The 142,721-nt window shown below is 45.3% G+C and overlaps 5 protein-coding genes across 17 annotated transcripts; 2 read left to right on the top strand and 3 right to left on the bottom strand.

Moving 5' to 3' along the window:
- Window positions 1-6,257: 6,257 nt before the first annotated feature.
- TRAF5 (TNF receptor associated factor 5) lies at window positions 6,258-14,874 on the top strand. Its single transcript, XM_082306330.1, has 11 exons — window positions 6,258-6,343; window positions 6,706-7,075; window positions 8,231-8,288; window positions 9,599-9,700; window positions 10,275-10,439; window positions 10,746-10,823; window positions 11,193-11,267; window positions 11,534-11,626; window positions 12,582-12,722; window positions 13,234-13,402; window positions 13,894-14,874. Exons 2-11 carry the CDS (start codon window positions 6,861-6,863, stop codon window positions 14,469-14,471), a joined length of 1,674 nt encoding a protein of 557 aa, XP_082162456.1. The 5' UTR covers window positions 6,258-6,343; window positions 6,706-6,860; the 3' UTR covers window positions 14,472-14,874.
- A 3,382-nt stretch (window positions 14,875-18,256) lies between these two features.
- On the top strand, window positions 18,257-27,532 carry LOC309588288 (uncharacterized protein; the record flags this gene model as incomplete). Its single annotated transcript, XM_082307340.1, has 7 exons — window positions 18,257-18,854; window positions 19,458-19,529; window positions 19,770-19,904; window positions 23,072-23,124; window positions 24,110-24,193; window positions 24,430-24,522; window positions 26,061-27,532. 7 exons carry the CDS (start codon window positions 18,257-18,259, stop codon window positions 26,109-26,111), a joined length of 1,086 nt encoding a protein of 361 aa, XP_082163466.1. The 3' UTR covers window positions 26,112-27,532.
- Window positions 27,533-31,165: 3,633 nt separating this feature from the next.
- On the bottom strand, window positions 31,166-54,634 carry RD3 (RD3 regulator of GUCY2D). The gene is made up of 3 exons (XM_082306957.1): window positions 54,507-54,634; window positions 44,590-44,899; window positions 31,166-36,956 (listed from the first exon to the last, which is right to left on the bottom strand). Exons 2-3 carry the CDS (start codon window positions 44,883-44,885, stop codon window positions 36,659-36,661), a joined length of 594 nt encoding a protein of 197 aa, XP_082163083.1. The 5' UTR covers window positions 44,886-44,899; window positions 54,507-54,634; the 3' UTR covers window positions 31,166-36,658.
- Window positions 54,635-76,988: 22,354 nt separating this feature from the next.
- Window positions 76,989-113,265, bottom strand: SLC30A1 (solute carrier family 30 member 1). 13 transcript variants are annotated; one of them, XR_014227583.1, is made up of 15 exons: window positions 112,552-113,265; window positions 101,252-109,018; window positions 100,497-100,678; window positions 99,752-99,967; window positions 98,407-98,565; window positions 97,059-97,244; window positions 95,610-95,923; window positions 93,147-93,316; window positions 92,708-92,978; window positions 88,778-91,449; window positions 86,827-87,019; window positions 85,065-85,612; window positions 80,831-83,269; window positions 78,273-80,036; window positions 76,989-77,433 (listed from the first exon to the last, which is right to left on the bottom strand). XR_014227583.1 is itself a non-coding variant. In XM_082306067.1 (2 exons), the coding sequence occupies exons 1-2, from the start codon at window positions 113,180-113,182 to the stop codon at window positions 108,108-108,110; spliced, it is 1,542 nt and encodes a 513-aa protein (XP_082162193.1). In that variant the 5' UTR covers window positions 113,183-113,265; the 3' UTR covers window positions 101,120-108,107. The 13 variants fall into 13 exon arrangements, 1 of the variants encoding a protein (XP_082162193.1); XR_014227591.1 differs by lacking the exon at window positions 92,708-92,978 and having other exon boundaries at window positions 88,778-89,319; window positions 91,215-91,449; XR_014227582.1 differs by having other exon boundaries at window positions 92,708-93,316.
- Window positions 113,266-133,970: 20,705 nt separating this feature from the next.
- Window positions 133,971-142,035, bottom strand: NEK2 (NIMA related kinase 2; the record flags this gene model as incomplete). Its single annotated transcript, XM_082308036.1, has 9 exons — window positions 133,971-134,197; window positions 136,737-136,807; window positions 136,890-136,944; window positions 137,943-138,162; window positions 138,971-139,097; window positions 139,344-139,426; window positions 140,139-140,376; window positions 141,511-141,728; window positions 141,940-142,035. The coding sequence occupies 9 exons, from the start codon at window positions 142,033-142,035 to the stop codon at window positions 133,971-133,973; spliced, it is 1,335 nt and encodes a 444-aa protein (XP_082164162.1).
- Between the last annotated feature and the right edge of the window lie 686 nt (window positions 142,036-142,721).

Raw genomic sequence — 142,721 nt, 5'->3', positions numbered from 1 at the left:
TTCAGGCTACAAAATCATTAGGGTTTGTAGCCGCTTAAATTATTACAAACCCAAGTACAAACATTTATTTTCTTAGAACGGATTTTCTCTCGGCTGGAGCGTTCTGCTCTAAACGCGACATGCCTGTGCAGCCTGCAGGGTGAGTTGATGCAGTCGCTCTGTGACCCAGCCGGTGCCGTTTCCTCCGTGAGCCGTCCCTTTGCTTCCTGCAACGAGGGGGTCCACCGAGCTCGCCAGGGCTACTGTGGAGGGATTTGCAGGGTTGGACCTGGGCTTTCCTTACGTCCTTATGTGTTTCCTGCTGCCCATGTATTTTTTTCTTTGGTCACATCACTCACCACTTTTGTGAAAGGCGAAAACTCCTCTGTATCTCGGACAAAAACTGTGAGAAAAGTTCTTGGTAACCTTGTGTTGCTCCAGCTGGTAAAATCTGCAGTCCCTGCATCAGCGCAGTAAAGGAAAATACTTTTGTCCTAGCACTTTTAAAACATTTTAGATGTGATCTTTTCAAAGCTACGCTGGGGGATTTCCACTCCCTTGCTGTTTTAAAATGCTCGTACTGTTGTTTTAACCACAAAGCTTACGCTGGCGCACTCTCTCTCTCTCGCTCTCCCTCTCATTTTCTCCCCGTGGAGGACCAGCTACAGTTCTCGGGTACGGCTTTACCAAAACGTGCCTTGTTAATGCCAGCAGGAGCCTAATATTGCTAGAAATATTTCTCATCTCTGAGGGGCTCTTCAGGCGTGAGCCGTGGCACGCGGGGGCGTGAGCGGCGCGGGGCTGTGTTGGGGGAAGGCTGCGGACCCTGAAGCGTCTCCGGAACCCAGTTCACCCCGTGAATCGGCAAAGCGGTGCCAGGGTGCCGGGCTGTTGTAGGGGTGAGTGGCGGTACTTTCTTACCGAAATTTCTGTTGGTGCTCGGGAAGGGGGTAACACATCCAGGTATTGGTACAGTAGTGGTGGGAACAAAATTATCTTCCAGCTATAAATGAGATTATTTTAAGACAAAAATTTTCCGTATTACTGTAGTGATATTCTGTTGATTAGATGTAGCAAGATTTCTTGATAATACAGAAGTAATTAATTAATGATTAAGAGATCCAAGGAAAATAGCAGATGTAGCAAATAAGCAAGTTGTCCATAGAGTCAAAGCTACTTCAGCACCAGCCACACTTCATTGTAAGAGTGGGGTTTTTTAAAAAAATTTTTTAAATGCTATCTTTGTTGCTATCTATGCCTTAAAAAAATGATGAAATCTAGTCTTATGGGGATTTATTGTAATGCTTGACTGTAACTCTATGCAAAGGAAACCCTGCCGTCTTACTCCGCTTAGTGAAAATTTGCCTATGGAGATTAGCAAATTGATACTTGCTTAGTAAGGTTTTACTGTGCTTTGAGCATAAGGTAATACTGGAATTTGAATTGGATAATATTGTCTATATAGAAAAGAAAACAAATTTGTTCTGCTGCCCTCTGAAACAACATCCCCTGTGGGGCCTCAGGCATGTATCCAACAGGAAATTATTGCTGATAGAAATACTCTCTCCTGGGTACCAGCCGGTCACTGCATCGTGGTTTTTCAGTGATTAGGACAGCAGCAGAACAGCTCCTGAGGCTGAATTGCTGCCAGGTTAAGTAGGAGCAAGACCTGAGTATCAGTGGTGGGTCTGTGTTGGTGCAATAGGGGATCCTTTCCCTGCACAGCCTCTGGGCTGGGGGGGCACAGATGGTGCAGCTGGGGTCCTTCTCCCCCGTGGGGACTCTGCAGGTGCGTTTCGTTGTCAGCAGTCAAAATGTTGTAACTCTTCTTGGGTTGGAAGGGACAAGGATGATCCCTCAGTGATGTCAGATGTCATCATCTGCCTTCTTCACATGACTCCATATAATCTGCTACATCTTAAATATGTATTTCAAAGTGTATAGATATTTTTAGTCATTCTTTAGCAGACTCTGCTACATGTTCCACTCCATATGTTAAGAGTTGGAGCATATATGTCTTGTCCCCAAAATGCAGTGGTTTTGTGGAGGACCTTATATTCATAGTAAATCATATAACTTTGTTATTTTAATTCAAAAATACTGGAGGCAGCTAATCGGCCCAGTTTATAAGGCAGCTTGGAGAGGGTCATTTTAATGCAAGGTATGTTCTTCTCCATCATATTTCTGCCTGTCAGCTCCCAATGAAGTGAATTGATCTTAGACTTCTAAATTAGACAAAACTTTCCCCACCGTGACTAAGACAGGCTTCCAGTTCTGATGTACCATAAATGGTAGATCATTTTCAGAGGGAGGGACGGGGCGTCTTCTAAGACTTGTCCCTACCAAGTACCTTAGGGCAAAGCAATAGAGCTGAACTAGAGCTAGGTGTATAGGAATATAGGTGTATAAGTTTTCTTTCTGTGCCCTGTTATATGTATTTCATGGAAGCACGATAAGTAAGGAAGCGATCCCAGTGCTTTTTATGGAGCAATACGCCAATCCTGGAGGGTAGCTGAGCGTTGCCCTCCCCTCACGCAGTGAATCTGATGGAAGCCGTGCTCTCAGCCCGTTTGCTGGGTAGCAGGACCAAGGATCCTGTCTTCTTGTCCATGCATGATGACCAAATCTGTGATAACAACTCACATATTTGCCCCTCTCAGTCTCAAAGATGCGGTGGCATTCAGTGCCTGTGCCTCAGGTCCGCCGTCCTGGAGGTTTTGGTGCTGCAGCCTACTGTAGTGGTGCGCTCATGGGGTAATCTGCTGACCTTTCAGGGGAGCTTGGCTTTGCGTGAGAGAAAACAGGAAAAACATATTATCTTAAAAAAGAACAACCACATTACAGTGATGGTTTTCTCTCTGTGCAGTAAGTGTGTTTTCATGGTTAAAAAAAGTTAACCAGTCCACAGTAGTTCAATGTGTTATTGGTGTTGCACACTGCTTCTCTCCATTCTGAGTGCTGGTGGCGTAGACAGGCAGCAGCACTGCTAGAGGGGAACTGTTTTAACATGGCTTTAAAAATGTTAATGTAATTTCTGTATTATAGTAAGTCATGCCCATGCTGATTTTTCTCCTTATTATCGTGTTCTGCTCGTCTCTTACTCAGTTTCTGAACAGTAAGATATACTAAGTGTGGAGCATTTTAATGGAAAATGTTTGGGCTCAGTTTGGTGTGGCGGTAGTTAGAACAGGATAGCCTACATTTAAGAAAGATGATTTTTGTTATGAAAATTCTCCACTTTGGATTATTTCCAGTGAGGTTAAAGCATCTGCATGTAACACAGTCATATAAAGAGTTGTTCCAGAAGCGTTTTGCTTGCGCTGCTGTTGGTGCAGGCAGGGCTGAAATGGTAGGGAGGCGCAGCTGGGAGCTCTTTGTACTGCGCTGCCGTTGAGCTCCCACTCTTTGGTAGCTGTTTATAGGGCTTGGGCTTAGCTTCTAGTGATTCAAACCGCTTTTCTATGTGTGGTCAGAATTCATTCTGTTTATTTCTGTATACGGAAATCCATTTTTTGACATGTACATTTTCAGTGTTCATAGATTGGGGGGTTTTTTGTGCTGTTGCAGTGGAGTTGCAATGAAAATCCCTTTGCTGTGTGTGTTGTGCATCTGCCTTAAGAGCATTGTTATGCAGCCTGAGTCTGCCGCTCCCTAATATTTTAAAACAGCGTTGTAGTTCACACACGTGCTGAAAAATTGCAGTCTATGCACGTAAAGGAGGCCTTCCCATTGCTCTTAGCTGTGAACAGACAGAAGTGAAAGCGTACCTTGTCTCCTACGCAGGCCAGGCATTAGCGTAAGCAGGAAATTGATTCAGTTAACCATCAGCGTGCTCTTGCTGTCACAAAAAAGCACTTTTTCCCTTGATGGTTTCCCTTTGGTTTCAGTTCAGAGAGCACGGGTGAGGGTGCTGGAAGCCAGAAGTGGAAGAAAAGCTTCTGCAATCCGCCCTGAGTCACCGGTGGGTGCTGGGGCGGGAATTACACGCTGCCTGCGACGGTTTGGATCGCATCCCGCCGAGCACTGGCCGGTGGTAGGTCTGGCACAGGGCTGCCATTTCTCGGCTCCTCTGAGCCAGTCTCCCCAGCTGATTCACACGGGCACCTCTCCAGCTTGGGTGAAGCATCGCCATCCACGGGCCCTCTCCTGGGGCAGCCCGTTTCCTTCAGCGAAACAGCTGCAAACCCCGCAGCAAACCTCCTGCAAGGCTGGCAGCGGTGGCAAACGTCCCCGGTCTTCTGGGCAGCCAGAGGTTTCCGTTCTGCCCCCGGAGCAGGCAGGCTCGCCTTTCGCCCGAAGCGCGCTTTCCTGTGCCCTGAGGTGCCCTCAGCTGTGCAGCACGCTCCTGAGCGAGGCTGGGGTGGAGGAGGCACTTTCATGGAGATGCCGAGAGCCTCCATTTTTAGGAATGGGATCTGGGTTGGGTGCGTCATGAAGGTGTTTAAGGAGATAAAGGCTCTCGTTTCGGCAAGAGTTGGAAGGCGTTGTAGCACAGCAGAGTCCTCCTTGCAGAAAGAGATGGGAATGAATGTGGTTGACTTAATGAGTGGCGAGAGCTCTGAAGGAGTTTCTGGATGGGATTTTGGGCTGGTAACTGTGTTTTTTCTTAATGCATCTCATAACTTTGTTGCCTAAAACACCTGTAACATTGCTCACCCCAGCTGGAAGTACTTCTGGAGTTAAGGTAGACCCTTAAAGGCAAAATGGGTAAAACATGGATTTTTTTTTTTTTTTTTTAATGTGTTTTTACACAGTGCAGCATTAACTTGCTAAACCATACCATGAGATGGTACAAGTCCTGCAGTGTAACAGGACTCAGGGAATGGGATGCCACATAAATGGAAGAGAGCACTAATAAGAGAGAGGAAGGAAACACGTTTCGGGGTTCTCACCGACCAACGAGTTCGTAGGAAATTTGTCCTGTAGGTAGTCTATGCTGTGGAAGTTAACGGTGACAGCTCTCCATCTGCAGCGCTCTGCTGCTGGCGGCTGCTACCGAGGCAGCCCAGGCACGAGGCTGGTGATCCCTCGGGCTGCATTTTAGCACCTCTGGTTGACGTGGGGAAAATAGAATTGCTCTCTATTAAGCGTCAGAGAACCGGGAACCCAGTTTTCAGAGGAGAAAAGGTCAGCTGTTCAAAAATGAAAGGAGCGACATGGACAATCACCCCTGGTTTGATGCAGAAGGCTGTTCATTTAGAGGGACCAAACAGGGTAATTTGCAAACTCCAGTTGGAATAATAAGTCTTTATGCCTGGAATATGATTAGGGCTCGTATTGCTGTGGGTTACTGATGTTAGATGACCAGTTGTGCTGGAGTAAGTCTAACATTCAGCCTGGTGGAGGGCAGGGGGGCTCTCACAAGCTGGGCAGGTAAATACTGTACAATCATGAACAAGGGTGCCGAGTTACAAGAGAACGTAAACATTTGCTGTGAAATACATTTTTGTTGGTTAAGTGCTTTGGCTTGGTTTTGGACCAGGTACTTTATTTGTCCGCGGGATTTCCTCGCCCAGTATGGGATATTAAAGTAGAAAGGAAAATGCATGTTGCTTTCTGGAGGCTAAGGTGGTCTGTGGCAGTGCTTGAGCTGCGCGTGGCACAGCACTAATTGCAATCCATTGCAGCAAGGAGGAAGGGCAGTATATCAGTACTTGGCATACTGTTTCATGCCAACTGTAAGGTTATTAATGGTGATGTGTTGGCCCTGCTTCCCTGCGAAACCGGCAGATACCCTCAGTGACCTTACAGGAGCTGAGTCAGAGCTCTCAGAGAGGTGCTGATGCCAGTAAGAGTGACTCGAGTGACTGACAGGGCGGGTGATGCACAGAGAGAAGAAATAGCGTCCCACGGCACAGCTATAAAATTGAGCACTTCCCCCGTGAAACGATCTGAGAGCTCAGGTGCGTTGTGCTTTTGTACACATCCTGTAAGGAAAAAAATGTCTTCTGAATGCAGAGCTGCAAGAAATGAAAATCAGAGTGGCAGGTCTTGAGCTACTTGCAAAAAAACCTACTGCAAGCTTAGGGACCAGTGGCAAATCTCAAGGTTTGTGGCTTAGGGCTTGAAACAAATGTTGCTGTTTTTTCCTATTAGAAAATTAACATTGCATTCCTGTGCTGCGTATGAGCTTTGATAGGTTGAGAGAAAAACTTATGTCACGCTTCTGATTGCAATCTTGCTTTTCTTTCTTTTTTTTCCACTGCCTCTTTCAGGCAGGATTAATACAGCCAAGAACTTGCACATAATTAAGTAAAACTTTGAAAAAACAGGATTCAAGTTTACTGCTATAAATGAGTGATCAATGGGAAAAAGAAAGATGTCAAGTTAAGAGGCTTTGACTCCTGTAACACCTAAACTGAAGGTAAAATCCCCTTGCTGCCTTTTTTTTTTGTATGCTCCTTGCTGTGAACCACAAAGCTGTTTTCTGCTTGAACCAGTGCAATGAACTTGTGAAGTCATGTGGGTGGGCTTAAGTTAAGTGTAGACTTTCCTGGCAGACGTTAGGGCCAAGACTTGGCCTCTGCTTTCCCCAGCCATGTCTGTGACTCTTGTAATTTTTTTGAGACTAAGAGCTGCTGCAAGAAAATTTTAAAAAACATAAAAATCTCTATTCTGCAGAATAATTTTCAGATTGTGAAACTCGTTTCCAAAGAAGTGTGCTTTGATGCTTGTCATGTAACCATCGTTTTGTGCTTCTCTGAGCGTTTTGTTTTTCTTCCATAGTTGGCACCGCATTTCCCTCCGAAATCTGTCGCACCCTGCTGCCGATGACAACCCTCCCGCGAGCAGCAGCCTGCTGCAAGCGGTAGCGAGGCGGCGTGGCTGCCGGTGAATATTTGAAGGGATTCACCCTGTGTCTGGTTCCCAGTGCAGCTCCCATGGCCTGTGACGAACCCACTGCTCTCTCAGGCATCTTCACGCGCCAGAACTCTGCCAGCGCCGTCTCTCTGGACTTCGAGCCTGACACCGACTACAAGTTTGTTGAAACCTTAGAAGACCGATACAAGTGCGCCTACTGCCACCTCGTCCTTCGCAATCCCCACCAGACGGGATGCGGGCACCGATTTTGCCAGCAGTGCATTCTGGCTTTGAGGTCAGTGCAAACTCCTGCATCCGCAAGCTCCCCGTACTCCCCTTCCTAAAAAGAAGTCAACGCCTTCTATAAATCAGCAGGGAGTGCCATAATAATAGTACTGATCTGATAAAACGCTGAAGGAGTCAATGGAAAGACTCTGTTGAACTCAATGACTGCGTGCTCAGTGTTTTAAAGGTGTCGTTAATGACCTTACCCAGTGCTGGCGAGGAACACTTTGGTAACTGCAGGGAAGTCAGCGTAGGGAAATTGTTGATGTAAGCTTAGGCACTACTGTGTGAGATGCTGTTTTGGTCTGTCCGTCTAGCATTGCGCTGTTCAGATGAATGTGTTGCATTAATGTCTCACGGTATTGGCACTGGTGGTCAGATTAAGCTGTTTGCGTTTGTTTCTGTATAATTTCTTTGATTTTAGTGGAGTTATAAAACTGATGTTACTATTACCCGATACTACAGTCAGATCAAAAGGCTGCCGGCATCCATCTGCTTGGGATTTATCTGCAGGCACCGATGAGTTTACCCCCCAGCGCTGTCTAGGAGTACACTACGCACTGTTTGGTGCACCTGAGGGCAGGATTTGGCCCAGGAAGGCTGCAGAGGAGCCTGTTCATGTGGATGGATGTCGCCATTTACCTTCTATGAATTTTAGATGCTTCATGTTTGCTGCTTTCTCTGGCTGGGTTGCCTCCCTTTTGCACTGCCTCAATAAGTGTTTTTCTGTCCCTTATTGTAGGCATTCTGGAAGCCTTTTAAGACGGGAGCCATTAGATCTTTTACTGATGTAGGAAGGAGCACGCTGCTCGCGCTAGGCAAAGGCTGGGTTTAATGCATGCGGTGGGATTTTTTCAGATATGACATTTGCAAGCAGCAGATGGCTAGAGAGTAACAAAGTCCTCTTAATTAAAAACCATCTTATTAACACTTGTAGGACAAACTCTGCTTTCTGTTACATATTCGCTGTTGCAGCTTAATGCCCTCTTAGAGCAGTGGGCAGAATTTGGCTGTGTAGTTGCCAGACAAAAGTGTTTTTGAAGCACTTTTTTGGTTTTTATGGTATCTAGTACTGATTTCTGCTAGAGTCGGATTCTAGCATAGCCCAATTTCGTAAAATAAATCAAATTTTCTTTGGGTTAATATGACTCTTCTTTTGATCTAGAGAGTTGAATGCAGTACCCACCTGTCCTGTCGACAAGGAAACAATAAAAATGCATGAGGTAAGTGGCTGTAGTTTTATTTCAGCAGTCAACATCTGCATGGAAGAGGCAAGACAGCTGAGAACAAGGTGGCTCTTAGTCTGTTAGGCCTCAGGGGCAGAGCAGTTTTTGTCTCTGAAATGATGCTAAGGGAAGCAGTGTATTCAGTGATGCTCTCCCAGAAAGGAGGTCTGGGTGTATAGCTAAAGCTTTATTTTATACCTCATGTTCTGAAGTTATTTCGTTTTAGTCTTCTGTATTTCCAGTAAAGTGTCGAAGAGCTTCACAAAGTTCTAAATCTTCCCTAGTCATCAGATGTCTTTTTTTAGTGGAGAGTTTATTGACTTGCCTTTGTAATGCCCCATCTTGCTGGGTCATCTTGTTTATTTGATTGTCTTTGTTTTCACTTGGTTATAATTTGCTGCCTTAACTATGTCCATTATATCTCATTAACCCTGCAGACTTAATTTACTTTTGGGTAATGTTTGAGAGGAAAAGATAATTTCACGCTTCTTATTTTGCAAGCTACTGATTTTTTTTTTTTTTTTTTTGATAATGGATTCATTTGTCCTTATTTATATGCCAGGGTGTGAAAGTATGCTACATACTTGGTCCTGCCAGAATTAATTTTCCAGTGAAATCAAATATCTCCTTCGTCTTTCTCCTACTCCTGATAGGAAATTGTAATCAGACTGTCCACATGATTTTTGTTTTTCATTCACTGTCTTCTACTTTTGCAAATTTTGATGGCAGTAGTGCAACAGTTCACAGTGCAGCTTTATAATGCTCCTTACAGGAAGATCTCTAAACAAGACTGAAAGTTTGCTCTGGGGGCTTAATTTGCTTCTGCGTATGCAACTGGGAATGGTGCTGTTTCTCAGAGTCTATAGAAGGGGTATCTCAGCATCGTCTCCATCCCACTGCTTGAACATCGGAGGAGCGTGCACAGAGCTGGTTTGGCCTTTGGGGCCCGTTAGCTCCAGCTGCTTTCTTCTAGATACAGGCAGGCTCTGTAGATACAGAGCGGTATCTTTCTTCTAGATACAGGCGGTTTTATAGCTCCTGAGCTACTAATCCTGCTGGCTGTGGGATGGATCAGCATCTGTGGAATAACTATATGGGGAAAAAACCCTATGCTTATTAGAAAATTCATGTATGTTTTAATTTGTATTTTTAGTATACATTTTGAATATGAATTATCAAAGCCCGTACTCGCAATTATGGAGTCTACACTTGTGTGCTTAAAAGATTTGTTGTGATGTTTTGCTTTTTTATATTCTTTACAGTATGCTGAGTGACTGCATATGAAGGCTGGTTTGCTTCCTTTGCAGGTATTCAAAGACAACTGCTGCAAAAGAGAAGTTCTCAACTTGCACGTGTTCTGCAAAAACCTTCCTGACTGCAATTCAAAAATCATTCTGGGACGATACCAGGTGAGTTTGCTTGATCAAATTATGAAGCCTTTGATTTTCATGTGAACTCTGTGTATTTATGATAAGCTAAATTCCCGTGATTGTCTTCAGACTTCAGAGTTATTGTAGCAATGTGGTTTAAGTACAAAGATTATGACTTAGCTATACACCGTAAGTAACAAATGTTAAGCTCAAAATATTATGGCTGTTGCCTTGTTCCAGCTTTGCCTTAGGTTATTTGTTTAATGAGAACCATTTGCTTTATGTAGCTTTAGCATATCCCCAGTGCCTACACGTACTTTCTGTATGCTTAGGCGCCACGTGATGGTTGATTCAAGAAAACTTGCCAAGACGTACAGGCCATTTGGGCCTTTTTTCGGTATAGCAATTGAATGAAAAGTGGAAGTCATACAAAGAACTCTCCAAATTTTCACGTTCGCTTTAGTTTTGAGGTTGGAAAAGGAGAAAGTTTATGGAGGAAAAAGTATTTGGAGTTTCGTTTGTTACCAAACTGCCAAATGTTTTTGTGGGTCTGTTTGGCAATTGGAGATACGATGAAATACTTTGGGGTTTAATTTGCTGTTGCCTGTTGCAGGAGCATCTTCAGCAGTGTTTGTTTGAAAGCGTGCAATGCACTAACGATGGATGTTGTGATCAAATTCTTCGGAAAGACTTGAAAGAGCACTTGAACCAGCATTGCCAATTTCGAGAAGAAATGTGTCAGTACTGTAATAAATATGTGGTGTTAATTAACATGAAGGTAAGATTATAAAGCATTCCCTGGGAACCCATAGCACATGTTTCCTCTTAATGTTGCTCAGTGAAAAGTTTCCAGCATTGCAATGGGGCTTAACAACTCTTGAAACAAAATTTGGCTGAGTAGGTGAAGGAGAAAGTATAATGAATGTGCTCTAAATAATGTCAGTTACTGTTGCTCTCTTATGAACAGCAACGTGATACAGGGTTTGCGCATGTATGTTTGGGATTAGTTTTTGCGTAGCTTCCTCTATGTATACTTCTTTACAAAAATGCAAACAATTGCCTTGTTTTGTTTCTTTTTCCCCAGAATCATGAGAAAAATGACTGTCCTGATTATCCTGTGCCTTGTCTCCAAAACTGTTCACAAATAATTCTGAAAAAGGAGGTACTATTATTTTTTTCATATATTGTGATTCATCAGGTCACACACATTTATGAAAACGGAAAGTTAGGTTGCAGACCACATCGGCCTGTGCCAATAAAACTTCACTGCTCAAAGTATTTTCTTTGTTTGGTCCTAAAAGGACCATCGTACAAGGGAGGTGTTCGGTCACTGCAAAGCATCGGCATTTTGCAGTATCAGGAAAATATCTGGCTTGCTTATTGACTCTGAATACTCATTTTCCTCTTTACGTGATCAGTGGTGTCCTGACGTTGGCCTTTATTCACCCTTTATACAGGCATTCAGATTTTATCAGTGCGGCAAGTTACTTAATATTTATTTCATTGCAAGTTTCTTTGTCAATACATGCAGATTGAAAAGCACCACGCTGTGTGTCCTGAGGCAGAAGTGGACTGCCCATACAAGCAGTACGGCTGTCTTGTAAAGGTATTGTTTTATGGATCTTCTTTTTACTGGGACTGGAATTTGTCTCTCAAACCAATCAGAGTAATTAATCAAAATAAGCAATTTTTGTTCTTTCACAACCATTTCTAGTATCGGCTAAGATGCTGTACCAGGGAATCAGGACTGCCATTCCCTCACTTTCAAAGCACAGAGGAGACATTTTAAATGGTTGCATCAATAAATTTTTTACTAACAGCTTCAAAAATCTGCGTATCTTGTTATTTTATTCTTTCACTTCCCCCGCTAAGGTTAAAAGAGGGAAACTTGCTGAACATGAAAACGGCGCCCTGAGGGAACACATGCTGCAGATTTTAGACAAGAACTCCCGGTTGGAAGAACAGGTAAGTCGTATTTAACAAGCACTCTTCAGCGGTTCTTGGCTGGTTGGAGGATCGTGCGAGATTCTGCATTTGTTGCCTGGTTTAGCTCAGCTACATTTTAAAAGACTGTTTTTATCGTCTTTGCACACCTCAGAAGTCAGAATAAGCTCTTCTAGTGAAGTCAGTCAATTAGATGGAAACCCCTCTGTACTCAGGCACGTATATTCTACACCAAGCACGGTGGGAGGCTCGTTGCCATCGCTCACCTCATTTGCTTTCAGTCTCTGCTTACAGTCGATATGAGGTTTGGAGATAGAGCATTTTAAAGTTCCAGTGGCTGTTCAGATTGCTCCGAAAAGGAGCCTTTAGATGCCCAAGTTACCCCCTCTGCAGAGGCAGCACGGAGGAGTGCAGAGCCAGTTGCAAGCACTTTTCCACTCGCGATCATTTCTGCGGCTCCCAGCAGGTGACCCTGGGTGCGTGCCCAATCCTGCTGAGGTGAATGCATCCAAACTGATGGTGGACTTACTTACTCTTCTCCTTGTTGATGCTAAAAATAAGTGCCCCAAAGTGCTACAACTTGGTTTTGGAGTTAGTATCCCTCACTGACTCATCTCTTTTACTGGTTAGACCTCAGTAGAGAAAAAAAAAAAAAATATATATACATACATGTGTGCGTCTAAGTATGTATTATCCCCCTATAGAGCCGAATGGATCATCATGATGGGGATGAGAGGTATGAGTCTCTTTGCACCTGTTGCCACACAGATCTGTTAAAGAATATGACTACCTTATGTTCAGTACTTGCCAGCGCTTATCCACGAATTGCGAATTAAGTAGTGCTATATCTAGCTAAGTTCGAGGCTTTGCATTGTAAACTTTTCCACTTTCTCCTATATAGTTACATATGTTTTAATTTGACTGTTGTATATTTTGGTGTGCCTTAGCATTTTTACTCTGTTTTTTCCATCTGTAGATATCTGACCTGTATAAGAGCCTGGAATGTAAAGAGATTAAAATCCAGCAGCTAGCAGAGGCCATTAAAAAGTGTGAGAAAGAATTCAGACAGTTTACACAACTGTTTGGTAAAAATAGCAACTTGATGGTAAGCACACAGGTGAGACGTTAATTTTGTCTTTTTTGGCCAATTGCTGTTTTGTATCCTTAAATGTGTTTATCCAGCAATAGTTGTTATTAGTAGCAGGGCAATAACAAATACTGTCTCCTAGACACTTCACGAGCCCTTCTTGTTTTTTTACAATACAGTACTGTCTTTTCATTTTAACCAATAAAGAAGTTTGGATATCTGGTCTGGGCAAAAAGCACTGGATAAATCCTCATGGCCAGATCCCCATGGCAAATATGAAGGTGTAAATTTGAATAATCCCTTGAATGAAGTGATGCAGTGCGAATGGATCTGGATCTGAGTAAGGGGTGGCTTCTCAGTCACTAAATACCGGATTAATTGTGAAGGAGCATTTGGCTGGGTTCCTAAGCCAGCAGAGTCCTTTTGAATGCACCCTATAGTTGATATTGCTGACAAGCTAAAGGCTTCTTTATCTTATTTCAAATGAAATGGCTGATCTTGTCTCCTCTTCCACCCTCTTCCAATGGTATGAACTGGGAAGGCTCTGGCCAGTCACCTGGATAAGTCTGCGCGCCTGGAATCGCAAGTGAAACAGCTAATACAGATGGCAAACCAGCAACAAAGCAAATTAGACTTGCGACCCCTGTTTGACACAATTGAAAATGTAAAACAGAAGATTGCCCTGATGGAGACATACGATCAGCGCTTGGGTATGTTGGGACTTTTGTTTCTTTTCTGTGCGGGTGTGGGGTTTCTGCTGACTTACTGGTGGCTAAGTAGAGGCTCTGGTGCTACGGTCAGCTATTAGCCAGAAGGGGCTTTCTTCTTCTCGCTTTCTCAGGCCGCGCCGTGGTGGTACATGCTGTGTCCTCCCACCTTCCCCTACTCCACAATGTCTCCCGAATTCCTGTGGCACTGCAGGGCCAGAGAGCAGGGCTTCGTCAGGCTGGTGCGCTGCGATGGAGGCAGCGGTACCGTCCATAGTCGGGCATTAAATCTGGCTTGTAGTTACAGGTCTTCCTTATTCAACTACCAGCTGCAATTACAATTTTAAAAAGTTAATAGGTGTAGTAGCACTAGTTAACAGCCTGTACTCAGGCTTGAGTAGTTCAGTTTTGCCAGCTCGAGTCTGGTTGCTTTTTGTATGCAGTGCTCTGACAGTTTTATTTTACCAAGCGTGTGTCTGTTTTTTTTCCTCCAGTTGTTTTGGAAGGTCAGTCCAGCAAACACGATCTCCAGATCAATATTCACAAAGCACAGCTCAATAAAAACGAAGAACGATTTAAGCTTCTGGAAGGCACGTGCTACAACGGGAAATTAATCTGGAAAATCACAGACTACAAGATGAAGAAAAAAGAAGCAGTGGAAGGCCGTGTCCTCTCCATATTCAGCCAGCCCTTTTACACCAGCCGCTGCGGGTACAGGTTATGCGCGAGAGCCTACCTGAACGGGGACGGCTCAGGAAAGGGGACACACGTCTCTCTCTACTTCGTAGTGATGAGAGGGGAGTTTGACTCGCTGCTACTGTGGCCTTTCAAGCAAAAAGTTACGCTTATGCTTTTGGACCAAAGCGGGAAAAAAAATCACATCATGGAAATCTTTAGAGCTGACCCCAATAGCAGCAGTTTCAAAAGGCCGGACGGGGAAATGAATATTGCTTCCGGATGTCCACGCTTTGTGCCGCACACGGTCCTGGAGAACGCAAAGAACACCTACATCAGAGATGACACTCTGTTTTTGAAAGTGGTTGTGGATTTAACCGATCTGGAGGAACTGTGAAAAGCGTACCTGATCAATGTGACTGCTTTAACCATTAAGAAATGCTTTCTTGGTGACTACCAGCCATGCAATAGTGTATTGCCACTAGTCAAGCTACTGATAATGTTTTGAGGCTTTTGGACTGCCTAACAGATAATGAATTGCCAAAGCATCAGCCTTTCCCTTTTTAACCTTTTTTTCAAGACTGCGTTTTTAAGGCAGCTAGAAGTCCAGTTTGATGTGAACATGCATTCGATCCAGACCTGGCTCGGCCCAGGCTGGGGGGAATGCTTGGCTCCCATCACCAGACTGGCGCTTGGAGGTGAAACTCCTCCAGTAAGCCCCGTGGAGCCCAAGCCGGCCTGTGGGCTCCCGTCCCTCCCACAGAACCGATGCCATGCCCAAGCGTGTGAGTGCATTTAGCCTGTCTGAAATGGAAACATTTCAACATCAGCACATTTGAATCAATGTATTACGATCCCTCCATCTCCCGGATTTTTGAAGCAGGGAAAACGGCCTCAGCCGGGCAGGGAAAACATTTGCCTGGGATCTTGTATCTTTTTGTTGTTGTTGTTGTTGTTTTAATTTTTTTTTCCAGAAAGCCCAGAGGAAAATGCCAATGCCTCTTACTTTTCTAGCCTGATGTTTCAGCTGTATGGAGTACCCCCAGGTCACAATAGCTTTGTTATGTCCTTTCCATTCCTGCCTAGTGCCTTGGGACTGATTTCCATTGGTGGTAAACATCCTCAGTCCCCATCTGAAATCAAAAGAAGCCGCAGGCGCTTCTCACCTCTCAGGACACGGCCCGAAGCGGGGTACTCGGCCAGCCTGCCAGCTCCTGGCTGCGCTGCTGGAAGAAGAGGGGCAAAACTCCTGTACTTTTGCTCCCACATCTGCACAAAAGAGATGTTTTCTGGCCTACCAGCTCTACAGAAGGCAGGAAGAGCTTTGGATATCTGCTTGAGAAGAAACCCACATAAAATGCACTGTTCCCCTCTGCTAGAAATGGGGATGTTTGGGAAAGAAGGAGGAAGATGGACTAGGGAGTGAGGCTGCTGTAAGAGCCCAATTCTCGCAGGTAGTGCAGCTCTAGCGTTTGTTAAAAGGTGAGAGAGCTGCTGCGTAACAACCACTAACTATGAAGTACGTCTGAAGATCTTAATTTTTATTCCAAGTTCCCTCGAAGGGAATGTGTGCATTGTATGGGGTTTACTGGAGACGCACTAAAACCACCAAGATCAGGCACTGAGGAACAAGTGACAAAGAACACACGTGCCTTTTTAAAGCCTTTTGGGTGCCTGTAAGAGGGATGTCATTTTGCACACTCGGTCATTTTGTTATTACAAGTGACAGGATTTTGTGTCTCTCATCTCTCACAGATCGGGTAGTGAAACATCGCAACGTTGTCCATTGCTCCTGCAGTCCGCTGGCAGAGCAAACCCGGAGCTTGTCAAGAGACAGCAAGAAACCAAGCTGGGTTTAGAGTAAGAGTAAACTAGGCAGGATAAAAATCAAAACGGTGCACAGACTGCAAGGTATAAGGTAGTAAATTCAAGAGGGCAAATGTGGCAAAATCAAAAATGCCCTCTCTGTGCGGGATGCTGATATCAACTGAAATAAGACGATTTGGGGATTGATACCAAGACGAAGGCAAAATACCGTATTTTATATCTGCAGTCTCATTGCTAGGCATTTGCTTTCCCACACGGTTTCTAGGACATAATTCAGACACAAATATTTTCAAGTTTGGGGGTGGGAGGGAAGAGCCCTTAGTTATCTGTACCTCGTGGTGAGTTAGCACATCTGAAATCTTTGGTTTATGTCTAGATGTCCTTTTTGTTGTACGATGTCAGGACGTACTGGGCCACCCTAGGGGTTTTCCGTGTTCCCAGAGACAGATGGTGAGGGACGGATGTTATTCTTTTGTACGGCCATGAGTGACTTTAACAGTAATTTTGGCTGTACAACAGAGAGAATTAGGCCTCATGTCCTTAACACTTCATTACAGAAAGAGCAAGCTTGGTTTGAAAATGGTGTGGCATTCTAGGACATCAGTCCCGAGCCTCGGACGTGGACTTCATGTCGATTATTACTTTAATATTTGTCGTGTAACTTTCAAAGTGGCACAACTTGTATAATAACCACTAATAACTGACGGAAACGTATCACCCGTGTTTCCTGGGACTTTCCAGTACGTTAAGTGTAAAATAGAGAAAGCGATAAAGAACTTGGACAATCAAGGGAGGCAAGAGGGAAAGGATGCGGTCTGTGTCCTGGCAAATTCCCAGCCCTCTCCGCCTCTACCACCCCAAGCGTAAAATAGGGATGATAATAATACTTGCAGAAGCGTTAGGACTATTTAAATGTTTATGAAGAATTTTGAGCATGAAAAGAGCTAAGTATTATTAAAACTCCATTTCTAATTGTTAGAGTAGGTGATGGCATAGTGACGTGGATAAGTGTTTGGTGTGTTCCTGGACAGATTCTGAAAGCATGTTCGGTTTTAGCCAGTCCGTACTGTAATCTCTCCTCTACCTACCAGTTGGGTTTAGGTTTTTGCCACGAATATTCCTTTTAAAATTTTGAAGCACAGATGATTCATCCTGGGTGATGGAAACATCCCTTTTGAAATACTGCCTGTTTTTTAAAGAATTAGTTGAGAAAATTAATTTTTTTAAAGACAACCTTCTTTAAATTGGTTCTTTTTATTACAACAAGTGAGAGTTTTATGTTAAAATTTTCAGCGATTTTTACTACTTGTAAACAAACTGGATTTTAAATTTCATCCCATTCCTAATAAAGAAACAAATGTTGTATAGCATGAATTGTCAGGAAGAGTTTTGATGTTGCATGAAAAACACCAAAAAACTTTTCAATAATATTGTACTGGGTAAGTAACCAAAAGAGCATCGGGTATTTCTACATCAGCATACAGTATGTTTTTAATGTATTTATTGACAGTTTGTAGTTGTTTGAATATCTCTTACTACAATACAGGCGTTTTTCTAGCCAAATGTCATCACTGTATACATAAACTAATGTAAGAATAAATAATTTTACCATCCTTCTGGAGTGAGCGTGGCATATATTCCTTTTGGCTGGATTTAAGCAGACGTTTTAGAAGGATGTGGGGTACTGGATATTTGCACTCAAAACGTTGTTGACAATCCAGAAAAACCCCGACACTGCTTTAGATTAAGAATCCATGTGCTTCACAGATATTTTGGTTTATACTTGAATATCGTAAAGCAGCTGCACGTGGAAGTTCAGTCAGTTCTAAGCGAAGCTAGATCAGATGAAGATCCATGAGGTCCGAGGATCCATCGGAATCAAACCAGGATGTTATTTCTGTTTGGAGCAGGTTTGGGTTCAGCTGAGGTTGGATTTGTTTCAGTTCAGGCCAGTAAAAGAGGAATTGTTTCAGTATCCCGTGAGTACTTCGTGCTTGAGAACATGGTATTTTAAAAATGGGAATGGAAAACTTGGCGGGGTTGAGCCCAAAAGTGTTGGAAATCAGCTTGTGAAAAACGTTAGCATCTGACTCCCATCCCTCTGTGAGAGCTCGAACACCCCCTCGGTGCCACGGGGTGTCCCAGCTCCGTAAATACCGCACGTGGGGCGGAGGTGAGGGACAGCCTTAGCACCGAGAGCAGCCTTCGCACTGCGAGAGGGAGCGGGAAACGAGCTCCCAGGGCAGGACTCCAGCTCCCTTCGTCCGCTGACAGGCAACTCCGCTTGACTCGGGTCGGCGTGTGTGGAGACGGACACGCGCAGGCCTGTGCCCCCATACTGTGCCCGGCAACAGGATGGGGGGCAGCTCGGGCTGGGGGGTCCGTGCCGCAGGAGCCGCGGGCGGACGCGGCTCAGCCGGAGCGGTGCCCCGGGAGCTGCGGGAAGCCCGCGCGCTGGCCCACGGCCCATTGGGGCCAAGGCCGAGCTGCGCAGCGGGCCAGCACCCAGCCAAGGCTGCGGCCCGTGTGGCGGGACACGCGGGGAGGGGAGGGCGCCCTGCAGGCCCTGGGAAGCACGAACAGGCCTCGCCGGGGACGGGCCCCGGTGGCAGCGGCCGTCAGTGCTCCGAGCGGGTACGTGGAATAACTAGCTTTGGCTTCAGCTGCGGGCGAGGTTCTGCAAGGCCCTTCCGCACGCCCGTTCAAGCCAAGCGCCCGCGGCGCCCACCCGAGCGCGGGGAAGGGCGAGGGCAGGGACGCCTCGGCCCCTGGAAGCCCTCCGACCGAGGAGAGGTGCGGGCCGAGCGGGGGCTGCCGCCCGCCCGCCGCCGCCTGCCCGCACAGGAAGCGGCGGCGGGCGGCGCCGGGCCGCGCCAGCGCTTCCGGGTCGCCAGCCGGGGCGGTTCGGCGGGGAGGCAGCCGGAGCGGCGGCGACGGCCGCCCCCCTGCCGGGGTGGGTCGGGCCGGGCCGGGCAGGGCAGGGGGGTCCTGCGAGCCGCCGCGGCGGGCCCGGCCGCGGGGAGCGGGGCGGGGGGGGAGCCGGTCTTCCCTCGGGAAATGGCGGCGCGGCCCGGCCCGGCCCGCCCCGGGCGGCGGGGGCTCCCCGGGCCGCGGGCTGCCGGCGGGGCTGGGGGACGGCCGGGAGCGGGTGGGCGAGTAGGGCAGGTCGGGACGTGAGTCCCCGGCCCTCGGGCTCGGGGCTCCCCCGGCGGCTGCAGGCTGTGCCCAGCCCCCAGGGCTGCCTCCTCGGCCGCGCTGGGCGGGGTCCTGGGATCCGCCGGTAACCCGGAACGTAGCTGCGGTGGCAAAAAAAATGGCAGCTGCACTAACGGCGCATTCATCGGAGATGACACGAAAACAGGGGGTTGGCCTCCGATTCCCGGTGCGAGAGGACGAGAGGCTAAACGTGCGCCTCGCCACGGCGTGATGCAGGAGCGGTGGCGGGGCTGCCCTTAGAAGCCCTCGCTGCTCTCCTCTGCCTCTGCCCCGCTCTTGTTTTGCTCGCCCAGAGTCTTTGGGAGATGAGGCTATTGAGTGTCCTTTTGTCTCTCACTAGATATGGATCACAGGAAGGAGGAAAAAAATAGGACGCTATGTGCAACTTCACAAGAAGGGCTGAAAGTCCAAGGTAGGCATTGCTAACCCGTTTCCATGCCATGGTGTTACGTGTGTTATCCTTTGTGTTTGACCCTGAGACAGAGCGTTGTCGCTTCCTAATGGTAACACACCATACCACGCTGGAAGTGGGGAAAAAAACACAACCAACCCTTCAAAATAGGGTTTCATTGTGTTTAAGTTCTGTGAAGAGTCATTTTTGTAGGCCATAGTTACTAGCATGCTTGTCACTGTTGCCTTGTATTATCCTAAGGAAAAGAAAAAAGGAAGCGAAAACGCAGTAGAAGCAGATCATCATCCATTTCATCCACATCGTCTTCTAGCACTACATCCACTTCTTCCTCCTCATCGCGCTCATCATCAAGGTCGTCTTCTTCAAGTAGCAGAGGTAAGCTACTTCCATGCGTGCTCATGATGTTTACCAGTTTTGATAGCGCTCCCGGAAACGTTTAAAGCTTGTTTTAAATGTGGCTAAACCACCACAGAGTGACAGTGTAGAATAGCAATACTGCAAGTTCAGAGCGTTTTTCTCATAACCCTTTCCTGTTGCTGTGTTAAGGTACCTCTTTACACACAGGATGCAATGTTCTTGTGTTTATTTAAGTAACTTCAAGATAAAAACTGCCATTCAAAGAAATGTTACTTTGTAGCAATATGCTGTATATATCTAAAACTCTGTATTCCAAAACACAGATCTTTTTCTACTTCACCCATCTATCTAGACCAGAGTTGGGGTTTTTGATTTAGTCTTACTTTGGTCTTAACATTTCAAGCATTTAACTTTGAGGACTCGCGTGAAGTTTATTAATACCAATGACCAAGTTCAATAGGAACACATACACAAGCGTTGCAGGATTAAGACTTTCCATGCTGAGCTGCTGCTTACTGAGAGGACTTGGGGTAGATACTGCCCGGGAGTAAGTGCAGATTGTTTCTCTGGGTATAACTTGTGACATTGAGGGGAACGTATTGCTGATTATATCAGGACTGCATTGTTTTAATATTCTGTATCAAAATATTTGGTATTACTGCAGGTGAAGTGACCAAATTGCCATTTTTTTAATAATATGTGTCAAGCTAAACACTGAAGTGTATTTTATCTGTTTTTACTACGATTGGGATGGTTCATACTAGAGTTCTCCTGATGAAAAGTCTAACGTCAAGGTTGGTGAAACTTCACCATCTGGTACAGGACCTCCTATTTGTGACTGTGTATTCCACAGTTTAACAAAGACTTAGTTCTGCTTCTCTTGAAGCAGATTTACATCTGTGTGGAAATATTACTTGTTCTCCTACTTCGGTGGCTTGATTCAATGTATCTGACATAAATAAATTCTGAAAATATTCAAATCTATGAACTTGTACATTTGATGGGGGGAGGTCTTCCTTTCTTCTTGAATGAATTTTATCCCATGTGAACTTCTAAAAAGAATTGAAATGTCATGTCAGACACTGACTGTGTGAACACGCTTGGCATGCTCTCTGGTTCATCTTTTGGAGGGATGTCAAGAAACATGTATCTGAGGAAAAAAATCTTTCTGAATTAGGCTCAAGTTGTCAGTCTGCATGCTCAGAGATCTGCTAAAACTTTACAGCTAAAAATTCCCTACGTTTTCCCATTCACAGGGGAGAGAAGATGATTTAGCAAAAATGTCCTACAAGGGCATGTTTAAACAACTCTATTTACTCCATCTAGACAAGAAAAGATGTGAGGTAATTGAGCTGACAGATACACAGGTGTAGGTTATTGCCACTATGGAGAGGGAGTGAAAAATAGTTCTGTGACTTTCAGAGCAAGAAATAATGACCTTAAATTGTAACAGGAGGGATTTGAATTAGATCTAGTAAAAATACATCCTAGCAGCAGAACAGCGGAATAGCTTGCCTAACCTGCAGTTAAAGACCTTGAATGACGAAGGTTGCCCCAGTCTTGTATTGGGTATAGCAGGAGTGGAGCTAACATTCCTTCGGATAGCAAAATGGAGATTTCTTCCAGCATTTATTTATCTATGTTTCTCTTTTCTTATTTAGCAAGTGCAGCTGTAACTCTGGGTGTTAGACACTGGGCAGTGGCTGGGAAAGCCGAGAAGAGAGCGGGGGAAAGTGTATCCTGCTCTCTTGAGCTGTATGCCCCACCCACCTTCTCCAACCTTGCTGGTAACGTAGGTTATATGGAAAATGAAGCTAACTTGAATGCAAAAAGGATGCACTTTGCTGTGGAAAAAGAGACATCGGGATACAGAAACTGGGAATGCAGCTTGTTAGGTGAAGCTGGGAAGGGGTTTCCCCTCAGGCAGGAGACAAGCAGGCAAATCAGTGCTAGAACTAGGGAGGTGGGGTGGCTGAGTATGGAAACAGATGGAGCTAGTGCGGAGGCCAGATGGTGAGGGATGGCAACTCGGAAAGAGTGAACAGGAGGAAAAGATGGCCTGGCTTAGCCTAGGAAGTCAACAGGTGAGTGCACAAGTCTAGAGAAGTTCTTCTGGGGTTTGTGGTCACGAGAACTGTGGTTAGGATGGTGAGAGATAAAAACTGTGTCTGGAAGAGATGTGGGCAAAGGGATAAAACCGGGCAAGTGTCTGTTCACCATAGTGTACTGATTTTCAGAGTCTGGAAGGAAACCCAATGTTCTTGAATGTACCCCTTTCCTGATGGTGGCAAGCATTTGTAAAAGCCCTCTGGCCAGTTGTACCATCCCCTGTGGGCGCTTAATCCAGTCTGTTGTTACCAAGAGACTGAACGTGGTGACAGAATTACCATTTTCATAATTTCTTCTGACATGCTTGTGCTGCCTTTGTCATTAGGAGGCCAAAAAAAGATTGTTTGGGCAGCCTTACCTTAGACTTTTCTAACTTTTGAGTCTGGCTCTGCTCTGGTGCATTCCTATAATGTTATCTTTTGCTTGGAATTTATTGTAAAGAAACTGCAGAACGGATAGCTTGAAGGCAGTCTGTTGGAAGACTAGTAAGCTATTTCACAGGCTCTCTAGGTTTACAGTCCCACAGTCAAAGCTTCAAAATGACTTCCTCACATACCAGTCACAGTGTAATCTTTAAAATCTATGATTGGCTTATAGAACTTGTGAGTTTCTGCTTTACAAAATTTACTAAAAACCTTGAAGTTGGAAGGTGAGCTGAGTAACTATGAAAAGTTTTTTCATTTGCATTGAACAGTGATAATATTTTCAGTGGTTTGTCAGCCCCAACAGTACTTTTTGTTGCCTCTTTTGAGAGCCAGGATCCCTGGCTATAAAACATATTTGCAATCTGTTGAGCACAGCTGCAGAAAGAGAGAGGTATTGTCTGTATTAATATAATATACTGGTATCACTGAGTAAATCAGGTATTTTCAGTTTCCATGTTAGACCAGCAAGTGGCAGTAAGTTCATGTGTTGCTTTTCTCAGGCTTAGTTTCAACCAGTGTTAATATATATAGCTGAATTAAAGCATTTTCTTCTTATGTTTTACATTTCTCTAGGCCTTATCTGTAAAACCAAATGCCTTTTTCAGAATGCTAAACTACAGGGTTTGATTTTGTTTTGTTTTTTAATTTTAGATTCTCCTAAGTCTAAATCAAAGAAAAAGAAAAAAGAAAAACACAACAAAAAGGTAAACATGTACAAAGAGAAATAAGTAGTTAACAAACAGAAAATAGTTCTTCATATTTCAAGAACCTTAAGTGTCATGTAAGATGTCGTGTTTTTGTCTGTGACTATGTAAATATTTGGAGACCTTATTGCAGCCTTTCAATACTTGAAGGGGGCCTACAAGAAAGATGGGGATAGTCTTTTTAGCAAGGCCTGCTCGACAGGACAAGGGCTAATGGTTTTAAACTAAAAGAGGGTAAATTTAGACTAAACACAAGGAAAAAAATTTTCACAATGAGGGTGGTGAAACACTGGCGCAGGTTTCCCAGAGAGGTGGTAGATGCCTCATCCTTGGAAACATTCAAGGCCAGGCTGGACGGGGCTCTGAGCAACCTGATCTGGTTGAAGATGTCCCTGCCAGTTGCAGGGTTATGGACTAGATGACCTTTAAAGGTCCCTTCCATCCCAAAGCATTCTATGATTCTATGAAATCTGAATCATGCTTTTAGGGTTACAGTAGGTGAGCCGATAGGCTGGCATATACTTGACTGTATACTAAAGGAGAAATAATTTAAAGGTTCCTTTTGCCAGTCATTGCTGGTCCAGCTAGAGTTTAGAGTAATCTCTGAAGAAAAGAGAAGTGGGGAATCTTGATAACTTCATAGAATTTGTCAGAAGAAACGATTTATAGTCAGTGAGAGAGTAGTAGATTCTGCTGTTGTAGTTTTTCATTTTATTAGGACCTTCTGTTCAGTGATTTTATATATTGGGGTTACATTAAAAGAGAGGGAATAGGGCATCAGCCCATTTCTATTTCTCAAGATCTCAGAGGTTGCTGACCCTGCTGCATTGCTTTCTGTGTACTTCAGATAGTTCCTATCCAGCAGTGGCAAGGGCAAGCAGTAGTGGCTCTCTTGAGTAGCCCAGGCGTGGAGAGCTACTTGTGGATTTCCTTTTTTTGCCCTTGTGAGTCTGCAAGCATAAGAGTATATGTCTTATACTTGTAGAAAAGGAAAAAAGAGAACAAAATGAAGAAAAAGAAAGAAAAGAAGAAAAAGAGAGAGAAAACAGGACCTGTCCAGCTTTCCAAGGTATGCTTGTGTGAGTCTGAAGTCTTGTTATATTTCTCATCCTAAACACTTAATCTGTCCTGTCATAAAAATGTTTATAACACCACCAGTTTTGTCATCAGCAAATAGAAACCTATCTCTATTGTTTTGGACAGTTAGGAAGTAGAAAAGATTATTGTCTGTGATTTTATTTAAGATTTGTAACATTACAAAATAAAGCAAAGCTTCTGTCTTTCTAATGTGTGATCTCATTTTAGTTCTTTAAAAACAAAAAGAAGAATGAAAACTACAGCATGATAACTGGAAAGAAAATTAAGATGAGAATAAAGAAGACTAAGAAGGATAAAGAGGTAAGAGTTAAAATAGTCTGTATATCCCTAAGGGAAAATACTGTATCTTTTAATATTTTTCTAATAGTAGTCTTTTGTAGAAGAGTAGATCTTACAGTTAGGAGTTGTAAATTGAGTGTAGCTTTTAATGTGGCTATGATGCCATCTGAGAAATTTTAATTCATTCTTTTGGCAGGTTTTATGGTATGAGTGGGCTTGGAATACTCGGGCATGAGTAGATAAACCAAAGGATGCTTGTGCAGGTTCTTAGAATTCCAGTCTGTAATGTTTAGCTGATTTGTGGCTTTCTCTGTTGATTTAATTTGCACTCTTTTTAATTGTCCTCATCTTCTTCCAGTCTCTTGTGATCAGTTGTGGTAATTGCTGCTTTACTGTGTTTTTCTAATGCATGCAAGGCTAGCCATTATTTAGAGAGGAACTAAAAAAAGACGATAGTAGTATTAGGACTACGTGCTCATGCATTCTCTCAAAGCAGTCAAACATTTTTGCTTGAAATACCCAGGGAAACAGATACCACGAATAGCATTTTGTGGTATTGCTATGGTTGTTTGGACTCAACACTTTAATATCTTCGCTCTTTTCAGCAGTTTCCATGCCTTAGAGTGATCTGCAGAGGGCTTCTGGTACTAGTCAGTATGTGTTAAAAGTGTTACTTGGCTGAGGTATTCAGTTTGGCGGATTCTGGTTCAGCCATAACAGGTCATTCTATAGCTGCCAAAGCAGACCTGAGCATTCCAAGTTAAATTTGATGAAAAATACGTTATCTTCTTTCTGTGGCACTGAAGTTTGTGTTAAATTATGCTGAATGCTTGCTAGCCTCATCCCAGTAACCTGCTTGTTAAAATATTTGGTGTCAAATATTTTATGCTCGTCCTTTTTTGATTGGTGTCCATGGTCATGAAAATGCTGAATTGAACAACATCCATTCTTCACAGTATTTTAAGATTCAATAATTGTTTTATAAATTGTCATTTTAAAAACACTGGAAACAAGTGTTTTGGCTGTTTGGGCCATCTTTTATGTAAAGAACGAACCTAAATTCATGGTTCCCTTTCTGTTATGCTGCAAGCTGCTGCTTATGCACAGAAAAAAATGATACTTCCCAAAGCACAAGACTTGCTATGTGTACAGTGAAAGTTGCCTCAGACACCAGAGAATTGCCTCTGTTCTGCTTGTGAGTTCCCTCCTGAGCAGGCTATGAGCTACATGATGACAACCCAGTGGAGCCTCCATGGGGAGCCCCTTAAAAAATGTATCATGAAATAGTGACAGTGACAGCTTGTCTCCTACAGCATCTCTCCTGAGTACCCCTTGCCTTGCACTTCCTCCAGGCGCTCACACCTAACTGGTAGCTAGTCATAGCCCGCTGTTTGAATGTGGTAGCGTTTGTTGTGCAGCGTGCTGAGGTGTGACAGCCCCACAGAAAGCAGGGTTATGCAGCCCGAGATGTGACAGCCCCACAGAAAGCAGGGTTACGTGGCCTTGGTCCACTGAGTACAGGTCTGTTAAACTTCTGCCTCTGCTTTTCTGCTCTACAGAGAGACCGGAACCGTGCAGAACTCCTTGAATTTCTGAACTCTGCCTTATAACGGGAAGAGTGCTGACCAAGGACTTGTAAATATACCAAGCCAACGATCATCATGCCTAGCAAAACACTAAAGGGAAACTCAGGGAAAAGGACGCCAAGTTTGACAAGATCAGACTCTCCTGCTGAGAAGACAATCGGGATGTCCTTTCTTAATGGCAAAATGAAGAGTAACTGATAACTTGTTAATGAAGATCCATGTCCTCCTTTTGAGATCCTAAGGTAATAGCCAGGCTGTGGTGTTTTAGAAGAGCCTACGAGTGTGTCGCTGACAATAAGAAATGACACACTGAAGTCCAATAGTGTAATTTCTATCCCAACTGCATGCAGAACACACCCTTAATTTCAAATGTCTTAATGTTTCTAGTAGTTTAAGCAGAGTATTTGTAAATGTCTATTTGAAAGATGAGGCGTTCCTATATGTATATTTTTTCCAGTAGTGGTTTTACTTGTCCTAAAGAGCAAGTCGACCTTTGTAAATAGAACATGCTTTTACATAAATGATTTTTTGACAGTTCATTCACTAATATATTATTTTCTTTCAGAGTTTGAGATATGATCTTTCTCTGGACAGTTTCTTGCTCTCTCTCATTAGAAAGTGTAACAGTAAAATACTGTAGAGCAATAATGGTAGCTGAATGATTTTTATCCTAAAGTACAAGCAGGAAGGGTCTCTGGTTTTGTTTGTTTATCTGGGTCAGCTGTTCAAAGACAGCTCACAATAGATAGTTTACCCTCCACACCTGGAGTTGCAGTTCCTAGACCTAAAAACTTTAGAGTTCTGGCCTGCCTTTCTGATCCTGTGAGCTGTGTATCAAATCTTCCTCCGTCTGAAGTGCGGCAAGACACATATCGCGTATCTTAGTCTAACGGAAAGAGAAGGAGCCATAGGAATGACGCCAGGGCAGGCTGTGACAGCGACCCTCCGAGTGTGTTGACAGTCCACTGTGAGATGAGACAGGTCTGGATATGCAGCTGGACCCCAGCATAACTTGTGTGTGCGCGTGTGTGTTAGATGTGGTAGTTTGCTCAGTGCTTGTTCACTTCCTTCCAGAGCCTTGACTTTTGATTACCCAGCAAGCCCCTGTGTCCATAACCCTGATGGGGGAATTCCACTTGAATCCCTTGTGCTCCTTGGGAACCACAATTGAGGAATACCTGGATAAAGGAGTCAAGGGTAGTTGACTTTGACAAGAATATCAGGTGTACAGTGGTCAGAGTGCGGGGAGTTCATTAAAGAGCAAACAAACGGAAAACTCTTTGCGTCTGTGTCTGCCATGGTGTTTTAAGTAAATTTGAAGATTTGTATCATTGCTCAAGGGATAATTTTAAAACTGTTTTGATGTGTGAAACCTTCTGAAGATGCTAGAATCCTGTCTTTTCCCTAGTTGTTTTTTGTGTTGTGAAACATTTGTGAAACATCGTGTTGCAGAGATGTAACTCTTCAGAGAGTAAAGCCCTGATCCAGAAGAGCAAGTCCTTACATCCTTATGAACATAAAACATGAAAACACATAGGTAAGAACTGGAGTTTCCTTGACTTTTAACCTGGCGATGGAAGCTTTTTTTGGAAGCGCTGTTCTGAAATGTCAGTAGGGGAGCAAACAAACAAACCCTCCTCTTTTTTTTTTTTTTTCATGGGGATCATGCTTTGATTTATGCTACTTTGGTATCTTCTAGCTAGCGATGCCAAAGCATCTTGCTCAGATAAGCAGCTTTTATCTCTGGACTTCTCTTAAAAAGGTTAATCCCAAACACCCTCTTAGAAGACACTAATGTCCTTGCCATTCCCTAGGTTATATTTTATGTAAAGATAGTATCATTTCCTGGAAATCTAGGGGGGAAAATTGGAAGATAGAAATTTGGAAGATAGATAGCAGATAGGAATGGGAAACCCAGAGATCGCACTTGTAAAGAACTGCATTGGCTGGAGGGTTTAGACTTAGTTGAAATAATCTGCTTTTTGCTGCCTTATTCGAGATCGGTCAAGATCATAAAAACTCCTTCACTGTTCCATGCTAGTATGGAAAAGGCAAAGGACCTTTAGTAATATGATGTGGTCTGTTCCTCTTTTAGGGTTTTGGTAGTTGCCAACCCTGTACAAAAATGAGTCGGACCACTTTTTCTTATTAAAAAAAAAAAAAGAAAACTCCCCCTCCCCCCCCCCCCATTTCAGGACAGAGGATTTTTTCCTGGTCAGTTTTGACATGCTGGATATGCTTTGGTGACGCTTTAAAGTATTTCTATGCCAGCATTTACTTCTAGCTATCATTTCTTTCAGAAAGCCAATCTGCTTAAGTTCTGTGGCAGTGATGCAGTTTTATTCTCTCCTGCCCAGTCAGTTGTAAGTGCTGCCTGAAGCTTCCCAGCAGTTGCTGCTTTTATAAGCCTCCTTTTCTTTCCTTACCCATTTCCACGTAGATTCTTGGGTTTCTAAAGAGGTTTGAGTTCATGTTGCATCCTTCCCTCCCACATCTTTCCCTACAAGCACTGAGATCACGTGCATCTTCTTGGGACTGAATATCTTTGAGGCTGCTGTTTGGAGCAGGCCAACAGATTCCAGTCTCCCTAGTGAGCACAGGCCCATACAGCCAGAATAATTGGCCGTGCCTTGCCGCCTCAGGAAAGAAGTTAATTTTGTTCACCTTTTCACTAAAGCATAGCTTCTTAATATTGCTTCAGATTACTGTTGTGGCAGCTGAACCACAGACTGAGCCAGATGTGAAGGTTGTAACAGTAAGGTAAGAGATGTAGAAGAATGTGATGAAATACAGATCAAGAAATTTGCATGAGGGAACTGTGAAGCAGTGTGGGATGTTGACCTGATACGCAAACGGCTGATAGAGAGCCCTGCTACCAGGTCTCAAAAAAGTGCAGATTGTGGGGGAAGATGAAGGCTGGAACAATAGAAGAATAGAAAAGGTACGAGGTAGGGATGGAGGGAGGCTGCTGCTGTCAGAAGTCATGGAGCGGGGCAGAGGTCAGGCGGTAAGGAAGGGGCTGAAGAAGCTTGCCTGGCTGGACAAGTTGAGATTCTTGCTAAAATGCCGAATAATAGAAGTCTTTCAGATGTGAAACCTACTTTGTGTGTGTGAGTCTTCCCTATCACACGCACTTTCTCTGTCCCTGCACCATTTCCCATTCTGGGAACCATGCAGAACTCAACTGAATTTTTTTTTTAACAACAGAAATTCCAGAAACAGAAGTCACTGGGGTGGGCAGGAGAGGAAGGATATATTCTCTGAGCTGCTGCCGCCATGCCTATCCTCTTCGGCACCATTCTTTCTAACTATTCTATCCCATTTACAAAAAGTCATGCCACAAGCAGCAGAGTTGGTAAGACTTGGTCCCTTGGGATTTGTGCCTGTTGCTCTTTAAGCCCTTGCTACTACACTAGCTCTGCCTCCCGCTTGTACGCTGTAGTTAGGCAGGCATAAATGTAAAATGGCTGTGTGGTTTTCATCGGTCCCGTGGTGGAGGGTGCTCATTTGGACCACCTAGATCTAGTGAGTAATTGTCATGAAGCAGGAAAGGAACCAGGTATTTCTAAAGATCCCTCCACAATTGATACAACTGATAGTAGTCCCAAAAGTTATCAGAAGGGGATGGAGCACAGTTACATAAGTTTCTTATGCAGGGAAAACACGCAAAAACCCAAACATGAAAGAATGGTTGATGCAAGTAATTAAGTGATTCAGGCAGTTCTCAAGGGCAATGCAATTCTTTGTTACTCTTGTTTCCTTTATGATTTGCCTGAACTTGACTTCTTTGCCCGTGCAAAAATGTACAAGAGATCAAGATGAGAAAATACTTATAAATACCACTTTGTCTTGGAAGTACTTGCCTCCGCTGGACCAAGATGTATCATCCTGCAGTGCTGAGCAGGGCTTGCAATTTTGGTATCTGTTCAATATTTAGTATGGTTAAACTTAGGCAAGTTGTGCTGTTTTGATGTACTTGGATGTTTCATGCTGCAGGAATATGTGAGCTTCCGAGTCATCCTCTGCAGCAGGGAAAGCTGAGTGAGCTTTATATGCGGGGGAAAAGCAAGAGGTCAGAGAGGCTGAAGGAACTGGCCCTGGGGTCACCTGCTGAACCTGCCCTGGTGAGGTGGGGGGGGGGGGGGGGGGGGGGGGCGGGCCTTGGCCATGGGATGGAGCTCTGATACGCTTTGCTGTACATGTTAAATGTACTCCTGGGCTTTGCCGTGCATATTGAGAAACAAGTTTCCAAAGTCCTCGCTCAGCTCTCAAGGCTGGAAGCTCCACTTTCATTTGGGCACTCCATGCAATGGCTGGATTTTCAGTGGTAGTGAATCTTTCTGAAGGATATGAGGTCCTGGGCACACCTGAAAATCCTCCAGTCTGCTACTTGGTTATATTTGAAGCTGTAGGGTGATAAGCTTTTGAGGAGCTGCTTCTTAAAATTACTGGCAAACACCCAGCCTTCTAGTTCCATCTCTGGACAAAATGAATCGTCAAAATTACTGTCCACTGTAGACATCGTGATTTATTTGGCTGTTGACAACAGCTATTTTTTTCCCTGCCTGTTTGATTTCGGTCTTAAATTGTGATTCACGAGTGTGAAACATCTAGTGTTTTCTGAGGGAAGGGCAGAACATGGTGCTGAGGGCTCTAAGGAAGCATGCTTTGAGCCTTTTCAAGCAGTGTGAAGAACATCATTAACATCCAGCCTGATAAGTGTACGTGGATCACAGAGGCACAATGTTTAAGATGACAACTGTTCCGATACCAGCATGCTGGCCACTGGTGCAGCCAATAAAGGGCCAAACGCTACAGCTGACATCAGTTGTGTTCATTTTGCTCTCGATTCGTGAGTTGTTCTCTGGGTGACAGTGATGTGAGAGAAAGGTAGCGCGAGAGCGAGGAATCTGTTTGTCAGGAGAGGCCTGGTTAGAAAACTGCTGTTCCCTGGTTAAGCAGTGCTGGGAAATCTGCCAGCAGGTGGCACTGCTGTCCAGCTGCACTGTCACAGAAATGTGATTTTTTAAATTTTTTTTTTTAAATCTTTGGACATCATTGGCTTTGCACTTTTTTATTTTGAAACCCTATAACTAGCCTGCAAAGACCTAATTATGTGTTGTTTATGGGGAACACTTGTTACTGCTGTCCTATGAATTTCATCCAGTCTTTGTTCATCTCTTGCTCTCAGCTGTGCTGTGGAGAGACAACAGTCTCTGCTGCTGGTGCTTGTGTGCCAAAGGCAGAAGGAAGCCTTTAACTTCTAAGTAGTTGAATGCAACAGAAGCAAGTTGCTGAGAGCCAGCAGGGACCTGGAAGGACCAAGTGTTCTTGCACCATCCCTACCTGGGGCTGCTGAGTTCTTCAGAAACTGCACCCTGCTCTTCTCCATCTCTTAAATAATTTCAGACCTCCAGTGCTAGAATATAGGGAAAAAAAATAAAACAAAACCAACCGAGGAGTATTTCACTGTCACTGCTTCATACCACATCTGGTTATTTAAATAGCCTTCAGGCTAAATTAGGTGCAATCTATTGCTTTAGGCAGCCTGGCACGGCAGAGAATAAGGTTGGGAAAGGTACTGCACATGGACTGTGACCTGATTGAGGCCTCTGAGAATATGGCATTGCGATCACCAAACAGGTATAACTGATTACATTCTGAGAGTAGATACTCTGATGTAGCAAACACACATGCTCTTTCGCACACTTCTGCAGTATCTGCTACTGGGGCGATTTGATTTATTTGGTAGAGGCAAAATTTGAGAGGCAAAATTATGACTAAAATATAGAGGCGAGATGCTATAATGTTTATCTAGCCAAGACCCTAAGAATTTATAATTGTATGAAGTGTACAGTATACACAGATAACTGTAAATAGCCACATAATTTACTGTGCTTCTTGTAGCCCTTTTCCTCACCTTTCTGTCACATTTATTAAGATCTCATCCTGCAAAGATTTTCCCTTAGTTTGAGAATATCTTTGTGCAGCAACTGCACAGAAAATACATGGTAGTCATTGGGAGACCTGGGCCCGAGACCCAACTCTCGAGGCCAGCACAGTAGCTTTCTGATGTAAGCCAGCTTGAAACATGGCTTGTCTGATCATACAAAGGGAACAAGAGGTCCCTTGTGCTGACAGCCCACAGCACGGACGGCAGTACCAGGGAAAGGCAGGCGCCGTCATTACGATGTCTCTGCCCGGCACGGGTGGGTGGAACTGAGGGAGGCTTAATAGCCCTGCCTCTGTTGCAGGGCACAACCACAAAGGCATTGACTCACGCAGTCCAGTGCTTCTCAGAATGCGTTTGGGGCAAAACTACAGTGCGTTGTCCTTTATCAGGGAGGTGTAGCAGAAGACAGGAATATCAGAATGGCCATCCAGTCAAGGCCTAGGCATCCATAGTTCTCTTCCTGGGAGAGGCCTATAGCAATGTTTTTGGGGAAGAGCTTAAGCAACGACACAGAGAGATTTGCTTGTCCACAGCGTCTGGCAACGAGTGGCTTAAGCCCTCTGCTGTGGGCTGCATCCTGACCACTGTGGTTTACTGACCCTCTCAACTCACGTAGTCCCATTTTGGAACCACTCATCTGTCTGATCTCCAGGATGTGCTGAGCAATGCAATCCATGCTTCAGTAATACTTTGTGTGGGGAAAAAAATGACTTCCTTTTGTTTAACACATGCACGCTTTGCATGTACAGTGCTTAGCAGAGCGAGCCCTGAGCCATCTGGGGCCATCTGCTAATATTAAGGTGTTCTAGTACCCAGGATCAGGTACAGAATCAATAGGAGTGACTCAAAAGTATCTGGAGACAAAACATGCATTTTGTCACTTTTATCTGCTCATTTCATGGTAATACTCATTAATGTAAGACGTGCTTGGAAGCATGTTGATGAAGACTTCAATTCAAGGTTGTATCTGTAAACCACTTAGCTTCAGAGAATTTCAGACCTTTGCAGTTGTTTAATCCTGGTTATTTATTACCTCAAATCTTGGGATCTGTTTGTAGAGGTAGCAAGATAGAAGGTAGGCGGCTGCATTTATAGCCTGTAGAGAGGACGGGGTTTTTTTGTTTAGATCAAATGACTTTACCATTCTTGCCTTCCTCCTTTGATACATACACAGTGCACAGGAGAGCAGTGGAACAGCTGTTGTGTTTGCCTAGATGTGGACAGATTGTATTTCAGGAGATCTTTAATTAAAGACAACAAGTACAAAAAATTGTTTTATATTTCACAGCTTTGCTTTAATTCTCTGAGGTTCCATGATGAAATGTATAAACAGTGCAATCTCAGCAAACAAACAGGTATTTCCTGCGAAGCTTACTCCAATTCCCCATGGCGTGATAGCTGTCTGAACTATATGCTGATACGGGTGAGGAACCTCACCTCCTGCACGCCTTTGTCGGCTACCACAGCCTGTGGGCCAGGCTCATCTGTAGAAGCCATAGAAGCAGGGCTGCGTAGTCTCTCTCAGGTGAGTAGGGACTCGGAGGAGTGTTAGCCCCTTGAAGCTGAGCAGTGCAGCTGAGCTGCTATAGAGGTGTTGCCATTACTTGTTAGCATGTATAGTAAGTCTAGGACTGCTTTTTCCTGGGTGTAACAACGTCCTTTGGACAGCATAACACTATCAGCAGTTGAGCAACAGTGATGCTCTGGGCTGATACCAAAATCCTTGCTCAGTGTTGAGAGAATGATTAAGAATTTAGAATGATTCTTGTTCAGTTCACTTGTTTGTTTGTTAATGATGTTGTGCTGCTATTTCACGTTTTATTCAGAAGGTCACAGTCAGTCTCCAGCAGCTGGCTACAGGCAAACATGATACTACTTCCATACCTTTAAGAGTTCTAGATAGCATGTAGTAAGAATAGAAACCTCATAGCTTGGTATCTGAATATCCGTTTATCATCAGATGCTACTGTGAGCCCAGTGTAACTTGCAGAAGAGGTACAGGGTGAATGATACTGTTCCAAAGTTTGGATTACCTTTTATTGTGGAAATAGAAATTATAGGTAAGTTGAGGCAAAACAGCTGTCGCTGGCACTGCCACAGCCACAGCCTGGCCTCCATAACATACATGGCTTTGACCAAAGGTCAGATTTGTCTCCCTTTCCTGGCTGTTAAATGAGAATGGTATCTGCTAGCTGGAGGTTGTTAATGAAGGACACAGTATGAGCACAGGCTGCTGTGACAGCGTGAACACCCTTCAGGTGATTTCCTTGGCTTTGTACATTGGTGTAGGGAAGTTAGTTATTCCTGATTCTCCTTAAGAAAGAGTGAGCACATTACAGACACTGTACTGTAACAAAGAGCTGTATGTCGGTGTGTCAGAATGTCCCATCTCTCCCAGCAGTCCATCAAATATTGCATCAATACAGTCAATACTGAAGGTATCAAAATAGAATGAGTGGAAATAAAATTACTACAGAGCTGTAGCATGAAATTCATGAACTCATCTTGGCCTTCAGTACCATGCAGTGGCTTGCCAATATATATAAAAAAGATGGTTAACTTTTTTCCAAACAAGAATTTTTCTGCAAATTGTGGTGATCCCTTGCTAGAGATCCCACATCTTCTAGACAGCTAAGGCTATGCTAACTATGTCAAGCCTTTGCTTTTATTTCATATACACAATCACATTACTTCACAAGGACATACAGCTGAAAAACACCAAGCTGATTGTCGGAAGGCTTTAAAGTCTCCCTTATGGACCTGGAGTTGAAATAGCCCATCCCAGACTGGATGCTGTAATTGGAAACCCTGAGTTTTTGCTTAGAAGTGAGCTTCTGCTTTCTGTCCCTAGGAGGGTTGCTGGCAGCAGAGTTTACCAAGGGACTAGAAACTACAGCCTGGTGCTAGTAAGAAAGCCTTGTGTTCAATCTTAGATAGCCCAGAGGGGAGAAAGGAAGAGCCAGAATCCTACAGTCTTAGAGAGCTCTTCAGAGTTGATCTTGATCTTTGATTTATGCTGCCCTCCCCCATCTCTGGGAGAAACTGCACAGTTCTACTCTAGGACAGATTTCATGTGATGGAATTCTTCCCAGAGTTGGCACAGCTTCAAAGGGTTTTATCTTGGCTGTAGTACCCACATGCTGCTGCAAAGGTCCCCAGGGAAAAGTCAGAAACGGGCAAAATAACAACAAAGCTACAGGGTTCTCCAGGAGGCTATACCCCACTGGGATGACTCCCCAAAAGCCAGCCATACAGGGAAATCCCTCTCTTCCTTCCCCATCTCCCATTGGTCACCACAAAGCTTTCTAGCCCTTGGTTTCTCTACAGGACCCATGATTTTCACAGCATGCCATTCTCTTTCCATTGCTGGTGAGAGCACTCCCTACAGATGCTGAGTTAGGGCCCCAGTAGCTTTTCCTCAGCAGCCTTTTCCTCTTTCTTCAAGGTCTCAGCAGAACCATGCTGGCCTACAAGCTACTCAGTTTGCATTAAAGATTCTTTTGTAATAGTATCAACTCACTGGCCAGCAGCCTGTGATACTGGAAAGCTCCCTTGTGAGTGCTCATGAGAGAAGACTGAGGACACAAACCTTCATCTACTAGAGCCTTTTGGTCACTCGCAGCAGCAGCTTGTTAAAATTATCTCAACTACTGCAGCTGTACAAAGGGCCCTGTAGATGAATGCTGATTCCCTTCACCCTTCTCTGTACCTTCTCTGGACATTGATACTTCAGTACTCTTTCAGGCTTAGCCATAAACATTAATTTTGGCCCACTGACTTATGACTGGGATGTGGGGAGGAGCACTTACCTCAGCAACACAGAACACTGAGGACCAAGAACAGCGTTTGACAGGGCACTGATGTATCCGCCTGTATATCTACACAGCAGGTTGTTACATTTCTATCTACTCTGCAGGTGCAAGGTTCAGGGGGTTCTGCCTGCACAAAAGAGAAAATAGCCAAGAAACCTGAGCATGCATAAACTAGTTGTTGTGGAATAATATTGCTCTTTCATCTCAAAAACCTTGGGTCTGTTTCTACTCAGGTTGGATTGCTAATTGTCAGCAAAAAGCTGATCAAGAGCAGCGCTGAGGTTACCTGTGAAGTTTCTTGTAGCACTGGGGAAGGTTATTAGTTGGAAGAGGAAGTTCAGTTCCAAATCAGATACTAGCTTTAACTCACAGGCCTGATCCTGCAAGCCTTACTCATGTCAGTAGCTGTCTTGCTTTCAGCAAGATTGGTCCAGCCAGCAGCTCTCGCTAGCTTGGGCCAAAAGCTTTTATAGATAACTACATCCAGGCTGGGGGCGGGGGGAAAGGAGAAGACAGACATCACAAAACTAATTAATTTTCCACAAGAAAGCAGTAATAAAAATGAGATAGTAAGTGAGCCTTGCCCTTAAGGTTAATGACTAGCCACTAAATTAAAGGAAAGGCTAGCATGTTTGGTAATAAATTGTCACACACCACGGGCATCAGCAGCAGTTACTATGGACACAGCTTCCAAGAGAGAGACAGGCAGGAAGAGAGAGCTGGAACAAAGAAGAAACAGTAGAGCTAAAAAAGGGTTAACTGGGATTTTGAAAGATCACTGTCTAAAAACCTTGTTCAGTATAGAGTCAGTAATCCTTGGCATTCCGAAATTCTGGCATGCTCCAAACCCTCCTGGTAGGCTGGGTGCCCCGTTCCACATCCTCAGAGATGGTCTTGATGTCACTGATGAATGGGGAAATCCTGGACCGAGATTTAAATGTTGTTAAGGAGAGGCTGGTTTTGTTCTTTGTGTTCCATTGCCTGGCTAGCTTCTTGGCCTCTTCCTCCTCTTTGATCTTCTCTGCAGCTTCCTGCAGGACAGAGCGGAAAAGCCGGGATACTTCCTGCACTTCTGGTTCATATTCAGCAATGAGTTGCCGGAATCTGAAAGCACAGTCAAGGCACAGCTTTGATTAAAAACATGAAGTTAGGGATTGCTGCCAAGTCACTGTGCTAGGCTTGGAACTTGCACTCTCCTGCAAAATGGGACTCCCTGGACTGAAGGAAGGGAACAACAACAGGGAGAGGCCATGAAGATGATAGGCTCAAGGTCTTTAAAATCACAAGCAAGACAGAGAATGTAAGGAAGCAATGAATCACCATTTCTCATAAGCACAAGAAATAATAGGGAGCACCAAACAAAGCTAGAAGGTGGCAAGCTTGAAACCAAAGGAAGTGCTCTTTTCACACAACACCTATTAAATCAGAACTCAGTGCTATCAACAGCTTAAGAAACAAAATGATTAGACAAAGTTGTGGAAAATGTCCCCATCGCTGCTGATGAAATGTGATTGTCCAAATGCAAATCCTTGCTCAAATAGTCCTTGCACTGCTGCTTACCAGAAGCTGAGGATAAACGAGGGGAAGTCCCACTAGACTTCCCCTGTTTCCAGTTGTCATCCTCCATAGCATTACCCAACGGCCACTAGACAAACACAAATCCTGTAAAGCTCTTCTTTGTTATATGTTTGATAGTCTCTCAATATTTAAATTTCAGAGAAGTGGTATTTCATCCTCCTATGGCTTTATGTAAGATAATGGATTTGCTCAGCTGGTAACACCTTGATTGGCAGCACGATGCTGTATCTAATTAGACAACTGTGAATTACGCCAGTGCCTTCTCAGCAAAGAGCTCAAAATGTGTATCAATGTATATTAAGCTAGCTTAATACCAGGGAGGTGAAGAATTACCACTGTTTATGTTGCAGGTGAGGAAGATGAGATGCAAAGTAGGATAGTTCTCTTGAAGTCACTGAGAGGGTCACTGGCTGGGCCAAGAAGAGAACATACCATTCCTGACACCTTGTTGGGTGGTTTGATCCCCAGCCTGGAGAGTGTGGGATCCCCTCCCAAGGCTCACACACTGGTCACAGAGATTCTAGTTGGTCCGTAATAGTATGTGTTTATGACAGATGGTAATACGGCTACTTTTCTAATAAATATTCCGTTCTTAACATAAAAATTGTATCTACAAGCAGACACAGAGCTAAACTAGTACTTCAATAAAATCCACGTATTTATACTTAACAGAAGCTAAAGTGTATAAAGTCTGTGAGCATTTTGATATTTTTCTCCAACAGAACTGAACGAGGATGGAAGACAGTAGGATTGCATTTAAATAAGCCTAATAGGGCAGAACCCGATAGAATAAGATCCTGCCTCTTGGTTTTTTTGAAAAGCCCTAGGAATGTAACAAGGACTTTAGTGCATTATGGAATTGCACTGCTTAATGGTGTGCCAACGGGTACCCAAGATAATAAGGACAGAAAGAAAACCAGAGATATAACAAAAAGACTCTTTGTACATTTATGCCTTTTGACTCTTGCTGTGGAGGCCTGGTATTGGACGTACATCTTAACATCATGCTGTATCCCAGATATTTCAGTGTGCTGCTCTCACAGCAAGTATTGGCAGCTACGTGTACAGCTGTGGAGACACCAGTACCGCCTGCTGAGGGAACTCAGTATCAGCAGAAGCACCAGTCCCTTTCAGGGTCACGCTAGAGGAGTTTGACACAAAACCTACCAAAGTCACCAAGATGTTCCTTAACCATTTCAGTTGCTTTGGATGAATTCCTAATCTCCTTCCTCCATTCCCCCACCAGAAAAACCTCTCAACTTTGAACATTTGGGTCCAAAAAGCCTCTGAGGCACTGTAGTTTACACTGGTACATAAGTACTTACACAATGATACTAAACTGAATTGTGCAGAGCCTGTAAGAGCAAGAGACTAGGTCTTGCTGAGGTTTAGCACATAACAGCGGTAACAGATCTGCTGTACACTGCAAACATCCTTTCTGCCTTCTGAGGAGGAACTTCAGTTGCATTATCAAAGAGCCAAAAATACAGTTTTCACAATAAATATGCTTTTCCCTTTATCCTAGTCAGAAGCATAGACAGACGAGTCCATCGAAACCCAAGTCTTTGCAACATTATTATATTATTATACCAGGGAAAGCACCTTCAAAGGACTTTTATTGCAGAGGTGAACTGAATGACTCATTCCGTTATTTTATCTCCATGTATATTTTAAAGAGAGATGCTGGCATATTATATATATCTATCAGTACATCCTCTTCTTTTGTATTGGCAATTGTGCACCCAAAAGGCCTGTCGGCACTGCCTCCAGTTTTAGAGGCTGTGTGTCATACTGCTGGATTGTGGCTCCAGAGCAGGCAGCAGAGTGTGTCAGGCTATTGTTACTGGACCAGTGACTAGATCTGAGAGCAAGAGGGAAAATGGGTGGTATGGCAGCAAATTGACCCCCTGAGCACAGAGCTCTAATGCTAATGCCCTGTGTTGCTAATAACACTCCCAACCAATCTAGCTGAAACAGTTTTCTAAAATCAGTGTAACTTTCCGCCTTCACACCTATCTGCCTGTTTGTTTGCACCCTTTGGCGGCAAGAATTGTTTTGTGAACTCTGCTTTTGCTGTTAAGATTTACCTCTGACTTTTCAGGACCAACACAAAAACTACTTCATATGGAATTGAGCAGGTCTAAGAAACAAAGAGAGAGCAATCCAACAGACTGTCTGCCAGTCACGAACCCAAAGGAAAGACACTCTCATTGAGATGGAGAAGGGAAAGGGGGGGGCCGTTCCTCTCCCTCACTAGAATGAATTGACTTTGCCCCTTTATTAATGCCCATGTAACTTTAGTACCAGCACATTTGTGTAAAGGACAACCCACCTATGAAGTCCAAAAGGTGTGCAGGCAACAAATATTTCTCAGCAGAAAGGATGGACAGGTTATCAGGTGCTGAGGTCTAGCTCAACAAGCCTGTGTGTCAGAAAATAGACGATGTTTGCTGCAGCCACCTATGCATAATGGAAGCCATCTTCCCCAGCTATCAATGAAAGCCACTTGATGTGCTGGATGATCCAGCAGGCTGCTCTCTGCACAAAACACGCAACATATGAAAACAGAAAAACCACTGGAATCAAGGAATATGTGCTTGTATCCTGGGAAACAAACTCCACACAAAGCTGCTCAGTGGAATTAAGCACACAAAATTGCACAAGGCTCACCTATCTCCTAGCACAGGTTAACGCCCTTACACTTCTGCATGGAATAGTTTCAAACTAGGCCACTGCACAACCATATCTAGAAATCCCTCAACAGGGTTTCCTTACTCATCAGAAAAGTATACCTATCTATCTTATTTGTGAAACAAGTTATGATACTACTGGTAGCTAACCTGTAATACATTATGCAAGTCACACAGTCTTGGATGTGACTGTCAAGAAAACTCACCTTGAGCCAGTACAGAAGCCTGGGGAGCACTTATATGCACACATAGGGACAAACACATTCCCCAGTCCAGGCTGTGCTTTAATCACAGTTCAAACAAATTTGTTCTTTAAATTGTGACCCTTCCGTTTCCTCATATGGATATTAGATTTTAAGAATGTGGCTGCACTGGCTCATACTGGCACTGCTTTTTTTAAAGCACTGTCACCTCTCTATGTTATTCTGTAGGTCCCCAGTTCAGTAGGTTTCCTAAGTACAGCCTGAACTTTAAAGACCCGTTAAATCCAAGGGAAGTCCATGGACTTAAACAATATGCTTATAGTTCAGTGTACTCCTGAGTGCCTGTCTGAACTGGGAGCTCTAAGTAGATTTAGTCATTCAAAAAAAAACATGGGGTGCTTAGTGCTAATAATTAGCTGCTGACTCCTGAATCTATATTTTGAGCAGGAATTCTGGTTATATTGTAAAGCTATGAATAGCTTTGCTAGAGAAAGCTACTTGACTCCCAAAGGACTATGGCATTCACACTAACTGCAACACTCATGTCACATCACCTCAAACTTAAGCTCATAATTGTAAATAAATCCATTTCTGATTTCAGTCATTTGTCTGATATTCAAGCATACTAGGAAGTCTACTTCAGCTACACACAATCCTTAGAAAATTTACAGTCCTTAGCTTGTGGTATTAATAACATCTCAGATCACCAAAATGCAGGTTTACATTTCCATATTAGGGTTTTTTGTTTGTTTCTCTCTGGGCAGAGAAGGACAGAAACCCACTTCTGTTTCACTTTTGCTGAAACGGAAAGAAATGAAACAGACCATAACAAGCTCTGATTAGAGCTAAAGCTCTGAGTACAGATGGCAAAAATCTAGCATTCTGTATTAGCAAGCTACTAGTCTACTCATTCAGTTTAACCATGGCAGTTAGGTACTAAAAGGGCCTCACCAAAATCACTGTCACTTCCTTCAATTCATGAGGTGAATCAGAGTCTCCAGGTATCTTCCAGAATTTCAAGAGACTCAAAGAAAAGTTTCTGTTGACCCAAAATACAAAACAGGTAAACTGGATCTTGAAAAACCCCCTCCCGTTTAAGAAGTGCTCCTTTCCAGCCTCCTCCATATCTAAAGAAACAAATTCATAGAAACTCTGCCTCTCAGTAGATGTGACTGTAGCCACAGAAAAGGACAATTTGGATCATCATTTAGACCTTTGCAGAATAAAGTGACATCTCTGACAACTCATACAAAAATGTTTTGTTCTCACTTTGACTCTGAGCTTAGAATCTCTTCAAAGAAGGAGACCTTGCATGACACAAACAAAACAAACTCCACAGTCTTGCAAGATGCATGCTACTTGTGTTATTTAAGTATTACATGCTTGTTGAGTACATCAGAAAGGACTTCAACTCTTTAAATATCTAAGATGGAAGGGGAAGGATCAAGCTTAATATTTCAGACAGAACCAAGGGCTTCAGTAAGGTCCATGCTCTGCATTTGAATTTCCAAATGCAAGTTTGTAGAGTTTTTTTGGTGGAAGTTTTTTCTAAAAGTTACTACATATTAGAAAGTCACAGGTTATTCAAGAGGAAACATCAGCAGTGCGATGACCTTGTGATTAAAGTGGAAATGTGAAGATTTCAGTTGAATTCCTATTATACTCATCTTGTGCAATTTTGGGGAAGTTTCAATGTCATCTCGCTTTCTGAGAGGAGAATTTATCCAATTTTGGCTGTCTTTTAGTTAAGATTGCATGCTCCTTATTTCTCCTGTACATTTTCGGCTCCTAGCATGGCAAGGCCCATTCTTTCTCATTGTTTCCATGTCAGCAGTGAAGATTTCCAAACCACAGAGCTCTCGGTTAGAAGGTAGAAGAGTGGTCAACTGTTCACATTTCCAACACAAGAAGAAGCAATTATTGAATAAAACAAGTGCACATTAGTTTTAGACAAGCAAAATACAGTTTTCTATAGCAGAGTTGTAGTTCAGATGTGGAACTCTGCCACGGGGTGCCACAAATGCTAAAAGTTTACATGAGTTCAAAAAAGAAAAGCAAAACCCCACAACCTGAACAAACTACTGAAAGAAAAAGCCACGTAGAGCAATTATGGACAGAAGGACCACTTCTGGCTCAAAAAGTCTCCAAGATACAAGGCACAGTAAGTTGGAGGCTATATACAAGATACTGTAATTGCCTGTAGTGTTGTATTTGCTTGCCTTGTTCTTTTCTCTTTTCCTTACACTGATGCTACTGGCCACTCTCTCACATACAGATTGCACATCAGATCAAACAGACCTTTGACCCGATCCAGTTCTGCCATTTTTGTGGCTAGGACATTCCCTTCTCAATCACGGAATTGAACCAACAAAGGATATGCAACCTTATTTTTTTAGTGTGGCTCTGCTAACCATGCAAACTGCATAGTATGGAACAAACAAAAACATGCCACTTCTTGAATCATAGTGTAATACAATTTATGATAGCCTGTAACAGGAATTTATAAGAGGATGGTTTTATCCTTTTTCAACTATGCCCACATAGAGCCCACCAATGTTGCTGAGTATGTTTATCTACTGTCAATATTATGCCGAATCCTGAACAACAGTGAACAACCACTACAAGCGGCACTGAAATCACACATCTTGCATGATCTTAGTTTGAAAAAAAAAAAAAAAAAAAGCAGAGCAGCAGCAAGTTGCATATGGCTCAGCTTAATACTCTTTTCTGCAGGAGATGAGGAACCTTGGGGCCTCCCAACTCCAGTGACTGAAGCCTGCTCTCATGGAAATAACCTGTTTGCCAGACAGGCCTTGCTCAGTGGCCCTGGGGATGGTGAAAATAACTCTGAACCCCAAGGGGTTTGTAGTGGCTTGTTTACAGCATAGCTTGGAGTCACACAAATACAAGGCAGGTGCTGCTCCCAGCAAACTTTCACTGGAGAGAGCTCAGCTACTGAATGATCCCAAATCTCTGATTCTGCCACCATGGCAACCTTTGCAAAAGCCAAAGCCCTGTGCCACCTTGCTTCCAAGGTTCAGCCCCAGGCAAGATGGGAGCTAGAGAGGTAGCTTTGGCATCCTTTCCTGGCCACCCCCACTCTAAGACAAAGGACCAGCTATTTCCAGCCCTCTTACGGTTGTAGTTGAAGAGCTGCAGATTCATTTGTTCAAGGGAAAATAGGTGCCTGCATGTGCAGTGAGGGACTGCAGGGTGCTGAGCACCCCATTGTATATGGCCTGCCAGGACTGTCTTCTTTCTAATGCCAACTGAAGAACATGTTGGAACAGGGGAAGTGGATTATAAAGGCCCATTACACAACTTTGCTTTGGCTAAGGTGGACTTCAGAGTCACTACTCCTCACGTGCACTGTGCTAAGTGAGAGGGTCTAACTTAGAAGAGCCCCCCCAGCCCCAAAGGAAGTCACCTCCCTCCCTTCCAATTTGGATGCTACAGCAGGCTTAGATGTATTTCTGAAGGCATTCCCATAGAAGGTCGCTCAGTTGTCAAGCAGCAATCCTATGTCCAGCACTCGAAAGGCTCAACATCAACAAGGATGCCCCACCTGCATCGTACTCCATGTCAAGGGTGTGGAGGGAGAGGAGGGGAGGGAGAAGCATGCAATCCCTCCTTTCTCTGGGAAAACCTGGCTGACAGGCTGAAAAACACAATAGCACCTTTTGGCTAGTCTGGACACAGGGGACAAGTGCCTCAACAGACCTGCTGGACTGCTTAAATCAAGGAAGGAAGGCTCCAATAAAAACACCAAAGCAGGTTGTTCAGAGGCTGTGCAATCTCCACCCTCAGAGATATTCAACAATGGACAGGACAAGGCCCTGAGCAACCTGATCTAACTTTGAAGTTAGCCCTGCTCCGAGTAGGAGGTTGAAGCACATAACCTCCAGAGGTCCCTTTAAACCTCAATTATTCTAAGATTCTAAAGACTGAAGCAAAAGCCATTACAATACTGAAATGGTAACTGTTCATCAGGCAAGATAAAGCTTCTTTGGCTGCTCAGGAGCATAAAGTACTCAAGCCAGTCTCAGAGGGAAATGGCATTTAGTAACTTTTTGGAGGAAATGATACCATGTTAAACTGACTTAAGACATTAGATTTCCCTTCTTCCACAAAGACACTGTCCCAACATGACTTATGATACAGGATGCCAAGTTTTTGTTCTGTTGGTTCTAACAACTCTTGTTCCTTCCTCACATATCATAGAGAGGGGTAAAGGAAAGGTCTGTACTATCACATCTTTTACTGTACCTGAGTATGACAGGCCCACAGTAGGAAGGATGTATTTTGGTACACATATCCTCCAGCTGCAGCCGTTCTCCTGGGCTGATATCATAGCTCTGCTTTGGGTAGCTGACCAGCCAGCCGTAGTCCACCCCAGTCTTGATCTTGCGATACTCATTCTCCCGCTCTCGCTGCTGCTTCTCTGCCTGCTTGGTCTGCCAGCTCAGCTCCATCATTAGCGTCTCAACCACCATTTCTGTGGGGTTCCTCTGGGAAATGCGGTTTGGGGGCTCATTCCACCTGAACCAGGATGCCAGTGACATAGTGCTCTGTGTGTCTTCATTGGGAGTGGGTTGAGAGTAGGGAGGGAGAGAAAAAGAACAGTGTCATCATCAACACACCTCAGCTGAGAACATTCTCCCCCGCACACCCCTCGAGTCTGTTGTTCACCTAAAAGTGCTACTGGATTAGCCACTTAGAACTAATTGGTGCTGAGCACCTTGAGAAGTCTCACCCATAGCAGCCAACTTGTGCAGAGGGCAAGACAAACTGTGAAGAGGCACTGTTTCCCTTGAACTTCCAGTCACCACATAATTAAAATGACAGTCACAGTTCTTAGGTCTGAAGTCAAGTTGTAAGGATACATTGCTCCCTCTGGGTCAGGCTGGGGAAGCATTCTCCTCCCCACATGGAAGAGCTGGGGCTAGGGCTTGCCTGTCTGAACCCTCATGGGAGGGCATGGCCCCCCAGTGCCCTACATGCAAAAAGTCAACACATGGAGTCAAACTATTCCTGGGAGCCATGCTCTAGCGAGCATCGGATCCTCAGGGGGGAGGGCAGGATAGGTGACCTGGGTAGGTTTGCTGCTGCTGTAACATAAGTGGTAGAGCTCATCTGCACTCAGCTAGTGCTGGCAGGAGCAACAGTTGCATTAACTAGAAGGCCAGGCAGAGCTTTAGCCATTATTTAGCAAAAACATTACTGAATGCAGGAGAGGCTACACCACCTTCTACAAGCTGAAGTCCAACTATCAGCTATGCTGGAAGAGCACACCTTAGGTGCTGTCACCAGCACCAAGGGAACTGAGGCTGGGTTGAGGGAAGTGACAGCATACCAAGGTTTAAACTGTGATTACTTCTAAGTGAGAGGTTTCTGCTGCTGGGGAGTTACCCAGCACTTAGAAGGCAGAACAAACTGCACCAATCAGCTCAGCAAAAGATGGAATTATCTCCCCACCCAGCCAATCCCTTCATGTAGTCACTTCGAGAGGACAATGCATGGAACAAAGTTATTAACTATTGTATTTGTATTGAAACACAATGGAGTCCAAAGCAGGCACTAGGGACCTGAACAGGAGCAAAACAGCATCTGTTTCTTCACACAGCACAGTTCCGTGCCTTGTTGCTCCCTTCCATTAGCCCCCAGGGAGAAGGGGTGGCACAAATAACACTTGCAGCTGGGATTACCAAAAGACTGCTCCTGGCAGCAGCCCAGTCAGGACATGGTGTCAAAAGTTAACATGAGGGCAATGGATTAAAAAGCCTGATTCTGCAGGGCCTGACTAAATCCTCACTACTGAGACACAGACACAAAGATAGATATAAAAGGGAGAAAAATACGCTTTTGATTTAACCTGCCATATTAGGGCCTAGAGCCTTTAGTGACAATGCAAATCACCAGAAGCTCATAACTACCCAGTACTCCCACTAGAGCCGAGAACCATGAGCTCCCAGAGTCCCTAGAAGAGCAATGGTCAATAGGATTCTGCCTTCAGTGCCTCGAAAACCGTCACCATCTGCACCAGGTGAGAAGGGTGCTTCAGTTGCTTTCATGCCTTTATCACTTGCCATAATGTAGCCTTGTTCTCTTTCAAAAATGTTCATATAATGTAAATATGTCACACCATTAAAGGAAAATGCTCCAAAAACCTGGATAGTCTGCACTGTGCTCCAAGTTTGAAACAATTTCAGGGTCTAATGCTTAGGCTTTTCTAGAATCAGGAAGTTTGCCAAACTGCATCAAAGGACTAGTTTCTCTAGTCCTATATCCTACCTCTCCCAGCAAGCAATACCAGTTTCTTCAGAAGGAAGACATAAAAGGGCTGAAAACTTCCACAGGACACAGATCTAGCTACCTAGGTATGTAAGGCCGCAGGTACTCTTCTGAGACTGTATAAACATTAACACCTTTGCTAGTTTACAGTGCTTATACATGGGGGATTGCTGTAGTGACTGTTTTCGCCCTGGAGTACCAGCCATGATTATCCTTATGATAGCAGCCATAGTCAGCAGCTGCTGGAAGTAATCCTGCTCTTATCTCATTTCTGTGCTCTGTAGGAGGAGGAGCAGCAGGTCCTTTCATTTGTTTTCATTGCCAGGGTGACTCCAGCTAACAGCTCTCAAATCACCACACAGCGCTCTGGCTGCCTGCTGCTGACTTACTTGCCCCAGGCACTTGAATGAACTCAGGCTGGAATTGATGTGCTGACAGCTTCAACTCCATAATCCCACCATCCTAACATGTACCTGGATCTTGCTACATGGCCTCCACTCACCATTACACATTATTAAGGACGAAGATCCTTAAATCTTAAGACCTTTTCCTTGGTCTTATCACTCCTTATGTATCACATGGGTAAGCCCTCTGCTAGCAAAAGTGAGTAGCAGAACAGATCATAGGTTGTTGTAAAAGATTTAAGTCTCCTGTTTCTTTTCAGCTTATGTGACAATAGCATTTTTTCATAAGCTTTTACAGGTATCTGACCAATTAAGGTATCATTATTTCCATTTGCACCTTCACCCAATGAATGTGAGTGTGGTCTTCTGAATTTTACCAGCAAAGAGTTAGCTTACTTTGCTTTTATTCTGGCTATGACCTGGTCTTACATAGGTTTAACTCTGCTGACTTCAGTGGAGTTAGGGGTAAATCAGTATAAAGCAGTATAACAGTGAAGCTGAGGAATGTCGTTCCAGCTCTTCCTAGATCACCAGCTGTTTCATTAGAAGAGGAGCAAGAGGGGAATTTAGTGGTCAGAACTGGGAAAGACAGCAAGGAGACCTGGGCTCTCATTTGACCTACCCTGGCTTTCACACGGTCCTAGGCTGTTCTTACTGCCTTCGTGTTATCATCTCGCACGTCTCCCTCAAAGCAAGTAAGTAGTTCTGCATGAGGAGAACCATTTTACCTAGCACTAGTATTGCAGAGTACAATCGGTTAGAAAAATATTTTGGACACCTTGTCTGAGCAAGGCCTGCTGAACCTGAGCTTTGCCCTGTCCCAGAGCTTTCATAAAGCACAGGTAACAGGCAGATTTGCTTTTGATATGGGAACATGGATACCACTGATTCTGAATGGGGCTTCCACTTCTCTCCCATACGTTACTTGAAAAATCTGCTTCCACATGAGAAGAGTATAAAGTAAGGCAAGCACCTCATCTGCAGTTTAAATGGCCTGTTCTCAAATGAAGGAAAATCCTATCCAAGCATTTCATGCACACTGGCAGCTTGTGCTGGCTGTTCCTAAGGGAGTCTTGTTTGTATGAGATTGTTTCCTTCCCCATCTCTCATCCATCATCTCCTCCTTTTGAGAGCTGGAAACTGGCCATCTCTATTTAGTAGGCTTGACAAGCCACCACTCTTCCCACTACTGGTCTTTGCAGCCTGCAGAAGATACTGTGGCCTCCATTAATTGTAGCTTCTGTTTTTAATTTAAAGTTCACATGCAGGCTAATGATTAAATGACTCAAAATGGCTTTCCTATTAGGAAAGGCTCAAAGGACTGTTCGGCAGGATGTGGGCAACTAAAGGAAGGCAAAAGTTTCAGCCTGACCTTCTTATTGGGGAAAAGGACAAATTTACACTTTGCAAGCATTCATGTTAAAATTATTAAAAGAAAGAGACACTGCCCCATCTGAATACAGATCTTTATGCTGTACAATTAGTCCATTTTCTGATTCCTCGTACGAAGCTATCCTGGGAGCTGACATAATCCAGTTGATGAACTACTCTGCTGTTATTTAAGCAAAATTTCAGAGTGGTTTATGTAAGTTCCACTCCAGAAACAGATCTGGGATTCAAGACTTTTGCCTCAATGACCCTAGACCTTTGTCTAGAAGACAAACCTGCCCCTCACACTGTTGATTGCAAGTCTGACCAACCACCTCAGAGTTTTAAGCATACATTTACCTTAGCTATGTTAAAGTCTGGAATACGTTGCTTTCTCTCACACAGCCTCTGAGGGGTTTCTGCAATTTTTAGTGATTGTTAGTAAGTCCCTCTGAGACTTTTTCATGTAAAAGATTCCTGTTAGCTTTAGTTCTAAAGAAGCTCTTTGCCTCTTCCAAATCTCATTTTTGTTCTCCACATTGTCAGCGATTCCTGCATTTTTCTCCTCACGTACTTCACAGCTTTCTCCATTCTCTTCTCATGGCATGTTCTGTACAATTTCACCTCATCTTCTGCTTTTTTACCTTCTCCCGTATTTCCCCATGTGATTTCCTCTTCTTGCTCCAGAGAATGCACCAAAGAATCATGAGAAATATCAAAGTCCACATCCCTGATTCATTTTTTCACCTTCCTAGCTCTTTTACTAACAAAGGGAATATGTGTCTGTAGCTTGCTCTCTGGCTGTTCTTTGGCCAACCAGAGGCTGTTCATGTAACCCGACAGACATCAGTCTCCTTCACGCTCTTGCAGCCTAGATCACCACTTGCTAAGACTTGTTACAGCAGGGCTGCTTTCTGGTAAACTATGAGTCAATCAGCAGGACCTGTTTGCCTTGTAGAAGATGAACTTCTGAGAATAAAAAATTCCCTTTCCATTGATCCTTTTCCTGGTTCCCAGCTTCCAACGCCCTCCAGGACAGGAAAGGAGCAGGTAGAGGCTGGGAAATGTGCATTTGTGGAGAAAAGGAAAAAAACAAAAAAAAATACATCTGGACTCTCTATAAAGGTATGTCCTCAGTTTGACAAGTCTCCTGTGGTTTGCCTTTGCTTTCACAGTCTGTCAGTCCAGAAGTACTGCTGACAATCCTTAGCAACTCTCACTAGTCCTAGGGGTATGGTAGTTGTGTCAGAGCAGAAGGAGAAAAGTCTTAAGGGGCTGGACGAGTTGGAGCACAATCCAAAGTCCAGTGATGTCAATGGAAATGTTGTCACTCAACTGGCTATAGATAGAGTCCCAGGAAATCCACTGTCATCCAGGCAAAGCATACCAACAAACTGGGCTGAGGAGCTGGGAAATGCCTTCCTTCTCTTCTTGTGAGTGGTAGTTTCTTACTACTACAGTCAGAGAGCAGAGAAACAGAATTTTTTCATGCAAGATACCCGCTCAACCTTTTTCCACACAAGCCAGATCAGAGGTTAACAAGGAAAATTATTTCTAAAAGAAGTGGGACAAGCTCCATCCGCAAATTGTGCTCATCATCGTACTTTTTAAAAGACATGCAGTCATGGGGAAAACAGATGATGTGAAACTACTGAGCATATTAATTTTTTTTTTTATTTGCCTCTTCAGTAAAGTTTGGATTACACTATCCAGAAAAGTCCAGTGCCCTTCAGATAGCAAAGGGCATCTAAGTATCTTCCTGGACTGCAACTCATAGGTAGATTAAAGCTGGTTTGGCCACACCCATCTCTGAAGCCTGTATGTGCTAACTGATGCAACATTTAACCAGCTTCTCAGGCAGAATTTGTGGTTGTGGCTATGCTGCTAGCTATACCTGCATGAAATAGCCTAAGTAGTGACAGCATCATAGATGAACCCCAAATTCTATTTCTCCTGTGATAAAGATATTTTAATTTTGTTCCAAACAAAGAATCTTAGCAAGTTCTAATTAAGAAACTGCTGCCAACACCTTCTCAATTTTATTTATATAAATAAAATTTACACCATAAAAAACACCATAGCTTTGTAAAAGAATCCTTGTTCTCTGTTCTCCACTGCTCTTCTGCAGAGTTACTTATCATTATCCTCTCTCCATACAGAGACTTCGAACCTTATCAGGGCCCAAAGAACCCTACTTCCTATCTGTCTAGAATCTCCTTGTTCAGTGACATGGAAGGCTATGGCGTTTACAGCTACTCGCCATGGAAACTATTACAACCTTAGACATCTATCTCCCAAAGCTGCTATGAGGCAATTAATGCTGAAAAAGCAGTAGATAGAGCTTTTCAATCAAGAAGCTTAAAAGCAATGCAAATATCATGATATTAATACAGCAGCATTCCTCATTCTGACATGCAGAATAAAGAGAGAGAACTCTTGGGGACACCCAGGGGTCTGCTTAGAGACCACAGCAGAGAACCTGTGTTTCACTTTATGAGCATACCGATTCTTTTGTTGTGATGGACACAAGCTATTTCTGGACAAAAAAAAATTCACAGTGGTTAAAATACATCCAGGGACATGACCCTGTTACAAGTAGCAAGGAGTTTTGAATAACTGAAGCATAGGAGATCAAGCCAATACTTTAAATGAAACATTATTTATTGTCAAGTCTTCATGGCTGCAGGTGTTCAAGGACAGCAAAAAGAGCCTCACGGCGGTGTCTAAGAGTGAGCTAACCATGACAGGGCACTGTGGCACCCAGCTGGCCCTTGCATGCCAGGTAGTGCCTGTCTGCCCCTAGCAGGGCAGCACTCATGGTCTGACCAGCCTGCTGCAGGCTGACAGCTCCTGCTGCTGCCCGAGTCTGCTTCTGAATGACAAGCGCTCTCAAAAATGCGTAAGAACCATGCTGCCGTTCGGCATACAGTCTAATTTCTATATTAGTTTTTCCTCCAGCAGACTTTGCATTCTCAGCATTATAGAAATGGGCTGGCTCTTTGTCCAGTGTAACTGCCACAGAGAGTTACAAGTCACTTAAGCCATTTGTGAATGCTCACGACTGTAAAAATCACTGCTAGGTAGCATAACAGAAGGACAGTCAGAGCATATCACAAGGTGCTGCAAGACAAAAGAAAAACAAAAGTGGCACCATTTCTACCGAAGGTAAGCTTGAGTGACCTTCTGAAAATACCACAACGGTTATGGTATACGTGGGTATCTCACATTTTCTACAGCTAGCAGAAAAGATTTTTTGTAATGAAACTCCTTAAAATTGAGAACACACGAAAAATACAGCTCTCACTTCCCCAGCATTTGTGTAGTTTTTAATACATTCTTAGAGCTTCAATCTTTTAGAAAACCAGTCTATCATCTGGTGCATTTTACATCTGCACTTTGATTGCAAGAGGGGTAAAGAAACAAGAATCCAGCATGAACTGGGCTCCAAGCTCAGGCATGAATGAGAAAGGTATTTTTCAATCACCTGTCAAAACATGAGGAGAAAAGGTAGCTCGTCTAACTGGTACAGCTTCATGATCTTCAGTAGAGCTGCACTAATATAAAGCAGATTTGCCTCGCTGACATAAATAAAAAAGCTGTGTTGATTAACTCTAGATGAAAATCCAGTCTACAGATCTTAAAGAAAAAGCAAAGGAAGGGCCCAAGAGCTCTACTAATGGCTGGGACTCTCTACAGAAGATAATCTTTGTGTTATCTGCAGAAGCAAAAGGGTGGGTGTTACTCAAATCTGCTTATGAAGCAGAGTAGCATTTTACAGTTTGTCTACTTATCAGAGCAAATGAGTTCCATCTGCTGAGAAACAGGACTATTTTCATGCCAAATTCCCACTGATGCTTTAAACAATATTTTCTAATAGCAACCACAAAAACACTCTATCACATACAACTTATACTGGACTGTTACCTAAACCTACTGAAGCCAGGAAGTTAAAACACACTGATTTGCTCTGTTTGCCTAACTTGTTATTAAAACGTCTGTATTTTGCTCAGATATGGCTATCTTGCTGTGGTGGATCAAACACACCTTCAATTCTGTATCTTACTTTGATCTCTGCAGACTACAAAGTCAGGTTTCCAGTCAGGACAGAGGGACCTAAAGTATTCCTCACCATTCATTCAGCCATGTAAATGAGAGTTCAGAAGGTAACACAGACACATAGCTTTCCTGTTATTAACACTACTCAAACCACAAAAAAGTATTGCTGCAATAAAGCAGCAATAGCATCTGATGGAAGGCTCCAACACAAAAGGCTTTCAAAATTAAAACTCTGAGAGATCCCCAGCTCATCTTTCTCTATTCTACTGTCATTGTAACTACACAACGTTATTAAAGGGGCAGTAATGTCACAAACTGGAGTTTCTAATACTGTCATTCATAGCAGATACTTTATATAATTCTACAGATATAAGTAAGAGCTTGAAACTCAGACCCAAAAGCATATTTCATATGTTGTCAGGTCCACTGAAGTTTGTTTTTTTAATTCATATATTGTGGCAGAGACCAGACTAAGCGCTCTGAAAACAGGTAGGTGAGATGTGCATTCTCTATCCAGATTGAGGACCGATTCTGCCGTGAAAGCAGGAGTAACTCATTGTATCATAAGGTGAGAATGCATTTTAACAGACACCTCTACAATTCTATTCAGTACTGAACCTCAGTTACAGTATCTATAAGAAAGAATATTTACTGGAGATCCCCGAAGTCTGACTCTGTCTCAATTCACTGCAGAACTATTAACCTATGTGGGAGTTTTCCCTGTACTGGAGAATACTAGGACCACTGTTAAAGTTTGGTCCTTGTGACAGGAGTTAAAAATACAGATTGTTTTAAAATTAGCACCCAAAAGAAGAATGCTAAGTTTATAGTTTGAAAACTTAAGCCTCTCTTTGTAGAGCTCACATACAGCATAGGGAGCAACCGGCAGAACTCTGGGAAAGCTCATGTTTTTCTTCCTGCAACAGCTGCATGACCCACCTACAGCCCATCCACAGAGAGCAGCCATACAAGCAGTGAAGAGCACTGCCTTGAGACAGATTTTAATTAATGTGTTAGCATTAAGAGATGCGCGGTGTAGTCTGTCCTCAGTTACATTGCCGTAACTCCAAAGCTATCTGACTGACCTTAGTGGTACCATGCTGGGCTTACTACACGTCGCACTTCCACACTGAAGACACTTAGTAGGGCAGGTGTCTAATCTGAGAGAGTGGCATAAGCATAAGGCAGCATAAACCATGCTTTCCTCCTCGGCCGCCTGTTCTTTAGGTAACCGGTTACCCAGTGCTAGTTCACGCAGGCAGCCCCGCGGTGCCGTGTCCGAGCCCAGCCTGGGAGAGCTGTCGGAGCACCCCGGCCCCCTTCCCTGCCCACCCATCCCGCCTCACCTTTGGCAGCAGCCCCCCTGCTCCTTGTGCAGTCAGACAGACCCAGAGCGAGCGAAGAGGGTACCAGAGAGAGGACGTGGCTTGAAGTCAAGCCCTCCAAACTGGCACAGCAAGCTTAACATTAGGGTATGGATTAGCCCTGGTGACGAGGGATAACAGCTGGGCTTACAGCACTGCTTTTGAGCCATGAGGGCTGGGGCCAGTACCTCTACAAGATACAGCTGCCCGTCAAGAAGCTGACGCCGCTCGACTTCGGCAGACTTCGGTACCTGTTTAAAAATCCCTCCAAAACCTGAGAACTTTGTGGGGTTTTCTACTCTGCAGCTGAGCCGGTGCTCTGAAGAAAATGAGCGTTATTCACGGAATTGGGGCTTTCTGAAGGCACTGAAGCAGGGTCGCTGCCTGACTGCCTCCGCCCCGCGCCGCCGCCTCCCACCCCAGCTCGGCGCCCCAGGGCGCGGGGCCGCGGGCGGCCGTTGGCCCTAACGGCGCTGCCCCGGCGGAGGGCGGGCAGCGCGCGGCCGCCGCTCCCTCACAGGAGCCCCTCGGGCCGGGCGGCGGCAAGCGCAGAAAGCGGGAAACCCCCACCCACCCCGGACCCTTCGCGGCAAGGGCCGGGAAACGCAGCGGTCCCCTCCGCTTGGCACCACCCCCGTCCCGCCGGGCGCCCCGCGGCCACGCAGCACCCCGCCCGCCGGCAGCGTCCCCTCCTCCTTACCGCGGGCCACCCGCTCCCGTCCCGCCGCCGACGCTGAGGCGAGCGGCCGCGCCGCGCCGGGGCAGCGCCGCCTCAACACCGCCCCTTCGCCGAAGTTGAGCGGAGCCGCCGCTGGCCGCCCGCTGCCGCCGGCTTCAGGCGGGCGGAGGCGCGGCCGCAGCTCCCCCACCGGCAGCCGCTGTTGCCATAGCGACTACGCTAAACGGATTGGGCCCGGCCCCGGCCCCGGGACAGCGTCGACCCCTCGCAGGGACTTACCTCTATAGATTAAATTTGCACTGATAAATAACGGCGCAGCCAGTGGATCTGTTTCATTTATTTATCGCCAGGGCCTTCAGGAATAGCTACAGCTGTCCAAGGGGCTTCAGTCACAGAAGTCACACGGGTCTCACTGGGTTTGGAGGGACGAAGAAGGCCGAGGGGTGGGCGTGGGAGCTGGAGGGGCATGGGGGAGGCGGGGAGGAGGAGGAGGAGGAAGAAGAGCTGTGCTGTTGGGAAGGTGAAGAACGGGCAGTGTCGGAGGGCAGCGCTTCATCTGGGAAATAAGCGGGTTACAAGCAGGGGTCTGGGCACCGGGAGCTGCGAGGGATGCGTGGATTTTGGAAGTCCTGAGAAGAGATTGTATTTAGTAAGGGGTCAGTGAGGAGAGTTGTATTTCGTAAGGCGTCAGTGAGATGCAAAGGAGTGAAAGCTGGTCTGGGGACCACCTGAGAGAGGGGCTGTGGGCGGCGAGGGAGCCGGCCCCCGCACCTCACGCAGCACCTCGTGTTGTGGGACGGTGCCGCGCTCATGGTCCCAGCCGCGTGCCCCTTGAAGGCTTCCCACGGCGCGAAAATGCGCAGAGACATCCCCCGTGTTATTGCCCAAAGCCCCACCAAATTCAAGGGGAGTCGAGCTGCGCCAGAGCCGCGGCCTTGGTTAGGGAAAGCACACGGACTGGTGACACCGCTCACGCAGGTGTGAAACCTCAGTGTGTGTGTGTTAAGCCCACCAAGTCCCTGCTGAAAAGCTTTCATAAATTAGAGCCCACATTCTGACACCTTGGTATTTATATGGCACTCACACAGCCAGAGGACGGTGGTGTTTCAGACCACGTACGTCTGTACAGTACATGCATGAATCAAAACAGAGGGAAGGAGGAACCTAAATTTCAAAACAGACCAGCTAAACAATTACTGGTTAAAAGATGCCCATTGCAGTCTAAATTAAAATGTATGAGGAGGGTTTTTTTTAATGTCTGGTTTATTATTAGATCAAATAACACAACCAGACTAACAAAGAGATTAGAAGCATTTTCTGCTCTAATTATTTGTGGAGGATTATGCGTCTGTCCTGAGCTTCAGCTCCAGCCCAGCATACTACCCAGTTTGCAGAGGTTTATAACATTATGGGTATGCTCTGCTCAACATGGGATGGTTGAGTTTTAATTAAAAGTCATCTTACGTGGCTAAAGACCTTTATATTTTCATCCACTAAAACTTATTTCAAAAGCCATCAACTCTGACAAACGCAGAGCAAACCCCATCTTGAAAATACTTAGGTACCAGGTAAATGAGTTGTTATATTTTCAATGCAGTGAATTCCTGGGAAATTCCTGCCATAAGTCAGAGACACGGATGACCGGGGAGTCTCTTCAGGAGCATTTCTTTGCAGATATATAAGCCTCACAACGGAAAAATCATTCATCTCTCCTATACCTTATTTAGCAGTTGAAACCAAGGATTCTTATACTGTTGTACTGATAGGACTTACCTGATCAGTCAGCACTCAAATCATCAGTTGCTTAGTAGCAGCACTTTGGTAACATAGACGGAGTAAAGCTTTATTCAGCGGTCCATTTTCCCGGACATGCTATGACAATCGAGTTTCACCAGATTGTAATTTGCAGCACTGTCCATTTGGGACTGCTGTTTTTCATGATTTATCAGATGCTGCCCCAACTCACCTGAGCACATTACTAACATCGCAGCTGCAGCCCCTGTGATGTTAGCTGCAGAGCCTTCATATTTCAGTGTCATAGACCTCTGACACTGGAACTAAAGATGGACTTCTTCAATCGGTAGCAATCACACTGCCACTATCTTCTGCATGGATCCAACCGCAAGCAAATAATCTCACTTAATCACTGACAAAAATCGAATATAATGTGGTAGGGTTATATTTGGCCTGCTGTTTTTTGGCCAAGTTGGTGAAGTGTGTCAATGAATATAATGGGGCTCACAGAGGGAACGTTGCCTTTTTCATAAGCTTAAAACCTTGCTTAGAAAAGTGCCACTTTCAGAGCTATTTGTCGTATTTTTGTAGTGCTTGTTTTCCCTCAGCAAAGCAGTTTTTCATTCACTGGGAAGATCTTCTTCCTGCTGTTTACTTCAAATCCAGTCAGCCCACCCACACAGAAGTGCACTATGAGCAAAAAAGAGAAAGTTCATTCAGTCTTTAGCAGCAGTCCCCAGCCTTTTCATAGCTGAGGCTCATTTGGGAAAAACTGGCAATGTTACTATGCCTTTTCTAGTGAATATCTCTTTCTCTCCCCCCTTCACTGTGGGGCTGCCCCTTTCTCCCCCAACATGCTATTGCTGGGTCATGGGCATGGGGCTGTGCCCAGCAAGGCTTAAATGCTTGCATTTGATACCTCAGCTGCTGCTGCTGCGGGGTGTGACCTCACCCAAGAGGTATGCCATCAGGGACCACCAATCCAGAAGGTTAAAAAAAATCAGCTCAGAAAATAGAATCCTGGGTCAGTAAAAGAAGTAGATACCTGGATATTGTGTTCCAGGGCACAGCTGGATGAAGAACACGGTATACAGGTCTTTCTTTCTCAGGAAAACCTGTTAGATGATAGGACTATTGCAGAGAGGGTTGTACTTCATCAAGGACTTTTGTCGTGGATAAACATGCCATAATGTTCTTGCAAGGATAGCTCTTGCTAAACTGAACAGCCTTTCTCCTGTCACCTTATACAAGCTCCTGAGTGATAGGCCTGTTACCGTACCTGAATAGGCTCTGATGTTGGTTTTTGCTCGCCTTCCCTCTTTTAGGAGAAGATGACAGTTGCTGTGGTTTACTAAAACCTAGAGATCTGAAGCCATAGAAAACAGAATGACGGGGTGCTACAATGCCAGGAGTGGAAAAAAATTGCTTAAAATTAGTATTAACTAGAGTAAAGGAGGAAATTTAGGGAAAGAAAATTAAGCAGAAGCAGTGACTTCAGATAAAAGATTTATATCATGGCCGAATATTTATTTGGCTAAACAAAGCCAAACATTGCAAAGAAAAGCAATAGAAGGTGTTTGCTTCACTGTAGGGAGGTGGACTGAGTTACCTACTAGGAGCACTATCCTCCTAACCTTGATGGCACTAGGAAGTAAAAACCTACAAACGTTTCTTCTTTGCTGCGTGCGTTGCCCACTCAGTGCAGTCAGCTTTAACTGCCTATTCCTTCTGATATGCTGTAATCAGTGAAGAGAGGCTGGATGTACACTGATCCTCGTGTACTTCAGAGCGTCCTTAACCCCGATGCAGTGAGTGTAGTTAGCTATGGCCCTCGAAAACACTTATACTCGTGGGGGCTATACAGAGCACAGTAACCAAATAACCTTCCACCCACGACATAACCCCTTCTCTCTTACACGGCCTGTAAGCTGGGGATTCAGAGCATGCACCGAGGTAGCTGGCAGAACCAACGATGGTTTTACCTCTGTGCATCAGAGCTAAGCAGCACCAGAAAACCTGATACGCGGTTTTTAAAATGTTGCTTCCTTCTTGCCTTTCTGTTCACCATTATAAAGAGTCATTTAACAGAAGTGTAGTGCTCTGTTTAATTGCTGATTATCTTAACCGAGCAACTTAACTGAGCAAATATTAGTTCTGTATTTTTAGCGCTATGAGTGAAAATGATGAAGTGTCATAAAATATTCAGCCAAAAAACAGATGTAGAAAGGCAAGCTGAGCAGCAAAAATTACAACACAGATGGTCATGATAAATTAATTGAAGACACTAGGCTGTGGGGCGGGAGGGGGGGAGATGCAAAAAAATGCCATGGAGCCTAAAAGTAGACAGATGTCAAAAATATCTGTGATTATGCACTTAATTGCACTCTCTATGATTGCTTGATTCCTAATGTACACTATTAACAGACAATAATCTCCAAAGGACATTATCAAGGTTGTTGGCTTTTAAAATGACCACATCTCAAAAGCTGACACAGTTCATAAAGTCACCTTTACAGGGGTAACAATTTTTTAAGCATTGGTTTTCGTTATGTGATGAAAACTCCTCTAGTACTAGAGACCTAACTGCTTTCACACCATATTTGCAGGGTTTTTTCTTCTGCCTTACCCAAATACTCATTATTTTATCTTACGCCATTTGATGTGGATCTAACTGACAGCAATTGACAGATTTTCATTAGTCCCAGTGGGCTTTGAATTGTTTGTTCTCTTTTGGATCCAATCGGTACAACAGGAATTTTGCCATTAAATTCAACAGGACTGAGACTTTGTCCATACTCTGTTTGAGTTTGCTCCAGAGTCTACTGAAACCAGTGGAGGGATTTGAGCTGACCTGGAAGGGAATTCAGGAAAAAAAAAAAAAAAGAGGGGGTGGTGGGGCGGAAGATGATAATGCTGTAGTTTCCCTTAATACAAATACAGAGCATATAGGGAATCTAATTGTTGCACCCTACAGCATATGACCTAATTACATCACTGAAACTGTATGGGATGTATCATGCAAGAAATATTAACTTTATCAGATACATCCCCTTCGGGAGAGATCAGTAGGAAGAAAGAAGACAAGGAGACCTATGAAACTGCTTTGGGGATTTGAGACCGGAGGACACAACAGTGGGAAGATCCTCTGGAGGCAAGAACTGAAAACTCAAACAAGTCCCAGTGAGATCACACTGTTTGTGTAGTGCCTCCCAAAGAAAGTTGTGCCAACTCTTCCCACTCCGAGGCAGACAGAGCTCTGGAGGATGCCTGTATTCTCCGTGGGTCTAGCAGGTGCTTCTTTTAAACACTTAAGAAAGGATGCAGGGTACAAAATCTTCCTATCACTACATCCTAAGACCTTAAAGCCTACATCCCACAGTTAGGGAAGTGGGATCACCCCTTTCCCATTGCCAACAACAGCTTACGAATAAAGGTTTCTGAAATGGTGGTGTTTCAGAGGAGAGCACCCTGTGGGCATTTGAATTAAGTCCACATTCCCTGGGATAACACTTATATCCACAGATTCTTTCCCGGGTCACCCACACAGCATGTGGAAAGCACTGGTAAGTAGGTTTCAAACCAGCATTTTGGGCGTCCCTTGCTCCACCAGCCTGCCAAGCACTCAAACACTGGCCATAAGCATAGCACAGCTGCAAACAAAAGCTGGCACACTGCAACCTTCACGCCGGCTCGGCCCTGGGGAGGTCCTTCCCTTCAGGGAGGCTGCTCCCCGCTTTCCCCATACTTTCTCCACTTGAGCCCGCAGACGGAGGGGTCTGCTGCTGCCAAAGGTGCAAGAGTCCCTCCGGCTCAGCTGGGCTGGGAAAAGTGGGGGGCAGTCACAACAATTTACCCATTCCTGCACACCAGGTTTTGGACAGGCTAAGTGACTGTGTTGCCTCTGTTGCCTCCTGACTGTGTATTTAAAGCCTGGAGAGCCTGAGTGTTGCAGGGGTGAGGGGAGATTTTAGTCACTGCTTGTGGGTCACGAACAAGCCATTAAAGTAGGATTGCAAGGGGAGGATGGGGAACTGGAGAACCGCAGCATGAGCTTGGTTTTTCAGATCATATCAAACTTGTTCTCTTTAAAATGTTACTTCTTAAGGTAAATCTTAAGATAAATGTCTTGAACATAATTCCTTCAGTTAAATGCCCGTTTTCCATAAGATATGTAGCATTACCCACCCACAGACCTGTATTTCTTTCAGCGTGGGAGGTCAACATTTGAAACTCTAATCCCACAAATGCTGAGATTTATTCTAAATCTAGAGCCTGTGATATTTTTTTTTTTTTTTTTTTTTAAATTTCATTTAAATTCAACCTAACAATTGCTCTTTCCTTATGGCCAGCCCCAGGCCACCTCATTCATCCATTACCCAGCATTACGCTGAGACTATCAGCAACCAAAGACAGTACATGCCGCAGGGGAGCTTCACTGAGGAAGGTGTTAAATGCAGTGATTTAGCAACAGCACATGTTTTCAGTCTCTTAAGCAGACGGTGATCTATGGAAGCAGACGCATCTAGTAAATTGTATTCACAACACGTAGAGAGTCAGTTCAATCAGTCCTGAGCCTCTGTGCCCACCAGTGAGTTGTAGTATCTCACTGCGGCATGGTCCTGCACACCACTGGAAGGTAAAACTCCATACCTGCGGCATGAGGCAGCAAATGCAAGAGAATATGCAGAGGCTGTTGGGCAGCAGCTATCAAGACATATTTGAAATAACTCAGACTCAGCCTAGATGAGATCTTCTAATTTGATGCTTATCTGCCACCACGCCCTTCTGTATGACAGAAATCCTTTTGAGCCTACCAGTAAAATGTTCTACATTATAACTCAAAATATTAATTATTTGACAAGCTAGTGCTCATTTTCTTATCATTGCAGCCGTCGGTTTTCTGTTGTGAGTCTAAATGGTTAAGCATGCTGTATACTAGGAGGAGTAATCTGCTGTATTACGCCGTGGTCTGATGCACGCACCTAGATTGGAGTGTTACTTAAGCTTTAATCCCCGAGAAATCAGTGATTACCCACAGGAGACAAATGGAGGGCTGTTTATAGTACAGTTGCTAGACAACAGCGCACCATTTAAAGTGTATTTGTCCAAAGATTAACTGCGTTTCAGAGGCTAACAACTTTTCCAACAACCTGTTTATGAGAAACAATGTTTAAAACATCTAGATTTTCAAACGAGAGGAGAGTATCCCAATGATTACTTGACATTTGCAGTGACACAGGGAAACAGTGAGTGTGGTGCAGAATGTAGAGGAAGGGGCTCCTAGGGCTTAGTCGGCAGAGAAGAATTGAAGGAGCAGCACGGTGGGAACTATGCACAGGTCCCTGCCACCCCCCTGCACATATAAGGTATGCATTTCCCAGCATTTATATAGTAGTGCTAGGCAGCTGCTTTAAAGCCTTTTGTTCACCGGCTCCCTCAGAGAATAGAACCAAAAATAGTAAAAAATGACAAAAAGTATGCCATTAAATCCATCTGGTTTTCCCCCTTTTCCTCTCCTGTGAGCATTACAGCATCTACCTTTGCTCCTTTTGGCAAAGGGGGATATGTAAATGGTGCAGAGCTGGGCTGCATTTGTCAAGATCTATTTGGAAATGCTCAAATACAAACTGCATTGCCAATGTCTAACTTAACTGGTGCTTCCTTATTTACTGCAGTGCTGTCGCACTTAGTTTTGCCTCTTCTTATAGTTTTTTGTTGTCTCTTTGACCACATTGGTTTTTCCTTCTTCCCAATACAGAAAATGAAGCAAGGAAGGAATATGGCGAGCAGGGGAGGGGGTCCTGTGTGTGGAAGGAGCAGAGGGACAAGAAACCCAATAGAAGCTCAGAAAAGCAAGATTTTCCTGATCTGTCCTTCAGATCCTGTTTTCGTTTTTTAAGAAGCAAGTATCTGGATTATATAGTCTTTACAATATATGGCCTCTGTGTTGCTTGGCAACTTTCTGAAATAATCTTGGGTTTTAGCAGAGAGGGAGCTGTCCAAAGCGTACATGAGTTCTTCAAAATCCAATCCTCTTAAATTTTCTCAAAGCCTGGTCAGTGCTCTTTTGCCTCTTCTTAACATATGGCAACAAGACTGTCCCTTTCCTTTTTCTTTTTGTGAAGTCCACATAGGACCTTACAGGCACATGGTGGCTGAAAAACCTCTTATGACCTCTTCTTCCACATGGAGAAATTCAGCAAGTTTGCACAATTGTCCCACAATTTGCGCGGAATAAAAATCCTATCCCTCCCGGCCTTATTCTTTCTGCCCACTGACATTCGGGGACTATTTGTGTGGTGAAAGTGTATTCCCTCGAATAAGGATTTAAGGATAAGGTCCACTTTGCTGGCAAATGAAGAACCAGCAGAACCAGCTCCAAGCCTAGCAGTGAAACAGCAAGGAGGTACCAGCAAAACGGTGCTGACTCCCCCATCCCTGTGCCGTAGAAGCCCAGGTGTTGAAGGTGGCCACTGCTGGTGGTGAAGCCTCCTCCCAGCAGTGGTGGCTAGTGTCAGAGGCCTTCCCAGGCCACACAGCAGCAGCATGAGCAGTGTCACCTCCCCAGTGTGTCCTCTTCGCAGCTCCGGATCATCGGCTGGCCCAAGTACGGGGAAGGACTTTGCTGGAGAAGCTGCGAGGCAGATAGGACTGGTGTTGCACAGGCTTGAGCATGCACAGAGCTGCAGGGGCCGGGGGGTTCACCTCACCCGCCGCTGGCACTGGGGCAGCACAAAGCACATGGTGTCCGTCCCTGACAGGTCTTCATCTAGTCTATTCTTAAACCCACGATGGCAGGGATCCTGTGGCCTCTCTTGGCTACTAGCTGTGCTTCACAAGTTTCACAGTAACAACACTTTTATTCATATCTAGCATTAAGTTCTCCTTCACACAAATTAACCTGATTTGCCCTCATCTTATACCAAGTAGATGGGGAGAACAACTGCCACAGTAGAATACCTGTGACTTTTATTTATCTCATGACCTGCTGTGACACCTGGGTCTTATTTTGCAGTGCTTCTGCCACTTGTATAGTTCTATAGTACATTCCTAAATATATCACCTCACCTCCGTCATTACTGAATTTCATTGTGGGCCATTTCCCCTGTTAGTCCAGATCATTTTTAGCTCAGGCCCTCACTCCAGGTGCTTTCAGTCCTTTCTGGCAAGAAGGTCATTGCAAAATGATATAAATGCATTCTCCGGTCAGTCCCACTGGACACTAATAAAAATATCCAGTAGAGCCAGGCTCATAGCAAATCCCCGTGGGACCTTACTTGAAATTACTTCCTACACTGAGATAAAGGAAGCAGCAAGAGCTCTGAGAGTGGTTTTTCAACCAGCATTTCTTTGTTATGGTACTTCATCTACACCACAGTGTCCCTAGTGCATCATTAACTTTCAAATTGTTGCACAGAAGTCTGTGCAGCCAAGAGCAGGACCTGGCCTGCATATTACTAAGATTTGCTGTTCTGGTCAACAGCCATCAAGATGAAGACTATCTATTCTTATCTTGAGGAACAGCATTAATGCACAGCGCTGCAAGAAAAGCAGAGAAATATGTCCCCCAAAGCACTGCCTTTTTGTGAGACAAAGGCCGTCAGGGCCAACCGTAACTCCCAGGCCACCCATTTAGACATATATATATATACAAAGCCTCCGAAGTACATGGCATATGTCCTTCCAAGCTGAAGCTATAACTTGTTTGCAAATTCAGAGGAAGATTTGATCCTGGATTATCTGCTTGAACTTGAAGGGGCAAACGGGAACCAATATGGACTTTATTGAAGATTTCCTCCCTGTAGATGAGCCAGGCAAATCACAGCCACTGTAGCAGAGAATTTTGTTTCTTTTCTATCAGTAGTATCTTGGGAAGAAAATCAGAATATGCAGGCTCTGATTTTGTGAGGTACTGAGATTCCCATGTTCCTTACCTACCAGGAAATCCCAGAACATGAGGGATTTCAGTACCTTAGACCTAATGTGGAAAATACCAGTTTAGTAGGTGGGATCATTTGTTGAAATAAAGGGACTGGAGCTGCTGAAAAGCTGAGGACTGGGTGATCAGGCAGTTCGGCAAGCAAGAGCAGAGGCAGTCTGGGAAGAAAATGTAGAAGCAAGAAGTTCTTTTCATATGCAAAAGCTGTCCACCCCCTTATATCAAGAAAAGACAAGCCATTCCCTCACAGAAGTTAGCAAAAAAATACTGAACATCTCCGTTCAACATTGCCTTCAATTAATTCTCTGTAAAAAGACGGCTGTTCCACCGTACTCACTTGGCCTCTCCACAGACTTAGAGAGGAAAAAGAGGTTTGAAGTGCAGCAACGGGTACTGTTCCCAGTCCAGTCTCCGAGAGGGTCGCTCTCTGCACCCCTCATTTCCAGTGCTTATGGTCTGGAGAGAAAGGCCACACGTGGAGCTGGGCACGGAGACCGAGCCATGCTCCCGCACTGGGGCTTGGCGCCTCGGAGGGGATAGAGGTCCTTCATGGCAGCGGGCACACAAACCTGCACAGCTTCTCCCACGGTTCTGCCTGTCTGGAGCTGGATGCCGCAGCTCTGCTTACCAAGGGCTGACGGTCTGCAAGTGGTGCCGGCACTAAATTCACACCAGTTACTTTCTCAATTCATGGCTGACCTGAAAAGGAATGGTTTAAAACTGAAAGCCCCCTTTCTTTCCTGAGTACTGATATTACTGTGAAATGGTAGCCTGCTCAGAGCTTGCCTACCAGGAGGAAGAGACTGTCTCATTTGGAAGCAGCCTCTGCAAGGACACTCTTATTCTGCTGTAAGACTGCTTTTTCCCAATTCTCCCAAATAATGAATTCCATAATATTCAATGCTGTCTTATTTTTTTCATGCAGACAAGCCTCAAATGCCAGCAAAAGATGAAACAGAAACCTGAATGACCAGGCTACTCTCTTGAAGAGGGAAGGCGGGACGCTGCTGTCTCTGGGGTCCTGTTTTAGCAGCAGGTAGCAGAACTAGAGAGATTCCCCTGGAAAATTACTGACAAAAATTAAAATGCAAAACAAATAACCCGTTCTGCTCTTAGCTGTGTTGTGGTTTAACCCCAGCCAGCAACTAAGCACCACACCGCCACTCGCTCACTCCTTCCCGAGGGGATGGGGGAGAGCATCGGAAGAGTAAAAGTGAGAAAACTCCTGGGTTGAGACAAAGACAGTTTAATAGGTAAAGCAAAAGCCGCGCATGCAAGCAAAGCAGAACAAGGAGTTCATTCACTACTTGCCATGGGCAGGCAGGTGGTCAGCCATCTCCAGGAAAGCAGGGCTCCATCATGCGTAATGGTTACTTGGGAAGACAAACGCCATCACTCCGAACGTCCCCCCCCTTCCTTCTTCTTCCCCCAGCTTTATATGCTGAGCATGACGTCATACGGTATGGAACAGCCCTTTGGTCAGTTGGGGTCAGCTGTCCCAGCTGTGTCCCCTCCCAGCTTCTTGTGCACCCCCAGCCTGCTCGCTGGTGGGGTGGGGTGAGCAGCAGAAAAGGCCTTGACTCTGTGTAAGCACTGCTCAGCAATAACGAAAACATCCCTGTATTATCAACTCTGTTTTCAGCACAAATCCAAAATATAGCCCCATAATAGCTACTATGACAAAAATTAACTCTATCCCAGCCAAAACCAGCACAGATGCTTATTGCTGAAGTGAAATCGTCTGTCAGCAAGGAGGACATAAACGCACAGTATGTTGTCCATGCCTGACAGCTCGTATCATCTTCATTTTGTGAGCAGAGTCCAGCACAGCTTCCTGCAGGCAGTGACCAGCTTTCTCTGACAGTCTGAGTGCTTTTAATAGGGAAACGCACACACAGACATAATGCTGAGGGGATGAAGGGAAATGTAACTTCTAGAGTGAGATTTTAGTGGCAAACAAGCTACAACATTCAAAGCAGAGGGTCTGACTACCATCTTAGCTTTCTCTCCAGTCGCTGTTAGTTTGTACCAGAAAGCAAACCCTCCTGGCGGTGGTGGTCTCTGAAGGAGCTGCACGAACATGGGGGATGCTGGCTCTGAGGAGTGGGCTGTGTTTGGCAGTGGCAGATCATCTTCTTGGGTTATGGTGCCCAGCAGCTGGCAGCCTGCCTCCTTGCAAAGTGGTATGTTGTCCTCACTGCCCCTGAATGTGCACACCATAGAGCTTGTGGCACTGGCCTCCCTCTGCTGCCTGGGGGCGTGAGCACGTCTCCCTGCCCAGGCTCCCCACCAGTCCCTGCATCTATCAGGATGGCTCAGCCAGAGAAATGAGCCTTGGCACTGCCTACCTTGCCTTGGTTTTCTGATGTGCTTATGAATATATTGCCATCGAAGTAACAGTCTTGATGTATAGAAATACCAGCTCCAAACTCTTCAACGCCTTCAATGGGGACACTGCTCCTCAGTTCCTCCATCTTGGTTTTTCATAACCTAAGACTCACTAAAGGCGTCCCAGTAACCTGGAGACAGACGACGGCGACCTTGGGATCCGTGCTGATATGGATGGCTCTGGATCCTTCTCAGAGCTAAGCCCTACATCCTCATATGAAACGTGGTGTGGAGAGGCTCTGGGGCCGGACCCCGGTGCCCATGCTAACCATCTGCCTTGCAGGAACGGTGGGTCCTGCACAGCTGTGAAGCTGCTCCACTTTGCAAAGGGCTAGGGCAGGTGGAGAAATGGTCGGCTTAACATCTTGTTGCTGATCTAGTGATTATGGAGGAGCAGACAGGCTAAACCAGTGAAGCAGCAGTTAGCACTCTGTCTCAGGTTTTTTTCTGTTCGATGAGGTACATTTCTGATGGCTGTAGTTCAGTAACTTTTACCCTGAAGGACTTGATATTCACCTTAAGGTATACCACCACAGTTGTGTTGACTTCACTCCATTCACACCAGCATGGGATCTAACCCATGCATACATCAGAGCAGTATATGGCTTGGGATGCATTCGCCCTCTCTTAACTCTCGTTTCAGCCCTGCAAATCATCTGTGCCTGTCAAACACTCAAGCTTTAGACTGGAGATGAGCTCAAAGCAGAAGGTCAGATTTTAACCCAGTTCAGTCACAGGGTCTCTTTTTGCTGCAAATATTTATCCAGCACATTCCTGATGCTTTGGGAGATAATGATAGAAGATTAGAATTATTATCTCTGCGAGGAGTGGCTTGTCATGATTCATGAAATACAGCTCAGCCAGAATGAACCCAGTCCTGTACCAGTTGCTGAAATGCAAGGAAGCTGAAGGGGAGAAACGCTGATGTGTTTTCAGCAACGGGTCTACAGGAGGATTAGTTCTGTGATGTCTGAGTCCAGCATTCCAGAAACTGCCTGGCCTTTGCAGAATAATTCATTAACTCTACTGAAAGGCTTTGCTATGGATTTGAAAAGGGCCACAGAGAGTGGCCAAAAAATCACACTGACTCATGGGGCCTGATCCTTGGCGTTAAACCGATGTTCATTGTATGCTAGCAAGAGAAAGCTGGAAGGTGGAGGTGGGCACCCGTGGGCACTATGGCACCTTATAAAGTAGCAGGGCCAGCACTCAAAAATGGCTGAGGCAATAGCACAAGGGAAAGAAGAAAGATTGAGCTGCGGTAAGCTGAAGTGTTCACTGAGCTTGTACAACAGCACTTCTTTTTTTTTTTCCCTGTCATGCCATACTGGTGCATGACAAAGACAGATAAATGCATTTTTGAGTTATGATACCAACTGTAATGAAATCATAACACCAGCAAGGAATGCTGTTTTCAGCAGAAACACATCGGTCAGCTCTCACAGGGGTTTCAGCATCCTGATTCAGATGGCTCTGTGACAGCATTTACCTGCACATTTATTTTTTAAGGTGTTTCCTGGCTATTGGAGATATTATTCAGCTCAGTGGGTGGTTTATTTATTCTTTATGGAAGCTCTAACTGTCCTGAGAACCAGTCTTCTTTTCAGTGACTGAACAGGTACCATACGGAGAGCTTCTCGCCTGCCATCTGCTCCAACCTGGCTGGGAAGGACCAGCTGCAGAGGCAGCAATCATTCAGTTTCCACTGACACTTAGTCCTTGAGGTCTCTGCTGATTGCCCATAACAGTCCAATAATTCTTACTCGTGATGTGCACAACTATCCAATAAGAAGAGGATTAAGACCATCTGTCTCGTTAATGGCCCAGATTCCTAAATGGCGATTATACACTGCAAATGCAGGTAGCTCCTCTGAGGTTAGCACCACCCTAACAATTTATGGCAGCCAAGGATCTGGCCACTTCTCTGAGCCTGCACTTAACAGACGCAATGCTGTGGTCTTCCACTTGGCTGAGGGCACTGGCACCCCTTGCACAGCCAAATGTGGCGTGACTGCTGGCATAATGTTTTGGCAGAGGTCAATCCGTGCATAGCAAGTGATGTGTGATGTGAGGGATGACAGTCTGTGTGCAGCCGGCGCCTGGCATGTTGCTTACCTCGTGCCTGAGAAACGTGGAGTCCTGGAATCCGTAATGAGCGATTCTTCTGTAACAGGATGAACATGCGTGTGTGCACTCTTAGCATGTTTTGGGATTATTTAATGATAGACGTGTCTAGAAAAGGGGGAAGATGCATAAACATTCCATGCACAACAATTTTGGGAGCTGATTATGTACATTAATCTGTCCTCTTGGTGAGGCTTTGGGCTGAGGAATAAGACCTCATGTCACTGGTTAAACTGTATCTCAGGCACTACAGGAGTCAGGAACTGTGCTGCATGAACTGAATGACAGCAAGGCACAGAGGCAGGAATTAGTCTTTCAGGTCAGCAAAAAAAAGAAAGAAATCGAAATGACAAAGATAGAGTGCAGTCTCATTGCTGCAGATTGCACTGCATGGCTGTGGAGCACTTTGTTTTAGAGGTATCTGAAAGCAATAGAAAGAGCAGGAAATTGAGAGCTCCTGCTGTCCTCTATTACCAGCTCTCACTCCTGCTTGCCCTGCCACGCACAAACCTGCAGACACACACCTGGGGTTTTTAAACACATATTTAGCAGCCATCTTGAAGGGGACAAAATATAAGGGTCAGAGAACTCTGGTTTTACTAAGTGTGCAATAAGGAAACTTAAAAAGAGGAAGCTACTGACTCTGAAGTAAAAGATGCTCAACTATAAGATGGTCCGATACCTTTAAAGTTAAAGAACCAGTGCTACTGTTGTTTTACTAGCAGGTTTCAGATCAGGCACCTACTCAGGCATTGCCCCAAGTGAGCGTGTGGGTCACTTCAGAAGAATGGTTGTGGAAAGCCAAGCCCTCCTTTCACTCTGCACGCTGGCTGCAAGGAAGTTACACAGGCGCTGAGACCTCGTCTCTGCTACAGACAGCTGAAACTCTGCTGGAGCCAGCGCTGCTGTCCTGCTTCATATTAAGAGCTCGGCTCGGTCTAATGAACCCGTCTGTGTGGAAAGCAGCTCCTGTGCACAGCTGCATCTGGTGCCTGGAGGACAGGACAGCCCAGCAGCAAGTCACCAGGGTCTGTGAGGGGACCACTGACACACCGGGAGTTACCTGCATCTCTTCTGCGTCAGACCAAGCTGGCAGGTGAGCCCTAGTCTCTCCGGCGCATGAGTTAATGCAAAGCTGTCTTGTATCTCCCTGGCCTTTGGGAGGGAGCTGTCACCTGGAAGTCACGATCATAGTCCCAGGGAAATGCAAAGGAAATGTCCATCTTCCTCCGGCATCTCAGTCTCTCTGGGTTCTGCGAACACAAAGCCTCTCCTCCCAAATGTTTTTTGGGGGAAGGTGGTCACATACTACCTCAGGTTCCGCTGCTGCAGAGTAACAGAGTGCAGTACAGGCTGGTCAAGAGGGGCTCGGCAACCTGCAAGCCACAGGGGTGCAAATTCCAGCTCCTCCTGTGTCAAACCACAATTACTGAAAAAAACCCTCCATTTATTTCTTTATTATGTTTCTGACAGCATGTCAAAACAGCTTCACATAACTTAGGAAAATGCCAATGCCATTCACCAATAGCAGGACCATCCAGAGCTTTTTGAGGCACCGGTAATGTTGCCTTCACTGAGTAAACAAACTGTTATTCTCACTGGAGCACAGCTCTAAAAACACGGGCAGATGTGTGGAGGTGTAAAAAGCAGAATGAGGGGGATGAGTCACTGCTCAGCCCAAAGGCTTGCGATGGGCTGGCCAGGGAGTCCCAGGCGTGACAGCTCTGAGCACAGACGAACTTCAGCGATGGACAAGGCACGTTTCATTCATTCACTCCTACCACTGCTGCTTTTGCTTCCTGTGGCTCTAGCAGAAGTTTCAAGGCTCTCTGAGAGAGTTAAAAACTCTGTTTTCAAGCAGGCGGGGTATTTTAGAAACCGATGCCTTTCAAGTGCAGTTACCGCCGCCTTTGTAAGGAAAATAGCTATCAAACCAAAGACGAGCTGAGCTCCCTGCACTCCAAGGGATCAAGCGTGGGCTGATCTCTGCAAGCAGAGGTGAGCTGCCAGGAACGCTGACATCTCTTCCTAGGTAGGAACCAGGCAGGGCCCAGGAGCGAGCAGCCTTTCCTGATGTAACTCAGGTTAGAGGTGACAATAAGCAAACCAGTCCCAAATCTTGATGATCTCTGCCTATCAGTAGCATATGTCCTCCATGTTGCTTAACGTGATTGACAGTTTCTGCTGAAAAAAAAAAAGCCCACCAAATATTACAGGTCAAAAGTGAGCCACTGTGTAGAACTGGAGGAAGGATTTGGCCCTGGCCAGCCAGCACTCCCTGTCAGCAGCACCACAGGCACCCAACAGCTTTTAAATTAATGGGAATAGAGACCACACTACTAGAAGCAGGTCAGTTTTACTGCAAGATCATGTATCCCCTGCACCATGGGCAGGTTATTAGCTATTTTAAAATTTCTACTGCTCATTGTGAATGTGGCAGGTGTAAGCACCAAGACATCCCTTCCTCCCACAGCCTGCATCCCCCACTGGTAAAGACCCTGGTTCAGAGTTACCTTCGAGCCTGTAACCAGCTATTTAATTTGAACTGCTAGAAACAACTTAGCTCAGATTTCATCACCAGGCACCACCTGTGCCTAAACATGTCTGTACCAGGTTATTAATGTCATGACCTCGAGCACTGCTCTGGAAGGAGTTGATGTGATGGCAAATACTGATTGGCTTTGCCTTAGGTCTGTCCTTAGGACCAATCACCGTTATTAATGCTGGATGATGCCTGCTTTGACCTGGCATGAAAACTTGCACACAAGGACTGCTTGGAGACCGCACCATGGCTAAAACTGGTTCCAGTTGGCACACATTTTTTGGACCTAGTGATGTGATAGACATTTCAACCTGGGGAGGAAAAGCAAGGCCAAGCTAGGTCTGAAAACTGCTGCTGAAATTCCACACACTTGCCGCGAGGTATTTTAATGGAAATTAAAAGCTTTGCAGAAGGACAGCTCGAATCTCAAGTGAGCGACAGAAAAATGACAGGCTAATTTTATGTTTCATTTTTAGCAGCATTATTCTGAAGTGTAGGATAATAGTTAACTGATTTAACCAGGTTCTTACTTCAGGTAAGAAAGGCAGAACAAAGAGAACTACTATTTTTTTTTTCCTTTTTGCAATTTGTCATTATAATCAAGAAGCAACATTTGTATATTTAGCTAGATTTCCATATATAAACTTTTAATTGTCAACGAATGTGATTATAAGAATAGCTTTGCTTAAAAACAATACATAGCACAATAAATGTGCATTAAGTTAGGTTCATGTAGTAACAAATAATTTTACTTTTAAACTCCGTGCCATTTCAGTCACCCTCAGACTGGCTGAACACAATGGTGTGCAGTCCTTTGGGATGCCCAAAAACGTACAGAAACCAAGCCAAGGTGAGAGCAGCTCTCCCTGGCCAGATGGCCCCAAGGACAGAGCCTGGGGATGGATTCCCAAATCAGGCAGGCTGCCCTAAGGAGGGGGCACGGATAGCATTCATCAGCTAGGATGAGTGCAAGAAGGTTGGTCCTTTCCAGACCCCAAGCCCATCTTCTCCAGGTCCTAAGCCCATCCTCTCCTCAGAGGGTAGCTGAGCTACTACATCTCAATCTCAGTGGGCTCCAGCTTGAGGGACAGAGGTGCTCTCCCACTTTCTTTGGAATCACACCCAGAAGGCTCAGGTGCCAGCATCAGTCCCCAGAGGTAAGCGAACTTGTGATTAAATGCACAAACAAAACTGCTAGTAGGGGTCGTGCCCACATTAGGCTGAGGGAAGGGTGTAAGGTTGGGTTAATAACCAGCTGTGTATCTATCTCTTGTGCTGTGATTTACACTGGGTGCAGGAATCTCCCAGGTGAACCAGGGATCCTTTGTCCTTAGCCCAAATTATAGCAAAGATGTAGTGCTTGGCAGATGCTGGCAGGATGAAAATCCCCTCTTTCCTCTCCAACTGCCTCTTGGCAGGGATAGGGTGGAGGTGGATGCAGAAGGCAAGCTTCCACAGTCCTTTCAGCCCCTCCTTTCCTGGGAAAGCCCGAGAGCTCACCTGGTTCAAAGGTATTCCTCTCCCGTTATCCCTCCATTAGATCCCATCAGGGCCTCTCAGCAGAAATACATGCACTCATGACACAGGCTTGACTGCTGTAATTCCTCTTTGCAGGGTTTGCAGCTTAGCTCCCGCGGCACTCGCTGCTTTGGCAGAAGGGACCAGCGTGTCGCATCCATCTCAGAGCACCCTCTACCCTGCACCCCAGCTGCGCGCCCAGCAGCACGCCTTTGCCTTGCAGCTGGCACTGGTGGCTTTCCAGGCCTTCAGCTGGCACTCACTCAGCGCTCACGGCTGCCAGATTCCCACCAAGGGGTCTCAGATCAGCAGAACAGACTGTGCTGCCCTGAACCCTGGTGGAAGCTGTCCCCCTGCCTTTCTCCAGCCACCTAAGGTACACTGACAGCTTTCCTAATCATATTTTAAAACTCTGAAAATCAATAATGTGTATGTGGTTTACCAGTTCTGCTTTCTTTTCCTCACCCCCATGGGTCTGGTCTCCCTCCTTATAAAAAATGGCGTTTTTAGGATGTTGTTGAATAACATTTATTCTTTTACAGTGGCGAGATCCTTGTTAGTGAGCCAGTGAGTAATGATTATTATCCTGCCTACCAAAGAGCTATATGTTTGCATTTCTCTTCCATCCTGATCACCTAGCCCTGCGTGCTAATCCAAACCAGACCTTTATTAGCAACATGGGTAAACTGGTGGTGTGTAGGCTAAGCTGCGCAGGAACATCAGCTGCTACATTACATGAGGTGGGGGGGCAGACTCTGACCTCAGCTGTGACAGGTAAAAGCCCTCTACACTCCAAATCCCTCAGAGTTCAGGAGAATCCAGAATCTGACACACACCTCCGAAGGTGAGGTGCATGGTACAGTCAGGAGACAGGTGCTTTAGGGTGCCATGTCCCCTGGCCAGCCCTCTCTAGCTGCTGTCCTTCCTTTATCCATCTTTTTTGTTTGGTCTGAGATACATCCTTGGTGGCAGGCACTCTGTTGTGCACCATTTCTGCTCCACAACAGCACCATCATTTCTAAGTGCCACTGGAGCATAAACAGTAATAGTAGACAAGTGGGGGAGAAAAAACCACCAGGGTGCATCTACTGCACAACCTCCAAGCGGCTCGTTCCCTCTTTTCCTGAGTTTTGCCTTTAAAGTTTTCCCTCTTGCCTGCAGAGCAGCTTCTGCGGTTGTCGTGAGGTCCGTACATCCCCCCGCTCCTTAGCTGCTATGGCACCTCGGTAGCTCTGGGGTTTGGTACAGCCTCACAAGGCAGAACTGGTACAGAAATCCACACAGGCAGAGAGAAAAAGTGATCTTACAACAGTGACCAATTTTTTTTAAACTATTTTTTTAAAAAGCTGAGCCTGCATTTCATCTCCAAAGGCAGGTCTTCTTGGGTAAAGGGCACTGCCAGGGAACACGCCTTTACCGAGCTCCCTTACGGCAACAGACTGAAAACCCTCTCCCATCACTGCTTTTCCATGCAGAACATGGGGAATAGGAAAAAACCACAGTGTTCCTCAATGCTCTATCTCCTGTAATCCATCCCGCTAGCCTCCTGCAGCAATTTTCTCCGTAGCCCACCATGCAGAGCGTGCCCTCATTGCCCTGGGCCTGCTTAACCCGGCTCTACCTTAATTTGCACTAGCAGCAGCATTACATAAATGACTTACTCACTAATGATGCCTCTCTTAAGTAAGCAAATGGGATGACATCACCCACCAGCAAAATAGCAGCTGCTTGGGGGGGGAAGGGGTGAGCTCCTGTCTGCGTGGGTGTGCACGCAGAAACTGTTTGAGCTGCGGCTGCATGGCAAAGCCCGATCCTTCCAGGAATGGAGACAGGATCAGGGATAATTCAGGCTGGAAGAGACCTCAGGAAGTCTCAGCCCAACCTCTTGCTCACAGCAGGGTCAGCAATGAGGCCAGACCAGGTTGCTCAGGACTTTATACAGCTAAATCTTGAAAACTTCTCCGGATGGAGACTGCACAGCCTCTCTGGGCAACCTGCTCTGGTATTCAGCTGTCCTCACAGGGAAAAAATGTTTCCTTGTATCCAGTCTGACTTTTTTTTCAACTTAAGCCAACTTTGCCAATTATAAAGCTGGTTTAAAATACCCCCATACACAAAAATATCATGTAGATGCATTCAAATCAATCCACATCTCTGCCCACATCTTTGTTCATAGCAGCCCAAGCCTTCTCCAGCCTTTAATAAGCTTGTTATACAATATTTGTTGTACACAGCATCATTTAATTTATCTGTGGGAGTGCAGGAATTTGTTCATCTCTTAAATACCTCAAGCAAGCAGGCCCATATGCATTAATGCAGCTAAAATGACTGCGTAGCTTATGTTTTGTCCAGATGCTGCGTTACTCCCTTCATGCCACAGCAACCTACCGTTCATGAATTGCTCACTGCCTTCCTCCAGGCAGGAGGAGCCCTGCCAGGGGCTTGTCTCCAGAAAGGTTCTTTCTGCCCAGCTCAGCCTTCCCCTTGGGGTCAAACAGTCCAGTGCTCAGGGCAGCGCTGCTCAGCTGACCGGTGGCAGAGACATCACCCTCGCCAGAGGCCACACGAAGCCTTCTGAGTGCTAGGGGTCTGGCACTGGCCTCAAGCATCCATAAGCTGTGCTCTGGGAGACAGATTCTCAACCCCCTCAATGTCATTGCTGCTCCACAGGACTCTACCCACCAGCGCCTAATCCTGCACCTCCCAAAAGGGCGGTAAGTGGGATCTGGTGTGAGCTGCTGCAACGGTCACGAAAGGAAATTGCATCTACCTGCCACTTTCAGAAATCATCTAGCAAACCGACAGCTGGTGAAGAGGAGGGAGTGAAGAAAGGCACCGGCAAGCACCAAAACTAAGTGGTGCTTATTAATACCCACCTGTGGGAAGGGAGCTTTGCGTGAGATGGTTTGGTGGCATAATGCACAACCAGGATAGTGCCAGCTTGCATGTCTGGGCCCAGATGTCTCTAAAACTAATTCAGATGAGAATGGTCCTGCCAAGTCTCAGCAGCCATCATTGACTCTATAGTTTTATGCACAGGCCAGCTCTGCATTAGACATGTGGTGGAAGCAAATACTTACACCTGCACTGAGACAGCTATTTCCAGCTCCAAAATCAAGGAGTGAATCAAAATCCACTCATTCCCCACTCCTGCACATAAAATGCACTTTCAAAATTGCCAGCTTTGACATAAAATTGAATGCAGGGTATTTTAATTTCTCTTCTGATTTTCAGCGTCTTGGGTATGCTCCAGTTATGTTGTGAAGCTTCTTTCTAGAAAGATGAGTGCTAGAATTGATTTTTTTTCTTTTTTTTAACCCAAAAGGAAGACTGTCACAGAATTCCGTAATTCTGTGGTGGCACTCAGGGAGAACAACAAATTATGAGACCTTGCACAGAAGCCATCAGTGCAGCCCGTATCGCTGCAGCTCATATCACTCACACTGAGACATGCCTGTATCCGGGGTGGGAGTCCTTTAAACTGAGGAACACCGCTAAAAGGCAAAAGACAAGTGAATGGAGTAAACCCCTAGGAAGCTTAAGGAAGGAGGTTTGCTGCTCATGTGTTTTGCTCCCTGCCTTGCCTGGGGGACTGTTGGCCACACCAGCACCCAAAGCAAACATCAGTGGCAGGTTGATTACCTGCCACACCTGGCCCCCCAAAGACAGGGATCTACTGTTTGCAAAGTGCTTTGAACACATACATCAAAATACTTATGCACAGAAATACAAATAATACAGGGGTGCTGGAGATGAAGTATGCCCAGCAAACACTGAGCTTTTCCTTCCAAAGCTACCCTGAGTGAGTTGTATTGGAGGGCAGGAGCCTGCTGAGACACTGTTGTTCAGTGTATGCCCCGCTGTATGAAATTCTTGCCTGTCATCTTATATTAGATCAGGTAACTTGTTCAAACTGGAGGAAAAAATGGATTTCTGTAGGAAATTTCAGGCACCATAAACATACGAAATTTCAAGCTCTTTAATTATCGAAGCAAATTCTGAAGCCAGAGGAAGCAGAGAAAGCTATTAAAACCTGCTCAAAGGAGAATTAAGTTAAGATTGCTTGAAAATGTAGCATGGTTAAATGCTGCCCTTTGTGCGTCGTGAGAGCAAGGTTACTGGCTCAGATATGTCTCCTCATTAGGAGGAAGGACTCATCTGCAGCAACCCTGCTGAACAGGCTTCTGGCAAGAAGGGGAAAGTTGGCTCTCCTCGGTGAGAGGGTTAATACCACGCTCACGGAGGCTGCTGGGGAACTGAGGGACCTCCCTTCTCCCTGTGGCTAGATTCCCAAACAGAGCTCGACAAATCTGCAGCCTGCATAAGACTGTTTTTGAAAGTAAAACACGGGGGAAAGTGTGTTCAGCCTGGGGGCTGCAGAATTGAGCCTCCCCCTGCCCAAAGAAGAGGATCCAGCATACACCAAAATAGCACTAACTGCTCTGGATTCCATTCTGGTAGTGTAAAAGCCCCATCTGTAATGAGAAAGTTGGTTGTTTTTTTTTTTTGTTTACCATGTCTGATGTGAATAATTACCAGCAGGCAACCCGAGGAATGTGTCTTCACCAAGAGAAACGCGAGGCCTGAGCCTTCCAGCCCCTCCTGCGTCGGGAAGGTGCAGCAGGCAGGTGAGGCGGCAGCCGCTGTAGGTGCCTTTGTAGCAGCTGGAGGCCAGCCAGCTGGAAGCGGCTCCAAAGCCCGTGCTAAGACAGAAGTGAAAAATCAATAATGCTACTAATAAATCCAAGAGCAATCATTTGCACTCCGGCCAGCTTTGCCCCAAGCTCGGATTCGTCACTTCTGGCTGCTCTCCTCGGGCTGCGCAGCGAGCGGAGCTGCCCGGGCCCCACACCGAGCAGCACCGATGCGGGCTTCTCCTGCCTGCCAGCCCCCGGCGGGGACGGGGGCGTCTTCCCGGCTTCATCCACCCCTGCTGCTCGCTCCAGCCCGGCGGGGCGGCCCGGGAAGGGTGAGGGGCACCCGCCCTGCTCCCGGGTGTTCAAACCCCGCGGGGTGTCCCTTCCCGGCAGCTCTCCCGGAGCACCCGGGATTTGCAGGGGGTACGGGGGCGGGGGAGAGAAGGGGCTCTGCCGGCTCCCCCGGGGCTGCAAGGCCGCACCGCTCCCCGCAGCCCCGCTGCGCTGCGGCGGCCGCCTGGCCGGCAGTGACACCGCGCGGCGGGCACCGGCACCGCCACCGCCACCGGCGGTCGCCTCCTGCCCCGGGGGCGGCGGTCTCGGCTGTTTGCGGAGGACTCGGTGTGCCCTCATCCTCCACCAGCCTTGAGAAAAGCAGCCTTCTCCTTCCTCCCCGTCTGAACAGATACACACGCACCGGCCCATACAGATAGCTGCAGCCCACCTCCCTCCCTCTGCAGTCAGAGCCCGTAACGCCGCCGCCTCTTGCCCCCGCACCCCGCGCGCCCGTTTCCGCGCGCAGGCCTACGAGGTGGCAGAGCCGCCAGCCAGCAGCCTTACCGGTAATCAAACTCACCCCGCTTTTTCCCAACCTCAATCCCTTACACCATCCCCATTTGGCTCACCCTCCTGGGATGTTTTAAATGAGATTCTAATTTCTTCAGGCCAGGGATGGTCTTTTATCATGTCTCGTACAACCCTTACCACGCTGGGGCCCAGGCAGCATGGGACCTGCAGGCATAATTACAGTCCCGGTGATAAATACCAGTCATACTGTTTGTCTCCCCGTTCAGGCTGCCACGCTGCACTGTAATCAAACTTGCTGATTGTTTTTAAAAGGCAGGTGTGTACTTCAGGCCTGCCTGACGCAAGGCTGTCCTACATTCTGCTCTGGGTCACGTCGGGCTCTTTGGATTCAATGCTGAAGAGCAATGGTACTCCTCCATGTGCTACAGGGCTGTGGCTCCTCGCCTTCCCCAAAAGACCCGAGACCCCTGAGCAGCATGGCACGTCAACACAGCGTGTGGGTATGATGCTCGCTCAGAGGACGCACCCGTTCGTTTGTTTGTCTGCTGTGAAGGAGGGGTGAGCTGAAGCAGTCTTCTCATTTAACTTTGCGAACCGCGGCATTTCCCGAAGGCTGTGAGCCTGGCAGTGCTGGGACAGCTGACATGCTGGGTACCTTTCTCCTAATTTTACCGTTAATAAGCATGTGGTAAATGCTGGTGCCAGACGGCGCTGAACTGCCAGCACCACAGACTCCTGTGAGGAGACCTGGGAGGACAAGACGACTCCTCTCTGCCTCTCAGATTAGCATATGTCAAGTCAAGCTGGTCACTCCAGCTGTGCAGATCAGCACAGAACAGATACATCAGCACATCCCGAATTGTCCATTTGCAGCCACGGCTCCCTCCGTGTGGCCAGCCTGCCTCACAAGAGCAACATGCCAGGACTGCCAGTGTCTCCGATGAGCACACTGGTGCTTGCAGACGCTGCCGGCACATGATGCTGCTGTGGAGCTGCACTGCAGACACAAACTTCTGCAGAGATTGGACCCCAGGTTTTCCCCAAAGTGACCTGGTTAAAGGGCAAGCCTTTAGCTGTGGAGAGAGGACCAGAGGTGTCACTGCCTGCTCATGTGCTGTTGGCAGGTCACTCAGGGAGGGCCTGGGGATGCACTGAGACCCTGGAGGACAGTTTTCCCTCCAGATGCTACTGCAGCCATACCAGCAATCCCTGTCGGAGCACTGAGGCTGACAGGGCTGCATATCCTTGCGCCCAAGACCCCTTGGTATGCACCAGCCCAACCCTGGAGGGGAGTCACCGTCACACGGCCAGAATGAAAACTCAGGAATATGTCCCTTCCTTCTGCTCACTCTGTCCTTTGAGTACTAATCGTTCCTTCTTCTTAAGTCTCTGCGGGGTCCTCAGATGCTCATTTTCAAGCCCCCTCAAAAACATGGCTTGGAAAAACGCAAAACGCATTCACGCCTGGCATTGGGCAGATGCCCATCTGAATGCTGGAGAGAGCTACAGAAGAGTCTGTTCTCTGAACATCGTCGAGATCAGAGGGAGCTGGGCCTCTCATCTGCTGAGCAAACAGCAGTTGCATAAATTGAAACTGCCTCGGGCTTGCTGGAGTAAACCCACACACCCAGTGTGTCCCGGAGTTCAGGCGTTTTAGAGAAGAAAAGTGCGGAAATCTCCTTGTCTGCTAGGGCCAGTTCACTGCTCCACCTTTCAGTTCTCCTCTGGCAGGTTGTCATCACTCCTTGCCTCTCAAACCGTCCTCTCCCGCCATGCACTCTGGGCAGGTTTCCAGGCTCCAGCTGGAGAATACCGACTTGATTAGATTTGATTCACAAAGGTGTTTCACAACACTTGTTCACCTAAACAAAATAAAAGTCCTGGATCTAAGGATCATAATTAAGGGCAGGACAGATCCTTTTGAAGCAAACTACTGGTAAGTCACCAAACTTTAAATAATACAGTTTCCTGCCAAAATCCCCTGCTGAGGAAAAAGTTCATATAAGTTCAGCTGCTCAACCCATGACTTCCTGAAATAACAGGTGATGTGTTTTTGGCTTTTGGGTCCCTTAAATATACATGCTCCTGTTCCAATTTTGTTGAATTAATCACTCATCAGGTATGCAGGAGGCTTCAGTCATCTCTTCAGGCCTTAGACAAACAGGATGCCACCAAGGATGAGGAGGACATTGTATCGCCTGCTCCTTCACTTCTGGTTCTTTTTGCTTGGACTCTCAACTGACGTGTCCAATACGGACACTAGGAACAAGAGCGAAAAGCTCTCACACATGCAGCAGTGTTCGGTTCCCAATAACCTCTGCTCAGGCTGACTGGGGAGGAAAGATTCCCCTGGTCCAGATCCATGCCGTGGCATCTGTCATACTGAAAATTCACTTTTTCTCTCCTAGCTGTTTTCTCAGTAGCTACAGATAGGTGGGAATGAGCTGGCTCCTTTCTGCAAGGTACCAGTGTTTGATGATTACAGCTGCATTAATAGCATGGTTTGCCACCCCAGCCTCTCTGTCTGAAATCATGTTCAGTTCCAGATCTCACAGCACGCTGCTCACCTTACCTGTCCATGAGGCCGTAGCTGGAACTGCTTAAAAAAACAAAAAACAAAGCACGCTGCATGAGGAGAAAACCAATGTTGACTTACTGACATCCTTCCTGGGTGCTCAAGGAGGACAACAGAGGTGACCGCGCTGGAATGAGGACCGGGAAGCACCATCTGCAAACCGCCATCCCTCCTGGAGGAGAAGTCAGCCTCTTCGACCAGCTCAGGCATGAGCCCCTCCTGAAGCACTCAGAGATACTGGGGCCAGGCTGGCCTTGGCTCCAGCCCTTCTGGCAGCTTCATAATGAAAGGAAACCACTGTGGGGACACATTCAGTTTCCTCTCCATGTGCCTACTTAAACCGTTCCAGAAAAATAATCTCTACCAAATGTACTTTCTTCAGAAGCAGCGCAAAGCCTGCTCTGTGGATCCCAACAACAGGCTCTTTAAAAACTTTCTGTTACACTGTAATGAAAGTGCTCTTGAGGAATGGGTCTAAAAAGGGGGTACAGTCAAGAGCACAAAAATAAATTGGTGGAGAAAGGAATCCACAGTCAGACACACCACTCCTTCACTGGAATGGAGGTGCTTTGGTCCTGCTGGAAAATGCTCAAAGGCAAAGCAAGAGCTGCATCCAAGCAGAGGAAAACATGCAGGCATGCATTTCACCGGCCTGTGGACGCTCTTCATATGATGGAATGGGTGCCTGAGGGCCACATGATGGGTCCCCAGGAGAAGGCCATGGTTGAGGCAGACCTCTGAGAAGTGGGGGAGACTGGCCTGAAGCTCAGCACTGTTCCTATCAGCTGCCAGCCTTGCTGAAGGTAGAGGGGTTTCACACAGTGTCAGATGCAACATGGGACTGTGCCACCACAGTGGCCGCAGTGCCCGTGCCCACGCTCCGGCACAATCCCCCATGTCCTCCGGGGAAGCACGGCCCCCAGCTTGCCAGGTAGGTCTGGTGCTCCACAATACTACACAAGACAAGAGGAAATGCTTTTGGCCATACCAAAATGAGGTGCTTTGATCATTCTTTTAACTGGAAATTTAAGCAAAGTCAAGACCATTGTGCAAAATGTTTCAGTGTTGATGAATCAGCTTCTTCCAAAGGGAAAAGCTGTGCCATTTGAAAAACGTTAGTCCATTATACATAACAAGCCCTTCCCCAGAGACCTCGCAATTAAGGCCTGAGACAAGCTGAAGCGGGCAGACAAAATAAACCCCAGGTTCAGAGGTACCAATTAAGCAAGCGGAGCAGAAATCTGAGTTTACCACCGGCCTGACTGATGCCAGAGGGGAAGAGTTTGTTGGCAAATTTCAAAATTAGACTTAAAAGAAGTACAGCTGGTTAATATGAACCAAGCAGCCTCGCTAGGCTGAAAAATGATGAAATAGCCCTTTGCATGTTCCTGCCTTCCCATATTATGCATATGTCATAAATAATTAACCGGCTCTTTGTCTTCAGCCCTTGATGAATTCTGGGGTGTAATAACAGGAGTAGCCGATGGTATCTCAGCTGTTCTCTCTTCAGACAATACCAGGCTTTCGCATGCAATCCCATGGTGGCATGGAGCAGGTTCTCCTTATCCTCCCAATCGGGTTTCTATCTTGTCTTCCTCCTGTGCACATAATTATCCTCTGGAGCCACGTTCATGGAGGCAATAGACACATAGGCCACGCGGCAGCACTGTACGGACTGGCAGACCTGCTAAGGCTGGACTGTAATTATACAGTAGAAGGCCTCCAGCAGCAGTCACCCATCCTGGATGATAACAGCAAGCAAGTAACACCCTGTGGGCCAGCTTCCCCATTAGGTTTTTTTATTATTTTTGTGGTCATGAGTCACATGGGAGTACCTAGCAGGTAACATGTCACATACAAGTGTTGGGCCTGGAGACCAATGGAGCAAACAAAACCATCTTTTCTTTGGCTGTTATCTGATCCACCCTGGAGAGACAAGGCAGGTTATCACCCCAGTGGCAGTCATCCTGGCGGCCAGGCAGGCTGGGAGCTGGGCAGCACGCCTACCAGCATCACATGTCCCTGGGCTCACGAGGCCATATTTGGTAGAGAAAAGTGATTTCCTGTGATTTTGTTGAAGAAAGCTACAGCTCAGGACATTGTGACAGGTCAGTGCCTCCTGCCTGGCAAGCGGATGTCTCAGCTGCCTGTTGGCACCCATCTTCGAATGGAGCGGGGTGCCCATGGGGCTGCAGGACCATCAGCTGGTCACTCATTGCGGTCTTGCCCGCAGGTGATGCTCTGTGATGTGAAAAGGCGAGGCCTTGGCCAGCTGGTGGCCAGGAATCCAGTCTGTCATCCCTGATGTGGCTCCTGATGGTTGGACAGAGCCAGATGCCTTCCTGGCTTGCACAAGGGACATCATCGTCTTCACGCCGACTGCCTTTTCCCAGTGCCCAGACATCCCCACCCTCTGTCCTGAGAGACATTACGCCTGGGAAATTCCTTGCGATGCTCTCTGCGTGTTCCATCCTCAGTGGTGTCCCATCATGACCGGGAGTCAGAGAGCTGCCAAAGCAACTGAAACACAACACAGGAGGTATGTGAATAAATCTGATCTACCACCACTGCAGGCAAGCACAGTCCCTGCTGAGAACAAGCAACAGAGAATGGGACACCAAAATAATGCAAATCCCATACTTCCCCTGTAAACTAGTACTGTTTCAAAGGAGATTGTCTGGACCTCTGTTAAATGCCAGCTCCCTTCTGGAAGACAAGGGAATCTAGTTCTTCCTTCTGCACCTTGATGCCATGTCTCAAAGCTTCAAGTCTAGAAGAGCCTACCAACCCAAGGCACTACCCAAGGCAGGATTGTAATTTTCCACTTTCTAGCAAACCATTCATCTGTCTAAAGCTCAGGAAGCTCTGCAGGACACATTGCGCACATTCGTCCACCTCCTAGAAGCAGCTTGAAAGCCACAGTTATCCTGGAAGCGTGACAATATTGGAGCTGATCTAAATCACACCGCTATCTGCAGGTGCCCCCGTTTCATCAGAGGGGGATGAGGTGGGGAGAGGCTGCCTGGATGGAGCCGACGGGCGCTTCTGCTGTGGATGACCATCATGGGCTGGCAGAGGGAAGCAAGCTTTCTGGAGAAGGAGACAGCATGACTGGCACACAGGGCTGGCCCTAGCTGGGGTAAGACGAGCAAGTTTACATTGAGATCTTGGGGGCTGATTAAAAAAATGAAGCACAAAGGCAGGCCTGAAGAGCTGCACGAGCAGTCACGGGTGAAGTAGCACAAAACAGGTATCTCCAGTCTGCGTCTCCCTCCCTCTCACCCCCACCCCTCGTCCTGCCCTGACTGCTGGCTCCGAAGTGCTTGCGTCTCCATAGCTCCCTTCTGGGAAAGGAGGCCTTTCACCCTTCCCCTCCGCCTCATGCTGGCGTCTCCTCCCCATGTCTCCTCGCTCTGCTTTTCCCACCTTTCCCTGCCCCTGAGGACGCATAAGCCTTTTTGCCTTGCACACTTTCCTTTCCCCGCCGCCATTTTGTGCTTCCCTGCCGAGGCGTTTCCCCTTTGCCCCCTGGGTGAGGGGAGAGCCGAAGGCTGCCCGTTGCCTCCACAGATGGGTAGCCCCAGGCCACCAATCCACCCATGGGTGCTCTCCACCTACACGCTCCCGTGGGCCTCAGGAGGCCCATGGACAGTCCCCGGCTGGCACCGCAAAGGGGCGAGGGGCACCTGTATGCCTCATGGCCCCTTCCTGGCTTCCGAAAGGGCTCCTGCGGACAGCAAGGAAGGAGCTGCGAAACTCCAGTGGTTAATTTTTTTCCTCTCCTTCCATGGCATACTACAAGCCTTTTGTGAAAACAAAGAATTAAACAACAAATTAATAAAATAAAATGAACAGAGACATGACCTCAGCCTGGCCGCTGGAGGCGGTGTCTAGACCTAACCGACTGTTGCTACGCTGACACCACAGCCCGACGGGTGGCATTTTACAGGGTAGTCAGAGGAAAGGCAGAGTCCATGCTGCATGTTATTAATGTTTTTCGGTGAAAAAGCAACACTATATCCCCTATTTTCCAGCTTTCTTATGGGAGACTTAAGGGTTTGGCTACGGGGTATTTACCTAGCCACTGGGCTGAGAGTGAAATGTCCATGTCGCACCCAATAAAGTACTCATTTTTTTCCTTCAGAACAAATAAAACCACAGTGGGATCAAAACCCGCTCTTTCCATTGGTAGAAGCAATGCCCGACTTGTCCCAGCTAAACTAAACACATCTCCCCACAGCTTTGTCCTTCACTTTTCATTCACTGCCCCAGCAAGCCTGGGACACCCGGAGCAACGTGGAGACAACACGAGGACCTGTGCAAAGCGACTGTCTCTCTGCAAACAGCAAGGACTTCTTGCAGATCCCAGGCAGACAAATGAAGGGTGATCTCAGCTTTGGGAGTGCTCGGCCACGGAGACTGGTGCACACCACGAGCACCCAGGCTTTGCCCCGATCAGGAACCTGAAGGACTGATCATCGGGACAAACACCTCCCACGCAGGGTGACGACACGCACAAGGCAGGCGATTACTGTGGGTTAGGGAGTGTATCCACCTCAAAACTGCTGCTCATTGCAGATGTATGACAAAACATGTCACCATTGTAGACAGACGTGTACATAGTGATGTCTGATTCAGATCACTACTAATTACTCTGGCAGAGTATTTGAGGTGCCTTAGAAAGCCAACACCCGCTGAAGAGGCATGATGCTTCCTGGAGTGATGTTCTGCCACTGATTGCAGCTTGGGTGTTTCAGCTTGTGCTTGTCTTTCCTTCTGAGAAGGGGGTTACAACTTCTTCTAACCCCAAGCACCCACAAGTAGTGTATTCACTGCTCTATCATCAACTTTTTAAGGAAAACCCTGAAAGAGAATAAATTTATGAGAGTCCCATACTGAGCTATACATAATTGTTCTTGGAGTGTGGGTTTTCACCCAATTGTGCTATTGTCTGATAGGAAATTCATTCAGGAACTGAAGGAAATGTACGATGTGAGCCGTGCCCTAGGCAAGGAAGAGAGGAGATGGTAGCTCTGCCCCTCTGTCCGTGCAGAGAGGCTCCAAACAAGACAAAGAGAAAAAGAATAAGACAAGAAGCAATGATTGACATGAAAGGCAAGAGGGAAATATAGCTAAATATCAGGGAGGGAAAAAAGCTTCCCCAAGACAAGAACAGTCACAGGAAAGGAGGGGCTGCTGAGGGAGGTGGCGAGAGAAAGAGCAGCAGGGATGCACCCTCTACTCTCAGTGCAGGAGCTTTACCAGTGACAGGAATGAAAGGATTAAGACAGCAAGGGGCCAGTGCCAAAAACCTCCAAGAAGAGATGTGCACCTCGGGCACCCCTCTTCTGTGGCCAGGTCATCCTTTCCCCACAGGCCACCATGCCACCTCCAGCCCCATTGTGGCCTCTAGCCTGCAGCAGGGACCTGAGAGATGTGAGGGCCACCCTGAGCTGAGGCTCGCTGGGTGTCCCCAGGGCATGGTTCACCCTGCCAAGCCACCTCTGTATACCAGCCGCTGTGAATGGAGAGGTAAATGCCAGTTCCCCTGAACCCTCCCAAAGTGACACCGAACCCCTGGAGCACAGGCACTGGCTCCTGCAGGACAGGTAGCCTTCAAAAGGGCCAGTGCCCCAGGGACTAAGTATTTAAATGTATTTGTAATTTGTTTTTAAAGGCTGGAGAAGCCTAGGCAAAGAGCTTGGGAAAGTGGTGTGAAATGGCCTCACTGGTGTTCTAATTGGCATCTTCTGAGCATTGCAGCACCGTTCCTCAGCACATGTATTAGCAATAGCAAAAGGTCCAAACCAAGACATTCAACAAAAACAAGGTCATTAGAATAAAACACTTACTATCACCAAAACCACCTTGCCTCACCGCATAACTGTGCCGCAAAAGACACTTACTCAAACCTGATAAGGGATGAAATGTCAGAGGTCGCAGCACACATTTCTCAATAGCTCCCTCATTGATCCCACCGCCCTGTTGAACATCAGCCTCTTTAACAATTTCCAGTTTCACCAGTGAGTCCTTTTATTTCCGCCCCCCCCCGTGCTGGTGTGAGGCTCCCACATTACCCACTCTCGTGCGATCAGGCGTTTGCAGCGGTGCCGGTTGCTCTTGCTTCTTCTGCACAGTATTTCTCATACACCTATGGCACTGCTGTGGTGACATTCATTCCTCTTCCCCAAACCTGCCTCCTCCTGGGCTCCTACTGCTGTTAGTCCCCTGCCAGTTACGGAGGGGGGGTGTGTAAAAAACTGGAGTCAACTGTGGAAATAACCAAATACTTTTGATTAACAGAAGATGATTGGCAGTAGTTTGGACTGATACAGAATTTGGCATTTCAGCTGCAGAAGACTATCCCACACAAAGGCTGTATTTTTCCATCATATTGCTCATGTATTTGTTTTCATACTTTTTTTCCAAAAAAGAAAATGGAATTAATTTTTTTCCCTCAGGTTTTCTTTCTGGTTGTTTTGGGGGGTTGTTTTGTTTTTATTTAAAAAAAAAAAAAGCATCTTAGTATTGTGAAAAAAGGGCTTGCATTTTGGACCTTGAAAAGTGGACCAGTGCAAGTGGCCATGGGTGAAAGGATACCCTCGTTCAAATATTGTACTAAGGTCACACCACACAGGGAAGCCAACTAGAATATTTTTATCACTGTTATGGTAAAAACTTTGGAAAAAAAACCCAACATTTTGCAACCTTGCATTTCCTGCCACATGAGGATAAATTTAAATCCCAGCACTGGGATCAAACACTTTTGTTTCTTTGCTCATATGGAAGAAGAAAGTGGGAAAGCACATGGAAAGGGCACTGCTAGGGGAGGGCCAGAGCCAGCTGCCCATCTAGATGCCCTCTGGGAAAACGGCAGGACCGTGCTCCAACAGAAACAGTCGTGCAGATGCCTGCAGGTGGACTTCAGAGCTATGACAAAGTTAGGAAACCCACCGGTTGGAATCACAAAGAAAGGAAAACCCTTTGGCTGCAGCTGAAAAAAGTTCTTCTTGACCTTTAACAAAATTGTCCCTCAAAGCTCCCCAAAAAATCTGAGCTGGACTCTGGCTGTTTTTCTAGAGTAAGTGGTGCCACAGGTGTACTGAAAACTGGAAAACGAAAGTTAGGAACAGGATGGTTCATTAATGGTAAATCATGATGACAGTCTTTGCACAGAAACCAGGAAGTTTCTCTTCTCAAGTGTACCAAGGTCCTAAGGAGGAAACGATTGTATACACAGTTACTGAGTCTATTACAGATAATTATATCTATTTTTCTGCTGAGGTAATCTCCCTCATTCTTTTGCAGTTCAACTTGGGCAATAGCTTTTAACATCCCTGTCATCATCATAAAGAGGAGTATCCAAAGTCCTGCGGGGACTGGGAGAGGTGAGCATGGGACATCGGGTCTGCCTTCTGCCCGGGAGCATCGATGGCGCCCAGCCGGTGACACGCAGCATCCAGCCTGGGCCAGGGCAACATTCAGGCAGGCAAAGCCAACAGGTTTCCTACTCCTGAAGCAAAATAAATCGGCTGAGTTCTGAAATAGATTTCTATTTGAAATAGAAAAGCTAGCATGGAGGAGGAGCTGGGAGGATGAGCGAAGCTGCCAATGCGGGCTGCTCTTGCAGGGTGTAGAGGGAAACACCATCTGGTCCCATCCCAACCCATCCCATCCCGTCATCACTGCTGTTTGGGGGAAGCCAGGAGCACTTGTCCCTGGAGCAGGTCCAAAGGCAGGGGAGCGACTGGCCCAGGCACTGCGAGGAGTGAGGAATTCCCAGCGAGGGAGCGAGGGAGCTCACTGCGCCCTTGCATGTGGCCCTCTGGGTCAGATTGGTACAAGTATTTAGATGCCTACAGATGCAAATCAGGTGCAACGTGGTGTTTCCCAAAGCATTTGCATCTTAGGCGCCCACATATTCTTAAAACTCTACCCTTCCGCCTATGCATGCGTTAGTTTCTTCATTCCTAAAATGGATACGGTAATTACCCGCCTCTCTGTCAGCAGAAGGAGAAGAGGAGATACCTGGTGTGCTGCCGTTAGCACAACGGCAGCGCTGGGTCCCCCTCTCATTCCAGCTCTGCACCACGTGCCAGGCGATGCCAGCTAGCCCATCAGCACCTGCAATTGCATCTGGTGATTTTGGGAGAGGAGAGAAATGCCAACTGAGTTGAGCTCTGTTTAAGATGGTTTTCTGGGATGATGCTTCCTGACCGTTTCCTCAATATCCACAGGGTTGTGCCTTAGGAAAGCTTCAGGCTCCCCAGGCTGGCGGCACATCCGACCATCATGTTTCGCACAGGCAGCTGCTGGCAGGCACGCGACAGGGACTTGCCAGAAATACCGTAGGGTCATGTGCGTGCGTTGCAGGGAAATGAAATCTGTGTGGGTGCCTTTTAAGGAAACCATGAGCCTGCCTTTAAGCACCCAGCGATCACGCAGCTCTGCATTTGCAGTGTATTTTTGCTGGATTGTCAGACTTTTGTACTTCCCCTTCGTAGCTAAGCCATGTCTTCATCTCTTCTTGGCAGCGCTCATTTCTCATGGTAAGCGAATATCACAAAAACCTAAGAAAAACAAACAGAAGTGTATGCTTGCCCATCAAAAGAAAGCGGCCCCACATTAAACTGACCTCCTGGATAGTGCTTTACATTCTACTTACTCAAACATAAAATCTTATTTTCTTTTATATAGGAAAGCAGGAAATGTACAGACAACGGGGTTTTCACTTCAGGGCCAGGTAATACCGAAGAGAGTTCCCCAAAACAGTTTGCAGGCTGAACTCAGCAATTAAAATATTAGGACACAAGTAGGAATCAAAACGCCCAAATAAACACTTCAGCTGATCATCCAGCTACTTCAGGCAGGCAATCCATCAAGTTTGGCCACTATGACACTTTTGAAAACTTGTGCAAATAAAAGCAGCAGGCAGTGCAGCGAGTTAGACCTTGAGGTAGGTGCACAGGCTGTGAGCAGAGCTACATGCCTGACCTAAGAGACCAAAGAGGGAGCCGTGAAGACTGAGGTCACGGTGTAACACGTACGGTGGGGTCACGGTGTAATATCCCCAGTGCTCAGGTACTTCTCGCCATCTCGGACCTGACGTAAAAGGTACCATGAAAATGGCAGCATGGCAAGCAAAAGGATGCAGCTCCCCTTGGCTGCAGTAGATGCACCTCATTCCTTGCAGCCTCTCAGGGATGTGCTGAGCATTATTACGCTAAATTAGTGAGAACGCTGCAGATCACTTATTAATACATCCCGTGGACCACCAGGCTCACAGAAACTCTGCAGCGCACAGTGGAAACAGACTCTGCTCGGCTGTGGATCTGCTTGCTCATCCATGCCAGGCTGATTTCGAAATACGGCGCAGCGTATGGCGACAGTGCAGGGGTCCTGGGTTTTTCCCTTTGCAACAAGAGTAACACAGAATGGCCCCGCAGTTTTTACTCAGCCCATGGTGCTGCCTCCTAGGAGTCTGCTACCAGTGTTTTTTTCTCAGCAGAGCACTCAAAAAGTTGTTTGGTTATCTAAGCATGCCAAGCTACACAAAACCCTGGGAAGATACTAACAGTGGAGAGCTGGGTTTGCAGTGATTAGTATAAAGACACCAGATCCTTCGGCCTTTAATTAGGGAATATAGCAGGGACCTGAGTCATCAGCTGCTCACAGGGTTTGCTGCAACAGCAGCACCCAGCAGCACCTTGCAACGCCTCCGCTGGCTCAGCCACCTCGCCTGCCTAGAAGTTTCACTGCAGCCCATGAGAGTTATGCTCCAAACTGTTGCTGGAGGATTGAAAAATTGCCCATACTACCATTTCTTGAACAGCATACTGGCTTGTGGAGTATGTGTTTCAAATCTCACAGCACGTGGATGAATATCAGGGCACCCAGATACAGGAGCTGCAAAAAAAAAGCCACAAGTGCCCTGGCCATTGGAAGATCTCAGGGCTTAGCCCCTAAGAAGGGTGTTTCTTCTGTTTGCACAGGGTCAGAAGTATCCCATGTTCATCAGTTCATAAATCCCTGTATTTTTGTCACCCAAGGACTGTCACACTGGGTCTGATGGGTCTTTCATTCTGTAGCTTGCCTCCAAAGGGACTCAGCAGTGGATGCTGATGGAAAGAGGGTGAGAAACAAGGCAGACACTGCCCAGCCCCTCTCTCAGCGTGTCTTCCTTTTCAGAAATTCTCCTTTGTCTTACGAGGTGTGCAAGGCTAGAGGCATGTTTATGCTCACAGATAGCTTATCTCCCCAGTTCATCCTCAGCCCCAGGGCCCCAAGCTTTACGCCCAAGCTGCATGCACTGCACGCTGGCCAGCAGCAAACCTGCAGGCTCCCTTCAGCAAAACCCAAGGGGAAGAAAAATGAATATCAGGCCTCAGGGCTATAGGGGAACTCAGGGCAAAGGATCTCCCAGCAGGCAGCCTGCCCCCTCCCCAGCACCCCCTGCTTCAAATACCCTCTGCAGCAAACCCCGCTTTTCTTTAGCAGGGGTTGCGAGACACGGGAACAGATTTGGGCCAGAGAAGCATGCGACAAAATTCCTGCTGATTTCTGTGAGAAGCAGCAGGCCAAGCCCTGATGCTCCAAATACTCCTGCCAGACACCAGTGCGGATTTTTTCAGAGCTGGTTCCTGTTGCAGCAGAAGACTTGAAGCATTTCTCTGGCCTCCTCTGGCATCCAGGGGCTTCTCCTTGGAGAGAAAAGTTGAGTAAAGACTTTGGTAATTATATGTGGAGCCTGGTCTTACGCTGCTCCCTCCTCTCCCCAGTGATAACTCAACTGCAAGCATGGTGGAGACGGGTGAAGCCCTGCGATGGGCCTGGCTCGGCGAACACTGCTTAAGACTTGCCATGGGCTAGGGCTCAGACATCCTCAGCCCTCGCCCCTCTGCAGTGTTAGCTCCTGTTTTGCTGACAGTTGCAGCTGTGGAGAGCCTTTTGCTGATACGCAGGCTTTGCAGGGGTTATTGTTAGCTTATTGAAATTAAATGGCTGTTGATATGAAAAGCTTTGGTACAAAACCAGGACAGGGTGACCTGAAACCAGGAGGACTTAATTTTCTTGATGGCAAATGCCAAGGCCCATCATGCATTGCCCATATGCACATACAAGCTAATGAGGATTAATGCACAGGTAGTGCACTATCGCCACTATTAAAACAGCAGCAGCCTCCCCCTGAAGAAGAAGGGGGTGAGAGAGAAGACCCTCCACAGGGATCCCTGTCCCCCCGCCCAGGAGGCCAGGACCCGGCAATGACGGCTGTGGGGGATGAGCGAGCAGGGCTGCCGGTCACCAACGTCAGGCGTCCGCCTGCTCTGGGCTGACTGTGTTTTACTATGCAAGATCTGCTCCTGGCAAAGATGCCCAGTGTCTTTACCCTCCGTCTTCCATGGTTGTCTTAATCCTGCAAAGCAACAGCTCTTGTTGTAGCAGAAGTTGGGAAACGGAGTCAAATATTCCCTGAACTGCCTCATACAGTTTCTCTGCTGCAAGGTTCAAGCAGCAGTGATGCCACAAGAGAAACACAGAGGCAGTCGCTACACAATCAGCAAAACATCATAGGAAACCAAAGAGAATAAGGTATCCTATAACAATTTATTTGCACCAAATCATCCAACTCCGCTTAAGAAGCAAATCAGATTGCTTCCCCAGTGCTTAATTAAGCTGATCTGCTCTCCCTTGGGCACATGGGGACAGGATTGGTTGCTGTCACAGCCACGGCAGATTTTTCAGGGCTCCGGACAGGTTCCCACCCAGCTCCCGGGGATGGGTATTGAAGGGAAGGATTGCTTTTAGTAGCAGGTCCTCAGGGGACGCCCCCTGACCGGCCACTGCACCAGTAGGTCAAAGCTGAAGTCCCTGCCAGTGTGGCACCCTGAGGGGTGGGCACTTGGGCCGGTGCCGCTCAGCCCGGGCTATGCTTCGCACGCCAGGCAGTTGAACCCATACCCAGCTCTGCAGACTCCCACCAAGGGAAACAAGGGCACTGCGGTGCTCCGGGCAGGCCGATGCTCAACCATGTGCATCTCCCCAATGGATTCAGCCTGCGAAGCTGCTCACACAACTCGCTCCAATCTCGGCTTTGGCTCAATGAAAGAAGAGGGATCAGCGACAAGCTAAAGCCAGCCTGATGTTTTTCCTCCTGTTGAAATCTGCTGCCACCGGAGAGCCCAGTTCAGGAATCTTTCTCTGAGTTTCCATTTAGACCCACAGAATTAGTCTGAGTACAAGAGGGCAGCAATTGCACAATTAATTTGTTTCACCCTGGAATACATCATCATTTAAAAGCCCGGGATATTTATTGGTGGCAAAGAAATATTGATTGCCTAGCCACAGGCAGAGTAAAAATCATTGAGGGAAGAACAAAACAACAAGCAATGAAACGAACCAGAAAAATTGCTCCGGTGCCTCCCGCCACGCTGCCGTGCGACGCGCCGTTTTGGTCTTCTCTGCCTTCCAGCATCCCTCAGCTCTCCTTCCAAGGCACAAGAAATGGCCTTTCCCTTTGAATTTTTTGGTGAATGGTTTTCAGCAGCTCCCAGGCACTTTATCACCTTCCTGCAGAGGAACATAAAACACAGCCCTTCTCTCAGCCTGTGCGGTAGGAAAAAATAAATAAGGGCAGCTCCCTGCGGCTCCGCCACCGGCTCCTCCACACGCAGGAGCGAGCTGCATTGTACCGAGGAGCTCAAGCTGCGGAGTTCAGAGCTAACTCTGCTCTGAACTCCCCACCGCCCCTGGATGTTTGGAGCCAGTTATTTCCTTGTTAAGGTTTGCCCAACAGGAAAGCTGTTTCCTACCCCTAAAACCTGGTTAAAAGCTAATGGCCCGTTGTGGCTCTTGTAAAAATGAATTTCCCTGCTAATGGCGGCCGCCCATTTTCTTGTGGCGGAGGCGATTCCAGCGCTGCTCGGATGCTGCGGTCCAGTGCGTGTGGCTGGAGCTGTTTCACTTTGGCAAATTGCATTTTCTAGTGCGAGGGCAATCGCTGACATCATTGGGGTTGTGCAGCGGCCCTGCGGCAAGCCTCGCTGTCGCTCCATTTGCCACAAACCCTTGTGCGCTTGTTTCCGCCGTGGGCTGCGCTCAGGAGGAGCAGTGCCGGGGGGGGCTGGCGTCTTCTGGGGCAGCTGTGGAGGAGCTCCGGACAGGGACCCACTGGCAGCAGAAAGCGGGACTGATCCTGCGGGCAATGCCCTAGTCAGTCGCTGGCACGGGACAGGGAGCGGGGCTAAAACTTCCTGGGCGAGTGAGCAATGGTGGAGGGCTCAGTAAATCGCTGCTGTACATGGAGGCCAGCAAGGTGTCGCACCGCTGCTGGCCAGAGCCTGCTCAAGCCCAAGCGCAGCAGTCCCTGGGGAGAGGCAGGGTGGCTCCGGGCTGCTTTGCAAGATAAGCGTAGGGCTTCCCCCCTGCCCCTGTAATCAGTCCCTTTGCACCTGCCCAAGGCCACCCCAGCACAGCCGTGGATGAGGATTGCAGCCATGCACAAGGATCGCAGTGGTGCAGCCCCTCTGGAGGCAGCTGGCTGCCGCAAGCCCAGGCACAGCAGCAAGGCTGCGCTCGCCCATGCTGGAATCAAATGGAGAGCAACATCCCCGCGCAGCCACGCTCCCTGCCATGCAGCCGGCCTCTGATCTTCCCAGCACCCTCTTTGCTGGAGCGAGAAGGATGTAAATTAGCACCTCCGTAGGTTTTTGCAGCCAGTCTCTGGAAATCTGGTAGGCATTCCTCAAGGTTTTGATTATTCTAATTTTTGCCTGGTTTTAAAAGGGAAAAAAAAGCATAAGGTGCCACCCGTATTTCAAAAAGAAGAAACGTGGCTTAACCTGGTGATTCAGTCGCAGGGAACAATTTGTTGTGTTTTCAGCAAGCTGCACTTCTATTTGTATTTTGCAGAAGAAAAGCATTGTATTTTGTCAGCCTGACCTTACTGATTATCCCTTCCCAGAAGCTTTAGATAATTATTTGGTTCAACATTTATCATTTAAAGAGTAATTCATGTGCTAATATGCATAATCCAATAGCACAGTTTAATTGCAAGATCTTAGCACTACCGTTGAACTGCATTGTTGGGATTCATTTCTCTCATTCTTTGATGGGTTCTAATTAGCCCCATGCAAATAACTTATTTTCTAGATGTTAGCAGCTCGGAAAGTCTTTAGCAAAAGCTACTGGGGTCCAAATGTTTTGTTCTACTCAAAGCATTGTGAGAATTTGAACTTGTAATTTCACTTACACAAGGGAAAAGTATTTCAAAATGAAAAGTGACTTGAAGTCAGGTGGTTTTTTAACTGTTTCAGGAAGTTAAAGCATTTTACAAAAAAAAAAAGTAATCGTCATCCCCGGAGTCTGTCACTGCAGTGAAACCACCACCTGAAACGTTTGTGCTGGTATTTTCAAAATTTGGGCAGTGGATGTAGATTCCTGCTCTTGCTTTAATGTCATTAAAAGGAATAGAAGTTGAAAGCACACAAAGTAAACCAGCTGCTTATTAATGACCTGAGCAAGGGCTTTGAGTGCCCCAGTGCCCCAGATCATGTCTGTGCTTTCCAGCCATGCCACACGAGATAGCATCTCTTCTGTACACCCGGCCTTACTCATTTGTAAGATTTGTTCCCCCAAACAGAATAGTCCCATTTCCAAGACAATCTCAATCCCATTTAAAGCAAACAAACATGCTTTAAGGAGCCTAAACATGCGTTAAGGAGCCTAAATTCTATGAAAAATTACTTGGGATGTAGGCTCCTAAAGTACGCAGGCGCTTGGAAGCACTTGGGAGTGCAAACTGATGTCTCTGGGCTTTTCAGAAGCATCTAAGCAGCATGTGAACACGGTGGTTTGTCCTTACATCCTATGAGACATGTGGTCCACCGATGCTTCTGTAGACTGACACCGGTCCTGGAGGCTTCCTCACCCTGAGGGAGGACAACGAGGGAGGACAACGGAGCGCTCTGGGACAAGATGGCTATAGGTCTCTTCTAAAACCACAGCTCTTGCTTGCGTCCGACGTGCTACAGACTTCTCCTGAGCACCAAGACAACCTCTTTCTTTCAGCCCAGCTGCTCCTCCCTGTGTAAGAAGCCGTGTACCAGGGGAGTGATGTTTGTTGTATTTCTGCAGCACTGGCTGCATACAGTTCGTGGAGGGCTCTCATTTCACCACCTGACACATAAAAGCAAAAAATAAAGAAGTCAGAAACATTATCACCATGGAACTGTTTTGGATTAACTTCGTCTGAGATTAAAACCAAACCAGGAGCATTTTCAGCATGGCAGGCATTTTCCTTAGCTTCCAGAAAAGAAAAATATGAATATACAGGCTAAAGAAATCACAGAAACAGGTGGCGAGAGACACTGCATGGAGTTCAGTATTTGTACAGTTGTTCTGGTCCTTACATAGGCCTGTTTTAAATGAACCAAAATACTACTCTGTGTTTGCAGTTGGTTTACATTTACTGCCTTAAAAGCAATGGACATCTACCGTAGTTTTGCTCCAGTGATGTTTATTCATTTAATAAGACAGTCTCTGAAATCTCCTCTCTACAACATTTAAGAGAACCAAAGTACGGCCAAAAAAACCAAACAAACAAAAAAACCCAACCCACATTATTTTGGTCTTGGGTTTGTTTTTTTTTTTCTGGCTCTTCTGGACATCAAAGAGAACAAAATGAGGAAAACCCTTGAGCCTAACTGCTTCTGTATCCTTCCTAATTGACCCGTGCAGGAGTCTGTCTCAATATCACTTTCAGGCTGCTTTAGCTAAATAGCTTCAGGATACAAGAGGTTAAAGCATCCTGCCGTGCAGAAAGCTTTTACTTGAAAGGCCTAGCAGCCTTTCCCTTAATCTGCAGAGTGGAGCTGTGATCATACAAAGCTAAAGTCATGAGCTTGTTAATGCTAAAATGACAGATGTTATAACAACAGGATATTTATTAAGTTTCCCATTACCCTGCTGTGTTCTCAGACCCCAATTTCTTTCCAAGACTGCTCTCTGGTTTTTTAATAACCAAAAGTTAACAGAAGTCTGTTTCCAGCCTTCTAACAAGAAGTCATGCAAAGTGTGAAAGGAGAAAAACTAAACAGAAAACATTTATAAACTCTCCTTCTCTATCTCAGTTTGACTCCTATTAAAGAAGGAAGCAGTACTAACTCTGTCTTTCCGCCTCCATGCTACGGTATAGGTTTATTTTAGAGTAAGTATAGTTTTAACCTTTTACCTAAACACTATATAGCATTGCACAAAAAGTCAGAGTACATGTGATTCCAAAGTCCTAGAGACTTTAGTATCTATTACTTACTTAGTGAAGTGCTGCAGACTCTCTCATGGTTGATGTTTTTCCCCATTACCGGATTAGGAAGCATCCAGCAGCCCTGCCTGGAGAATACCCATCCACCCTCTCAGTGCTATGCTGGGAGGGGACAACCCCTACCCAAGCAGTGCCTAGAAGTCATCGTGGAAAAAGCAAACAACCTAAAAAAGCCACCTGCACAAGGAAAGAAGAAGTAACCAAGTTTAAGCAGCCATTTCTGCATAAATGGAGTTTCGAGACTCATTCGTCAGATCTAAACTCAGCAGCGGTGTTAATCCCAGGAACAACTGCATTGGTAGCTCAGTATCAGAGTTGCTACATCACTGGCAGTGCCATTTCCACCAGCCCATCACTCCCTTTACACCTATGCTATACGTGGCCTTGATTTGGAGGCCTTTCCTATATAAAGAGTGAGAGTTTTACATGTGGAGGGACAGCACTGTATGTGCATTTGTCATTAGATGAGTGTTTTGCGCCAGGAATTGCTCAGAGCACAGGTTAGCTGGCCTGCACCTGCCCCAGCTCAGGGCAGCAATGCCCTCGCTTCTCCTGTGTGCTATGGCCCCCAAACCGGTGCAGTACAGCAGGGATTAACCAGTGACAATCTGAGCTTCTCCCAGGAGGACTGCTGGTTTTCCATCCCTCAGGTTGGGTCTGCTTGGGGTGCAGTCGAAGGGAGGATGGCTTCTTTCCCTAGCACAGCTGTAGTCCTGCTGGATGCCCTCGAGATTTCTACAAGCCGCCTCTCATTCCTATTTCCAAGGTCATCCTTAAACTGAAATTTTGGCTTTTGGGGGAAACTGAAGTCCATATGGAGACAAATGAGACCACTTGGAGAACCATGGTTACTACAAAGTAAGCGGTCACATTTTCTAGTCTCAGAGAGTACTTCATATCTCTTTAAACACTATCTAGTGATGTTTGATGGATGAAAAGCCTGACAGAGGTCAGAGCCCCAGGTGCGCTATGAACAGAGTGCTTTTCACCTCTGTCAGAGTTCCCAGCACTGCACCAGGGCAGGCTCTTATATTCATCATCTACTTACCACAGATGCTAGGAGATGGAAAACAGGCTCTAAGGGGTTCTGTAACAACCATTACCACCCTACCCAATTTACTTAGTAAACAGCTTAGACCTACCAAAAAGCACCTTGGTGAAATGTCAGTGAATCTTAAGCTTTTCTTCTTCTAAATACAAGTGGCTCTGTTTGGGATTAATCACATTTGCAGAAAAAAAAAAAACACCAACCTTTCTTAACAAAGGCTAAAGATGTTGAGAATTAATCTAGCCTCATCTTCAGCACATTCTTCCACATTTCCAGGTCTTTAATACTCACCATCCAGTACGTGGCTTGGTTCGGAGTCTTTCATTCTTACTGAGCACTGGAAAAGATAGTGCCACTGGCTGAGCCAGCCAGCACGTGGCACCTGAAGGCGGCGTCGTGGCAAGGCACTCTGAGGCCAATTTGGTTAAGACGTTCTCCTTCAAAAAGAACCTGTCAGAACAAAGTTGTTTGAAAACCAGGGTGATCAGATTCGGGTAAAACCCCGAACATACTTTCACATTGTTTAAAAGAGGGAAGGCATGTACTCCAAGGAGTAGCCGAGTGATGTACAGTCCAGAAATGCATCTATCATGCTCTCCACTCTTCCCTACCAGACTTTCACTGCCTGGATAAACGACTGCATAGGACAGGACCTAATCTGGTATTTCTGGAATAAAGCCATCATCACTTAACCAGTATCTTGAAGGGTTAGTTTTGCAAGATGCTATGTATACTACAAGCAAAAATGCAACTTAGGAACAGATACCTTTTCTTACGTATCACTGAAGTAGTTTCTTCTTTGTGAAGCTCAAGCAAAGATTTTTCCACCCTGTTTGATTGCTGTGGTCCCTGCTCTCACATGTTCTACAGCCACTCAGAGCTCTGCACAGTGCTAAAGTACTTGTTAGTGGCAAATGACCTGCTACTGAGATTGTGTAGTTAGCTCAAATTTTATGACTGAAACCTGCTTTCTTTCTAGCTGATATTTAAAAAACACCATGCCTGCAAAAATTGGACAGGTTTTTGAAAATGAAGTTTAGTTCTGTGTTCTGTGAACTGCTTGGATTAGGAACAAGGATACAGAATTAGTAAATCATTTTCTTGTTGATTATGAAATGCTTTATCAGAAGAACTAATTATTTAATTTTAAAACATTCTTAGTAATATTAAAAAATACATGCATTTGAACTTTAAAAGCATAGAAATGTTTCTGTTACCTAGAGGAACTTTCAAGCCTTCATCATCATTGAAATAAATAAGACCTATTAAAATGTAGCTGGTTTCAGTAGTTGCAGACGCACTGCACTGCATTAACCTCAGATTTGTAATTTAAGGTTAAGCTTTAGAGATAAAGGGGAAGGGAAAGATGGCAGCAGTCCACCCTTGTTTATCTTGTTTAAGCAATTTTTGTCCTAGCGCAGACCAATGACTTTTTCTCTCCAAACCGCTGTTTCAAAAGGGGAACTCCATATTGCATAAGGACTCTCTAAGTCATTTGGAGAAATACTGCTCTATCAGGATTTTGACCATTGCCAGCAACAAAGTCTCCATGCAAAGACATTATTTTTGCCAAGCTGCAGTCTCTTAATATAGGCTACTTCTCATATGCTCAGGTGTGAAACAAAACTACTGTTACCTGATTTTCTACACCATTCTTCCAGCAGTGTGCTAAGCTCGGTACTTCGCTCTGTCCTTTCCTGATGTAACAGCTGAGGTTGTGCTGGCTACCTTCTCAGTCTTGGAAAGATTAAGGTCCCAGTTTCAGCATTTTTTCCCATGTCTTTCACTAACTTTGATTTCCACAGACACCACGTGTAGGTCTCACAGTAAGAAGCTGTTAAGCACTGCAGAGCTATAGAGGAAGACCAAAGAACATCATTACCCTCACCAAAACAGCTGCAGGGGGAAAAAAAATTATAACCAGTCCAAAAGAAAAACCCATACACTCCATTGCTCGTCCTTCTCCATTGATGCTATAATTTCATTTGCTCTCTGCTATCCAGAGTGACCACCAAGGGAGAAGTGATCTGCCTTCCTGACACTACCAGAGCTGAAAGAAGCTTTTAGCAAAAATCTCACAGATGAAATTTTCCATTCTTAAAAAAAAAAAAAAAACCTAAAGAACTCCAACGCCTGTCCCCTTCTTTTTCTATGGCACATTAATTGTTGCGAAACTCCCAAACATGCAGTAATAGCTAAGATAACTGTCCGGGCAGAGGCCAGCAATTAAGAGCACCAGAGATGCTGGTCTTGCCATGCATCTGCGATCAGGAGCGCTGCAAGCGAGACAGCCAGCCTCTGGTTGCCAGAAGGCTACTGCAGAAGCTGTAGACTTGAGTATCCAAACAGCTTTCAGCAGAGAGACATTACTTTGACATTACCTCGTTTTCGTAGATACTTTTAGAAAGGACACACAAGAGCAATGGCATTCAAACTCTGGGTTCAATGGCACAGTTTTTTCCAGAGCAGCACACACTGTTGCAACGCGGGTGAATTACACAGCATGGTCTAAAGCCTTCCATCTTCTAAATTGGTAGCGAGGCGTTTAAGCTCCGTGGCTAAACTTCTCTCCATATGTTAGGGGAAAAAAAAAAAAAACATGCAAGTTTTCAGCAAATGTTACTGAGGTTTTGAATAACATACACAGCTTTGGTGATGCTCTGAGCTTTTCACATACGGCTAGTGATGTCACGCTGCAACCGTGACGTCAGTGAGGTCCTGACATGGGAGCTCTGCCCACGTAGCTTGACTCAATATTTAGTTCTGCAGTTTTCCTACTCCTTCAAAAAAAGATAACTGGGACATTATGGTGCCAAGTGTCATTCCACTTCCAAGCTGAAGCATATGTACCAAACACCTCCTTTTTAGTGATAACTTGCCGACTAACTCATCTACTATATGCAGGGAGATTTTCAGACAAACTGGAAACACAGCTACCAAGGCTGGCTAATAATTCTCGTGATAACGAAACACAATTCTTCCTTTCTTTTTTTTGAACAGCAATGTGAGAAGAGCAAAAAATCTCAAGGGTATAGCAATATGCGCAGCATTTATCTGTGGGAGTGTTGTTCACTCCTAAACTAGGGTATGAGCACCAAGACCAGCACCAATGACCTAGTTACCTGCTGAGACTCACCGTGCTGTACTCGCTGCACACACCTGCGGAGCTGCACCCTCAGCTAGAAGGATGACACGGTAACATCGAACCAGCCAGCAAAGCTGAATCCAGGTCTGCAGCCCTCATCTGCCACGGTCTGCAGCGGGCCAGCAGCAACCGCTTACACTCAACAGCCGCACTCTGAAGCAAGAAAGACTGGCAGCAAGTCAGTACCTCACTCAGCTGAGGTTTTGCCTGTACTGCAGAATGCAATTGCCTGTACTGCAGAATGCAACTGAAAAAGTGTCAAACAACCCACAGCAAACCTAATCTAACAATTAAATCTAACGAATTCACCTAGGGAGTCCAGCAGCGCTAGCAGGGAAGACGGAGGAGGACAGGCTTCAGCCCAGGCCAGCAACACGAGCACAAACGCAGGAAACCCAGCAGGTTGCACATCCCGTTCCACAGCATTGCCGCGGCTATTCTTAGCTGCACGAGCTGGTGTGAGGGAAACGCTGGGATGCCTACCAACACTGTGACTAGAAACGGAGCTTGGATGACAGGAGGGGGGATTACAATTTGCCTTGAGCACTACTTTAAAGTTCGTGTTGATTGTCACAAAAAAAAGGAAAATATAACACAAAATACACGTATATAAATGCTAACCAAAGTTTCAGCGGCAAGGGTTTCATGCCAGGTTTGGGGTGCTAGCACGGATCAGCCTGAGGAGAAGGTTCCCGCTGGAAGAGCTCGCCTGCCTGGAGCCAGACACAGCCTCACTCCCATCCTGCCCTTCCCCTGCGCCATCAGCTCCTCCCATGCAAAAGCAGCAAGAAGGAGTTGTTCTGGGAGCTGGATCTGGTCCTTGAGGTGGTCAGGCAACCATCTGGGGTAGGAGGCCTAGGAATGGCATGGGTAAAGGTACACGTAAAAGCAAAAGCAAGCTATAGACCTGAAGCTTCCCTTCCCAACCTGTTAATTAAAAATTTCCACACTAGCATGTCGCATAAAGTATGTTCATATGAAGTTTAAATCCCATCTTTTCCTGATAAGGTAGAAGTAGCTTTGGAAAATGGCAAAACTCAAGCTCACGTGCAATGCTTACAGTACAACCAAACACACCCTCCTGCATATATAACTAATAATATGGAATCGCTTTTCCCTCTTGAAGCAGAAAAAAGCAGCTGCTGAAGCTGCACCAGTGAAGGGCTCCAAAACGAACTCATCATGGCAAGCTCATGAACAGCTCAAGGCAGGTATTAATAACGATCCTGCCCCCCTCAGCATTATTGCTGGCGGCTCTATCTTTTTCGGCAGTCAGTACTCTTCTCCCAACAAACTTTACAACCTGCAGTGTTTCCGAATTGAAACAAATGAAGCTGAAAAACACCGAAGCATCTTCTGCTCTAAAGCAGCTATCTTCCAAAGACATTAAATAAAACAGTACAGACTTCTATGAGGAAGCCTACCTTATTGACCTGTATGTCAGATATTTAACCACGGCCAATTAACAGGACAGGAAGATTTTTTTATTCTTTTCAAAGGCTGTTTTTCTTAGGAAAAGAAAATGCAGAGGGAAAAAAGCATTTTGCGTAATTAACTCTTCACATGATACTGGAACTGAGCAACTGTTCTTTTAATTGCACCTGGAATCCAGACAGTTGGAGGCCATCACTTTACAACCCATTTATTAACCTGCTCTTCTACTTGTGCTCTTTTACTTGTTTCTGAGGTTCCGGGAGATGGTGAAAGTGCATTTCTACTAGTCAAATTTCTTCCTAGGAACTGACCTGAGAATGAAATCCCAACTAAAATTATTTGACATTCAAGAGCTCCATTTATTTTCTCAGGACTTTAATACTTAATAAAAAAAAAAAAAAAAAAAACCATGATTATTTATTTTAAAAGAAGGCAAAAAGAAATATCATCAATGAACACTAGCTATGCCAATTATATTTTAACATTGCTCGGAAACAGGATCCAGGACATGAAAAAAAAGAAGCCAACTTAATCCCATGTGCTTTTTGGAGACATATAGATGAAAGATATTTTTCAGTATCGTGGTTTTGCTCTTCAACTACTTAGATAACACGGTGAATGCAAAAAGATATAAATGTGAGCCTGCTAAAACATGGTACTGTACCTCACAGGTAGCTAACCACACAAAGCAAAGGTCGTAAGGAATAATCAGACCTCCTGTTATCAACAAAGCTACGTTTGATTTGGAAAATTGTCAAGACTGCCTTTAGCTCAGGCAAATGGAGCATCCACCTCTTTCCGTCCAGCAGAGAAGGAAAAAACCAAAGTTACTACAGAGCTGAACAACATAAATGCATACCTAAAACGGGCGTAACTGATGCTATGCTATGAAACTAAAATAGTCAGAGCATATTTATATGCTTTTAAATATAGTTAGCAGTATTTCTCATTCCCTCCATGTGGAACTTGGAACATCTAGCTACAAAATTCACCCCCTCCGTCCCCCCCGGTCTCTCCATAGCTGAAGAGATTAGAAAGTGCAGTCAAAGCAGGGGGCAGGGGAAGGAGAATGGCAAGAATCTTTATCCCTCCTCCCCAAACTCCACTAGGCAGTGTTTAATAAATTCAGATGGCCCAAGTTCAGAAGCAAACAGCAACGTCAGTTTAGCTAAACTTGTTAACGAGTCTCAGGACACTCAGTGAGCTTTTTTTTCTTTCTTTTTGGAGGATGGGGAAAAGGAATAAATCCTGGGATTATAACAAACTGATAGTATTTCTGCAGCAAATTCAGAAACACTACAGTACTCCTGATTTTAATACATCCATAAAATCTAGGTACTTTCTGTCGTTCTTCAAAAGCCAGGCTGTACTGGCAGAAGCTTTGGACTCACTCCCCCAAGTAATTCCTTGCATGCAAGTAACTACTCGTCAGCCCGATGAAACTATTCATGAACACAGAAATTTACAGGACTGAGCCCTTGCCATGACTTTTGGGGAGTCACAAGTTGGGGCTAGTTTTGTCTTTTACATAACTATGTGTATGTCCGTACCGAATACCATGACGCAGCAATAACAGATATTACCAAAAGCCTAGAGTGGATGTTGAAAGCAATCAAGCTAAAATTGCAAGGGGTTCCACAGAAGCAATTTACTTTGCTAAAAAGTAAAGCTTCCCGGTACTGTGGCTAGCCCACTGAGTGTCTGAATTAGTTCTGCACTGCACATTTCGGTGCAGATATAATCTAAGAAGTCATTCTAAAACAGCATGTTTCTGGATGAGACATGTACTAAGTGTAAAGTATTTCACCCAATGATGTTTGGTACATCTCTGACACATTTAATCAGAAGCATAAACAATCTAAACACTGAAATACAAACTTATTTTTCCTTAAAATCAGTGTTCCATATTTTTTTATTTTAAAAATTCAGGAATGTGATACACAATACAATTAGCTCCCCACCACTGCAGTGTTCACTTACATGAAGATTCACTAGTTTCATGCTTTGTGGAAAAAAAAAAAAAAAAAAGAGACTGCGCAGTGTTTTCGAATGCTCCCCGTATTCTGGAACTGTGATCTTCAGAACAAATCAAGTCTGTATAACCACAGACAGATCAGGTTAAGAAAAATCAAGGTATACCGCAAGCTAGCAGGCTACAGTCGGGTCTCATACAGCCAGAACAAACACAAAAATTGCGTTCCTGCTGCTGTACAGCCACCACCTTGACCTGACTGCATGCTTTCACGGAATTTACCATCGAGGGCTAAAGAGACTAAAGGGCCCCATGAACACGAGCTGGTGCTGCACATGCGACACGGCACATGACAGAGAGGCCACGCAACTCCCCCGTCTGCCCCCATCATCATCGTCGTCGTCGTCACATCTGCATCCTGTCTTGACAATAAAAACAACGTGGGGGAGAGCTTTTTGTCTTTTAAGCTAGCCATTGCCTGCAATGGACACAGAAATAGAAAAATATGACTTCTGGCACAAAAAAAAAAAGATTAAATAGTTACCATGGAATTAGTGACTACAACTCCATCTATTCAGATGCATTGACTGAGACTGTTAACCAACGGTGGTAACTGTCAAAACTTAACAGTTGCTCTCTTTTTATAAGAGCAACAGGAGAGAAGTAAGTCAGGCTTCTCAGTGCTACTATGGTTTGTCTTGTTTTGTTGTTGTTTTTTTTTTTTTTTTAAATAAACTAAAGAGCAGTAGTTCTATGGCGCATTAGTGATATACAGCAGGACCTCAATAATTCATACTAATGACTGAGACCAATTTTAAACTAGCAAGCAAAATAATTAGTGAAAGTTTACCATAAAAAGCAAGGATACACATTTCCAAAAAAAAATAGTACTTTGTTCATTTCAAAATTTACTTAGTTAATACTTTGTAGTATACTAGCAGTGGTAGCATATTTTGCAAATGTAGTCTCATACAAGATCTCATTTAACAGTCAACTCTAGATCATATACAGGTAACAGGAGAAAGACAAGATAATTCAGACAAAACAAAACCATACATAAATACTATATTAACATATTTAAGTTAGTTAATGAGACTATACAACAAGCATAAACACAGAAAAAGGTGAGCGATGCTGATGGCTGTGAAGCACCAACATCCCCAAGCGAGCGCAAAGCTGAACCGACCCATCCACGCACCGCAGCTTCCTGTGGATGCATCTGAGCAGCCAAGAGGCAAAATAACTGCACGGTGCTGCGCTGCACCCAAGCTAACAAACCCTGCGAGAGCGGGCTCGTGCGAAACTGGACTGAGCTCCTTTACTTTTCCAATGCTTTGGCACACAGCATTTGGCCAACGCATTGGCATACGATACAGAGCTAGTCTGGCCCTGTAGACTGCACAGTTAATACACAACACTGGTAATCCACCCACGGATAATCGAGAGTTGACTGCAATGCCCTGCTGAGAAGCTGGGTAAGACCACTGACACGACCTGGGCCAATCCAGGTCCGATGAGCAGCAGACGATTTTCAACTACTTAGGAGCAATTATCATACGAGACACATTAGAAATGCAAACTAGCGAGGTGTTCTGTATCCAGAGGCAAAGCTACATTCCCTTCACTAACAAAACATTCTTTTTAAAAAAAAATCTACATTTAAATACTGTTAAAAACCTGAAAACCACAGCATCAAAGAATTTCATAAGGCCAAAACTACCCTCAGTTCCCTCTGTTGTGCCTAGGTATCGCAATACATTTGCAGACGGAGTAAATACCATGTAATTTAGTATCTTATACTCCTTCCAGTGCCCTCCAGTAACAGATCTCAGAGCTCTTCACACAAGAGTTAAGCCTCACAACACCCCTGTGAGGTAGGTATTATCCCCATTTTAAGACAGGGAAACTGAGGCAGAGTGTTTACCGTGTCCAGAGTCATAGAGCAAACAATGGAAGATCCGAGTTGTTTTCCAGTTTTGAGCATAGGAGCAGTCAATTAAATCACAAGACATTATTTCCCATACATAACTTGAGGGTGGATCAAAAAGGTCAGGGTTTTAGACTAGATTTCTTGTATGTTTTATCTTCAGCTCTCATCTAGTCTCTGCCAAATTCAGAGTCCATAGACCAGTTTCTCCTTTGCTAAGGTGTAAGTTGGCAGCATACTGTAACAGCTTCTTTAGAGCCAGTTGTCAACTGAGTTAAGATTTTAAACCATAGATTCAGATACTTAGTAAGTGAAATTATGTGACAAATAAACATCTCCAAGTGTGAAATACAGTGAATGAAATCCTACTCCCTGCCCCACTTCCTCAGAAGTCAGCGGAAGGCTCCTGAGGACACTGCGGGGACCAGGATGGCAGTCACTGCAAGTGCTTACAGACACACTCAACTACAAGCAAAATATACCACTGAATTACTTGCTATGGAGGCTACTGTCTATGCTTAAAAGCATGAATTCTACTCTCAGCGCTTGGCAGACTTTCCCCAACAGAGCACTTGTGGACATAGCTAATTCTTTTATCTTAGTAAACTGAGACTCAGTTAAAAACGAAGCTCCAGCTCTTCATTCATAGCACTGTGAGTCAAGGATTCTTTAAACTTTGAAGACTTTTATGACCAGACACAACTTGGAAATAAGCAAAACCACCAGAAAATCCATAAAATATGAAAGTATGTGTTACTTTATCGGTCAGTCTCACGTCCTGATCACAGAGCAGTATACAGTAGCTTGAACTTCCATTCTGATAGAAAAAAACCCTTTCACATCTGATATTTTCACAAGCAGTTGATTTTAATTGCCTCGCTACCTTACCAGAAAAAGTGGGGACAGTTTCTAACAATCACATGATGTTCTCTTTAAAATATGCTATACGATAAATTCTTTAGAAAAGCCTTCACATTTATTATTATATAGGTTTAAGAAAAATACGTGAAACTGCAAAGTGGTTTCCAGTTTTAAGTAGTTATATCTTTAAAAATGTTCTATGAACTTTGGTTTCCTTACGGCTTCTAAATAAACAATATATTAAAAATATCTACAAATCAAATATTAAAGGAAAGAGTAGGTCCAAGAAATCTGTAACACAAATTGAGTTCCTACATGCTTATCCCTCAAATACCTTTTCACTGGAAAAAATATTTTAATTTGAAGCACAGCAAAAAGTGTCTCTGCTGAAATGTTGAAACTGGTTTTCTGAAGTTGTTACAGCATCGGTGCACTTTCTGTCTGTCTCAGTACAAAGTCAACACAAACACATTGTATCATGACAGTGACATTATGTTCTTTAAAACAAGCATTCTAGATTTAGCAATATGACAAGAACAAGGACTTCAGCAATTACACTACTTGGCAAAATTGCATCTCAAACGTCTGTCTCTTCCTCTTGCAATATAGCTGTTGTCAAAGTCACCAAAACTCAGGTAGCACCATTCAGGGAGTTACAAAGATGATTCAAACTGCTCGTTTTGATCGGTGTTTGCCTCTAGCTTAACTGAAGGGATGCTCTCCGACTTAGTCCTCCTAGTTTTTGGAAATTCAATGACAACTTCTGAACAGGAAATACTAAGTGAGGAAGATTTCTCTGTCTTCTTTGCAGTACTATCTTCTCCTGTTCCGCAACACTGCTTCAAAGCACACTGAGTCCTGCAAGGAAACTCACATTTCCCTCTCCCCGATTCAGAGCCAACGCTGGCAAACTCAGGCTGAATGGTCGTTGCATGAATCCCTTCATCATGAAAGATCTCTTTTATGCGCTTTGCCACCATCATGTATGTGGAAGGGTCAGGACACTTTATGTGAGCAGTGCCAATGATCCTACTGCCTGCTAGCTGCCAAATGTGTAACTCATGGACAGCTTCAACTCCTTCAAGGGTACGTAATTTTGAGTTCAAAGAATGAACATCTATTTGTTTGGGAACAGTCTGCAGAAGTATAAGGGCCGACTCCCTAAGTAATGGGTAAGTTGTGTAAAGGAGTATACAAACCATGATCAAACAAAGGACGGGATCTAAATATAGCAACCAGCATGGACCAGCCACCGTAATGCTCTCTTGCTCAGACTTGTTTGCTCTGCCAAGTGTTTGGGATAAAGTAGCATTTTCCATGCAGTGATTACTGACACATGGATTAAAGCAGGGCCCATCTTTGGGGCACGGGTTCCACAACGCATAAAAGAGCAAGGCATTCACTACCACAATTACTGAACCTAAGGCATCTCCAAAAACGTGCAGAAAAACTCCACGCATGTTAAGCTGCGCACTAGAGTCTTCTTCGACCTCTTCTACATCCAGAGGATAATGACCAGCGTTGCCATTCACTTGTAGGTCAGTCATGTCGTCTTTCATATCACCTGTCAAGAAAACAGTAAAATGATTAGGCATATGCTATAATACTACACATTACTATAATTCCGTGTAAAATAATAACCAACATTAAGCCTGCCACATTGAGTATGAAACTGAAAAGCAAGCGACTCCACCCATAACACTTAGCAACATTTTCTCTGGCTGAGAAATATTCAGTTGTCCCAATAAGTGATCTGAATAATCTAGAAGGCAATTGTTTCTACATAGACCTTAAAGAGGTAGAGTGGAAAAGTATGAAGATGACCGCATTTTAATTTATTCATCTGAAAAACTGTTTTCACGTTTTTCAGCTGTTTAACCATGACAACTCACTGTTCATTTCTTAAACAAAATGCAGAATTACAGAGCATATATAAAAACGCTGGCTGAGTAGCTAAGTAACTTACATTTGTTCCCTCTTTTGAAAAGCCAGAAGGCTAATCACATTGCTAAAATCTCTCTTAAAGCATAGGACTGCATTGCTACATTAAAATTTATGAGGCCAGAAGCTCAAAAGCTGCATGGATACTGCTTTATAGTAACTTCTTCTCAGGTTTAGTTGTTCATTTCCAAAAGACTTCTGAATTCAAGGAAAAGGAAGTTTTTCTGAGATGGCGCATGGAGTCAGCAGAACTGTGAGATACAATGAGCTGAGCTTTTAGGTCTAAAATGCAGAATTTATCAGCAGTATTGACTACAGGACAGCGTAAGTTATCACTGAAGCTCTCAGAGGCTATGAACTAGTGTTATTTATATTTCAGAATACATAAAAAAATGTATTTTTAGTACTTTTTTTAAGTGACATACAGCTGTTGAATGACATATAGCTGTTGATGCCCAAAGCCATATGTCACGGACCGCGCAATGCATAAATTAACATTTTAGTGCACTCCTTTGTCAACACTGTCTGCAACGTTACCACTCCATCACACCTAACTAGCTATATAGGAATAAATGCACACATCATTACAAAGAAGAATGTTTTTTGAAAGAAAAACATCTTCCAATGTTCAAAATTGAAAGTATTTTACATGATTAACCTCCTACTTTTCTTCAAGAGTTCTTCTTTAGACAGAAAACTTCCAGTGTTAAAGAAATTTAACGGGCACTAGCCACTGGCCCAACAAACTGAAACAAGGAGCTCTTACTGCTTCCGTGGTTATTGAGTTCAAAGCTTTGTAAACATTAACATGTTAGTATGACCCGCACCTTCTGCCACTCTGCCCTCATGACTTCGATTCTGTAATCATCAAGTGTCTACACATTCTTTCCTCTCTGAAGAAGGGGTGGGCTCCTAGGAAGGCGGCTGAGTGGGTCAGTTGCAAACCCCAGGCTCATAACCTCGTGCATCACACTTCTGTCCTAAAGCTCCACATTTTCCACACAACTTCTAGGAGTTATGGAATATGGGAGCTGTAACTTTCCAGAGAAATCAAAAGATTAGAGGAAAATACCTCGGGTTACAGAGTTCAGACCTCAGGGTCCACGATGAGAGCAAAGAAAGAGGAACGCTCCGCTGCGTACCAAGTACTTGGAGCAAAGGAGATTTGAAAAGTCAGTAGACCTATCTATAAGGATGGATAACAGGAAACACGGTGCCAGAAAGCTCTTGAGATTTTTTTGATGGCAAATGGTTAAAACGTGTCCATTTGAAATATGCTCATTTAAATCTAGCTATAAACTGATTACTTCACATAAAGCATATGCACAATGATACCTGTGCAGGACTAGCCCCTAAGGCTATCACCAGCTTTCCACTTCCACCTTAGGAAACCAGGGTCTACCCCTCTTGGTAATTTCCAATGAAGGCACAGTACCACTCTCGGTCATCTCCCTAGTCTTCACCTACACATCTTACAGCTTCTCACAAGTCTCTGAGCACCCTTACCTGTAACATTTCCATGGGTAAACGATGAATAACTCCATCCATTACATAATGATGACAGGGCATAGAAGGAAACACAAACTTATTTCAAAGTTTCACTGTGACCAAAATTATGCCCCATTACCACCTAAATACCCACAACAAATTATTTGTTATTGCCAGAAGGACATCCATGAGAAATTCCAGACAAGTTAGCTCAAAACAGTATACACTTTAATCCATGCTATAAATTAATCTTTTCGTCTAGAACTAGTCCAAAACTTGGCTAAAAGCACAACTTAAGTTTCACCATGCAATAACAATTCACAAGCCAAGATATCTATTAGATTAACAGTTAAGGGAATTTTACATTGTTTGAAACTAATTATTAGGATACCTTTGTTGGAACTAAACCAACATTAAGAGCTTATTATGTGGTCAAGAAAATGGTGTAATATATTCACAGGCACTTTCCTACCCTCTTGCAAAACCTGTCTTTTCAAAACCAACATGGAGTCAAAGCACTATAGAAAAAGAGAGAGAGAGAGAGAGAGAGAGAGAGAGAAACTGCTAAGTTTCTCAAATGCATATTGAAACATTGAAAAAACGAAACTGTAGCAAAGTTCACTCTGCTCAATTAAAGGTCGGTTTAAGCTAAAACAGCAATCTCCTGATGTCACTCTGAAAACAGGAGGTGACCTGGGTGAAAAAAGGAGAGACATGGGTTCTGAAGAATGAAACCCCTTCCTCCTGGTAACAGGGATGCCATATGATTAAAGTAGAAAAGTGGCAATTACGCACCTTTCACTCTGCTAGCACGAAGTACTTGGCTTCGACCAAGTGACTTCAAAATAAACTACCCAGGTTTCTGGATCCATTAAAAAAAAAAAAACCAACCCAAGAAATTCCCTCCCACAAAACAGACACTTTGATCACAATTGGGAAGGGAAGATTTTAAATTTATCTCTATGTGCAAGTGAGTGGGAAGGTGCATGCTTTAGAAAGGTAAAGAAAACTAATTCAAAGAAACCACACACGTACTCTGAAACCAGGGAGCTCCACATTCAGTGCCTACTGCATGACTTCCACAGTTCTGATTGGTAACTTCCAAGGTTTCTTCCTATTAATACGTATGTCATGGAGGAGTACAACATTATTGCAACGGAATATACTTTAGTATGTTACGTTCAGATTGAGATTAGCTTCTCGGGTAGCTGATAACTGACCCAATGGAGAGATCCAGCTGTCAGGACCAAGGTGTTGAGCTGCGCTCTATTTGATGTGCAGCCAGTTCAGATGGCATTAGGGCCACGTCTTGTGACAACTTGTGTCGCTAGGCAAAAAACACTTGTCATGTGCTTTCTCTACCAGCACCAACTTTTTCCAAGGCAAACTGCTTTACCCTAAGACTCTTTCATGCTCTGACCTGTCTGCAAGAAAAACACACAACTCGGGGCGCTCCTTTTAGCACTTGAAGGAAAGGTGTGAGGTAGAGGTGCAACAGCCGTGTGCCCGAGAGCACCGCTAAAAACATTTCTTGCCTCTTCCCCAGGAGGAAGGACGGGTGGTCCCCACGAAGCCTGCACCAGGCGGGACCAGGATGCCCACCGTCCCACTCAGGGAAGGGACCCCTCTGGCTTTCCTGGCACGGGACAGAGGCGCTGCAGGGCTTACCTAGCTTCTCCTGGCTGACTCCATTGGAGCTGCTGCAGTTCTCCACCAAGGTGCTGGTCTCCTCCCGGTGCAGCGCAGCCTCCCCGTCCCCAGGTTGCTGCTCGGTCTTGGGGCCGCTGCGGGCGTGCTGCCTGCTGCTGTGCGAGTGCCCGTGGCCGTGCGAATGGCCGTGGCCCCCGACACCGTGGTGGTTGAAGAGGCAGAGCCCCAGCAGGTTGATGATGAGTCCCGCCACCCCCACGCCGATGACCACCAGCGGCTGCTGGATCTCGTGGGGCTCGGTGAAGCGCTCGATGGCCTCCAGCAGGATGGTGAAGCAGAGGGCGGTGAGGAAGACGGCGTTGACGAGGGCGCCCATCACCTCGGCCCGCACCCACCCGAAGGTGTTCTTCTTGGTGGCCCGGGTGCGCTGGGCGAAGCGCACGGCCACCAGCGCCACGACCAGGGCCATGACATCGGAGAGCATGTGGAAGGAGTCGGAGAGCATGGCCAGCGACGACGTGACCCGGCTCACCACCACCTCCACCACGAAGAAGAGGAAGGTGAGCGCCAGCATGCACAGCAGCCGCGCCCGCCGGTTCTGCCACCACCGCGGCCCGCCCGGCCCCTTCGCCGCCATCCCCCCGCACATCGCGCCGGGGCAGCGGCGGCTGCCGGCCCGGCCCGGCGGAGGCGTGAGAGGAGCGGCCGGCGGTCGGCGCAGCGAGCGGCCCGCGGGCGCGGCGGAGCCCCGAGGGCGAGCGCGGCCCCTTCCCCGCCGCCGGCGGCCCGGCCACCGCCGCTCCCTCGGCAGGCGCTGGGCGAGCAAACTTTGCACCCGAGCCCCCTCACTCTTTCCACACGGAACCCGAGCCGGCACGGCCACGCCCCCCCGCCCGCGCCCCATTGGCCGCCGCCCCCCCGCCCGCCGGCGCCCGCCCGCCCCCGCCCCCCGCCTCCCTCGCCATTGGCCCGCGCGCCCTCGCGACAGGCGGCCCCGCCCCCCTAGTGCCGCCCCTTGGCCGCCACCGCCCCGCCCCGCCGGGCCGGGCCGGAGGAGGGGGGCGGGGCCGCGGCTGACGTTCCGGGAGCGACGACTTCGATTGGCTGAGCCCGCCGGCTTTCCCCCACCTCCCCCGCCCGCCGCCCCGCAAGCTCCGCCCCGCGGCGAGCGGGACTCGTGCAAAAGGTGCGCTTCACACGGCCCCGGCCCGGCGCGCGCTCGGGGGCGGGGCTCCCCCTGCGGGCCGGGCCGGGGCGGGGCGGGAGGGGGGCCCGCTCCGCGCTGGGGGGTCGCGCGGGGTTGGAGGGGGGGCTTTGTGACGTGCGGCGGGGGCCGTTAGGGTCAGCACCGGCCGCCTCCTGAGGGGCCTGGGCCCGGCTGACGGCCGCCGGTCGCGGCGCAGGGCCCTGCCGTCAGCGGCCGGGGCGGGAGCGGCGGGGGCCCGTGCAGCCGCCCCCGGCCGGCCGGCGCGGCAGGAGGTGAGCCCCGGGAGTCGGCCAGCGCCGGCGAGCTCACCGCGGGGGTCTGCGCCGCCGGCAACCGCGGGGCGCCGGGTGGGTGTGGGGGGGAAAGCCCGCGCCGGCAGCGCGAAACCCGGGTGTCGGGGAGGTGCCCGAGGAGGGCCCGCGGCGGGGGCCTGGCCGCTGGCCCCTCGCCCCCGGGCAGCCTTCCCCCGGCCCAGGCCGTCCGCCCCCCCGCCTCTGCCCGTGCTGAAGCCCTGGCTGTTACTGGAGGTGTTGGGTGCCTCTTGGGCTGCAAACACGATCAGGAGCCCCGCCGGCTTGCAGCTCCCGAAGCGTCAGGCACGGCCTTGCCCAGCCACGGCCCCTCCGCCGCTGCCTGCTTGGAGCGTGGGAAGGAACCAGCCACCAGCCCGCAAACTGCACGCACTCGGCTCCCGTCCCCAGCTGTCAAATCAACGGGCCCTTTTCCAGCTACCACACACGCCGCAACACATCCCAACAGCTATTTCTTACTGCCTTTCTAGCTCCTCGTTTTGTTTGAGGCTTGGCCTTTTTGCAGGGGGATTTCTATTTAATTTTTCTCCCCCTTGTGCCACAGAGGGTAGTAGGATGAATGATGAGGCAATAACAACTGATGAGCAGTCATTCACGGTTTAAAAATTTGGAGAGACGAAGAAAGTAATTTTGTTTGAGGAAGTTTTGAAAAGCTGTAATATCACAAAAATGTATAAATGGTAAAAAATCATTCCCTAGATGCAATTAGTTTTATAAAACTTCTTATAGTTAAAAAAGGAAAGAAAAGGGAAAGTAAATATTGTGAGACACGTAGAAAAATCACCAAAAAAAACCCAAAAAATTTCAAAAAGGCAGAGCTGACCTCTTTCTTTGTCTGCTGTGTTCCAGGGAGCCAACAAACATGGCAGTGAGAGAGCGAGCATCCAAGAATATTCTATGAGTGGAAAATGGAGAGAGAGGAAACAAATAGCCATAGCTATTTGTAGCTTTAGAGGTGTAGCTGCGTGTATGAACATATAGAGGCAGTAAGAAAAGTGGTGCCTTGAAAAGGAAGATCTAGCAAGAACGTAAAAGGCTGTTGCTATACTTGGAGATTCCAAAGGGATCATGATTCAGGGTTCCTGACAGCTGGAGTTGGACAGCTAGTCTCATTTCATTAGTAAAATGGCAGAAGGTGTTCATGCTTCCACAAGAAGATTTATCAATAAGCATAACTGAGACCGGTAGTTCAGGACAGGCTTCCCCTAAGCTCAGCAGAGTCCCAGCGAGTCCACATCTGTCTACCACGTTGCTCTAACCTGTGCATGCCATCTCCTCTTCTTCATTTATGCTGTAGTGTTATGCTCGTTACATTATAGACATGGCTTGGGCACCACAGGCACTGCTGCACTGACCTGTGACCCTGAAGCTGGTTTTCCGTGAGATTGTTCGTATGTCAAAATCTAGGTCTGCTATGTTTTTAGTTTAGCGGCAGGAACCCATATGGAATGCTTTAATGACCATCATAAAGAGTACTGTAAGAGAGCCGGTAATTAGATTGCTATAACATTCTCCTCATCTACTTGGCTTCCCATATGCCGTAATATCATTTAATAAGATGTTGTAAATAGTTAGGAAGCTGACCAGCAATTATACTGAAACGGAACATGCCCGTGTCCTCTCCCCCTCACCCCCACACAAGGCCATTAGTTAATAAGGAAGAATTACCCAAATTTAGGATATATGGGTCAAAGAAACTGGTACAGCTCAAACCTTTTTTAACTCTTGCAGGTGGGGCAGGTTATCATTTTACAGCGATTGGTGTTAATCCAATGGAATTTAGCTAGGAAGGAAGGGAGTTTAATGTCTCTCATTGGCTGGACTGCAGGAATTACTGAAACTGAGTGTTAGTTGGTTGCCCCCATGATGTCATAGTTTTCTTGATTAAAAGTACTCAGTCCCCTCCTGAGTGAAATAAACAGGATATCAGTATCAGTACCACCCTTACGAATAAAACTTAATCGGCATTGAACATAAACTGTGTCAAGAGCTTTGACTGACTTACAGGAGGGGAGTTACAGCTTTTTGGCTTCTTTCTTGATATGGAAACAATGTCTAGATCAATTTGTGATCCTTTTAACATTTCTTCACCATGAGACCTCCTCATCTGCTCACGGGTACCATACAACTGATCAGTTTGCTGCTGTCTCCCCCTTACAGGATGGCATGTTCTTGACCCTGCCCTTGTCCAGGGATAGCTTTTGTTCCTACTACACGAGGCTGAATACTGAATTCCCCTTGGGGCCAAAAGCCACGGACCATGTACCTCAGGGGAGTGGGAGGGCATGGTTTCTTCCCAGGCGGGAAGTAATAATGGCTCCTCAGGCCTTCTGCTGCTCCCCGGTGAATAGGGCTGGGCGTATAGTTTTGTCCTACAGCATCCAGCAGTCACCGTTGTCTTCATTGGCTTCAAATACAGGGACTTGGATGAACAATCCCCTGTGGCAGCCCAGTCCCGCTGCCGGACGTGTCCAGCAGCTGGACCACACAAGAGTTCACGTCGCTACCTCTTCCCCAGACTCTTTCTCATAAACCAGTGTGCTCGACACTGCTGTTCCCAGGCTTTTCTATTGTATTAGCATACATTGGCATCCAAGAGGAACCGGGATAGTTCCTAAATTTAGGTCTGTTCATCTGGCAACATTATAAATTTTAAGATTAATGGGAAGGTGGCTGATAAAGGTACTTAATGAGGCCATAATTGATGTGTTACAGGAGAACATTTTGTTCCTGCGTATGCTTCTGAGGAGAATACTATGTCTTCAAAGTAGGGAGAACTCTGGGGTTTTTGTTGGTTTTTTTTTAGGCTTCCAGGCATTGTTCATGACTCACCCAATTCTTTCTCGGCTCAGCTTCCGGCCCGCACATGTGGAAGGACCTGTCTCCAAATCTGTTTACTTACTGTAAATGCTCCATGTTCTGAGGGGAGAAGTAACTCTGAATCTCTGGTATGCAGCTTCATACCACCCCAGAACTGGGTGACAAGATAGGGAAAGGCTAAACGGAAAGCTGCTGCTTGTCGCCTGTTCTGAGGTAAAATGTTTTGCACTGAGTGCTGCTGAGCTCTCTTAAGTCAGCTGAGCACTGTGGGAAGAATAGGACTTTGGTTGGGAGATTCACTATTACTCAGCATGTTTGCTGAGTAAATAAAGTCACTGCTTTTTCCTTTGCATTCTGCACAAGTTTGCAAGTGGTGAGAGCTCAGCCATGGAGGGCTCTTCATCGCTCTGTGCCTTTCCACTTGGAAAAGGTGAAACCCTGTCTATAAACTGCTAATGCAGTCCCATATTACAGAGCACACCGCCTGCTTTTAACACCTAACTTGTTCCCTTTTTGTGCAGTCATCAGACCTGTCTGCTTTTAATAAAGGCTTGTGGGACTCCGGCAAACATGACTCCATCTGTCTGTTCCACTTCAAGGCTGTCAGTGTTCATTTTAGGCTGCGTTTCTTGCAGGCGGTGTCTCTCTCTGTTAGCTGTCCTTACAAGGTTTCTTCGAATTAGATCCAGTCAGCAACACCAAAACGAACAGAAGCATTCACTGTCCAGCTACCTACATAAACAAGTTTGTTCCTTGTGATGAAAAACAATACAAATGAAAAGTGAGTGTTACTGTTCGCATAGCTCTACGTCAAATTCACTGTTATATCCTGATTCAGGAAAGCAGCTTTATCAAGGAAAGGACTTAAACATGTGTTTGCAGTTAATTAAAAGGCCTTCTTTGAACAGAGGCGAGTTAAGCATGTGCTTACACGCTTTTGCGTGTGACCTGTGAAGAAAGACTGTAGCTGTAATTGGCATTAAGATAGGAAATGAAGAATATCTTGCTCTATAAAGAGATTTTTTTCTTCTACCTGGTTACTGTGTCTGTGAAATCTGGGCTCTTTGGAAGTCAGTGGCAGAACTCCAGACAAGTTGAAGGGGTCAGTATATAATCCGCTATACTTCTTCTGAACCTTGCAAAGCAGATGAAAAAAACCAATGCTTTCCCTTTCAAAATCTTTTCTCCCCCATAAAGAAATGACTGTTTTAAAAGTATGCCTTTCTTATGTCCAGTTTTGATCTTTCCTTTCTAGGTTAGTTATTTTGCTTTCTTACTATCAAGCCATTCATTTGATCCAATGACATTTGGCAGCCTGCAACTGCTTCATAACTTCTGGCACAATTAACTGCACAGCCAACCTATAACCGAACATGCATTTTTTTTCGGTGGACTTAGGAGCATTTCCTGGCTGCTTCGGTCACCACTTTGTCTGATTATGGTGCAACTAGTATTTTCTTAAAATTCACAGGTAAGCAGGCAAAATAGTTGCTCTAATCAGCTGTGAAGTTAATACTAATAAGGTATTAGTTAGAGCTAATACCTTATTCATCCAATGCTCAAGTGGTTCCTACTGGAAAAATCACCACCATATTAACCATTAAAGGAAAAAAGTCGGAAAAAAATGTGGTGTTATTCACTTTTGCACACAGTGCAGCTCTCTGGTGGAAAAATAGTACAATGATTCAACAGGGATGGGAAAATTCTGTAAATAGGGAATTCATGGAATGAACAAATGTCTTTGCAGTGGATTGGTTGGTAACATTTTTAATTATTACTGAAATAAATTATCCTTCATATGGCATTTTTAATAAACCATGTTGTTAAGCTCTGCCTTTTATTATCTTTAGAAAGAACATGAGATGACGAGCTCCAATCTAAGCCAATCCTCTTGGACCCGTGGCAATGAGTGTCAATGAATCAATGGGTACTTGCTGAGCACAGACACTGGGAGAGATGTAGGCTAGTCGCTGCGGTGCCTGCTCCACCTACCTACAATATCAGGCCCTGTCAGAGAACTTTAAATATTTTCTGGCATCAAAGTTGGTTATTCGGGGGCAGGGATTTCCACTGTCACTATAAGATGCTGGATTTCATTGGGTTAGGATTTCTAAAGGTCTCTTGCTGGAAGAAGGTCACTCAGGTCCTTCGAGGTAAGTGCCTAGAAGTCCCTACAAGAGCAGCTAATACTGTAGGGAAATCATAAACATGCATGTTCTGGCATTTGAAAAGTCAGTTCAAAACTAGTTCAACAAGTCCAGCTTTGAGTCGTGTGAGGCTGCAAAACTCTGTGCAATGCTGCCAAAGAAGAAATGCCCTTTGGTGGCACATTTTGCCCTGATAGATGGGGCCGCGCTGGTACCCCGCTGTATCTCCTGGGAGCTCAGTGACATCAAGGCCACACTGCAAAGATCTGATTTCAGTCCTGGGGACTGAACTAGGCAATGTGAGAACTTAGTACAAGAACAGTATTGGCTCAGAGGAGGAAGATCCCCAGGCGAATTGGAATGAAAGCCATCACGCTGGCTGTGTATATACAGAACGTACAGGGTGGTTCCTGGAACAGCCATGAGCACAGGATATGGCACATCCTATCGTTTCTGCTCTGCAAGGCAGGCCCGCCTGCAGCATGGCAAACAGCCTGGTGGCACAGGACTAGCGGGGCATGCTCGGGCACGGGGGCCGCTGTGCAACACGCGTTCACCGGCTCCCACTGACAGGTCTGATCTGGAAGGCAGCCTCAGGCTCATCCTCAGCAGGCAACCCAGGTACACCTCGTCCACCCACACGTCTCTGCTGCTCTTGCTGCCACAACACACATCAGGCAAGAATTGCATCCATCTGTCTTGGTGGCACAAAGTCTTTCTCATGTAAAGTCCTTCAAGTGGCTGAGCTCTAGCATGCTCATCATTTCACCATTTATGTATTAGATATTAATTGTACCAGCTTGAGATGGATGACTTTCCCTTTATTACACAAATGGGTATATCTGTGTAAAAATGGTGTAAAAACAGCATTAATTTTGCTGCTTGAAGTGCTTTCATTAGATCCCATTTAGATCTGTAGGTGCTGTTCATCAGCCATTAGCCAAGCTCATGACAAAGACTGCCCTTTCTAAGCAGCAGATATTTAGAAAGAAGCCATTCTAGCAAATGATGTCATATAATCAATGCCATCTACTAAAAGCAAGTTTGCACCCCCTATAAGCGTTTTCTGCCGATAACCATTTTGAGACCTGTTTGAAAAGCATCTTTGCCCAGAGCAGAAGTAACATTTTTTCAGCCCTGATCATTTAACATCGCCTCTCGCCAGGGCTGATGCTGTGATTTGGAACATGCTGCGATCCCGACTCTGAGACCTGCTGGACACTGCTCCTTTCCCCAGGCACCAAACGTGGCCTTCACATAAGGATGGAGACATGAAGGTCTGTGCTATCAGAGGTCTCATCACCTCTTTTTTTTTCAAGGATCAATTGTATTTGATGTTTGCCAAATCATATCCCAAGACAGTACAGTAAGCATAAACATGTTAACTTTATGTTCTGTAACTAAATCTGTTCATTTCCAGAACTGCCTTCCACGGAGGCTGTTTTGTGGTCAGCTTAAGCCAGTCCAAATAAAAGCTCGTGCCAAAAAGGGTAGTCACATTCTCCCTTCAGAAATGACATTCCTGCCCCCAGCCAGGCCTCAGATCTAGCAATTAAGGCATGTGATGCCATGAGGGACATCAGGTCTGCCTGCCAGTGCAACCAAAACCAAATTCGTTTTCTTCAGCATTAGTTTTCAGCCAGTTCAGCAAGTTAATCCTATTTACCTAGGGCTGCAGGACTGCTAGAGCTGACACATAGGACCACGTGATTTGGGCAGGGAAAAGTGTGTGACCATATACTGGCAACAGCCCATAGCTGCTGATGCCGATCATGAAACCACAGCCTCAACTGGACAATAAAGGAGGGATTCATGCCTGGGAATTGGTAGCTGACACACAAACATCTTCAGATCACGAGTCTCCCTTTAGAGTCAGCGGAGATCTAATCAATCAGCTTTGTCAGTAGAGCCTGCAATGTGGTTTATCTCCTCCTACAGTAGTATGTACTTGATTAGATGAATCCCGTCCTTTGAGTGCCCATTTCTGTCGTTGACTATAAAGCCTGGTGTAAACAGCTCAGAGATTAGGCCAATGGCTAATGAGGTGACTCCTGCCCCCAAGTGTCAGTTCTGCCGATTATAAGACAAGGGTTTTTCTTATTCGTACATTAAAGCATGAGTTGAGTTCTTTAATGCCACAAACTGAATAATGTCAGAAAGAAGAGTAGAATCCAGTGGCCTGTCCTGCTAATACTAATGCTTATACCAGTGTGCTAGAAATGTGATGTTCAAAGCTGTGTCTCTAAGCTAAAATTCACAGGCAGAGAGGAGGTGTTTTGATTTAATCAGTCCTGGGCAGCCAACAGTTCTCTCAGAAGCAAACGGGAGTCGTGGCTGCTTTTGGAAAGCAGGTCATTTATGTAGGTAATTAAGCATGGAGGAGCCTCACTTCAGGCATGAGGTTTCAAAAAACCCTTCATCTAAATCTTACAAGCTAATTCTATGCAGTTCATTATGAGTGACTATTCACATAGCGAAATAGCAACTCTGAACATTACTTCTTGAAAGCTTTCTTTGTGTTGACCTGCTTTATATCTAGACAGATGTTTCTGTCTTAATGTTTGAAAAAACAGAAGTTCATATCAGCATGGGTGGATTAAATGATGTAGCACAGTAGCAGCAGAGCCAATGGAGGGAACCCATTTCTACCACTGCTAAGATGACAAAGCAACTATTAAATACAGCAGTTACGCTGGCTGTCCCAGGAATGACTCGTCCATCAAGTTTCCAAGTAATCTGTTTGTGAAATACATGCTCCATCTCCCTTATTGACTAACAATGTATATTATCTGGTTAGTTAACAGTGGGGATAAAGGTCTTTTTCCTGCTATATGTCAAGCTCTTGTGCAAAAAGCTGCAGTAAAACTGTGTATAACCTTAGGATCATGAACAGTGCTAACTGAAGTTCGAGGAATATGCTTATCCAGTTTTTTGTTAGCTGCATATAATAGACATACTTTGTGCCTTTGCTAATTAGATAAACCAGAGCCTGTCTGTTTCTTGGAAATTTCCCTATAGGAAGGTATTCTCCTTGTAAAAAAGGGAGTATGTAAATAAGCAAAATATGTGCTTATTTGATGAGCAGCATCACAGCACACCAGTGTTGTTAATGCACTGGTATGTGCATTTTATATCACTGTAGTGATATAAAATCACTATAAGCACTATCAAAATACATATATAGAGACACTAACTGTTAAAAATCAATGAATTAGTAGATCTTTTTCAAGCTGGTCTTCAGAGCTTCTGCACTTGTTAATAGTGATAGCCAACACATTTATGTCTAATCCTAAGTGGGAAAAATGTTTCCCACGTGCTATTTCAGATTCATGGAGACTTGATTGCAGCCTATAAGTGCACAGAAAGGCAGCCGATAGTGTTTGTGTGTTCACGTTTCCCCGAGGAGCCTTAACAGGCTGGGATCACATAGTCCCCCGTGGGAGGCAGCCGTACCAGTGGATTGCCCTCCAGGACACTCAGTGTGGGTGAAGAAGGAATCGGGTGTGCACGTGCGTGGCCCTTCCTGAAATGTTCGGTATGGCAGCACGCAGGCAGCGCGTAGGCTGGGAAGTGTTGCGGGAGGGAGAGGAGGAGCTGCTTGATCTCTGTCATTATAATTCACCATGGTCTTATGTGATGCTTTCCTGGCATTGACTCTGGCCTGATCTAGCAGTCGGGGCAGCTGGAGCAGTCTGGCAGTGCTGCATGGCCCAGCGCTTCCCACCGGGGCATGTAGCAGGACTGAGGCTTCTCTTTATTGAGGTGATTCATGCTAGCCCCACATACCATAGTGTCCTCCTGACCTCCTTAGTCTCACTCTCACCCCCTGTAACTGTGTCACACAGCCTGTTTGTGCTGGTCGGGATGGTAACACAGGTCCCTGCACATGGACATCCCTCTCTGGCAGCCAAAACCCAACAGTTTGCACGCCACCTAATCCAGCCACAGGTAAAAATGTGAATGTTGATCCCATACCACGTTCAGCCTATGAAAAGCCTCCTTGGGGTTGCCCAAAAGGCAGGGCCACCGGCAGCGAAGGGGGCTGCAAGCAGTGCTGAGTCCCGGGCCCCAGCCAGGCGCTCAGCCTTCAATGCTCCCTGCCCCGGGCAGAGCGCAACCGGCTACAGAGCTTGAAGCTCAGTGCCGTGTCCTCTGACTGACGTGCCCCAGTGTAACCCCAAACTTGGAGGCAGCAGAGTTTCATGTTTCTGTATTATCTGCTCCACCCAGCAAGGGAACCCTGCACGGATCTGTCCCTCTGGGCCGCCGGGATAGCACATGTGCTCGGGGACCCTCCCGCCCGCAGCAAGCTGACAGGAGCAGCAGTGCTGTGACTGACTTCTTATACTCACTCCTGTACAGCTGTTTATCTGGGAGAGATGGAGCCTTTAGAGGGGAATGGTTGCCTCCAGCTTTTCCTTTCAAGACTGCCTGCGTAGCCTTTGGGTGTGCCGGAGTGCCATGATCTGCAAAGTCTGCACACAGCCTGCTGAAGCCACCGAGGTGGCAAAGCAGCTAATAATTAAACCTGCTTTTTCAGTTTTACTGCTGGAGAAATGCTTCTGTAGCAAAGCACTAAGGAGAATACAATGTTCCTTTACATCAAAAGAATATCCAGATACCCAAGGTAAATACAGGCCTGCATTTAGCATGCTAATTTCTGTGGTGCTATCTACTTCCCTGACAGTTTCAGTGAGATCAGTGGGTTCTTCAGCTGTCTTAAAAATTCTCAGGGCTGTTGCTTTTAAAGTGAAAAAGGGAAGTAGTTGCATTTCCAAGATGGTCTCAGTTTGGGAAATTTCAATGCCCGCAACTGTAGCATAAAATGTACACAGGCATCTATTTGCACACAATTCTGGCAATTACAAATGTCATCTTCCCTCTCATCCTCTGTTAGAGGTATCCGTTTAGTGCACACATATGTGCACACACAGAATAGATGCAGTTCAGGAGGAAGGTTAAGAACAAGGATTCTTGCTTTCCTAAGTCCTGGGAAGACACTGTTGGCTGCCTGGTGCTGGAGACTAGTAGAGTGGTCAAACAAACAGTGTAATATCCTGGGCTTTATTTGTTCCAGTAAAAAGAAAAAAAAAACAGTGTGACTGAAAAATACAAAGGAAATGGAGCAGACAGACAAGATGGAGCAAAGACAGCAAGAGGGGAAAAAATCAAAAGCAAATAATAGGGCAGACTTAGTTAGTTTTACTAAATCCAAAGTTCTTGCTTCCTCACTTGCCAGTCTCACTTGATTGTTGGACAGTGGGGGCAGTTTCTACAGGTTTCTCTTTAGCTAAAATGACTTATTAATAAGATGTATTATTTGTCATAGGCATAAAGGTATCGCTTTATAAGAACATTCTTCTTCAGGAAGTAATAAAACACTTGCTCAGTTTAAAGTCTGTCCTCAAGTGTTTTTGCTGGATGGGTGTTATACTCATGTGGCTTTATTCCACTGAATCATCCCCAGAGAGAGCAGAAATGAGGGATGGTGGGGAAAGAGGTTTGGAAACAAATAAACACTCTAAATCAAAAAGGCAGGACTTTGTATGCAGCCCAGGCCACAATAGCATCAATGGCTCCCACAGGGCCAGGATTCCTCCTGCATTTACAATAGAAGAACAAAGCCTAATAATCTTGCCCTAGCTTTGCATACTTCAGCAACTTTCCTCAGTCGTTTGCAAACCTCTCAGTTCATCAGTGTCTGACATATGGCAGATGTCTTCCAGAGCTGCTGAGCACCCACACTGTCATCCTGCTGATGTCACCCAGGCCTGAAACACAAAAGACTTGTCAAGGGGGGAGTTGCTCAGCATTTATCTGGGGCTTTTAGTAAGACAGTTCTTATTGGGATATATTTTGCCAAAAAGGACAAGTTTCTTTGGGAATCCCCGGTCCTTCACAGATGCTGGAAGGTGGAAGAAAAATTTACTGATAATCTCAAGGACAAGTTTGCAAGTTATTGCTCAAAGGTTGATCATTAGGAGCTGTCACATTGATATGACTTTAAACCCTGACTCAGAGATTCCCACATCAAAGACTCCTGCCTAAAATGTGTAGTGTCTTCTTGAAATCTAGTCAGCAGTGATGGAAAGGTTTCAGGTCATGGGGAAGCCATCTCATTCCCCAGTATCCGAGCCCTGCAGTCTGGCTTTCCCCTGGCTGCCAGTGTCTTCTGGCAAGAGCAGCCACAATCACTCAGGTCCAGGTATTGGGAATGTTTCAGAAGTAGATAAATAAAACATTAATGAGGATCAATATGAGAGAAAATCTGGAAGTAATATGCTGCAAAGAGATGACCCTAAAACAACAACTGAAGGGGTCAGTGGACTTTTCATTATGATATTTGGCCCAAATTTTGCAAAAAAGTTTCCCCATAACTCACAGAGGAAGAAGTGATCGTGAAATGGGTCCTAAACGAGCCTTCTCATTTATATCATGTACCTTGCAAAAGCAATTACACAGAAATCCTTTGCTTCCAACAATGCTGAATTAGGGTTAATGTTTCTACCATCCCAGACAAATGACAATGAAACCCCAAGTAGCTGTAAATAAACTGCTGCTGTTTAAACAGCCACTCTCACTCCCATGCCAAAGGAGGATTAGCTCAGACGAAATAAAAAAGGGGAAAAGATATCAAATATTATCATTTGATACCTCCTCAGTAATCCATATAAAATTACCTAAAATTATTCTTCCTCTTTTTTGAAGAAGTAACCACTTCCTAAAAGAAATAAGCAAGAGTGATCCTAATCTGAGCAACCGCGATGAGAAAGCAGAGCACCGAGTGCATACAGAGACAGCCTCACCCTGTTAATTCAGAGTGAACTTCCTCTCCTGTGAAGGGAGGAAACCAGGCTACTGGGCTGTCAATCAGAAGGCTGATATTAAATTAATTCATAAATTAGAAGGGTAGATGTTGCTACAGAGAGATTTCTGGTTTACCTAGTAGTCTGCATTGGTGTGTTGTGAAGGACCCAATAGTTGTGCAAAGACAGTATATCAGCATGGGTTTGTTTCTACTAGCTACATGCTTAAAATAAGCCAAAAACCTCGCTGCCAGGTAATGCAAGTCCTTAGAATAACTCCCAGGTTGAGAAATGTCTCGTATTCTTCTAATGCATTTATTCTTATTTATTATTTACCAAGGGCAGGAAGGGACCTCGCCGGTAATCAGGGGTCTTAAATGTGTTGCATGCGGTTAGGGACATGCGATGCTGAGACTGGGTACACAGCCTGTTTCTCAGCACTGCTGAGGCTGAAACAGGACAGAATGACTTACAGCATGATAAGTTGTTCCCCAGGCATTAAAGTGAGCAGCTACCATTCTTCCAGGCCGAGTCACCAGAGAGAAGGAACCTGGCAGTGGGGGAAGAGGATAACCGTTTTGTGTTTGGTTACTAAAAAGAAGAGTAGAAGACAATTCCATGTTTGCATATGCTGAAAGCTGCCCTTACCATTGCAAAGATTTGATTTTATTCAGTGTTTTTCTTGTTGATCCTTCTGATTTTCTGTAAGAGAACAATTGGTGATCTTACTGTAGGATCAGTAAAAAATATTTGGTCACAGCCCTGTACTGTGGGATACTGGATTAGGACTAAAGCTGACAGCGTCTTTGATAGTACATGTTTGGATGGTAATAACAATAATAAATGCATGCAAAACATACACAATTTTTCTCCAACTTTGTACCATTGCCAATTAGTTACATACAGTATATCTTTACATGTTCACTAATAACTCCAAAGCTATGAAGAGTTAAATAGCATTATTCAGCATGTACAGATCTCAAAGTGCTTCACCACAGCATAGTAATTCTTCAATCCCACTTTATAAAGGTGATTTTTTTTTTTTTTTTTTGGAGAAAGTTGGCTGTTTGCCCAAGCTGAAGTTGTGGAGAAACAGCTTGGTAAGGGGTGTAGGGGCAAGACCTGGAGCAAGCCTTTAGAAACAACTCCCATTTCTGACAGGAAGTTTTGCACGCTACTGAGGCAATGCAGATATGGCAGGCCACTAGCAAACATTGCAAATCACTGCAATAATGCTGAGCTTAGAATTGACCTCTGTAGCAAGTGCTATTTCACTTCCAGAAAGTGGCTTTGAAGATGGAATCTAAACTGTAAAAAAAATAGGGTTGAAAAAGCAAGTGACCATTAGAACATCTGGTCAATTTGAGCCAGGCTCTAGGATTTTATGTAAGAAGTTACTGCAGAGCCAGATTTAAAAACAAAACTCATGGTTACTGCCTGGCACAAACCCAAGGCTGAGTTCCCTGGCTGGATTTTGCCATTCAGTTGAGCTCATTCCCTGGAGCACAAGCAGAGGACCACGCTTCCAAGGCTGTGATTAACTCACTGCTTCTTGCCAACACTTAACTATCTGGTTTGCACCCACAGCCATGCCAGCAGCAAGTGCAAATTAGCAGCAGTTACAAGATGAGTCTGCCATGGATTCTTAGCCAGAATGTGAGACGGCAAAATGAAACGGGGAAAGAGGTTAAAAACAAGCACAAGTGAAGACTGTGGTTGTTCATGTACAAATTCCATTCCAAGCCTCTGAAACAAGGTTTCCAGGGCTCTGCTGAGAGAAAATCCCTGAACTTAGGCAATGCAGGGTCTAGTTTTCAGTCCTTTACTTAATACCAGTGACTAGAAAATATAATTTCATGCCCTTTCCCCTTTTGTAACATATGGAGTTCTACTGAATGTGGACAGAGGTGAGGTCCCCCTGTAGCCTCCAGTTTCATCTTGAGACCTCAAGCACTGAGACAGGAATTTGGCTTTGAAGAGTGGGAAACGTAGAGCAGGGAATCATTGCATCTTACACAGAGATTCAGTGACACATTCTTGTTTGCTTACCTGTATTCATCCCACTGCTGATCTGTGCCCATCACATTGCTGAAACTGACTGAACTAAAATTGCTGAAAAATGATCTTACACCTGATGAGAGTGAGGCCCCAGCCTGCCTTACAGGCAGATGGATCCCTTTGAGTGCATCACACAGCAGCAGTTCTCTGGTCACACTTGGCCTTCTAGAAACCGGCACAATGGTGACAAGATGTTCCTAGCTTTCAGTTCACCTGGGGAGAAATATTTAAAATGTGCCCTAAAGGTAAGTCTGTAATAATTCTCATAAAAATATGTTATTTTTCAAATCAACTGAATACTTCCTTGATATCATTTTCTGTAATGCTAATACTTCCTCCTGCTTTTAGTTGCAACCACGAAGTACTTATAATCCAGTACAAGATAATTACGTGGCTCATTGCCATAAGAGGTATTTGCTTCACCTCCCAGGAAATCATTGTCTGTCATGATCTGCCATTTGCCCTGATGGCTTTGTTTATGTTATCATCCAGGTCTCAGAAAGTCCATATTATCTTTCCCTAGTGGCATCTAAAGATTGATTAGTAGTAGTCAGAAAAGACTTTACATGGCAATTAGCGCTCAAGTCGGTCAGTGACTTTAACACTTGCATTTGTCAGGAAGGATTTTCTAAACTTCCTGGATGACCTAAATAGCCATCTAGCTCTGGGGTCACTGGCGCATTCCCTGATGGTCTAGGAAGAGCTAAGAGGTCAGGCAGATAATATTGCTTCTAGTTGCAATTGGATGATAAAACGCATTATGAGAGAAAAAAGTGCATTCACTGTTCCCTAATACTACAACTCCAGAGAGGTCTGTGTGATACCCAAGCTTGCCAGAGGGCTATTGATGCGAATTCTTGTCAAGGAAAGTCCGATTTGGTAGAAGTCGAGATCGAGAGCTCTACCTAAAGTGGCTTATCTTCACTTCTGTTGAGGAAGATGGATTGTTTGTTCCTGCTGTGCCTTTGGCAATGCTCTTCCTGCCCAAATAGTGAACAAGTGTAAGTATTTACAAATGTCTAGTATGTCTAATGCTAATGAAGTTGAAGTCCAGCCAAGGGTTCACTGAATCTGAAGGAAAGCTTGTCATTGGCTTTACTGGGCTTCTGTTGTGTCCTTGGGCCTTCGACTGACACAAACATGTGCAAAAATTTGTATTATGCATAAGCTTGCTTCTGCTGACCTTACAAGAGCAGGACCTGCTGAAAGAGCTGATTAATCAATCAGTAAAAAAGTATTTAGCAGCTATCTTTGCAAATAAAAGTTTTTCACATTAGTATGAATAATGGGAAAAGAATTACTAGCTCTAGCCAAGTATTGAAGCACCTGCTGAGTAACTGCCATATTCCTTATAAATCTGCATGTTGCATTTATTTTACCACAAAAAAACTACATATGAAAGTTGACAGTGGAAGCTGCATTATTGGTTATTACTTGCTGCATGTCATGTCCAAGTCAGAGTTTCAGTTGCCAAGGAAGGAGACATCGTAACGCATTGAGACCAAGAATGTATTCACAGTAGAGAACAATGCAGTAGTCACTGGGCCCGTAAATTACCTCTGCTCGAACCAGGTAGCCCAGCAACAAGCACCATCCATCAGTCAAAAATGAAACCAGTCAAAAATGAAAGTTAATTAGCCAAAAGTTTTCGTAAGTATGTTATGCTTTCTTACCAAGAAAGAGCCTACATTGAAAAATAAGACTCTCTGGAGCTACCTAATTCTAGGTATCTATCTCTGTAGCCTTTCTTTTCCCTTTATACCATAAAACTCTGGCATGAGTCCATTTTGTAACATAGATAGGATTTTTTTCCAACAAAGCCTCATCCTTTCATGGCAGCTGAGCCTCAGAAGTGCACTTTGCCTTCAAAATAATATGTCAGATAAAGGCGCTGTTGCCTCTAGTATAGTAACTTCTCAGCATTGCTGATCTGGCTGAAAGCAAGATTAAATGGAAAAGCCAGTATAACAATATGTGGCGTTACGCTATCAGTCTGTGGAGCTTTTTAAAGTTGTAAAGATTAATATTTAACTTTCAGCTAACTTTTAAGGTAAATATATAAATAAAACTCACTTCTAATACTTGATGTGATTATACTGTATGTAGCCTTAATTAGGCCAAAGTCTTCCGTGGTGCTGAAATGGCTATTAAGCAGGCTCCCAGGGCAGGCTTCGGCTTCTACGCCCGATACACCAGCTTTACAGATACCAGGATTCCTCTGGCTTCACACAAGTTGCACAAGGGAAGAATAAGACAAAGACACAGCCCAAAGGCTGTCCCTGTGCTGTTACTGGGTCCAACGGTATTTTGGACTATGAATGCTAGAAGCATTGCTTACTGGGAAATGGACTTCATCTTTAGCAGCACAGTGAGAGGTACACACAGGGGCTAGGATGATGAGGAGCTTAAGTGGGGAGCAATCTCTCTTTTTTGGATGAAGACAAGAGTAATAGCAGGGAGCTTCTGCTCCGCACTGTTTCTTGTACGTGCGGGAAACCGCAGGAGATGATTGATTCCTGCAGCGAGCGCCTGTCAACCAGCTTGTGCTGCTATTAGGACCAGATCACTTCCTCCTGGGTTACTCACCAACAGTAAAGGCAAAAATGTGAAATTTCCTATGATAAAGTATTTTATAATTGTTCCAGAGGGATTTATCTCTCCACCTTTTCAATGATATAGTAGAGATTAAATGACCTATTGATATTTATGTTTAGGAAGAAGCTTGATGCTCCTCTATATTGAAGTCTGATTTTCTTTAAGCATTTTATCTGCCCAGCTAGCCAGCACTTTCACACCATTTAAGTGCTGCAGTCACAGGGAATAGCCTGGTCCACTGGCTGCAGAGGGGACAGTTGACCAGCCTAATCATTAAATAAATTACTTTGTAACTCACCACAATTTTCCCAGTAAATTCCATTCCCTAGTACATGCACAGCTGCCCAAAGTTGGAGACCAAAGTGGTTGCACCTCTGCCACCAAAAATCTGCAGACGACCCGTACAGGATCGCAGCGCTGTCTCTGAGCACCCCCCTGTGACGAGGCTGTCACAGATGGAAACCTGAGGCCCAGGACAGGGTCTTGATCAAGGTCACACACGAAGGCTGAAAACCAGGGATCTGTTCCGCATTTTTCAAAGATGATGCAACTCCCCCTCCAATCTATCCTCGAGCTATATTATGTTCTATGCATATAAAACTTCTGTAACTTCAGAAGTTACTTCTATATGTCATTTGTGTGCCCACAACTATACATATTATTAAAATTCCTGATACTGATATTAAATATTAGTGAATTTATCTCATAACATTCAACAGTGTACACCATTATTATCAATCATCCTGTACGGCTTAAGCTGTACCGTATACATATGTACAATTTACCTTCACTTTTAAGAGAGAAGTATACCCATCAGCATGATGGCAATGTTTTGCAAGCACCCTATGAGCAGTCACTATTCCCATAAATGGTCTGTTTATTTTCCTGAATATATTTGGAGATTACATCCTGAATGCGATTCCAATGCTACACACGTGCTCTGGGAAAAACAATTATGCCTTTGTAGGAAAATGTGAATTTCAGGATTCCAAAGCAAAAATCCTGAGAGAGAATGAAGACCATCTCCAGGATGCCTTCCCCTGTGTTTGACACATACTGGTAGGAAGTTCTTATCTCAAAAACCTCAAGAGACACTGCATTTATCATATTAGTGTGATAATACTTCAAGAAGACATTGTGAGTAAAGCAGCTTGAACAGCTCAATGCTACAGCTGTAACTTAAGCTGTTCTCATTTATTACTGCCATTGTGATTGATGGAGTTTGCACTCTCCATAGCATTTCTTATTCATAAGACTGTAATTGTTAACTAAGACTTTGATTCAACTATTTTTATAAAACATGCATAAAAGATGCAAAATGGCAAATCAGAGATAATTACAATTAATTGCACCAGCAAGTACTAAAGCATCTGTAGCCTAAGAAAATCAGCATCTTGCAGCAACGCACTTACAATTTTCCAAAACAAACAGGTAAAAATATATTTAAATCAGAGCTTAAATGTTGTATGAATATAGCAATAAAGGAAATTCCCAACAATTACAGGGCAACACTGCCATCTTGAGGTCACTAGACAATTAAAGGAAGAGGAAAGCTGCAGGTATTGCTCTGTAGGCATTTTACTTTTAAATGCAGAAATTGTTTGTTCCATCTATATGTTCCAAGAAAAAAAAAAAAGAAAAAAAATACTCTGAAGCCATTTTCTTAGTTTGGTCTCGTTAAAAGCAAAGCATTTGTGAACACCAGCCATTTCACAATACAGTCTTTCCTGAATCATTAATTACTAATTTATTTCCTTGGTTGCTTGGTTTCCTCCTTTCACTAATTGGTACCTGCATTTTGCAGATGACAAAGCATACGACACAATTCTTGCATCCTACATATTTTTTCAGGTTAGACTAACACTACTGCATATTCTACCCTTTGCTAGTTTATGGGCTATAGAATAAAGATTCACATGAAGGCCAGTAGAACTGCATTGCAGATCTTCTGGTTGAGGCAAAGAACAGAAAAATCTGAATACACAAACGTGGTGAGAAAGCAGGATTCACCCTCTGATTATGTGTGAGAATCTTAAACAAGACGAAAGAACGCAGCAGGAAAGCTGCACTGATCCGTATGGCACAGCTACTTTGGCTGTGAATACCTGCCAGACACTTCCGACCACACCTAGCGCTGGGTAATGACTACCAGAATAGTGGTGGTTTTAGACTAGCAAACCAAATGGTCATATTCTAATTCTTTTAAGCAAAGGCTGTGGTGAAAACAGGAACCGCTATGCAAGCAAATATGATAAGCTCTGCTGGGTGGTTAAGAATCTGCTAGAGCAGAACTATTGTTTGGCGACACAAGTACTTGTCTATCAGCAAATGCGCCAAATTAAATTGATGTTTCAAATAAGATTCTCTTTTTTCAAGTAAAAACCATCTAGAATACCTCCTTAGATAACATTCATGGCCCAATAAGGAAACAAATGTTTTGAAAATCAGCTGTTTTCTAAGAATGTATGTTTTATGGCATTCCAACCCAGAGACAGAAAATCTTTACATAAAATATATGTCAGACATTACAGTTTCAAAGGATTTTTTTAAATTAATGAGTCTGAGTTAGTTCATGAAACTTACACCACCTCAAGCGAGCAACGCCTACTCTGGCAGAGAATTGTGAAGGGAAGGATGGAGATACCTCATAAGCTTCAAGAAAATAAGGATTTGCTATTCAAAGTGCAATTGCCCCTCCCCAAACACAGGTGCTAATACCCTGGATGCTGTCCCATCCAGGACAGCAGCCTCAGGGGATCAGTTTATAACACAGTTTCAAGGCAAACCAAAGAAGGTGTTATTTCGAGTGCTATGCCCTGACGCAGGCCTTTCAGGAGCTGATGGACAAGCCATTCAGCGGCCCAGGCAGAAAGGACCATAAACTCATCAATTATGCTAAGCTGACCCATCCCACGCATTGGTCAAAGACATGAAACTAAAAGTAGCCTGCTTTGATAGGTCACCTACTTAGTAGGAAGAGATAGCATAAAATCTCTTTTTGCTCTTTTGATGGTTAAAAAATATTTACAAGCGCGGACAAAAAGCCACCGTCTTTCCACATATACAAAATATCAATACTTCTTTTATCAAGCACTGTACATTACATACAGCAGCATTTTAATCTACAGATTGTGAATCTCTGTACATTTTTCATTTGAAGCTTTTCATACCAGATGTAAAAAAATGCTTTACAATATTCATTCTTTATATTTTCAGAACAGTAATGTATGGTAAACAGAAGGATGACCAAAATATTTTTTTCTTTAATAATGCAACTAATTCAGCTTGTTTAATTTGGTATCAAAACTACCTGTTTTCATAATATAATCTCTTATGTCCTCATCGTGAACTACCTATCATAGACTAAGAGTTTGTATAACAACTGTCAAAATATATTTTCAGTAGGTTCCAGCTTAAAAGCGGGAGGCACAAGTATCTTCCTATACATTTAATAACTCTAAAAAGTTAAATACTGTACATCTATGTTACAGTTTCAGCGCATGCCCAAGATTTGTCTGCTCTTTAGCTGATAGTTTTTTTCCAGTTCAGACAGTGCTTGAGCCCGTAGATTTGCAGCATATAGACGTTTTTTGAGATCAGAGCACTTCCCTTTGGAAAGGGGATAGTTTTCCAAATTAACAGGAGGCACAGCATTCTCTTCACTTCCATCAAAGTGTACTTTCTTCTTGGTTGTAGAAAAGGGGAGCAGGAGTCCGTTATCTTAAGAAATCAAAAAATAAGTACTGAATTAACACATCTTTCAGCATTTATTGCTTAGCTTATGTCTTTTAACCCTGTTACCCATTTTGCTAACTACCTATGGCTTTAAGTAATCTAATTAAATGCATTGCAGTTCATAGCAACAATTATTTTCCATTTTTGGAGGAAAAATTGAGGCTTTCAAATAACTGTGATAAAAGAATATATGACATTGTAGTTTCTAGGGTGTACCTACCAACACCTATGGAAATATTAGTTGTCATAAGAAAGGACATGAAGTTTCTTCTGAAGGACAGGAGAGTAACATAATCCAGTTTCAAAGGGAAATGGATAATTAGGCTCTCAACTACCAAAAAACCTTGTCTTTCCTTCATCGCAGGGGCAGTCCCAACCTGTTCAGTGGTCTTTCTACCTTACCCACATTGTTCCAACTCTATCCTTGTACTAAGTCAGTGGGGCACAAACTGGGCTCTGATTTGATGAATAATGCATTTAGGTGCATTAACAATTAGCAAGTTATTTTCACTGCAGCCTCCAGGACAGGAATTTTCATAGTATAGCTATGCTTTAGCTGTATAGAGCTGCCACAACCAAAAGGCAGTTAGTTTGTTCCGTTTTTAATGACTTAATAGTTTTTGTACCCTATGAAAAAATATTCAAACAGCTGAGTTGTCTCTAATAAGAGCCAACTTCACAAGACTCAACTCAAAACAAAAAAAAAAATTAGACCTTATCAAAGGTCTAACTATCCTAATCGTAACTCTGCTGAAGCTTTCATTTTCAGTTCATTAGGCTAGAGCAAGGATGCAATAAGCACAGAAAAGTGAGGACCAAACTGAAGGGGCTAGTGAATGTTTCAGCATTTTGTAGTTTTGTATCAGTAAGCTATGTCTATTTTAACATTCAATCCCTCTCTAAGAATCAGAAAATCCCTGCAAAAATAGGGTAGTGTCTAGGACACTGTCCTGGAAACCAGGATTTTTGGTATTCCATTTTACTGTGAAGTGAACCACACACCTGACTTTGAGGAGAAATTGGGGATCTAAGATGTATGAGATGCAATCCAGTTGTGAAAAAGACAGTCACATTAGAGTAACTGAAGATAACAGAAGCAACCTTGATAACATATTGGAGAAACACTTAATCCATTCATATCAGTACAGGAGGAATTTTAGAAACAGTACTACAAGAGTACCATGGAATGAATTTGAAGAGTAGCAAACATTCTGACGAATGTTTAATCAAGTGATCTACAGATATTGCAAGATTTGGTCACTCCTGTAATAACTGTATTTGCTTTTCTCCATTGCCTGTCTTGAGGTATTAACTACTCCAAGTGGTTTTGCCCATCGTCAAAAATTAACACTCCTGTTAAGATCAAAGGGGTGGGAGATGCAGAAGAGAACAGAAGCAAAAGCTGAAGCTCATTTACCTTCAGTCATCCAGTGCTAGAGGCAACATCAGAAAGCCCAAGGCAAGTTTATTCTTAATTTTATATTCTTTAATGTATCAAAGTCAGACCAGATATTGAGAGACAGGTGGAATTCTCAAAATTAACATGAATGTTAGAAATAGCTCAAGTACCACTAACTTCTGCTGGCATTTTACTTGTGTTCTTTCCTGCTGTGATAGGCACTTCTTGGGAAAAAAAAAAAGCAACTTCAGTTTTATTTGTATTGAAGGCAGTGACATGCTTATCTTGCTTTATCTGAGCAAAACTAAATGAAGAGATTGATCCTATATGTTAAAGGGTGTTCACATTTCTTTGTTCTAGAGTACTACTTAGGACCCAGCCATTTAATATTCCACCAATATTTCAAAATTCACTTATAGACTTGAATCATTTTTACTATTAAAGATGGGTGCAATGGACAGATGATACTACCTCTTATGATAGTGAGGACTGAACAATCAATGCCAAAGTGAGGGTCAAATACTTATGGTGTAATAACTACTGTAAAACAGATTGGACTACAGGTAGTTAGGAAGATTATAGCACATTTTCAAAGCTGTTTTCTTTTTTCTAGTGAGTTAAACTGGAGTATGATAATAGCAGTTTGTATTCTTCAGAGCTTATACAATGCACCAATCACAGCTGGGTCACTTGCAACAAGTATTATTTCCCACCTTGAAGTTTTTGGAAGTTGAACTGAAGTTGAAGTGATTAGACATGTGCAATTTTATTAAAATTAACTAAATCAAAGGTCTATAAAAAGACATCTGTAAGTAAAATAAGTACAGCTCTGAGAAAGTTTGGGTTACAAGTCAGCACTTCAGTAGCTTACTGCAAGAACGTAATTTTTAAAACAGCACAAGACTGCAGTGCTGACAGTGGTCACTGATACTCATGGCTGAGCATCATTCATTAAGTCTTTTTGCAAAGTAGAAAATCAAGAGTCTCTTCCCAACCACGCAGAAATAATTGGGGTTTGCATTGCTACAATGGGACTAGGTACAGCACGCTGAGCATCAGGGGCATTCTTCTGGTCATACCAGCCTACATTTATCAGTGCAAGCGGCTTCTTGCGTTTTTTCATACCTGGACCATCTCCACAAGCTAATGTCCTCTGCTGTTTGTAGAGATTGTAGTTCCTCATCAAGTTTTCAGCTCTGTTTTGAAAAGAGAAGTTTAAGCATTTTGTTGTAAGATTGTAGAGTTTCTAATCTAGGCAATTATAGGTTAGTAAGATACCTAGCAAGTTTGTCCTCTGCCAGTCTCTCTCGGACACAGAGTTCCCGTTCTCTCTCTGGAAGTAGAAATATGGTAGTATGAAATGTTAAAATGTAAATGTTAAAGTTAGAGTGATTGTGCATGATGGATTTTCTTGCAGAAAAAGACAGCAGTAATAGCCTGTCAGATGCACCCATATTTTTGCTTCTATGGCTCTAAACAAAGCAACGTAACTGCTATGTAGATACACCTTTACCAGTGCACTGATGAAGCACGGGACAAGTACTCTGAAATGCCAGGCATGCTTCTCCACCCGCCCCAAACTCTGCCATATCTGCAACAATGAAGCTATAGCAGCTTTCTATTCCACACAAACTCGTGGCACACATGACGCCAGATCTAAATAAATATTTAGATACCAGATACCATATGCAGCTATGACTAAACACCCTGTTTACAGCAGCAGCAGCTGTTATTCAGGCTCAGGAAATCATATCTATGGTTAAAATCTGTATTACAGAGCCTACTGCATATGCAAAGAGGTATTTTATGTGGGCAGGAAATCCCAGCACCTGAGGACCAGCCATCTATAGTGTTTCACAGGCAAGCTACCTGTAGAGTGCAGCTTCTATAAAAGCAGCTGACAGTTTACTCAAGTATATTTTGCTCCAACATCGGGCTTGCCTTAGGTTACACATTAGTATAGCCAATGTTAACTTACACAGAGTAGGTGAAAAGCAACCTACACTGCACAGTGCAGAACAACATATTCAGACCCTGGTTTTTTTGTATATTTTACTAATTGCCACTTATGTTTAATAATCTCCCCAAACCAGACTTCTATACCCAAACTGCCAATTATATCTTAGTAACTTAAACCAAGAACTAGTATAGATGAGCAAGCCCAAGCATACTTGTTTTAGTCTTTAGACAGAATTCTAGTAGTGGAAGATTATGATATCCTAGTGCATTAAAATGAGGGTTTTGAAAACTGTCTACTTTTCCTTCCTCTGCACTTATTTTTTTTGAATCAGAATCCAGTTGCCACCCCCTTCCCAAAGTGGAATATCATACGCTCCAAACGTTGCTCTCTGTCTTTAATGGCTTGTTCTCGCTCCTGTAATTGTTGTTCCTTCCGTTTCAGTTCATTCACCACAGCATCCGAATGCTGCAGCTTTTCTGGCTCCCATGATCTCCGGCCTCTTTTATCAGAATTTTGTCTTTGTTCTTCTGTCACCAAGTCTGCTATCAAAGGGTGCTGCAGAATATCTTCAACAGAAGGTCGGCAATAATCCTAAAGGAAAGACATTACCAACAGGTTCCATCGGTAACCAAGAAACATTAAGGCCAGGGATTCCCAAACAAGACCCACCTCAGGTGGAAACCAGCTGAGGTGCTATACAGGGAAGAAGTTGGAGAAAAATGGAGTTAGGAAGGGGTAGCGTAACCAGATGACAAAAGCTAAGGGAGGAAGCTGTTACCAGCCTTCAGCTCCAGAAGCTGCAAGTCTGGCTCTCCTAGCCCAGGCACCCACTCCTTTCGGAGCCAGAATGGGGTGGTGAGCCTACAGAGGCAACTGTCAGTAGGTTCTGGAACTAACGCTCTGCATCTCTACCTGTCACTTGATTCCTGAAGGATCCATACCTGTTGGAGACTTGGGTTCTTGTTACAGCTTTGTTGTCCCATGCAGTATTCTTCTCAACACCCCCATGCCAGCCATGGGGGGCAACTTATACATTAGCCATATAAAGCAAAATCCGAAATGAAGACAAAACAACCCCTTCCAACTTCCAAACACACTGGAACCATTTTAACCTTGAAGTTATAAGGCCTTGTTAAGCATGCTGTTAGGAAATTCTGTATAAGCCAATACTGAGACAGCCTTCTTGCATCCTGTGAACCTGGTGTAACACTTGAGCTGCTGCCTTTGTTTAATGGACTCAAAGCACGATTCCTGCCTCCTTCCCCTACAGGTGATATTGCCAGTGACAAGGTGATAGCAACTACTACTTCAGATCGGTTTGTTTCATAATTGAGAAGGAAAACTATTATTTCAGTTCTAGTTCAAATTATAGGTGGAAGAATTAGTAATTGATTCTTACCTTTACATTCAGCATCTCTTTGAGAAGTTCATTCAACTGCTCTGAGTAACGATATGGTATTCGTCTGAACTTCCCTTCCCTTATCTTTTCTGCCAGTTCCTTTTGGTTGTAAGCTCTAAATGGAGGCCTGAAGAAGAACATTTTTCTTGGATTCTTTCACTAGTTTTACAGGACTTATTTTCATAAAAAAAGTATCAGCCTAAGAAAAAACTGCAATCAAAGGTTTGTTTTGACTACCTAATGTGAAGACTAATAAAGAAATAAAAATCTAGGAGTAGTCTCTGAGACCTTTAAGCTTTCATCTATACAGAATTTAATAATAAATGCATTAACAGCTATGTTTCCACATTCATTACCACACTACTGTACTTACGAGAGAGCACATAATTCATACAGGAGGCATCCTAGAGACCAGATGTCAGATTTTTCATTGTATGACATGTGGTTCATTTGTTCCTAAAGAAAAGAGAACAATCCTAAGTTTATTAACTAAGACATGGCTGTACTATTGCAGAATAATCAGCTACTGTTCAAACCTGAATTAAACCGTTACTTACTGGGGTTACTTTTAAGATTCCATCTTAATTAAACCTCCACAGCTACTCTTACTAGCAGGATTTTAACAAGTTATGGAGTACTGCACTGTAGAAGACTGAAGTGTTGCACCAATCTTCGGTTGATACAACTCCATATTTCAGTCAACATTAATCTTTCCCACACAAAATGCACCATAACAGGGAAATAACTCATTCTTGCTTATTTCCACTAGAAATTAAAATCCTACCATCAAGAGGTAATTTAATAAGCTCTTTACCTTAACACTACGAAACATAAAAGTGCTCTAGCTTCCCTGTTCCTTTTCAGGAACAAGATACTCCAACATAACTACCTTACATCTCTGATGTTCCAAGAACATATCAAAACTTACACAGTGAAGAACAACCTTAATTAGAAGGCAGTGACGGTGTGAGGAAGAAAGGAGATGAAAATAACTGCAAAATAACCTTGTCTCCAGAACATATACACTCTATGAAAAAAGTCACCTGCATTTAAGACTATAACTTTTCATTAAAACCTTCCAAATGTTCCTGGACTCTGAGGCCAACACTGCAGAAAACAGATCTTGGAGGGACAAGAGGGACGATAAGGCACAGAAGGAACGTCTTACTGGGGACATGTAATACGGAGTTCCAACAAATGTTTTGGCAAAGCTGGTGTCATGGTGCAATATTCTAGCCAATCCAAAATCTCCAAGTTTCACATTCTGCTTGCCATCTAGAAAGACATTTGCTGGTTTTAGGTCACGATGCACAGTGACTCCACCATCACTCCGTCTGTGACATTCCTTCAAGGCCAATGTCAATTGAGTCAATACTCGGAGAACAAAGCTTTCTTCCAAGTAATGCCTGAAAGATAAACACATTGTTTAACATAGGTATTCTCTGAGCATACATCAGTTTAAGTAGCTGCCGCCAGTTTTAGTTCTGTAACTTTTTTAAGACTACTGCTACAAAATGTCACTGAAACAACCCCAGCACCTTTACAGAAAACTAACAAACAGCAACAGGCATCTACAGATGCTATTTTAAAAATGGAAGTTAAAAAAAAAAAATCACTCCAAATATGTTGGAAGACATCTAGATTTTTGTTGCAGAATCCACACAATATTCTGTTCCTCCCCCAAAGGGTCTAACAAATACATAGCATTTCCATTACTTACAACACAAACATCAATTTAATGCTTTTGTGATGAGATCTGCCCCTTTGATCACTTACAATAACAGTTTATTGTCAGCTGTTTCCAAAACTGTTATGAGCAACATACAACAACAACAGAGCCAAGACAGGACTGATTTTTAATATAGCCCTCCTAAAATGAAAATACTGATATGTTTGGGGGCAGCTGCAGTACCATTTTAGACTATTCTCACAAAGCAACACATGGTGTCACGTTCTTATTTAACCCAAGCATGTGAAAACTGATATTGTACTTAAGTAGGCTGCTAAGTCTAAGATTAGACCAAGGTGAAGTCTTATCAACTTGGTGTCTCCACAAGCTTTATAAGCAGGCACATAAAAGTGATTTTTAACATGATGTTAATGTGTTAATACCCTTTCATGTATTTTGTTGTTCTTACAAAAAATAGGGTACAAGTGGTTTTACTGATGGGCAAGCCAGAAGAACCCACAGATCAAGCTACCTATATCTGCAAGAGCTCTTTTATGTTTTCAGCACCATGCATAGCATTGCATCCAGAAACCCTTCAACAGCTTCTGCCTCATAAGAGAGCTCAGGTTTTTTTTACTATTTGGACATAAACATCCAATCAGTTGGTGCATTCATTAGCACAATTACCATCCGTTTTGTAATTTTGCACAACCCTTTCGCATTTCAGAAAAGTTGTTGGGTCCAAAGGAGGAGACCTGAAGTTGTTCAGAAGTTATTAAGAAGAGATACATTTCACTTTGACTTTTCTTTTGATTGCCCGAGATGCTTCATGCTAGATACTCCAAAATTGCCACAAACAGATTTCACGTGCCTTTCTTTTGTGCACCTGGCAATTAAGCTGGCCAGGTCACCCCCGTCACAGTACTCCATCACGATGTACAGGGTTGTGTTGCTTCTGTCGATGATCCGATCGTAATACCGGACAATATTCGGATGTCTCAGCTCACGAAGCAAATTCACTTCCGAAACAAGCATTTGCTTCTCTGCCTCTGTCATCGAGCCATAGTCAAGCTCCTTCCATACCAAGATCTAGGGAGGAAAAAAACAAACCTTAGGGAGTGACTTGTACACAAGCCAGAGCTCTGCAGGGGGGGAGAGGGGCTTTCAAAGCCGCTCGCTTATCTCGGAGAGCCGCCAGCACCCAGCTGCAACTGACAGCAACGGCACGCTACGAGGAGGCACGACCGAGAGCGGTGCCTCAGCGCCTCAGCCCCCACCGCCGCTGCCACCGCCGCCTCACCTTGCCGTCGGCCTTGCGGCGCACCTTGCGGCACTTGCCGTAGGAACCGGCGCCGATGGTGAGCAGCACCTCGTAGTCGCCGGGGCGGCCGGGCATGGCGACGCGACCGCCGCAGGCTCCCGGGGGACGCGGCTCGGCACCCGCGCTGTTTGAACGCACCGCCCCTCCCTCCCATTGGCCGGGCTTCGCAGCCCCGCCCACGCTTCCCGCCTTCCCATTGGCTACGCCGCTGTAAACAGCGACCGTTACAACCGCCGGGCGGCGGCGTCAGGGAGCTATCGCGAGAGCTGGCGAGCGCTCCCGCCTGCCCCGCCGCGCGCCGCTGCCTGCTCGTCGCCGGGCGGGGGCTGCGGGGGACACCCTGAGGGGGAGAGAGAGAGAGAGAGAGAGAGAGAGAGGGCGGGCGGTGACCCGCGGGGCTGCCGCCCCGGCGGGCAGGGCAGGGCAGGGCAGGCCAGGGCCATCCCGGAGGCAGGCTGCCCCCTTCCCGGGCGATTTCCCAGAGCGAGGCGGGCAGCGGGTGTCCGTCCTTCCCCGCCGACCGGGTGAGGCACTAGGCGGCCTCTCGGGGTTCCGCCAGCTCCACGGCGTTTGGTTTCCTCTCAGGTATTCTGAGGAGAACAAGCTCTGAAACTACCAGCAAACGAACCCTTGGGGTTCCCCTCTTAACTACAAGGTGGGGTGGTCGCCGCCGCAGCCTCCCCGCAGCAGACGCAGACCCGCATCCCGCTCCCTCCCCTCGCCACCCCCTGTCAGCGGGGGCGGTCGGCACAGGCCGGGGT

The sequence above is a fragment of the Platalea leucorodia genome (assembly GCF_965183815.1).
Source record: "Platalea leucorodia genome assembly, chromosome: 3".
Lineage (NCBI taxonomy): Eukaryota > Metazoa > Chordata > Aves > Pelecaniformes > Threskiornithidae > Platalea > Platalea leucorodia.
Note: the sequence above shows the minus strand (reverse complement) of the source record. Positions and strands in the feature narration are given on the sequence as shown.

Coding starts and splice junctions, on each gene's coding strand:
- TRAF5 (XM_082306330.1), top strand. CDS start 6,861: ATGGCCTGTGACGAACCCACTGCTCTCTCAGGCATCTTCACGCGCCAG. Junction 7,076..8,230: donor CAGTGCATTCTGGCTTTGAG/GTCAGTGCAAAC, acceptor CTTTTGATCTAG/AGAGTTGAATGCAGTACCCA. Junction 10,440..10,745: donor TGGTGTTAATTAACATGAAG/GTAAGATTATAA, acceptor CTTTTTCCCCAG/AATCATGAGAAAAATGACTG.
- RD3 (XM_082306957.1), bottom strand. CDS start 44,885: ATGTCACTGGCATCCTGGTTCAGGTGGAATGAGCCCCCAAACCGCATT. Junction 36,957..44,589: donor TGTGGGCCTGTCATACTCAG/GTACAGTAAAAG, acceptor CTGTGCTTTCAG/ATTCCGGCAACTCATTGCTG.
- SLC30A1 (XM_082306067.1), bottom strand. CDS start 113,182: ATGTGCGGGGGGATGGCGGCGAAGGGGCCGGGCGGGCCGCGGTGGTGG. Junction 109,019..112,551: donor AGTCAGCCAGGAGAAGCTAG/GTAAGCCCTGCA, acceptor TTTTCTTGACAG/GTGATATGAAAGACGACATG.